This window comes from Staurois parvus, unplaced genomic scaffold, assembly GCF_062004578.1.
Source record: "Staurois parvus isolate SC_StPar_1 unplaced genomic scaffold, SC_StPar_1.0 ptg000137l, whole genome shotgun sequence".
Lineage (NCBI taxonomy): Eukaryota > Metazoa > Chordata > Amphibia > Anura > Ranidae > Staurois > Staurois parvus.
Genome location: NW_028317933.1, coordinates 4,643,308 through 4,765,207, shown reverse-complemented (window position 1 = coordinate 4,765,207; position 121,900 = coordinate 4,643,308). Strand labels below are relative to the sequence as shown.

The window sequence follows — 121,900 nt, the reverse complement described above, 5'->3', positions numbered from 1 at the left end:
AGTTAAAAAAAAGAGAATATATGCCAAAGCATGGGGGCCTGGGGTGGCCAGTGGGTGGATGGCCCCCATGCTTCGGCATATATATTTTATATTTGTTGGCACATTTCATATGTGCCCACCATTAGAAGTGGGTGGATTGAGGGAGGTTTCTAATGGTGGGCATACCACACACTTTTTCTGGCAGAGATTTCTTCTCTTTTTTTTCATTCAGCCCACAGGCTGCATAAAGAAAAAAAGAACATAGCATATACACCCAACAAGGACCAGTGACGTACTGGTACATCACTGGACTTTGAATGGTTATACCAGGGTGATGCCTGCAGCTGCAGGCATCATCCTGGTATCATTTTTTTCAGCCGGCAATGGGCTTTCATGTAAAAGCATTCCTAGTGGTTAATTAGCTGCAGAATTGCCTTTACAAGCAGCGGGAGAAAATGGCCCCCCCCCTCCCTGAGATAGCATTAAAAAAAAAAAATAAATTAAAGGGACAGTGTAAAAATAATTAAATAAATCAGAAAAAAAGAAAAAAAAAAAAAAAGGACCCTCGCCCATCCGCACACGCGCACACCTGCGGTCGTGAGCGTTGACCCTTTCCCAGTATGGAAACAGCGATTGCACCATGCATGTGAGGTATTGCCACGAACGTCAGATCAAGGGCAGTAATTATAGCACTATACCTCCTCTGTAAATCTAAAATGGTAGCTTGTAAAGGCTTTTAAAGCGTTGCCTATGGATATTAAAAATGAATGCAGTTTGTCGCCATTGCACAGGGCATGCGTAATTTTAAAGCATATCATGTTTAGTATCTATTTACTCAGCATAGCATCATCTTTTATATCATACCAAATAATTGGCCAATATATTGTGTTTTTGTGCATTAAAATTAAAAAAAGTGTATATTTTTCAAAAAAATTGCGTTTGAAAAATCGCTGTGTAAGTAATATGTGAGATAAAAAATTGCACCACCCGCCATTTTATTTACTAGGGTGTCTGCTCTAAAAAAAATATATAATGTTTGGGGGTTCACTTTAATTTCCTAGCAAAAATACAGATTTTTTTAATGTGAACAAAAAGTGTCAGAAAAGGCTTGGTCTTCAGGTGGTTAGAAGAGTGAGTGATGTGTGGCATAAACCTCTAATGCTGGGCATAAAATGCCCCCACCCCTCAAAATGACCCCTTTTTGGAAAGTAGACACCCCAAACTATTTGCTGAGAGGCATGTTGAATCAATAGAAGAATTTATTTTTTTACCACAAGTTTTTGGAAAATGAAGAAAGAAAATAAAAATATATTTTTTCTTTTCTTTTTTATATTTCAAAACCTTGTGAGAAAAAATTAGATCTGCAAAATACTTACCATGCCTCTTTTTAAATTCCTTGGAGTGTCTACTTTCCAAAAAGGGGTCATTTGGTGCTATCCTGGCATTACAGGGCCTCCAAAACTGTGATAGGTAGTGGGGAAGTGAAATGAAGAAGTTACGCACCTTCAGGCTTTCAAAGTGCTCATTGGATTTCAGGCTCCTGTATGTGGCTAGGCTCCCAAAAAGTGTCACACGTGTGGTATCCTCATACTCGGTAAAAGTAGCAGAATGTATTTTGGGGTATAATTCCACATATACCCATGGCTTGTGCAAGAAATAAATCATTTAATTGACAATTTTGTGTAAAAAAAAAACAAAAAAAAAGTTTGTCATTTTCCAGAAACTTGTGGGAAAAAAATAAATCTTCCATGGACACAATATGTCTCTCAGCAGATAGCTTAGGGTGTCTGCTTTCCAAAAAGGGGTCATTTGGGGGTGTTTGTTCTATCCTGGTATTTTAGCACCTCAAGAGATGTGATGGGCGGTCAGAAAGTAAAAGCTGTGTAAATTTCAAATTACGGTATCTATACCATAGTTTGTAGACGCTATAACATTCACACAAAGCAATCAATATACACTTATTGGGATTTTTTTTACCAAAAACATGTAGCAGAATACATTTTGGCTTAAATTTATGACTAACTTTGAGTTTACGATATATTTTTTATAGCTGAAAGTAGAACAAATTGTTTTTTTTCAAAATTTGTGTTTTTTTTGTTTATAGCGCCGAAAATAAAAAGCGCACAGGTGATCAAATACCACCAAAAGAAAGCTCTATTTGTGTGAAAAAAAGGACGTACATTTTGTTTGGGTACAGCATTGCATGACCGCGCAATTATCATTTGAATTAGTGCAGCGCCAAACAGCAAAAAAAGGCCTGGTCATTAAGGAGGGTAAATCCTCTGGGGCTCAAGTGGTTAAGCTGGCCAATTGTGTCAACATAATCCCTCTATGGCCAGTCCTACTCTGCTCTGCCTACGCAAATGCTACAGTGGACACAATGCAAATATAGGGGAAAAGACAAAGTGGGGGAGAGCTACCAGGTTCAACATGTATTGCAATTGCATTGTGTATTACTGTGGAGACCAACGTATTTATTAAATGAAATAGAAATATACTCACAAACCAACGAGAGTAAAAAACAGAGAGTGGTCTGCAACAACAGCGGATGCAATGCTGTGCCCTTGGTGTGGATTACTGACGCGTTTCGGGAGACTAACTCCCTTCCTCAGAATTAGCCTCCCGAAACGTGTCAGCAAATCCACACCAAGGGCACAGCATTGCATCCTCTGTTGTTGCGGACCACTCTGTTTTTTTATTCTCGGTTTGTGAGTATATTTCTATTTCATTTAATAAATACGTGGGTCTCCACGGTAATGCACGATGAGAGTGCGCCCTTGTCTGTTTTTGTTCACCAGTATTCAGATTTCCCGGTCTTTGAGGGGCAGCACCTCTTCGTTTGGCATTTTCAATTCCCTGGTCTGCATGAAGATTTGAGCGCTGGTTTCATTTGTTTGTCTAATGTATTGCAATATGTGTGAACCAAATATCTCTATTCTTTATTGCAAAGTCAGCTGGAAAGTGTATATACCAGTATGCAGAGGATCCTTCAGAATCTTCTCATGGCTGGTGCACGCTTCCTCAGCCTGCAGCATATAGTATCTGTGTCCAGCTGCTCTGCACAGTCCCGCAATCCTGCTTCCCTGGAGTTCTACTCTCACTGCCGCTCGCCAGTGGCGGTCAATCTGCCACAGGAGGACCACGCTCTTTCCAGTGAGAGCCCCTACTCCAATCCCAGGCTCCCCAGACCTCAGGGGCATGGTAGGCCATAAGGAGTTCATAGGGGTCCCACGGAGGAGATTTCGTGAAGACACACTTCCCACAATACGCTGCCCATCGTGGAGAGACCCTGCCACAGAGACCATGGGGAAAAAAAATCCCTAGCCACCCCAACCAAGTTGACCAAATTAACGGCAAGCTCCACTAAAGCTTCAACCAATATTATTAAAGATCTCAAACTAAAATGGCTTCACCTTAACCTCCTTCTGAATACCCATTTCTTTCCCAAGAGCTTGGATCCCAATTAGACAACTCATCCAACGACTGTCTTTCAGCCGCACAAAACGAAGAACCTACTGAAACGACATTCCGCAACTTGGCTCTACTCGAAAAATTTAAATGCCTCCTTCAAAGGGAATTGAGCACAGCCACAGAACAACTCACCACCAAGATTACATGCGAAATCAGGGACATAGGTTTCTGAATTGACAATCTCTAACACTAAATGGACGATGCAATTCTGGTGATTGAGAACCATGAGCAAGATATTGACACTATCAAACTAGACCTCTCCATCTTGCAGAAACTTGAAGATTTGGAGAACTACTACAGAAGCTCATCTCAGGAACCACAATCAAAAGATTAGAATTCGACAGAATCCACAGAGCTTTGGGCCCAAAAAGACCTGAGGGTCCTCCCCGTGACACCATATTCAAATCTACCATCTACAAAACTAAAGAGGCTGTCATGCAAGCAGCTTGGTCAAAGAGGGACTTGACCTTTAAATCCCACAAATACCAAATATTTTCCGATCTTGCGTCGCAAACACTTCAGAGACGCAGAGAACTGAAGCCCTTCGTCCAGAAGCTACAAAGCCAACGCATTAAATACCGCTGGAACTTCCTGCTCAAACTAACCTTCTCCTTCCAAGGGCATCCCTATGCTTTCACCACACCAGACAAAAACCCAGGAAGTCTTTACCAGGCTACAGCTCATGCTCCCATACAGGGCAGCAAATTAAAAAAAAAAAAAAAAAAAAAAAAAAAGGGTTACCATGTAAAATTAACCTCTTGGCGCCGGCCAAATGCAAATGTGCAGCCTCCCGGCATTTGGGCCTAAACTCCGAGCAGCTGCACATTTGCATTCTATTAAAAGAACGTGCTGAGAGCGCTTGCCCTGCGTGCTCCCAGCACACGTCCAGTACTGACAGAAAGGTCCCGAACTCCTCTTTCGATTAGGACCTTTCCCGATCATGTGACGTCACATGACCCTAAACCCTGCCCCGCCTCCCAGATTCTAAAACCTTTAAAGGGCCGGGAGGCGCCAGCGCCAAGGGGTTAAAAAAGGGATGGGGGGGGGGGGGGGTGTGAAGGATTTATATAATTGAAAGTAGGCAAAAGTCCACTTTAAATGTGTATTATTAAACCAATTTAGGATGAAATAAAAAGCCTGAATGACCCAATATTACATTAAGACAAAAACACAACATACAGTTAAATATATTTTATTTTAGGAAGGACAAAATTTTAAAAGGAAAGAAAAACTCCTCCTGCAAAATCTAACCTTGTATGCAGTTGGTGAAAACATCTGTAAATAGCGGCTCTGCTTTGTACCACCAATATGTAATAATTCACTGCATTGAAAGCATGATGACTACATCCTCTCACTTGTAAAACAAGAGAAAAATAAAATACCCATCTTCACTGAAAAGATTTTAGTCTGTTAGATTTACACAATTCATTTAAAAAAAAAAACAAAAAACAAAACAAAAAAAAAAAAAACCATAAGGATTTCTGATGAACCCAATTTTTTTTATTTCCTAGCCTAAATTTGATGTGGAAACCAAAAACAAAAAGTTTATATATATTTATATATATATTTACACATATTAACAGAAGAAGATTAGATCCATTGTCTATACACAACATAGAAAATTAACTTGTGTTAAAGAAGGGGCTTTACTTTCGACAAGGAGGGGAAGAACCTCAACCTTCAGAATTGCAGACAAATAGGGTCTTCCCCATTTAACATTAGTTGAGCTGCTGTTCCCAATGTTTGTTGGGGGAGGGGGGGGGGGGGGGGGGTCAGCAGGGATACTCTAAAATAAAAAGTGAATCTTCTCCACTGATGAACACAGGTTTAAAGAGGGCATTTAGGGCAAAGTGACAGTGTTTGCTGCATACAGCCCACCACCCCTTGCCTATTTACATTGGCAGAGTCCTTTCTAATAAAAGCAGGGCTCCTTTGCATTGGAGAACATGTGACCTCCTTATGTGACCATGCTCAGGCCTAAGCAGCCAGTCACTAGGAACAAACATGGTCATGCAGGAGGTGCCATGCTGTCATTCCCCAGTCTAGGTTCCAACACCCAAGCTTAGACACATGGGAATGCTAAAGCAGGGAGGCAGCAAGGATGAGCATACACACCTGGCATTGGCCCTAAATAACTAAAGTGACAAGTTGGCGCCCGTAAGATAGGTATGGTGCCTTTTCTAGTTAGCCAGTTAAAGTGTTACTAAACCCAGGACCCTGCAATCACTATATCTGGTCCCCCACAGTACACACTACATGGAAATACAATTCTTTTAATAAATATAAACTGCTAAATACATTTCTCATCAGTAGTATATAGCAGCACTGATTAAAGCTTGTAGATGGAGTTATCTAGGAGGATGCAGAATCCCTGACCTCTGTCTGGAAAGTGCCAATTGGCCCTGTGCTAATCACATGCAACCTGCCAAGAAAAAAAAAATCTCTCTAGCAATACCCAAACTGAGCATGTGCAGAATGTCTTCACACGATATGTCTTATCAGGAGAAAAGCGGGGGACACTGGAAGAAGGGGAGGATCAGAAGTCAGGATCAAACATCCTTTTTACACAATGCAGAGGATTAACCCCTTAGGTTCCACAGTGAGTATAACAAGCATGCTTTACTGCATATACAGACTGATTTTACTGCTGTGGGTTTAGTAACACTTTAAATTTGATTTTATAAACCCCACATTTTTTACCCCTACAATTTATGGGCCTCTTTTCCTTCTGCTGTAAAAGCCACACACAAAAACAGATTTATGACAGTTTGTGGTTATTACATGCTGCCAATCACTTTAGCCTTTTGTGCTTATAAAAAGATCTGCATGGCAACAGCTCAACTTCCAGTTTTCACAAGTCAATCTGTACAGATATCTTGAATCCAAAAAAGATTGATAGAGCTGAAATGACATATACAAGGTCATCCACTTCCATATAGCCACGACCAATTATCTTCATTACAGGATTGCTGTTATTCAATGTTCAGACATCAAAGAAGAAAAAAAGTTTTTGGTGCGTTAGTCTGACTGCTGCTCTATCTCCTGTGAGATTAGGTAAAGGAGTGGTGCTGTAGCTGGGACAGGGCTGGAGCAGTGAGAGGAGCCAGATCAGTGTTTTGGGGGGGGATAACATAGGTAGCGGGGCATCATTTTACCTTCATGCAGGGAATGCATTAATTTAAAATATATTTAGAACTATTTAAAGTATGTTTAAAGGTAACTAGTGCAAGTAGACTTGTTATCAGCTTTTTGCAGGACCTGTACAGCAGAGCTCACTTATAGGGAGAAATCCTTCATCAGGTAAACAGATCCCACAAATGTATTTAGAGTAGAGCTCCACCCAAAAGGAGATGTTTGTTCCACTTTAAGGACTTGTCCCTCTCTCCTTGTTAAGGATTGGCACCTTTAGCAAGCAGGTACCTGCTCCCACTTCTGCTCCAACTGCCTAGGTGATCTGAAGCGGAAGTTCACCTCCCCCCTGTATTATTCTGGGACACGTGACAGGTCCCAGAGGACCATTCACAATGCGCAGCACTGCTCACGCATACGTAGTGGGCACCCGACTGTGAAGCTGCAAGCGGTCACAGCCAGGTGCCCACACTAGAGATGCCAGCACTGGGGACAGAGGACAGTCAGTGAACCTGCCTGCTGTGAGCACACGGCTGGACTAAGACAGGTGAGTGGCTTTTTTTTTTTTTTTTTAAGTCAGCAGCTACAGTTTGTATTCCCCATTAGACAAATTCTAGCACCTACAACAAAGTAAAACGGAGAGGGTAGGGAAAAAAAAAAAAAAGTTTCATGATCTGAACTTATGTTGGCCACATGGTTGGGTTAAAATAAATACATGGCAAAAGAAAGAAATTTCGAAAAAACAAGGAAGGCATAAACCACATTTCTTATATTTTGACATCTGATGCTGTCAGATCGCTTTTCTTCCAATATAAGGTCACTGAAGTGCTGCCTGTGATGGCCCCAGAAGCTTCCCAACTTCCATGTAGAAGAAAATGGAAGGGGGGGGGGGTTATATTTAAGAGAGAATTTGTGCATTGTGATATGAGGGAGCAGCAAGCTTCCATATGCTGACCAATACTGGAATAAGAATAAATATTTTAAAGGCTTATGGTCTCTACTGAAACTCTGGCTCTTCCCCCCTAAAAGTTCAGTTTAGGAGCCTAGGACAGATAGGACTCGTGAATCCTTTGTTTTAGTACAATTCTACTGAATCTTAGGATCCAAAAAGGAACCAGGCCTTGATTTGACATTAAAACAGAAAATCAATCAGGTGCTCTCTAGTAACAGGACAGCCTGTTTTGCAATTACTGGGGACATTGAGGAAAATCAGTTTGTGGCCCCTCCACCCATGAATAAAAAGGAGTCCCCTATAAACACACAGCTTCCCAGAACCTGGATGAAGAGCAGACCTCTCCAGATTTCAGGGGGAGATCTGGAATTGTGGCACAACCATAGCTGGACTCAGGGGCGGACTGACAACTCATGGGGCTCCCGGGCAATAGGGGATCATGGGGCCCCTGTGTCCTTGCCCAAACTCAAAAAAACCTATGAAAAAAAAGGTACCAGGGGCATCTCATGGGGCCCCCTACTGACCCCAGGCCCTCGGGCACTGCCCGAGTTTCCAAATGGTCAGTCCACCCCTGGCTGGACTACAGCTGCACAAATAAAAATGGCTGTGTACATTAAATGCCATTGCATGCCCAGATATTACTTTGGTAAAGTAGCAGTGATATCATCCTTAGGATACACATAGCCTGAGCAGAGGGAGGAACCCAGCTGACCCACCGTCCACATGGCGGTGGATACAAGACCAGTCACCCTGCACATGAAAAGAAGGCAGCAGTGACTGGTCTTAAACATAGAAACAGAGTTCCTACATGCTTGGACTACTACACGGATCTGGTAGAAGTAAAAGAAGCCAGGTTTGTTTAGCCTGGATTTTAGCTTTAAAAGACTTTAGCCCACTAAGCACTGCAGGTGACGGCAGAACGAGGTACCCCATGGAGATATACAGAGGGACTCGAAGGCCACAACCTGTGTGTTCATAGGGGACAATGCCAGACAAATAAAAACTTGAAAAAGAACTTTATGTATACACAATAATTGAATTCTGTAGAACACACCGCTCACTTCCATAAGAAGCCAGTACAAATCATTCAACTGCCATAATATGTTGTTGTCCCCCTCCCTCCCCCTGCTCTGCAGGCACAGCTTGGCCATTCTAAGTATACAAAAAAAAGCATAATTTAGACCCATTTACTATGCTTACATTATATCATGCCCTAGAAAGAGAATAACCGTGCTCATGTACCGGTAACTGCAAGTACAACAAGCAGAATAAATTTAACGATAAACACTGCAGAAACAAAAATACAACAAAAATACCATTGTCCTACTGCGAAACGTAGGAGCCGGGGGCTACAGCGTCTTTGTGATTAAATACGGAGCTATGCACTTGCAGAACAGATAGGCTGGACATGAGAAACGACAGGTTTAAAATATTTCCTTGGATTTTGTGGCTGCTAAAGCACTCCTTTTCGTGCCAATATTTAAAGGATGATTTAGATAAAGTGCATCTGACATTTTGTAGCAGACAACATGCCATAAAAAGTGGACAGTAATTGCCACCTTCTTTCCTGGCTCTAAAGGTTTTGTGGGAGTATAATGAGGAATTCCTTTAAAGTCCTACGGAGATGGCATGGTTCAACCACCTCCAGATCTTTCCTTCAGGTCAAGAAAAGTCAGTGGGGGGTAATCCATCATCCCCCCCAGCATACGTTTAGCTTTTGGGTTGTCCAGCATGAGCCTAGATTCTCCATATACTCCTTTAAATATTGACTATTGAGTGCAGGACACAAAATGTTGCACCGTCTCCCTAGTGGAATATTCCCAAGATCTCAGGACAGGGACAAAACTACTGTCCACCAGGAAAGTCGGCACATCGATGTGGATCAGACAAGGACTCATTTATGATATTCAGGGAGATACAGTCAGTGAAAAATCAAGACATTTCAGCCATTATAATGGCTGAAATGCGTAGTTTCACTGTATCTCCCTGCATACCAAAAATAAAAGAGTAATTTTGCTGACCCACACCGTTGTGCTGGCTTTCCTGGTGGACTGGGTGTATATGAGGCTTCGGAAACCTACAGCCTGAACACCAGTTCTAGGGATGACACACTCTGCGGGAGGTAATAGCACAGTTTCTGTCAGTTCTTATGGACAAGAACAGCTCAGCTGAAAAAGACAAGAACAGCCCATAACTGCCCAACCAGCTGATTACACTTGCCTTCATGCCTGCGCTACTCTGTTCAATCCTCAGGAGCAAAGAAAAAATACTCACTGCTCTTCCTTTCATGTGACCACACTGGTGCTTGATATGGGAAAAAGGCCTTGGCCCTTTGAAAGCCTCACGACCAAACTTGCAAGTTTTTTCTTCTCCTCATTTCTAGCAGGTGAACAGTACGACAGGGGAGTGAAAGGAAATTATAAGCAGTAGCTGGGGCCTGCTATTATAAACCATCGATGTCCAACCTGCGTCCCTCCAGCTGTTGCAGAACTACAAGTCCCATCATGCCTTTGCGAGTAATGCTTGCAACTGTCAGCCTTGTAGTTCTGCAACAGGTGGAGGGCGGCAGGTTGGACACTCATACCATACACATATTGCTTTGCATTGCAACAAAACCTCTAGATTTCTACAACCACGTTCTCAAACTTCCTTTCTGTTGCTCAATATCTCCTTCAGGGCCAGTTCACACTACATGCATTTCAGCGAGGTTTTTCTGCATCCAAAACGCACAGAAAGTAGGTTATATGGTTGTCAATGTCATAGTTCACAGAAGTGCTTGCAGGCCCAGTGTGTCCTGGTTGCAAAAAAAAAAAAAAAGTAGAACAGGCTGCATTTTTCCTGCACAGAGCTGTACTGGAAAGCGGTAAAACGCACCAAACACATACTGGAATGCACATGTCCCTATTTAAAAATTGAACAAAAAGAGGGGGAGGAGAAAGAACCAGAAAGCATCAAAAACGCACCGGAACATGGCCACATGCAGGAACGCATCTCAACTGCATTTCTATGGTGTGAACTGGCCCTCAAGGTATCCCAACAGCAAGCTAAAACTGAGCTGCTCAGAAGCGTACAGCCCACAGGGATCAATGCCTTTTTACCAGCATCCATCCCTCCAGTTCTGCTGTGTACCTCAATGAATAGTTGGGCTGAACAGCTACGATGGAACCAGAATAGGTCTGTATATCAACAGGACCCAAGCAGACCTAAGGTCAACATCTTTACTACACAAAGACCCAAGGACAGAATCCACCTTCTGTACCACTCCTTTATAGCATTATGTTCACTGCTAAAATGACAGGTGCTCTTATAGGACTTAATTGCCCATCTTGTGGATGTAGAAAATAGCGCAATAGCACATTTCTGCACTATACTGAAATAAAGGGGGGAAAAAAGGGGGGGGGGGAGGGGGAAGAAGAGAGCCAACAAAAGAATGACTAACTGTTCCAGACAATCAAAAGAATTACAACAAAAGTGTAAAAAAAAAAAAAAAAAATTGAAAAAACACAAAAAATGACACAAGCCTCATTACTACATTCGAGTACGATTCTAGCCTGTTATCAGTCAGTAATAATATCTTGCTTATTTCATGTTGAGCACAATTTAAAGCCTCCATCCCTGCAGCAGTGTGTCCACAGCACATGCAGTCCACATGCTACTCAAGGCTCTGCAGTGCCGGAGGTCTCGTTTCCTTTTTATTTTTGGAGCAGTTTCCAGCTCCAATCTCTTCATGTTGAACAAAGAGCAATTTGCTCTACTTTCCCAAGGTCCATAAGAAGCTGTTTGATTCGGTGTTTCAACTGAGGAAGCCGAGCGAGCGGTTCTGGGGGCTCCAGTTCCCCGGTGTAGTCCAAGAAGCTTTCCAGGACTGTAAAGAAATAAAGCACACTGGTCAGACAAGAGTTAACACTTTCACTGTCAGAACCATTTAATATTTTTTTTTATAAACAGATGTTACATATTTTTATAAATAAATGGTTTTCTCCTTTTTACGCCTTGAATCTGCTGATCCTGCAACCTCCAGTGAAATTTACATGGCATTTCCCAGGTTGGTTTGCCCGTTAATGACAGCAGGGGACCAAGTCTGCTTATTTGTGTTTTATGGACCAATTGTAGTCTAATTGGAAGCCCCTGTGAGTGACAAAGAAGAAACACAACCAGGAAACGGGCAACTGATTTTAATGAAAGCTGGTTTAACAGTCTCTCGCCCAGCCTACAGACAAATGACGACCAAGTGGGAGCGCTGCTATCCTAGGTGGATGTCATATGACATGCTGCCAGGATCAAGCCACAGCATGGTGTGATCTGTCACCCACTGTGTCTACCCAATACAGTGGATGGCAGATCAGTGCACAGGGTTGCTGTCGGCACCATGTCAAAGCTGTGACCAATCACAGCAGACCACATGACAACTGTACACAATGAATGGTTGCCATTCATTGTGTACTATTGTGTTGATCTCTGTGATTGGCCACAGCAATCACATGGTACAGACCAGGTCAAATCACAGCCCATCTGTACCATGTGTTTAGCTGCGGGCAATCACAGAGATGGACTCCATTCCTGATCACCTCCCCAGAGTAGTAGCGTTACTATGGTAACACTAATTGTCCGGTCACAGTATGTTAAAAAAACAAAAAAAAAAACAACACACCTCTCACTAGCCACTTCATTAGGTACACCTGTTCAATTGCTTGGTAAGACAAATTGCTAATCAGCCATTCACATGGCAGTAACTCAATGCATTTAGGCATCTAGATTTGGTGAAGACGACTTGAAGTTCAAACTGAGCATCAAAATCGGGAAGAAGGGGGATTTAAGTGATTTTGAACGTGACATGGTTGTTGGTGCCAGACGGGCTGGTCTGAGTATTTAAAAATGTTGATCTACTGGGATTTTAATGCACAACCATCTCTAGGGTTTACAGAGAATGGTCCGTAAAAGAGAAAATAGTGAGCAGTGCCAGGGAATGGCAGTTGTGTGGACAAAAATAGCTTGTTGATGTCAGAGAATGGGCAGACTGGTTCGAGATGATAGAAAGGAAACAGTAACTCAAAAAACATAAAAAGCATGGATCCGTCCTGCCTAGTATCAACGCTTAAGGCTGGTGGTGTAATGGGGTGGGGAATATTTTCGTTAACTAAACCAACTTTTTTTTCTTTACATACTGTCACCAGTGTCCCTGATCTTAATCACGCCGGTTATATGACCACACTGTACTGCACTGCTGACAGTAATTAAAAATATAAACAGAAAAAAACACTAATATTTACATGTTTTTTCATTTTCTGAAAAATTATGAAAAAGTTACGTCAAAAAACTCCCCATGCCTCTTACTAAATATCTTGGACTGTCTACTTTCCAAAAAGGGGTCATTTGTACTGTCCTGGCGTTTGTTCAGGCCTCAAGAAATAAGATGTCAGTACATCAGGATTGATCGATTTTCAGAGATATATACACACACCATAGTTTGTGCACACTAACGTTCCTACAGACTAAATAATATACATGGATTTGAGTAATTTTTACCAGAGAAATGAAGTAATATACAATTTGGCTTAAATCTATGCAGAATAAATATTTATTTGAAAAATGTTACAAACAGAAAGAGAATAATTAGTTTTTCTATCAAAATGTTTTTCTTTTTTGCTAAATAAACAAAAGAACAAAAAACAGTAGCGATTAACCACTTCAATATCGGTCACTTTTACCGCCCCGGCTAATTTCCAGCTGTCAGTGCTGTCACACTTTGAATGAAAACTGCGCAGTCGTGCAACACTGTAGCCAAACTCGATTTTTATCATTTTGTTCACACAAACAGAGCTTTCTTTTGGTGGTATTTGATCACCACTGTTTTCTTATTATTTGCTAAATAAATGAAAAACAAAAAAAAACACGAACATTTTGAAAACAAATTTTTTTCTGTTATAAAATTCTGCAAAGAAATAATGGTTAGTCATAAAATTTAGGCCAAAATGTATTCGGCTACATTTGGTGAAAATAAACCAAATCAGCGTATATTAATCTGTATTATAGAGTCCACAAACTATAGGATATATCTGAAAATGTATGACTGACAATCTCATTTCTTGAGGCCCAGAAATACCAGGACAGTATGGATATCTCCTAAACTACACATTAACATTGTACTACTCTCGGGTAGTGAACAGTTTTTTATATTTTTATTATTACACATTATTACGTATAGCAATGAATTTCATTGCTATAAACAATAATTTTACTGACTGAAATGGATTCAGTTTGTTTCGTTGTGATTAGCCACAGCTACTCACATGACTTGATTGGCCCAGTCTGTACCATGTGATCACTGTGACCAATCACAGTTAGCAGCACAATTGTATACAATGTATGGCATGAAAGGAAGCCATCCGTTGTTTACAATTGTCATATGACCTGATGTGATTGGTCACGGATCAGTCATCAGCTGTGTCTTGACACAGCCGGTGACAGCTCTCACCACAGCGTGGCCCCGCGTGAGGCGGCGATCCAGGAGGACAGCATACGACGCCCACCCGGATTGACAATAGTCCCGCCTGACCATCATTTTACTATAGGCCGGGCAGGAACTGGTTAAATGCTACAAAAAAAGAAAGCTGTTTGTGTGAAAAAAAAAAAACTAATTTCGGTACAGTGTTGCATGACCATCCAATTTTCATTCAAAGTGTGACAGCACTGAGAGCTGAAAATGGCCTGGGCAGGAAAGGGGTGAACATGTGTGGACTGAAGTGGTCAGATATAGTAATTTGTGTTTATCTAGGCAATTAAGTTTTAATGTATAACATTTGAGCTTGTGACTGGATCCTGTCTTCTTACCATCAAGTTCTTTCTCTATTAGATCCATTCTGTGTGTGACTTCATCCTGCAGCGATTCTAGATGAGACAGGAGATTGAGCTGCCACTGCAGCTGTGAACTGACTGTAGCATCTCCATTGTCCATGGGCTGTGTGTGAGGTGATTCTTGGGGTGGATTCCTTTTTGATAAGCATTCCCTGACCTAAGAAGCAAAAACAATTAGGAATCTCTTCAAACTAGAAGGCATTTGACTATGGCAATATAGCGTTGATGCAAAATAAATTTACATTTGAAAAAAAAAAATTATATATATTTTAATGAATAAAAAGTCTAGATTGCTGCATTTCCAAATTTACTGAAAGAGCAAAAATAGGTTTTCTTTTTCTTAGCCTCTATGGGGGGTATTTACTAAAACCAGAATGCTAAATCTGGTGCAGCTCTGCATGGAAACCAAGCTGCTGCCAGGTTTTATTGTCAAACCACCTGAAGTTAGAATCTGGTGCAGCTGTGCATGGCAGCACTCAGAAGCTGATTGGCTACCATGCACAGCTTGCACCACAATTACTGAAGTGTAAGTTCACCTTAAAAAAAGAAAAAAAAAAAAAAAAAAAAAAAATCACAAACCAAAAAAACCCTTATACCCTCCCTACCCCATGCAGCTGGTGTAGCGATTCTTCTCCCCCTTTCTTGCTTCAAGGCTTCCAGGAGAGATCACAGCAATTCTCTGTGCCAGCGCTGACCAATCAGAATATCTCTGATCCATACTGGAAGCAATGCAGCAATTAAGAGTGTGCATAGGAAAACCTGTATCTTTTGAGATCATTGTTAAAAAATGATTATTGACCTTAGGAGGTACAAGTCACAGCATGCTATGCCAGTTACAATATGGTCTCACCTTACAGTAATTATGTTTGGATTCACTCTCTGATTTCAACAGTTCTCTGTCTAATTCCCACCCGAGTCTTTCTGCTATGGAGTCTTCCCTGCTCTGCCGTATCCGGTCCACCCCTCCGTCCAGTGAAGAGCTTCTTGTTTCTACAACTAGTCTCTGTTCTACTGCAGGATAATAGGTCCGAGGTTTTTGATAACAGTGCTCGCTGGTGATATAAGACTCCTCCACAGAAGGAATGGGGGAAGGTTTATCTGCGGCACCATTGTAAGTCCTGTAATTCATGGAATCTTCTTTACACGAGTTCTCCTCCACATTACGTCTGATGTAACATTTATCGCTCACCACGTGCTGCTTCCAGGGTTGGCCCCAAAACTTTAGATCCGGGTGCTCCTTGCTCCTGTTTAATTCAGAAACATGTATTAAATTGCAATTTCTTAGCAATTAAGCAGCTGTGAATTTTATACAATATAAATCACTCCCCTAATGGTAGTAATGCAGTCCTAATACTGTATAATTATAAATACACACCCCCTAAAAGTAATGGGGCACCCCTCCAAAATCACTGGATTCCCATGTTCCAATTACCTCCATGGCCACAGGTGTATAAAATCAAGCACCTAGGCATGCAGACTGCTTCTACAAATATTTGTGAAAGAATGGGTCGCTCTCAGGAGCTCAGGGAATTCAAGCGTGGTACCGTGATAGGTTGTCACCTGTGCAATAAGTCCATCCGTGAAATTTCCTGGCTACTAAATATTCCACGGTCAACTGTTAGTGGTATTATACCAAAGTGGAAGCAACTGGGAATAACAGCAACTCAGCCACCAAGTGGTAGGCCACGTCACATGACAGAGCGGGGTCATCGCATGCTGAAGCGCACAGTGCGCAGAAGTCACCAACTGTCTGCAGAGTCAATAGCTAAAGACCTCCAAACTTTGTGTGGACTTCAGATTAGCACAACAACAGTCTGTAGAAAGCTTCATGGAATGGGTTTCCATGGCCGAGCAGCGGCATCCAAGCTTTACATCACCAAGTGCAATGCAAAGCGTCAGAAGTAGTGCTGTTAAGCACGCCGCCACTGGACTCTAGAGCAGAGGAGACGTGTTCTCTGGAGTGACCAATCAAGCATCTGTCTGGCAATCCAATAAGACGTGTCTGGGTTTGGCGGTTGCCAGGAGAATGGTACTTGCCTTACTGCATTGTGCCAAGTGTAGTTTGTTGGAGGGGAGATTATGGTGTGGGGTTGTTTTTCAGGGGTTGGACTTGGCCCCCTAGTTCCAGTGAAGGGAACTCTTAAGGAGTCAGCATACCAAGACATTTTAGGCAATTTCATGCTCCCAAGTTTGTGGGTACAGGTTGGGGATGGCCCCTTCCAAAAAGGCTGCCCACCAGTGCACAAAACAAGGTCCATAAAGACACGGATGAGTGAGTTTGGGACGGAGGAACTTGACTGTCCTGACCTCAACCCGATAGAACAATTGAGAGAGACGGAGATGCTCAACTGGTCTCTTCAGAAGTCCCCATAGGTGTTTGATTGGGTTCAGATCAGGAGACATACTTGGCCACTGAATCATTTTCACCCTGTTCTTCAGAAATGCGACAGTTGCCTTAGATGCGTGTTTTTGATCATTGTCGTGTTGGAAAAGTGCACGACGACCAAGAGCACGGAGTGATGGTAGCATCTTCTTTTTCAATAGAAAGCAGTACATCTGTGAATTCATGATACCATCAATGACATGTAGCTCCCGACACCAGCAGCACTCATGCAGCCCCACAGGACACTGCCACCACCATGTTTCACTGTAGGCACCATACATTTTTCTTCGTACTCCTCACCTTTGCATTGCCATACAGTTTTGAAGCCATCAGTTCCGAAACCATTTATCTTGGTCTCATCAATCCAGAGTAGAGTCCTAGTAGTCGTCTCCTTTTTCAGCATGGGCCCTGGCAAATTCTAGGTGGGCTTTTTTTGTGCATGGGCTTTAAGAGAGGCTTTCTTCGTGGACAACACCCATGCATGACATTCCTCTGCAGTGTACACCCTATTGTGTCACGGGACACAATCACGGCAGTTCAGCTTTTTACTTCTTTAGCTAACTGTAGTGAACTTGCATGGCGATTTTCTTCAAACTTTCTCATCAGAAGACACTCTTGTTGAGGTGTTAACTTCCGTGGATGGCCTGGACGTCTCTGTGAGATGGCTGAAGTTCCATCTTTGTATCACTTTTGCTACAGTATTCTGACTGATACGTAAAGCTTTGCTGATCTACTTGTAGCCTTCACCTATTTTGTGTAAACAAATTATTTTCTCTTTCTCAGGCCTTGTGACATTTCACTTCTATGTGGTGCCATTGCTGGCGGCATAAAATGGATAGAGGTTTTCTTTGTTAAGTAATATCCATTTATAGTCAACTGTCTGCTGGACACCTGTTTAATGAATAATTAGACTCACATGTAGTTGAATTCTTGTTAGTGAATTACGATTTTGTTGGCTAAAATTTTGCTTTGCTCCTAAGACGTTCATTTTGGTGTATTCATTTCTGCAATATGATCTTGAATGAATTTGTTAGGAAAAATACAAATTAACAAATCTTGTTTGCAATCAACGGACCACATTTGTGGAAGTGTTTTGTAGTACAGTGTCCTATAGAAAATGTTGATTCTGAAATAAAGAGTAAAGGTTTTCTGACAAATCTGATGGGGTGTACTTATGTATGTATGTATGTATGTATGCACACACACTAGAAGTCCGTAGTTTGTGCATCAAATGCCTTTGCAAACCCAGATATTACCTTGTAAAAATAGCAGTGACATTACTGTAGTGCACAAAACCTGTAAAGAAAGCAGAGCTCTGGGAGAGACCCAGCCGCACAGCCTATCAAAGGTTGCCTGCAAATACCTATAGAAGGGCAGATACAAGACCAGTGACTCTGCACAGATAGCAGTTGCAATTGTCCAACATTACAAGTAACGCCTTGCTTTGTTGCCACTGGTTTCACTGACCTGGAACAAGCACGCAGATCACGAAAGTAAGATTGTTAATCAGGAGTTCAGATTTAATACTTATTCCAAGGCATGGATTAAACAAGTATGAGCATCACAGTTAGGGGAACTACCTTTTTCAGATTTTCTTTGAGAAAGCATGGCGCCCAATGTGAAACAGGTCAGCCGAATTGTTCCTGCTGGCTATTAAAATCAAGAATATATTTTTGCATCTCTGTGTGTGCGCAGTGTTCCTGCGCATGGTATAACTGATTGCTTCAATGGAGAGGAGTTGAGCCAGCACCTGAGATGCAAGTATGGAGTGTGGCATCTAATCTCACCTGGAGTGCCATGTAGAATGTTTACTAGTATCAGGAACAGATACACTGCTGGACACCTCTGACCATCCCCACGCTCGGCTGGACACCTCTGACCATCCCCACGCTCGGCTGGACACCTCTGACCATCCCCACGCTCGGCTGGACACCTCTGACCATCCCCACGCTCCGCTGGACACCTCGGACCATCCCCACACTCCGCTGGACACCTCGGACCATCCCCACGCTCCGCTGGACACCTCTGACCATCCCCACGCTCCGCTGGACACCTCTGACCATCCCCACGCTCCGCTGGACACCTCTGACCATCCCCACGCTCCGCTGGACACCTCTGACCATCCCCACGCTCCGCTGGACACCTCTGACCATCCCCACGCTCCGCTGGACACCTCTGACCATCCCCACGCTCCGCTGGACACCTCTGACCATCCCCACGCTCCGCTGGACACCTCTGACCATCCCCACGCTCCGCTGGACACCTCTGACCATCCCCACGCTCCGCTGGACACCTCTGACCATCCCCACGCTCCGCTGGACACCTCTGACCATCCCCACGCTCCGCTGGACACCTCTGACCATCCCCACGCTCCGCTGGACACCTCTGACCATCCCCACGCTCCGCTGGACACTTTTATAGGTATGGTCAGAGCCATGATTGCTGAGTGAAGGGATGGTCAGCCTTAATACGGTTTTGGTTAAAAAAAAAATTATCAGGACAAGTAGATTGTTGTAAGGGAAAAGTAGACTAGGACCCCAATTTAATCCCTTACAAGTAGTTTTATTAAGAAATTTCCACACCCCTGTAACCATCATTTTTTTTCCTTTTTGAGGCTTCACAGCAATACTCTTATATGGTCTTGTTGCAATATTCCTGCATTGTCTATTTCTTGCCATTATAAAATGTATATCCCACAATCTTGACCATAGACCACGAAGAGAGGGACACAGAACATGCTGCCTGCAAGAAGTAACCATCACATCTTTACAAATGCCCAGTGCAGTACATCACGATAAATGACTTATGACAGACTGGGTCAGATCATGAGAAGATACTCACTGTAATATACTCATTTTCAGTTGCAAACCGTGCAAAACCTCAATTACTCGCTGCACATCTCCCAAGAGCTGGTGGGTGGCTACGATTTTCTTTGCATTCTGATGAGAATAATTTTCTTCTAGAAAGGACAAACCAGGCATATGGCCCTCATTTAACCAATCCTTATCATACCAGTATTTCAGACTCACACGCTGACCTGTAAGGAAGCAGCCAGTCATCAGTTCAAGTACAAATTAAAAAAAACAAAAAAAAAAATCTTTGTGGTTTTTTTTTTTTTTTTTTTTTTTTTTAACTGAGATCATGTCATATCTGTGGAGACACGTTTCACATTTTTTTTAGACTACAATGGATTGGCAGCCTTGAGTTACGGTACTAGTGTATAAAGAATCACAGAAGTGTTTTTGCGGAAAAAAAGGGTACTCTGTCATTATCAGAACTTGAGCAAAAAACAGCTGTGGTCAAATACGGACATACCTGGAGGATCCTGGCAAACGTAGCAGGTGTATTTCTCAGGAACGCTGTCTTCTAGTAAGCCCATGCAGACACCATGCTGCCAGCACAAGCATTGTTCACACTGAAAACCAAAGGACAGCCATGTCAACATACCAGTATCTCTGGTTCTCTTCCCACATCCATCTCTGCTATATTTATACCTGAATCATGAAATCATTTTCCTCCTGCACCTCACACATGCAGCGCACAATCTCACAGTCGCCATCCTCCTCATCATCAATATCGTCATCAGCATGAGTGACATCGATCTCTTCGTTGTAGTCCTCATCGCTCCAAAGTAAGCTTTCTGTGCAAGAGTCGCTGAGTGTCTCCTCATCTGCTCAAAACAAAACCAGAAATTAAAACCTTAGACAAATTCTGGTTTATAGCGAAAACGAACTCTTAATCCTGCGCTCCATGAAAAAACATGGAGATTGCTGGACTACAGTAACAATCTACATACAAAAATGCAAAACAGTGTGTAACCAACCTTGGTTACACATTTAATTCCTTTAACTATCCTATCTTCTAAAATCACTTAATTTGATCAACAACGTTTATAGGGTTGTAGTAAAACAGCAGTATAATGTGAAAAAAAAAAAACAAACATCGCCCGGGTATCCCATCAGGGAGCCCTATTTTGGCTATTCCACCGGGGAGCAATATTTTGTCACGTGTGCAGCCCCGCCCAACAAGTTTCTCTATACCAAGAGTCTTTTCCCTTGAAGATGCTTGTTACATTAGGCAGGGCTGCACACGTGATGTCATCACGCTCACCAGTGGGAGACCTGGGCGGTGTTTGTTCTGTTATAATCTTTTATACTGAGCAGCACATCCACCTTGGACTTGTAAGGTGCCTTTTCCATGGCCAAAGTGTTTTTCTGCTGTCGGGCACCAAGGTGCTCAATTTTCTTTGTGGGATCCGCCATTCTGGTAAGAAGCCCATTAACCCCTTTGGTGGAGCAGTTCTGAGGCACTCTCTCTCTCTCTTGGGTGGCACCTCAATTACGTGCACCATTTCCAGAAGCTGGTTATTTCTGGGGACTTTTTCACATAGATTTGTACTTCATTTATTCAGACTATTTATGGCATGAATATCCAACTTCTGATGAAAATCACTGGACATTTTAATGGTTGCGCTTTATGGATTTTTGCACATTCTCCACTATATTTGACTATTTAGATTGTGATTGTTGCTTGTTCATGTATTTTCTGTATATTCAATTGAAAAAAAAAAACATTTAAAAAAAAACGGAGAACACATCTAACCTGGTTCATACTAGATTTTCAGACAAGTTGCAAGCACTAGCACACTAATTCACATTTGGTTAATGAAGCTGTTAGCACCGTTGAATCTGTGCCGGTTTTTACAGCACTAGGTCAGCTAAAATGTCCCAAAGCTGTGCCTGTTTAACCACTTGCCCTCCTGAGGATTTACCCCCCCCCCCCCCCCCCGCCTCCTGACCAGGCCATTTTTTGTGTTACAGCGCTGCATTTTTAACTGACAATTGCGCAGTCGTGCAACGCTGCACCCAAATGAAATTTGCATCTTTTTTTCCCCCACAAATTGAGCTCTCTTTTGGTGGTATTTGATTGTCTGAGTTTATTTTATGCACTAAAAAAAAAAAAAAAAATCTAAAAAAATTTAGGCCAAAATGTATTCTGCGACAGGTCTTTGCAAAAAAAAATCCAAATACGTGTAAATTAAATGATTTGCATGAAAGTTTTATAGTTTACAAATGGCGGTATAGATACTGGAATTTTGGTAAAAATTGTTTAATTTTTGCTAGTAATGGCGGCGATCAGCGATTTATGTGACACCAGTGACACCAATACAGTGATCAGCACATATATATTAAAAAAAAAAAAAAAAAAAAAAAAAAAAAAGCCATCCAAAAGCAGTGTGCCTGAGCTGAAAGGGAGGAGAACTGTTAGTAAACAAAACCGTTCTCCTCCCCGTCGGGAGATCCTCAGGCACCGGTGAGTAATCACCAGCCAGGACCCGGTGCCTGACAGCCGCAAATGGCAAGGGTGGGGCGCATGCCTCCTACTCGGAAATGCAAAAATCACACACACACATATTTATTACACACATATATACACACACGTGACTGCGCGCCCGTGCCGCCCTGTAGCAGTATTTCTGCTATAGGGCGGTCAGGAAGCAGTTAATTAGCTGCTGGTCTGTGAGATCCCACAGACCAGAAACTAGCAGATTTGACAATTAGATGTTCTTTAAAATCGAGGGAACAATCCTTCCATAAGCCTTAATACGCTGGGTCCAAGCTACCCACCTATCAATTGTAAAAGATGCAAATCTGTGGTGCAGCATATTGAGGGTGGCAATACTTTTTAATTGCCTACAGTGAGTGGTACTGCTATGCTTACAAACTGCTAACAGGATTATAAGGGAACATTATAAAAATTGGAAGGACTGAAGAAAGAACAATAACTGAAGTTGTCTAACAAGATAAGATTACTACTACTGATTAATAGCATAAAACAAGGATGAAAGAACCAACAACCACAACAAAAAGTACCACTTAGTCTTGTATCTCGTCGGCGCCCTTGATCGTTGCTTTTGCCAGAACACGGGACCTTGCAATCACTGTTGAGCCTCGAGGGTTGTATTTTTTTTGGCGAGAGCTCCTTAGAATCATCTAAGTTCTCTTCGCTTCCAGACAACTCTGTAAGAAAAAAAAAAAGTTAGTTATTTTTTTTTTAAAACTTACTAATTTAGAAGCATTTAAAAGTTATTTTGAGCAAATGCTGTTCAAAAAAAAATCTGCCATTGCTTTTCATACCACGTTAGCATGCAGCGTGAAATCTTCTGGAGCTAGTAAAGTTCTAGGAAACACAACGCCCTGAACTGTAGAATGGCAAGCTCTGGAATGTAACGCCACCTGTATTACTTCTACAGAGTCTGGCATTTATTAAACATTTTGGCAAGATTGTGACCACCAACTTTTGTTCTACAGGTCCTCATTTATCATTCCAAGGGTCTTTAGCAACTTTTTCAATTCAATAATATGTGCATGAAAATTGGTCTTGCAGCAAAAATGAGTAGGCTGGACTAGACATGACTAAAGCAGAATTTCATCAGAGAGGTCGTATAATATGTAAGTCAGGACATATAACGGTTTTCCCCCTGGAGTTCTGCTTTAAGACACGGGTAATGAATATTCTAACATTTACAACAATTCTGTTAATGTCTAATGCTGTGCAGGAAATTGGGGTTCTGTGTTTAAAAATCAAATGCATTTCCTCTGTAACAGGACATGACTTCAGAGCCATGGAACAAAAGCTGGACCCTGTAAATAGCACAGAGCTGTACTGTAATGCCTGGGCAGGAAGAATCTGTTTTCTTTAAGTATTACCTGACTTCACTTTCTTTTTCTTCTTCTTCTTTTTCTTGGACTTCTGACTCAAGAAATCTTTGAACTTCTCCCTTACTTTTTCTTTGACTATAAAAGATTAACAGTTTAAAGAAAAACTCGGATCCAATTTAAAAGCAAAATATTGATTTAAAAAGAAATGCAACTCTCCAGACCATGTGCGAATGACACAGATGGCATGTCACAATCATACCTACACCAATCATTATACACAACAGTGAGGCAAATTTGCCCAACTGTACTGTATAGTTTTGAAGCATCATGGAAAAAACAAAACAAAAAAAAAAAAAAAAGGACACTGAGAAAGCATACAACTCCTATAGTGTTTCTGGCGGAGATTCATCCAATGATCCTAGATATGGCAAAAGCCAAAATTAAAAAATAAAGAAAATAAAATGCCGTGGGAAAAAAGCCACAAAACCAGGCATGCAGCAAGAAGAGGTTTCAGTGCATTTAATTATATCAAATTTGGCAAACTGCAAGTAGCTTGCTTTGCTTTTCCAGGAAACCCCAGTTCCACTTCCTATTTACATCAGCTGAGGAAGCCTTCAGAACAAGATCAAAGAAAAGCTTTGGCTATGCACACAAACCATCTATATGAATAGGTATCTGCTGGGTAACTGACAGCATCTTGTATTAATGCCTTTTACTAGCTATAACCATTGCTCTGACTTTTTTGTGATACAAGACAAGACTGACTACATTAATCATGCCTATTGGTTACATAGGAAACCAGTGCAAAATACAGCACCTGTTTTATACGGAGTAAAAAAGACTAATCAAAATTCTTGGTTAATACATTTAAAGAAATATTACCACTTTCAGACAGCTTGTCTGGCTTGCGATGTAACTTCTGGATTACATTTTCCTTGCTTTTGTCTTTAAGGGATGGTCGATGGGAATTTGAACTGTTTGTGGCTGGGCTTGAATGACGCCTCTTTTCACACAATCTATCCTTGGCATCATGGGGTGAGCTTCTCAGGGAAATTTGAAGTTGAGTATCTAAAGATGAAACGGAAGAAAATAAAAAAAATTTAAAATATGAAGTTTGCTAGTGGACAACTGTCCTCATTCCAAATGGAGGGAATGTGAACATTAAAAGTAATACTATAGTTGTAATGAACTCAAACCAAGGTTGAGAGCACCAGATGAAATAGTAAAACATGCAGGTCATATAGCTGGTCCCAACTGAAATGCTCCATAGAGACCCCGCAATAATTTTAGACAGTTCTATCAAATTCAAGAAAAAAAAAAAAAAAAAAACACGCCCTTACATGAGCAGAAAAGTAACTCCCTGGTTCCCACATTCCTGAAATGAGATAGCCCACTGCAGGCATTTAGGATGTTACTGCCTCAAATTAGGGTCAGAAATCAGCTCCTCAGTAGTGGATAATGTAGTACAGAGCTCAACTCACAAACTGCATTATTTTTTGGAGGGGAAATGCCCTCGAAATTTTAAGATGACTGCTTAGTTGATGGGATTTATACCACCCTGCTCAAACCAGAGACAGAAAAACACAAAAATTATCTAACAAATTTTAAGTACATACTAAAGAAGCTTACATACAGCTGCTTTCATCCCCCCGTGAATGAATCTTTATGGTGAACACAAGCTTAGTATCCATTCGTGTGCCCATAGACACAAGGGATGCAGATGCCATTGTGCTGGAAATGCATTACTGTCTAACACAAACACCACAATTAAAATACAGATAACTGGGTTGTCACCGCACAATGGCTTAGAGGTTAGCAGTATGGAAAATAGTGTGTATGCACTTGCATGTAATATAAATACATGCACTGTTACCATTTCTACCCTCTTGGTATGTTTGCAGTAAATTGGAATCTCCCATCAGCCTGAATGGATTCAGTGCACTCTGCAGAATGCTGTGAAAGGAGTACACCATATCTGAAATTATAAAATGTACCCCTGCTTAAACATCTTTTCTTATAATTTTACACCATGAATACATTAAAGTACAAAGAAAAAAAAATAAAGGGCAGCGCTAAAACATGGTGCAATGTGTATACAGAATATATACACTGTGATGCTAATATTAAACAACAAATAAACTAGTAGTCCACATAAAATATCATCATCAATAACGTGATTATCATAATAACCATCCCATATATGGTGTACAGCAAAACAATGATAAAATGGGAGTGAATTCCCAACAATGAATATTTGAACAGTTCTTCAATCTTAAAAATCTGTGTAGCCCCAGTGTGGGAAATAATAATCCGGTGGTGTGCGATAAAACGGTAAGATTGCAAACTCACCAGAAGCACAATCTTAATGCGCATTTAACCATATCAATCAGCCAGAGGTTCTCCCATCTAAAAAGGAACAGCCTGGTGTAGAAATCACATCCTGTCAGTCTGGGGGCTTAAGATGTCACTCAGAGGTCCCTCAAGGGGGTGTGCTGTATTAGGGTCTGGTCACAAATAGGATCCCTCCTCTGGACTGGAAACACACACCTGGGGTCCTGGGGGGTTTAAGTGCTCGTGGTGGAGCAAATGATATAGGTACCCATAGTGTAGTATGTTTAAAGTTTTATTGGCAAGTTATCCAAACTAGTAGTAAATAAATACACACATAATGCAGATTTTCCAAATGAATAAAAACTGCAGAGTATCCAGGTAAAAGAATGCAGCTTAGGAAGCTGCTTAATACACTGACCAGTGAGAAAGAAAGATGGCCGGTGTGTGTCTCCAGTCCAGAGGAGGGATCCTATTTGTGACCAGACCCTTATACAGCACACCCCCTTGAGGGACCTCTGACTGACATCTTAAGCGCCCAGACCGACAGGATGGGATTTCTACACCAGGCTGTTCCTTTTTAGATGGGAGAACCTCTGGCTGATTGATATGATTAAATGCGCATTCAGATTGCGCTTCTGGTGAGTTTGCAATCTTACAGTTTTATCGCACACCACCGGATTATTATTTCACACACTGGGGCCACACAGATTTTTAAGATTGAAGAACTGTTCAAATATTAATTGTTGGGAATTCACTCCCATTTTACTATATGGTTTTGCTGTACACCGTATATGGGACGGTTATTATGCTAATCACGTTATTGAGGATAATTTATGTGGACTGCTAGTTTATTTGTTGTTTAATATTAGCATCATAGTGTATATATTATGCATACACATTGCACCATGTTTTAGCGCTGCACTTTTTTTCTTGTTATTTATTGAGAAGGTTTGTGGTTCTTTTTTGTGCATTTAGCTGCTATCTAGAAAGCGCTCGCTAAGCCCTCACATTTTACATTAAAAGTACAACTGACCAAGCCTGGAAGGTGTAAAAGGATACTGAAATGAAGGCAAAATGTGAAGTCTATATAAACTGGAGTCTCTTCTCCCCCCCACCCCAGTTCTACCCTTTGAGCCCCTTGGATGCTATTATCAGACTGTAAACAGGGATTTCAGTCCTCTCAAAGTTCAGATTAAAGTGCATGTATACCCAAACTTGTAAGCAGTTTTGGTCAGAGTAGGGAAGAGTTTAAAACCCTGACAGGTTTTTGTTTTTTTTTTGTTTTTTTTAATTTTCTCTAAATGTCTGGTTTCCTTTCATGAGTACGGAATGGGGCAGTGAGTGTAAAGCACAAAGTGACAGGAATTTCCCTCATAGGTGTTCCCGGAACATAGGTGTCTTCATTGGAACATTTCTCTTGTATTCCTGTTCTGAAGGCAGCAACTATAAAATTTTGGATTTCACATTACCGTGTCAATAGTCAACAGAACAGAGGCAGAATTGCCCCAGAGAGATTAACGGGAGTTCTAACCCTTCCCCACTCTAGCCAAAACTTACATTTTTTTTTTAATAAGGATTTTTTTTACTCGCCATAAATCCTTTATCTTGGGAGACCATTGAGAAACACGGTAGTCTTTCACCTTCAGGGTTGTATTTATGCCTACAGGAGGACTGGACACTGGAAGTTGTCCATTGAGGGGCATAGGAAGCCTTTTACCTTCAGGATGCCCAAATGCAGTCCAAAAGGGGAACACCAACAATGGCCAACAAGCCCAGCATGAATAGAAAAATGGAGGACTGCCTGTAGCGCAAGAGCAGCCTGAAACACTGTGCAGCTAAAGCTGGCATCAGATGAGGCAGCAACCTAGTAGAAAATGCAAGAGAACAGGAGACCAGGTGGTAACCTTGCAACAGAACTGGTGCTTGAAGCCAGAAGATGAAGAAACGCATATCTAGAGAAGTATGCCATGACAGGTAAAGCTGAAACCAAGCCTTAAGAATGGTGGTCTACCTGAACCACCGAGAATGGTGGAGGGAGAAAGTGCATTACCCTACAAGGGTTCATCTGGGAAGACCAAGCAGAAATTGATGGCTGACAAAGACCTGCAACCTGAACCCATAGCCAAGCAAGAGAAGCTCCTCTTGAACTGAAGCTGGACAGAGGAACTGAAAAATTGATGTCCTGGTTGAGGAAGAGATCAGAAGGCCCATGTCTCCTATGTTCCTCTTTGATGGTTGAGGCACATCACTGCTGTGGCTTTGTCCAACTCGATCCAAATCAGTTGACCTGCCAAAAGGGGTCATCCAGCACTGAAGAAACCACCACAGTTCCTGAAACTCCAGGAGATATAATTCTCAGACCATCAGAGCTCCTACACCAGCAGGGTGCTCACATCTTCTGCCCAGTCCAAAAAGCTGAAAACTGATAACTGGTTCTTCTAGAAAGCAGAAAGGTAGGACTTCCCTGACTCCAAAGCAGATTTACCAGACCAAAGAGCACCTGACCTTCAGGGCAGACAACTTAGTCTCAACAGAGTATAATAAGACACTCTGGGGTGAGACTACAGAAAAAAAGCTGCCCTAAAGAGGGATACCCACAAACCCAAGACTCTCATACAACAGACCGGCAACTCCTGTACTAAATGAAAAGGATAAGAAATTGGAAAAAGTTTGTTTTGAGAGTCTAGCAAGCTTTTTTTTTTTTCCCCTAGTCTCTGCGGGTGGCCAGGGATTGTTTCGGAGGCCTAGTTGTACTTACTCCAGGAGTAAAGAAACAAGAGGGGTTTTTGCAAATCTTTCCCTAGGCTTCATACCCTGAGGCAGGAAGGTAGTCTTGCCTCCAGTGTCACACCTTTGGTTATAATAATCAGCGGCCGGTCCAGAGACAGGACTTTGAGGACCATGTTGGTCAGGTACCCTTTGAATTTAGGGTCTGCAGATTAGCACTTTAAAAATTCTATGCATATCTATTGCTAAAAACCAGCAGGCCTTTACAGCTGCAGTGAAAAGTTCCAGCCATTTTCTTCACATGCTCTCACATGCTCTATTAGTGACGGTCAACTGCTGCAGCCACCTGGTGATGTTAGAGAACTTGGATGATGAACCAAACTATGAGCAGAAAACAACAGGATTCAAGGTTACAGGCACTGGCTCCCTTCTGAAGGCGTGGAACAAACAACCCCAGAACAATTAGTAGAATGTAAGCTGGGGTCACCTATTATAGAGGTATTTTGTCTCCTCTGTGTCCAGAAACAGACATACAACTACATAGCAGTAAAGCAACTTAAGTTTAAAGCATGAGGCAAGGCTTCAGGTACTCAAATGTTACCAGCTGTCTGGGGTTTTTTTAAGAGTTAGATAGCCAGAGGTGACCAAAGCCACTGTAGATGGGCACCTGAAACAAAAGATCAGGGTTCCATGTAGCTATTCTGCAAGCAGGAGCATCAGAGAGATACAGGGAGATGTTTCCTTGACACTGCATTGCAGGAGAGCACTGAATGAACTTGTAAAACTCCCAACAACATTGCTCAGTCCTATCCTTCCATGGCCAAAACTGGCAGGAAACCGGGGACTTATAACGTGCCCAGCAACCTATGCAATGAGGTGGTGCTCTACCCGCATGTCCTACTTGCTGGGGAAGGGGGTAGTCTTCAGAAATATGGCAGCGCTGAGGAAATTCCAGCAGCTCTGGAATTTGAAAGCTTTTTGCCAGAATGCTCGTAGGGCACTTCCAGGCTAACCCCACAATGTCCAGTCCATCTGGGTCCAGAAGCGGCACTACAAAAGCCAAGGTGAGAATGGCCACTCCATAACACTGCAATTGTAGAGAACCCCTCCAGCAGTGATATAGAGAAGAGTGTCTTCATTTTTCTTCAATCAATAAAGTGATAGCAAAAGTGGCTAAGTTTTAAAGGCAGAGCTGCTAATTGAAGAGGTTAGCCTAGAGGGTTTTGTTTGCCAGCTTTATATTCACACCCCCCCAAAGGGGGCAATATAATCCATAAGTGAAAGTCTTCCTGTATCCCTCAATGAACAGGAAAAAAAGATTTGGCTATACATACAATTTAAGTTCTACTTGCTGCATGTCCTACATCTCTTGTGGTCTTCAGATCTAGGCAAATGCATCCATTCTGCCCTCACAGCTTCTATAAACAGACCTTTATATTTCGATGTTACGCCTTAAACTCCACTCTGTCAAAGGTTTTAATCTATGTAGCAAACCCAAACAGCTAAAGTGTACACAGTCATCAGATTTAGAGTACAATGCAGCTTAAAGTGACCCTGTTGCTTGAAACGTTTTCCAGCAAAAGGAGATCTGTAAAACTTGCCTTTCTGGCAGGCAGAGAGTCAATTCTTTGTGCTCTTCCAGAGCTAAAGCCTCCAGCAGAAACTCTAATCTGACATAACAGGAAGTGTCAAAATGCTACAGTGTGCTCATCGCTCCCTGTGTTCCTCTTGCGAGCCTGTACTTTACTACAGTAGACTAATGACACAGGGGCATGTGGTGAAAGCCACAGTGTGCAGCAGAGCCAAGGCAAACCCAGAAGTGTGTGTGATGCTAAAGATTCTTCAGCAACCATAGCTCCTGAAGCAAAGTGAAGATGAGCCTCCTGTCAGAGAGGTATCAAGACTTTTAAAAAAGGGGAAAAAAGAAAATCAAGCCACAGTTGTATTAAAAAAGAAAGTGGCTTGCATTTTAGATTCACACTGCATTCTCATTCATGTATAGAGATAAAAAGTAATGCATGGCATAGGAAGCAAAAGTGAGCATTTCTATACACAAACCAATGCAAAATTTAAACTTTACAAAATATCAAGCCCTATACACAGTGGGGCAAAAAAGTATTTAGTCAGCCACCAATTGTGCAAGTTCTCCCACTTAAAAAGATGAGAGAGGCCTGTAATTGGCATCATAGGTAGACCTCAACTATGAGAGACAAAATGAGAAAAAAAAAATCCAGACAGACAATCACATTGGCTGATTTGGAAAGAATTTATTTGCAAATTATGGTGGAAAATAAGTATTTGGTCACCTACAAACGAGCAAGATTTCTGGCTCTCACAGACCTGTACCTTCTTAAGAGGCTCCTCTGTCCTGCACTCATTACCTGTATCAATGGCACCTGTTTTTTATCAGTATAAAAAACACCTGTCCACAACCTCAAACAGTCACACTCCAAACTCCACTATGGTGAAGACCAAAGAGCTGTCGAAGGACACCAGAAACCAAAATTGTAGACCTGCACCAGGCTGGGAAGACTGAATCTGCAATAGGCAAGCAGCTTGGTGTGAACAAATCAACTGTGGGAGCAATAATTAGAAAATGGAAGACATACAAGACCACTGATAATCTCCCTCGATCTGGGGCTCCACGCAAGATCTCACCCTGTGGGGTCAAAATGATCACAAGAAAGGTGAGCAAAAATCCCAGGACAACACGGGGGGACCTAGTGAATGACCTGCAGAGAGCTGGGACCAACGTAACAAAGGCTACCATCAGTAACACACTACGCCGCCAGGGACTCAGATCCTGCAGTGCCAGACGTGTCCCCCTGCTTAAGCCAGTACATGTCCGGGCCCGTCTGAAGTTTGCTAGAGAGCATTTGGATGATCCAGAAGAGGATTGGGAGAATGTCATATGGTCAGATGAAACCAAAATAGAACTGTTTGGTAGAAACACAACTCGTCGTGTTTGGAGGAGAGAGAATGCCGAGTTGCATCCAAAGAACACCATACCTACTGTGAAGCATGGGGGTGGCAACATCATGCTTTGGGGCTGTTTCTCCGCAAAGGGACCAAGATGACTGATCCATGTACAGGACAGAATGAATGGGGCCATGTATCATGAGTGCAAACCTCCTTCCACCATTGCCCGGGCAACAAAGGAGTGGCTTCATAAGAAGCATTTCAAGGTCCTGGAGTGGCCTAGCCAGTCTCCAGATCTCAACCCCATAGAAAACCTTTGGAGGGAGTTGAAAGTCCGTGTTGCCCAGCGACAGCTCCAAAACATCACTGCTCTAGAGGAGATCTGCATGGAGGAATGGGCCAACATACCAGCAACAGTGTGTGCCAACCTTGTGAAGACTTACAAGAAACGTTTGACCTCTGTCATTGCCAACAAAGGATATGTAACAAAGTATTGAGATGAACTTTTGATATTCACCAAATACTTATTTTCCACCATAATTTGCAAATAAATTCCTTCCAAATCAGCCAATGTGATTGTCTGGATTTTTTTTCTCATTTTGTCTCTCACAGTTGAGGTTTACCTATGATGCCAACTACAGGCCTCTCTCATCTTTTTAAGTGGGAGAACTTGCACAATTGGTGGCTGGCTAAATACTTTTTTGCCCCACTGTATGCTAGCCTTTATTCTGGCAAATCCACACCAGGAGTTTACCGGTCACTGCTGGCCCATATTTCTAAAAGAAGAAAATGAGGTGACATGGCCAACTGTTTAGGAGCAATGGTAAACATCTGGAATTGCAAGTTTATGCAAGGCCCTTTTTTTGCCAAACAGTAGCAGTTCGTGTCACTGCAAAAAGAACACTCATTACCTCACCAAAACACTTCCCGTTACAGAAGATGCATGCTGGAAAAAATAGACTAGTCACCGGTTTTACATGGAGGTGACCTTAGTAAAGGCAGGGTCTGCATCCTCATGAGCTGCCTCCTATGACGACTGCTGAAGTAATATAAGGCAGCAGGAGAACCTCAGAAAGCAAAGATTCAAAGAATAGATGAAGCAGAAGCGAACACAATAACAAATGCATAGGTAGTAAAACAGTGTCCATACATTCATATCAATTGCATATTCAGTTAATTGCCTGGACTTCTGCAAGACATGATCAAATAGCACCAAATGCCTACTTATGTGATGGTTTGTTGACAGTCCAGGAGAGGTGCTTAGACTTTGGGCAGACCATCTTAGTAATGCTGACCAGACACTAGTGGAAATGGTCACATGCCACAAAATTTGAGCAGCCATGTGACAGTCCCACCACACATGGGGCTGTACCTCATCACTGTTGTAGAAGAAACCCTGGAAACATTTTAGCTTGTTACTATAGCCATCAAAAGCTCAGTGGATATGCATGTCAGATGGCCAAGCTCTGAACAATTTAAGTACAAGCGCTTTCCAAGATTAGGACAAATTCAGTAAATTCGAGCCATGTATGTCAGCCTTGAAAGAAAAAAAAAAAAAGAAGTTTGGGGTATGTGTAAATAAAAAAAAAAAAAAAAAAAAAATCACATACTCACCTCTATGCTGCAGCATTGGTGTGGTGCTGCAGCTGCCCCCCACCTCCTAAGTCCAAGAACTGAGTATTCACATGACCACTGATCGCTCAGTTCTCAGTCAGAGAGCAATGATTGTCAGTTACTGCTTTGCTCACTGGAGCGTCAGGCAGGAGGGGGGCAAGCGCAGCTGGCTTTAGCGCTCAGTCAAATTCAGAGTTGAAGCCAGCTGTCAAGCAGGCATATGGATGGATCCCAACAATATGGTCAGGCTCCTTCCAGAGCCTGGAGTGGCTCTGTGTCGTGAACAGACAACGGGCTTTAGCGGATTCTGGGTCACATGAGTGCAAAAGTAATACAGGCCAGAGAAGAGTCTAAGAGTAAATGAAAATTCTTGGTTGTTAGTTTTTCACATCATTAGTGCACATGACGTTTGGCAATGGAAAGTGCCTAATACGACATCCTGGATTTTGTTTTGAAAAACGGAACGTGAGGGCACAATCGTATGCACCATCATCGTTTTTCGACTATGGCCTGCCTAAGCCTACTCCTTTGACCCAGGAGAGAAGTATGACCTCTTAAAAAAAAAAAAAAAAAAAAAAAGCTTTGGCCATACTTCTCTTTTAAAGTTGCACTAGTGATTTAGTCTCTTGCTGAGGAATGTAAAGACTTTCTAGTCAAGTGATTCCAAAGGCGAAAGGCTACATATTTAAAGCTTATGTAAACCCAAATTCAAAACATGTAACATACTGCAATTTACTAATCCTTAGATGTGGTGGCTGCATTAGTTTTTATTTTTTCAGGCTTTTCCTCTTACAAATAACACTCCTGATGCATTACACTGCATCTATCTAAGGAGCCATAGCTGTCACACTAGTGGTCTTCTGGTTTGGACTGGAGGACATCTAGCTCTCTCCATCTTCATCACACAAGAGACAGAGGAATTGCTAGTTTACAGAAAATAGCTTAGAAGAGAACCTTTTGCAAAACTGAATTCAAAGAAAAAAAGTACAATGGACATTGCATTGGTGTCTAGAAGAGGCATTTTCTATACTAGCTTGAAGCATTGTAGCCTGTAAAAAGAAAACTAATGCAGCTGCCATAATGGCGGCAGAAGTGTAATGGACCCTTCATTAAATCCACTGAATCACCAATGTCTCAACCATGATCTGGATACCACTCTACGGCCACACTACTACAATCTACTCCTAAACACATCCACAAGACACAAAGGCAAATAGTCTTACGCAGAGAACCGGATGTGGTGCGTCTTCTCTTTGAGCTTTGCTGAATGGCCTTTTCGTGAGCTAAAGAGCCTCTTGTCTGCATATGCCTTGTGGCAGGACTCTCCTGCTCTGACTTGTCAACGCCATGGAAATACTTCATATGGTAATGCAGCAGTTTGGCTTTGCGAAAAGATTTGGAGCAATCCAAAATCTTGCATTTAAACTTGTTGGGTTCCAGTTCCAAGGTCACAGATTTGGTAGCTGGATCATCAAGTTTCTTCAAAGTATTTGTTACTGCAATCACATAAAATAAAAACAAACAAAAAATAATAGAATGCAACTAAAATCATAAGGAAAGCAAATAAAATAACAAAAATAAAAACAAAACTTGAAAGGAAACGTGGTCTGTCCTTATCACATTAAAGAGAATCTGTCACCAAGAAAAGACCACTTGGATGTACAGCAGTTCAGTCGTTATAGTAACATTTAATCCAAGTTGGCCACGGTCAATAAATGTTAAACATTCACAGTAAAATTATTCTCTTCGTCTAGCCATTTTGAATATTTTTAGTAGGGAGCAACATAGTGTCAATTTCTGCAGTTTTCCACTAAAGAATTCAAGATTGAGACCATTCTAAAAGACTGCTTACCTAACGCCTACGTCAAGGAGTAGAAGTAGAAAACATTTTCTATATAGTTTGACTGCTATACAACTCTTTGATCTTGCCTAGCAGTTGATATATACATTCTAATAGTTAATTATGCGGATGCTAGAATGCAATAAACTGCATTCTCCAAGACACCACATAAATTATTATTATACAGTATTTATATAGCGCCAAAAGGGTATGCTCAGCGCTGTACAGTAGCAGGGGGGACAGAACATGAGACAAGACAGTAACAATACACGAGGGGTTCGAGGGCCCTGCTCTTTCGAGCTTACAATCTAGGATTACAATTATTTTACCTTATAATCAGCCATGTTAGAAAACTCAGCGAAGCTCCAGCACTTATTAGGCTCCATGCACACAGGGCGTTTTAACAACGGTGGTAACATTAGCTGTGAAAAGCCACGTTAAAAACGTGAGTTTCAGCGTTTTTGCATTAGTGCTTTTTTTTTTTTTTTTTTTTTTTGCTCAAAAAAAAAATATATAAGTCCAAAAACACTGGTTTTTCAGCGTTACAGCATTTTTACAGCTGAAAAATGCCTATAGAAACCCACTAGTTTTTTTTTTCCCCCAGACAAAAAACGCTCCTGCCAAAAAACACTGATTACAGTCTGTGTGCATGGACACATAGAAATAACATGCTGGGGAGTTTACTGGCTGTAGAAAAAAAAAAAAAAACGCCAAAAGCCAAAAACAGCGGCAGTAAAAACGTCCAGTGTGCATGAGAACTTGGCTGCATTTGTTAAGAGGTTCCGCTTTCCCTTTTAAAACCAATTTCCCCAGCATGTAAGAAATCTATAAAATTCCAAAATGTGCATTTCTCAACCATCAACTGCTCTTCACAAGTGTCCTAATATGGTTTAAAAGGAGTTCACCTTTTAAAAAAAAAAATTAAAATAAAATGGAGATCACTGGTGCCATGCAGGACTTCTGCAGACTGTCAGTATAAGCGGTCTGCCTGCACATCATACAGACATGCAGTTACATACTGACCGAAAGAATCAATGAACTACTTGCTAGAGCACTCAACAGGGCAGCTTGTAGTTCTCTGAAAACTACAAGCCGACATCCGCAAAGGATGTCGGTACTTGTAGTAGATTATTCACAGAACTCTGAATTAATGATGCACAGCTGCGTTTTCAAAAAGTGAGAGCTGGTACAGGGAACCTCTCTCTGTACTGCGGTCACAGAGAGAAGGGATCGGCGAGCGGCTGCAACAGTGGGAAGGGAACATATCACATGTTCCATTCTAAAAACAGGAACATGTAACACGTTCCCCATGATGTACTTATCCTTTAAGGCTGGCCATAAAAAGTAGATTAGAGAAGCAGGACTCGTTCCCAACTGGAGCAACAGAATCAAATTGCACTTTGAATGTCGTTTTAAGCTCTTATGAGCAGGGCCCTCTTGAACCTCTTGCATTTTGCTGTATTGCATCTGTATCGTCTCCTTTTATATAGTAAAACCCTGCTCAACATATTGGCACCATTTCTATCCTGTAGAAGAATAATAACTATAATAATAATAATAGGCAAAAGTCCTAACAGGATGCCTACTGCTGCATCACACAAAGCACAGCCAAAAATCTGCTGGTTAGATTGCAATGTCAAGAACGTGAGTTGCATACAAACGTTTAGATTTAAAAAGTGGTTCTAAAGACTTCAGGTTTTTGTTTTTCTTTACCTTCAAGTAAAATAGGCATTTTTTTTTTCATTTTTGGATAGAGTAAGGAAGGGTTATAACCCGTCAGTTATTTTTTGCGATCTGAGTCCCATTGAAGATATTTACCTTAATTTTCTGTCCCATAGCCAAAAGAAAAAGTGAGAAAAACTCTGCAAATGAAGGCAATTCATTCGGGACCCCCAAGTCACCCAAAGTAGTGTCCCCATTGGAATAAAATCCCCTCTATTGCTTTTCTAGGGACAACCCACAATTTGGGGTTTCTTCCACTTTTGATGATAATGGTAAACAGGATAAAGACAGAGGGTGAAGCTTCCTAATGGGGGCACAGACCTGACAGGTGTTCTAACATCTCCACTGTCCAAATCTAAAAATGTTGCCTTTAGTTCTATGCATGAAGTTAAAAAAAAACCTGTGCTGCAGAATCTCCCCAGCCCCCCAACCCCTTATACTTACCTGAGCTTGATCCAGATCCAGCTCTCACTGCTGTTTCCCCCCTCACTGGGCAGACTGATAACAGTGGGAGCCATTGTGTCCCGCTGCTGTCAGTCAAATGCTGTGGCAAGGGAGGAAACCTCTCGGAAGCAAGCATGCACGACCGCCCCCATAGAAAGTAGCTTTCTATGGGGCCACTCAACAAAAGAGGAAGAGTTCGGAGTGCCAGCGGGGGACAGCAGAAGGATCGGGGCCGCTCTGTGCTAAACCGTTACACAAAGTAAGAATAACACTTATTATTGAATAAAAAAAAAATGGAAGCTTCAAATGTTACTTTAACCAAAACCATTCAAGAATATTGTCTAAATCTTCATATTTGGCTATCACCTAAAATTTTGCTATCCTGCAAAATAACGTAAAAAGGTCAGCTCTGCTGAACTAGCAAATTTAAGAAGGAAACTATCATGGCTACTTGGGAGGAAGGTTATGCATGCCAACACTGCAAGAGGAGGGTTTTCTACAATGTCCAATTAAATCTCTCCTGAAAGCTCTCAACCAGTGGACCTCTGGCTGCCATCACAGACATATCCTGGAGGAAGGAAGGTCTAGGTGTTGGCAGGCATCAACCAGCTTTGCCTGGTGGGTACAAACCATAGGTTCACTTTAAAAGGTAAGTATGCCCCTACTTGAAAGATGCCTAGCCATATAAAAATTCAGCGATTACATCTCACTACACAGAACAGTGAAAAACACGTACAACTGCCACATCAGACAAGGCAAAAAACAATTTGGAGAGAATGTGAGGAGAATTTGGTACCTTTGCCACCCAACATAACTCACATCATATACCTATTCACCAGCCGGAACAATTTAGTTCTGACATTGCATCCCAATGAGTTGCCTATGATATTTGTGTTCCGAGGGTTTAGAGCAGGACTGTGACAAAAAACGGTCAACAAATATCAGTAATCCATATTAGATACTGTACAGAAAAGTAAAATGAAACAGAAACCTGATTTCTCAGATTATATATAAAAAGCTGAAACCATTTTACCCTAGAGATAATCCACAACCTATTCAATCAATCACTACAAGCCCCATCATGACCTGCCGACCAGGGACCTGCATTTCAGCTGCAGCCTACTAATCCCCCCCAAAACCACCTTAGTAAGCAAAATGTGGCTGCTCAGAGAGGCAAAAGAATTTAGCAAAATGCACATAAACATTGCACTCTTACGTGCTCCCCTTTTAGTCAATAAAATATACAATTGAAAGCGTTTATATGTTCAATAAGTGCAAAAAATACCTGCTGATCATGTAAGAAATGCAGAGCTGTTCTGTGCTCACTTCCCATTTTGAATTTAGTCTCCATGCACACTAGCAATAAGCAGCTGTTTGAGCATTTTTTTTTCTGCCCCTAGAAGCAAATAGGGTTATCATGCACACTACTGCAGTCTAGACACATTTAGGAAGCTTCAGCTTCTAGGAGCAGATTAAAAAAAAAAAAAAAAAAAAAAAAAACACATGCTAAGCCAGTTTCCATTTTTTTTTTTTTTTTAATTGATTTAGTATTAGCAGTAGTGCCGACTCATCCTTTCCTAGTTTTTTGGGCATGGTATGGTCTGGTAAGGATTGGGGGGATCCCACGCTGTTGTTTTCGCTTAAATGCCAAATGCTGGCAATTCTTTTATTAAAATTCATCTGTCAGTGAGGAACAGCTGATGAGTCATTGTAGAAGGATGCAGGCAGCTTGCCGTCGGCTCGTTAACTAGCTATACACTTGCAAAATGCTGGCACAAAAACAGAAAAACACGCTCATATGAGCATTTTTCATCCAGCGTTTTTTTTTTTCAGCTCCAGTGGCATGGAGCCTTAAAAAGACAAAGCACTGGAGTTCATTTCAACAGGAACTGGCTGAGATAAGCTTCATGGGTGACCCTGTTCCTCCCTGCTCGAAATCCTTCTACTGAAAAGCTGAAGAAGCCAGATGGGAAAAAAACAAAAAAATAACTAAATACACATCTTTTTGCATGTAAAAAAAAGTACATTTATTATTTTTTTTTCTTTAATGGGTGCCTATAAAGCATTGCACACGTGATCAGCAGATCCTGGGTGCAATGCAGGGCTCTTGCAGACTGTCAGAGTAAGCTGTCTGCTCATATCTTATACAGGCAGGAATTTAGACAATGACAAGGCGTATCATTTAACTACCTAGAGTGCTCAACCGTGCTCTAGTAGTTCATTGAGAACTACAAGCCGACAGCCAAAAAGGCTATCGGCACTTGTAGTTCTCCCATTCATACAACTCTGGCTGCCCAGCCTTGCCTTTTTTAAATTGTGACAGCAGGCATGGGGAAAAGATCCTCAGCCTGCTGTCACGGACACACACACAGGCAGCTGTGGCAGTAACATGTTACACCCTGAATACAGGTGCAAAATATTATAAAAACTTTTCCTTCAAGAACAAATCAACAATTATTTGTCTACTTGCTGGATCTTTAATCACTTGCCTACCGGGCACTTATACCCACTTCATACTCAGGCCAATTTTCTGCTTTCAGCGCTCTCACACTTTGAATGACATTTGTGTGGTCATGCAACATATGAAATTTTTATCATTTTGTTCCATACAAAATAGAGCTTTCTTTTGGTGGTATTTAATCGCCACTGGGCATTTTATTTTTTGCACTATAAAACACAGAGCAAAAAAAAAAAAAAAAGTTTCTTTGTTTCTATTCTAAAATATTGCAAACGGTAATTTTTCTCCTTCACCGATGTTGATAGGCAGCACTGAGATGGCACAGATCGGCAGCACTCATGAGGTGGCACTGGAGGGCATTGAGGAGGCACTGGTGATGCTGCACCGATATGCAGCAATGATGATCACTGACAGGAGGCACTGACGAGCAACGCTGCTGGGTGCTGACGAGTGGCACTGCTGGGCGCAACTGCTGAGCAGTACTGATGGGAGACACTGCAGGGCACAGATTATCAGTGTCGATCTCTTCTGACAGCTGACACTGACACCGATAGCGTAAGGAAAGTGCTGCAGATAACTAGCAACTGTATATACTTCGTTATCTGCTGTGTCATTGGACACAGCTGATCACGTGGTAAAAGGCCGCTGTGATTGACCTTTTACCTCCTCATGTGATCAGCTGTGTCCATGGGAGGGCGTGTTCTGGGAGGACGTCACAGGACGCCCTCCCAGAACTGGGTACCCGCGCTGTAGCCGTCATTCGGATATAGCGCGGTTACCAAGTGGTTAGAGATTTTTAAAAAAATGAGGAAAAATTAAAGTATGAGGGACGTTCAAGTCAAACCAGGACTTTAGTTTATATAATAAAAGAAAATTCGAGGAGTGGAAACTGCATTGATTTTTCGACATCCTCCCTTGCTATATTTACACTTACCCCAGCATTTCACTAATGCCTGGAAAGTTTCAGCATAGAGAGATTTGTCAGTACACCTGAACCATCCTAGGACAGCCTGCTTCACTTCATCATCGTGTTCACCATTCCCACAGAAAGATTCGTCTCTTGTGCAATTTCACGACAGGTTATGCGTTGATTTTCCAGGCTCAGGCATTCCACATGCTGAATATTCACGGGAATAGCTGCTGTGGGCAGGGAACCACCATGACTGGAATCGTCACTTACGGTCGTACGGCAATCTTTGAAGAGTTTACACCATTCAAATGTCATACTGCAGCTGAGCATCTCCTCACCGTACTGTGCTTCAAGTCTGCTGTAGATATCCGCGGGTTTTAAGTCTTTCTTCACAAGAAACTTCATCAGCACGCGCTGTTACGTGTACACACTAACACGATTGTCCGTTATCATGATTAATGGTGTCTGGACTTGTCTGCGACATGTACGCCGCCTATCAGTAATAAGACACACTTACCACTCACTACTGTGTGCAGTACTGCCATGCTACCATCCATTTTTATACCTGTAAAACTAAGACCCAGTTTGACTTGAATGACTCTCGTATTATTGCAGAGATACTGCAAATGTTTTTTTCTCCTCTAATTTGCCCTGACATACACTTTAAACCCTAACTCCAGCTTTCAGCAACTTTAATATAGTTTATTTGGACCAAGCTGGTCCATACAAACTATTACCTTCAATAACAGATGTGACTGCTCTGTAAGCTGAATGTTGCATCGGCTACATACAGTATTAAGCAATGCATTCTGTCAGTTCCGGAACTTCCCGATTCCCCCTCTCAGAACAAAATACAAGTCGGGCATGAACGCTGTTCAGCCATGCACAGGAAGCTTGAATTACCTATTTTTAAACATACTTTAGGGAGATCTGATTATATAGCACTCTAAAACCATGCTGAAAACATTTATTCTGCTCATTTTTTTTCCCTTGACCACTCAACACTACTACATTGCAGTAGTGCACCGTTCATGCAAGTTAACCCAATGCACTTTAAAAAAAAAAAAAGTGCTTTTTTATTGCTTCCATGCAAGAAAAACATATGCCAAGGCCTTTTCATCTTATGCTGGTTAGGTGCATAATGACCCAATAACTACAGGTGCCAATAATGATTACCCCACATCCCCTGTCTCTAACGTGCCTGCATTACATCCTTCAAAGATGCCATTGGGGAGTACAGGGAAATGGACACAACAGTATTCTGTAAGCAGCTCAGAGAGGTGAAAGCGTCAAGATCTAGCAATGGCCAAAGTGCATTCTCCATGGAGAAGTAAAAAGAAGCTTGCAGCTACAGTGTCAATCAAGGAAAAGCAAGTTGTGGGGTTAGTTCATTACAAAGCACAATAAATACGTCACATTAGTAAATAGCTAACTACACTGCATCATATGGAACGTATTCAAAATGTAACAATATTTCCATAAAGAAGAAGAGTTCTCTATAACACATTCACTTTATGTGTTTGCTAATTAACAACCATGTCTGCAACACTTCACTTTCACACAGGAGAACAAAAACATTAAGCTTTGGGTAGCAAGCGGCTGCAAGGTTTTCAGTGAAATATTGCAGGTAAAAGACTTCTCTAAGCAGAAAAGGGGATTTACAGAAGACAGAGAATATTACAGGGGAAAGCTGAACAGCACTAATTTGCTATTGCAGGACTGCAATATCAAAACTAGGCACACTCCTGACAGACACAGGTAGGTAAAGCATACGATAAAAGTGTCTTACAAGGTTCTCTACTGTATTTAGCAGAACTGTCAGGCCGTGGATTCCGCTTCATAGGAGCTGGAGGGGAAAATCCAGACAAGGTTATTAAAGAAACGTACAAATAAACGGTTTCCAGTTTTCATACCACTTGAATTTTCTAATTAAAAGGCCAACTTCACCAAAAAAATGTATTCCTGCGATGCACCCCTCTGACTTCAGTGACAAGATGATATGCTGCCCAAAATTTCACCTTGCTGCCTTGACTGTTAGAAGGCCAATAGTGGTCACACTCCAATGGTTTCTCCAAAAGTAGATTACAAAAGTTACTCTCTCTTCACTTGTTTAGACATGGACTTGGAGAAAAGGAAAAGTGATTAGCTACCACAAAGTAACCAGGAGCAGCCAGAGGGAGATTCAATGGACCTGAAACTGATATTTTGGGCACAGCTGACCATTACAAAAGACAGCAGTCTTTAAAATTTAAAAAATTACTAAAATTTTCAGCAACAAAAAATAGTTAACATACCATATCCAGAATCTGACCCCTGGGTTCCCTCCCTTCAAGACCCCCAAATACATACCCCAACATTAGGCGTCTCCTGGCTGTCCTGGTGACAACACGGATTCCCTCATTTTTTTGCTCCAGTGGCAGTCATTACTGCAGCATGGAGTATTGTTCATGTAATGATACATGAGCTACGTTCAGTTCTGTGAGCCCAGGCCAGCATGGTCATAGACATCCATAAGGGCCTTGGCCAGTTAAATGATGCTGGCCATCATTCATCACAGAAGGCATCTATTGGCAGACAGGAATTTCTGCATAGGAAAATTTTGCATCGGAGGAGAATACTTCAGCTTTGCCATTTTGTAAGTGTACTTTCATTACAGCAGTGCATAGCAGAATTTCAAATTCTAATACCCATTTATTAAAGCAGAACTCCGCCCAAAAGAGAAAGCACTGTACAAGTCTTCCTCCCCTGCCACATTTAGCATGTCATTTTATTTTGGAGGGGGGAGGTGAGCGGGTACCCTAGTTTTGATAGGTACCTGCTCCCACTTTACTCAGATCGAGCAAAAGTAGGTGATCCGACCAAAAAGTTCTCCTCTCCACCTCCCTACCTGCAGTCTTCTGGGACATGTCACAGGTCCCAGAAGAGTGCGGGACCATTCACAAAGTGCAGTGCGTCTTGTACATGCACAGTGGGCAGCCAGCTGTGAAGCCAAAAGCAGCTTAGCAGGCTGCCTACAGTTAGCATGTTGGTGGAAGAAACCCGAAGGATAGTGAAGAACTAGCCCAGGTGAAGACAGCGTTCAATCCCTGGACAGGCAAGTGTCCTTAGTCAGCAGCTACAGGATTTATAGCTGCTGACTTTTTCCCCCAGAGTGAACATCCTCTTTAAGATAGGTCTGTCTGTGGAAAAGTGACCATGTCTGAATAATTCATTTTCGTAGAAGATGGTCACAGGTCACCCTAACCAAGCCATTTGTTCTCTGATGTGGCAACACATAACCGCACTGTGTTTCCTAGATGGTCCCCAGTGACAGATCTAGGAAGCACACAAAGAATGACTGCCTGCATCTTTCCTAATGATTTTTAAATATAGCATACGCTTGTTACCTTTATATAACCATCAAAGTGCCACTCTTCATTGTGTTAATAAATACTATGTGCCAAAATACAATACTAGTGCATTATGTTATCATCAGCATTATAAATATAATGTCCATGAACATCAATGTGTGGAAAAAATTCCAAAAGATAATCCCATTACCACTTAAAGCATTTCTTCAATTCTGAGTCATCTTCACAAATATAAGAACTTCTTCCACCACGGTTTGTGACAAAATAATATTTCAAAACACAAAATAAACATATGACCAAACCATTAAGTGAGGTCATTTAGCGCTTATGCCCTTATAGTAGGACTGATATGTTCCCAGTCGGGTCAGATGAATTCGCACGCCTTATATTTCCACCTCTTCTTCTTTTCCCTTCGATCCTCCTCAGCCATGAATATATATGGAAAACACACCAACAAAGTGCTTATCCTTTTAAAATTTTATTTGTATAGATAATTCCCAACAAATGAATCATTTCAACCTGATGAAGCCATGTGATCCGGTGGCATAACGTGTAGGAGAGGGGCTTGACACGACGCTCGAGGTTTAGTGAGATGAAGTGACTATCACCTGGCTGTTCACTGATCGGTGCATGTACATTATTGTATTTTACTTGATGTGCAATATAGTGTGGTGCGCTAAGACACCTTGCAAATGTGATTTCATTTATTGAGAATTATCTATACAAAACAACATTTTAAAAGGATAAGCACTATGTTGGTGCTTTTTTCCATATATATTCATGGCTGAGGAGCATCGATAGGACAAAGGAGAGGTGGAAATATAAGGAGTGTGGATTCATCTGACCCGACTGGGAACATACACTATATTGCCAAAAGTATTGGGACACCCCTCCAAATCATTAGATTCAGGTGTTCCAATCACCTCCATGATCACAGGTGTATACAATCAAGCACCTAGGCGTGCAGATTGCTTCTACAAACATTTGTGAAAGAATGGGTCGCTCTCAGGAGCTCAGTCAATTCAAGCGTGGTACTGTGATAGGTTGCCACCTGTGCATCCGTGAAATTTCCTTGCTACTAAATATTCCACGGTCAACTGTTAGTGGTATTATAAGAAAGTGGAAGCAACTGGGAACAGCAGTAACTCAGCCACGAAGTGGTAGGCCACGTAAAATGACAGAGCGGGGTCAGTAGCGCACAGTGCACAGAAGCTGCCAACTGTCGGCAAAGCCAATAGCTGAAGACCTCCAAACTTTATGTGGCCTTCAGATGAGCACAACAGTGTGTGTAGAGATGTATAAAGAAATAGCACTCTCCTTTCCCAAAGTAGAATCCCCACCAAGTTACTAACACAATCCTTCCCCTGAAGTACAAAAATCATCAAAATATAGTAGCTTGATTACCCTCTAATAACAATGTAGTGTAAACATAATACCAAACCCCCAAAAAAATGTGTAATCATCCCAAAAAAATTGTGTAAATAAATTAAAAAAAAAAAAAAAAAAAAAAAAAAAAAAAAGAGTCCAAAAAAGAGTCCCAAATTTTTCCAATCTTTATCTGTGATATCTTAATTCTTCATATCTTCCAACATTCTTAATGATATACTTCAAACCCGATCTTCATATACCTCAAGAAAAAAAGAGCTCAACATGTGTGATATCTTCAAAGAAAAAAGGTATCTAAACCACCGTGCCACACGTGTTTCATGCACATAGAAATCAATGTGCCACCATAACCGTGAGAAGAAAGATAACCCTCAACCTTAGGAGTCACTCCACTACATACCACCAAAGGGAGTTCATAGTTACCCTCAAAATGGTATCAGGGGTCTGAGTATTTCTTTCCACTTTATAGATATTCCTTCAGCCTTTCCAGCCACTTCCCACAGACCTCAATAACAGACCATGGATCAGTATATATCATAAAACTTATAGCACTTTATTGTAGCAACTTACATTCAAGTAAGATGACATCAGCTTCACAAACAGTATATTCCCAATCCTTCCTCTCCTCACAAGTGTACAGATTGCCACACTATCACACTCCCGAGGGAGGAACGGTTGCCGTGAGTACCCAGTACCTCAACGCCCCACGAGGATTGCAGGAAAACACAGCCGCATGTACCAGGATCAAAGATGGCCGTCGCCGCACTTCCGGAAGAGCGTACCTACGTCACCACGTCACGTGCCCCGGACGCGTTTCGTCACATCCGGACTTTATCAACAGGGATGAGAGGAAGGATTGGGAATATACCGTTTGTGAAGCTGATGTCATCTTACTTGAATGTAAGTTGCTACAATAAAGTGCTATAAGTTTTATGATATATACTGATCCATGGTCTGTTATTGAGGTCTGTGGGAAGTGGCTGGAAAGGCTGAAGGAATATCTATAAAGTGGAAAGAAATACTCAGACCCCTGATACCATTTTGAGGGTAACTATGAACTCCCTTTGGTGGTATGTAGTGGAGTGACTCCTAAGGTTGAGGGTTATCTTTCTTCTCACGGTTATGGTGGCACATTGATTTCTATGTGCATGAAACACGTGTGGCACGGTTGTTTAGATACCTTTTTTCTTTGAAGATATCACACATGTTGAGCTCTTTTTTCTTGAGGTATATGAAGATCGGGTTTGAAGTATATCATTAAGAATGTTGGAAGATATGAATTAAGATATCACAGATAAAGATTGGAAAAATTTGGGACTCTTAATTTGGGACTCTTTTTTGGACTCTTTTTTTTTTTTATTATTTTATAATTTATTTACACAATTTTTTTGGGATGATTACACATTTTTTTGGGGGTTTGGTATTATGTTTACACTACATTGTTATTAGAGGGTAATCAAGCTACTATATTTTGATGAGTGTGTGTAGAGAGCTTCATGGAATGAGTTTCCATGGCAGAGCAGCTGCATCCAAGCCTTACATCACCAAGTGCAATGCAAAGCATAGGATGCAGTGGTGTAAAGCACGCCGCCACTGGACTCTAGGAGCAGTAGAGATGTGTTCTCGAGTGACGAATCATGCTTCTCTGTCTATCAATCCGATGGATGTGTCTGGGCTTGGCGGTTGCTAGGAGAACGGTACTTGCCTGACTGCACTGGTCCTAGTGTAAAGTTTGTTGGAGGGAGGATTATGGTGTGGGGTTGTTTTCCAGGGGTTGGGCTTGACCCCTTAGTTCCAGTGAAGGGAACTCTTAAGGCATCAGCATGACATTTTGGAGAATTTAATGTTATCAACTTCGTGGAACAGTTTGGGCATGGTCCCTTATTGTTCCAACATGACTGCGCACCAGTGCACAAAGCATGGTCCATAAAGACATGGATGAGTGAGTTTGCGGTGGAGGAACATGACTAGCTTGCAGAGTCCTGACCTCAAACCGATTAAGACACCTTTGGGATGAATTCGAGTGGAGACTGTGAGCCAGGCCTTCTCGTCCGACATCAGTGCCTGACCTCACAAATGTGCTCCTGGAAGAATAACCAAACATTCCCATAGACACCCTCCTAAATCTTGTGGACATCCTTCCCAGAAGAGTTGAAGCTGTTATAGCTGCAAAGGGCGGGGCCAACTCAATATTGAACCCTACGGACCAGGACTTGGATGCCTTTAAAGTTCGTGTGTGTAAAGGCAGGTGGCCCAATACTTTTGGCAATATAGTGTATCTCAATCCTACTATAAGGGCATAAGTGCTATATGACCTCACTGGTTTGGTCATATATTTCAGGTAAGAGCACATCTGGTGGAGGATGGTGTGTCACCGTGTTTGAAATATTTTTGCACAAACGGTGGTGGAAGAAGTTCTTATATTTGTGAAGATGACTCATAATTGAAGAAATGCTTTAAATGGAATTTATTTCCACACATTGATGTTCATGGACATTTTAGAATGCTGATGATTACATAATGCACTAGTACTGTATTTTGCCACATAGTATTTATTAATACAGTGAAGAGCGGCACTTTGATGTTATAGATGTATGAACGCATTTATATGAGAGTGCGATTAGTGTGGGCGATTCACATTATTGTTTGGATTTATTGACAGCAGCTCACAAGATTCACTGGTTTTTGATATGCTTGTTACTTTCACAGCGGTGAACAGTATTCCAAGAATGGGACTGCTTAAGATGCACACTGAAATAATTACTCTCACTGCAGAATACATAACCTTGGAATATTAACTGTTGAGAACCTTATGAGAATTGCAAGCCACATGGCTGAAGAGCAATCTTTACCAAGTGCCTCCTCCCTGGACTGCCAGAGGGATCAAGAGAACACTAGATCTCAAGTAACCATAATGACCTTTTTCACAGACAGACCCAGCACAATAAAGAGGTATAAATTACTGAGACTTGTATTATTGATGTTAAACAATGATGCCATCAGGATCAGAATTTGTAAATCAGTCTGATTTTCTAAAGCAGAATTTCACTTTCTCAATCAACATTGACCATTTTTAATCCTTATACTGCTAGCATTAGTAAATGGACAGGAACGTATATCATATTTATTTTTCAGGTACTTGTATAGCGCCGTCAATTTACACAGCGCTTTACATATATATATATTGTACATTCACGTCAGTCCCTAACCCTCAAGGAGTGTACAATCTAAGGTTCCTAACTTACATTCATACATACACATACTAGGGCCAATTTAGACAGGAGCCAATTAACCTACCAGCATGTCTTTGGAGTGTGGGAGGACACGGAATACACGGAGGAAACCCACGCAGGCACAGGGAGAACATGCAAACTCCAGGCAGGTAGTGCCGTAGTTGGGATTCGAACCAACGACCCTAATACTGCCAGGCGGAAGTGCTAACCATTTAGCCATTGTGCTGCCTGTCATATTTACTGGTTTTAAACTTTTTTTTTTTCCACATTTCTTCAGTTACTTTCGGATTTCCAGACCTGGGCAAATGATTTCATACATCCCAGGAGTCTTCCGGGGGGATGGGTTTTGTCAGCCAAGTACACCCTCTTGCATGAGTTAAGGGCAGATGGATTCCAGGAAGTAAAATGTTACATGATTCATCTGCACTTACTAAAAATGTTTTTCAAAGTGATTTCTTATCAAAATAAAGCATGGAGAGATGGATGGATGGATGTGCTTTTGTCTTGAATATTAAAAATGAATTGAAAAGCATTTTTGGTTTGTGGTGCTCAGATACAGTGTAGTTCTGCTTTAAAATAGAAAAAAGGCCAAGTAACAACATTTAAAAAAAAGTTCCCTGCCCTTTTCACCCCATGGCCCTGCATACATTTTTTTAAACAAATCACAATGTAAAATACCTTCTTTAGTGTTTTTTCCTATGCAGTCACAGGACTGTTTCCCATGCAGCTAGTGGAGGGGAGCACTCTGCCTCTTCCACAATGACTAGTGCAGTAGATGCCAGCAGCAGACTTCGCTGCTCTGTGGAATTCAGCCCTCCACATTACACAGAGGACCCAGATTTCCATAGAACAAAAAGGTAAAAAAAACACACACACACACACACACACACACACACACACACACACACACACACTTGGTATAAAAACACACAAGGCCTTGGCCACAGAGAGAAAAGTAGGGGACATTTGGATGTGCTTTGGTTACGTTGCCTTATTTAACCAAAACCATTCACAATTTCTAATTTTTATATACTTTTGGCAGCTTTGAGTGTTGGGGAAAGTAAATGTAGAACTGTTTACAAACTACTAGCAAAATTCATAAATACGGATACAAATGTGGCAGAGGATGCATACAGTATATTCTAACTGTCTTCCAGATAGTGTTGTACTGCAGGCACACGACAGGCAGACTCCTGTAAAGCACACCCGACAAAAACCCACATGAACAGGTTTGAGGAGAGCCTGGAGTATGAACCTACATGTACTAGGTGGGACAGTCGCATACAGCCTTTGGAAACACCTGTGGCACATAAGCCAAATACAAAAATGTCAGGGGTATAGGGAGCAGAAAGGTGCGTCAGAGTAAGGCTGCATTCCAGGCAGCTATACAAAGGCCAGAGAACCAGACAACCATGAAATTCAGTTATGTCTTTCCTACAAAAAATTTAAAATATATATAATTTTTAAATACAGCTAATGTAACGTACCTGAGTTGCATTTATATTGCCTTCCAGTACTCTCCTACAAAGTACTCTGTTTAATATAGCCATGCCTGGAGTTATTCTTTAAGCAGTTACATTGGTACAGCTTGGACTGATTTAACTATGTACATACCATACCTGACTAATGTCCATGGAAACAGGAAATCCTTGATATAGATACTGCTACTCCAGAAATCTCTCCACTTGCTTCCAGGTCCTGTGCTTAGCCGCTGGCTTGATGCACTGTGAACACAGGATGGCACCTGTGCTGGGGGACTAACCTGTGTTGAGCAAGCAGGAGTGCCGCCACTCAGTGCAGGACCCAGAAGCAAGTGAAGATCGGTGCAGGACTCGGAAGCAAGTGAAGATCGGTGCAGGACCCGGAAGCAAGTGAAGATCGGTGCAGGACCCTGAAGCAAGTGAAGATCAGTGCAGGACCCGGAAGCAAGTGAAGATCAGTGCAGGACCCTGAAGCAAGTGAAGATCAGTGCAGGACCCTGAAGCAAGTGAAGATCAGTGCAGGACCCTGAAGCAAGTGAAGATCAGTGCAGGACCCTGAAGCAAGTGAAGATCAGTGCAGGACCCTGAAGCAAGTGAAGATCAGTGCAGGACCCTGAAGCAAGTGAAGGTCACCGGAGTTGCAATGTCTACTTCATTTATATCGAGGGGAAGGGATACAGTACAAGAGGTGCCAACATCCCTGGAAATATGGGAAAGAAGGGGTCCTCCTACTTAGTGGGACTTTGGAGGAACAAATTGTGAATTACTGATGAATCAACCATTGAAACATAACTCAGTTTTTATTTATACAAACTTAAAAAAGACATGACACATTGAAATACATGAATTATGGCAGTGATTGTCAAAGGATGTAATGATACTGAAAAGGTCAGTCATGCAAGTGTTGCACCTTTTCAGTATTAAGTCTTATATCCTTTGACAATCACTGCCATAACTCATGTATTTCAATGTGTCATGTCTTTTTTAAGTTTGTATAAATAAAAACTGAGTGTTCTGTTTTAATGGTTGATTCATCAGTTATTACCGTATTGTCCAGCGTATAAGGCGACTGGGTGTATAAGACGACCCCCTAATTTTCCAGTTAAAACATAGGTTTTGGGCTATACTCGTCGTATAAGACTACCCCCCTTCTGAGGCAACACCATTTAACCCCTAGCCTACAGGGCACTTATACCCACTCCCCCCCCCCCCCAGGCCAATTTTCAGCTTTCAGTGCTGTCACACTTTGAATGACAATTGTGTGGTCATGCAACACTGTACCCATATGAAATAGGTGGCACTGATGAGGAGGCACTGGTAGGTGGCACTGATGGGCATTGACAGGCATCACTGAAAGGCAGCACTGATAGGCAGCACTGATAGGTGGCACTGATAGGCATTGACAGACATCACTGATGGGCACTGAAAGGCAGCACTGATTGGCATTGATAGGAGGCACTGAAAGACAGCTCAGATGGGCACTGATATGTGGCATTGATGTGCACTGGTAGGCACTGATATGTGGCATTGATGTGGCACTGATGGACACTGACAGCTGGCACTGCTGGGGCTACACTGATCATCAGGGCACACTGATCATCAGTGCCCTGATCGGTGTACATGTCCCCTCCGCTTAAAGTCATTTGGCATGAAGCCATTTATAAACCAGGATATACAATTTTATGCAAACTTTTTCAGCATAAAATGATTTTTCACTACAGTATGGCAGGACAAAAAGAATCCACTTGCTTTAACGAAAACCTGTCACTTTGCCTTTTCACATCGCCCACTGATATAATTTATCCCCACACTGCTCTGCCACCCTGAGGTAGTGCCAAGCTTGAGGACCCATTCACACCTATCCATTTTCATGCAGGAAAAATGCAATTCAAGAATAAAATTTCATTTTTTGTTAGAGGGCTGGTTCATATGCAGTTTAATATACAAAAGTAAAGAATGGAAGCAATATAGGCCTATTCACACCTACACGTATGTGTGATCACACATGCTGTAATGTACAAAGAACAGTGAGAATCTAGAATAACATTCACGCATGTTGGTGTATGCAAGAACTTACATTGAAACAGGAAATTTATAATAATGTTGCATTACAAAATGGGTTTTATAGCAATTTTATATGCAAAAAAAAAAAAAAAAAAAACTAAAAATGTAATGAATTATCATAAATTTCCTGTTTCAATTTGCCTTAACCTTAACTGTCAAAGAACTCAATGCAAAATGGCAACCAGGAGGAGTTCTGCACATTATAGTTTACAACACACACAAAAAAAAAAGTAATTTCCTACTTTTTTCCAAGGCTCGCTAATTATCTCAGAAGCCTACACTAAGATAATGCTTAAAGTGGAGTTCCACTCAACCTATCAAAAAATAAAAGTCAGCAGCTACAAAAATTGTAGCTGCTGACATTTAAAAAACAGCCACTTACCTGTCCCTCGGTCCCATGGTGTGTCCCCTGCAGGCCGTTTCACAGGCCGTCCTGTATTCCAGGAGACCAGCATCTTCAGTGTGGGCACCCGGCTGTGACAGCTTGCGGCTTCACAGCCGGGTACCCATTGCACATGCGCGAGTAGCACTGCACTATAGTCTTCTGGGACCTGTCATGTGTCCCAAAAGACTACAGGGAAGGGAGGGAGGACACCCTCCTAATCGGACACCTGTCAAATTCAGGTACCTGCTCCCCAAAAAGTGCTAATCCTTAATGGGGAGCGGGGGAGCAGTCCTTAAAGTGGAACTTCCCCTTTTGGGTGGAGCTGCGCTTTAATGCACAAGGTTTTTTTTTTTACTTTCATGCAGTCTATGCATAAAGGTAAACAACATTTTGTGTTCAGCACACCCCCTCCCCCACCCAATACTTACCTGAGCCTCATCACGATCCAGCGATGTACACAAGCCTCTCAGCTCTCCGGAGACTCTCCTTCCTCAATGGCTGAGACAGCAGTGGGAGCCACTGGCACCCACTGCTGTTAATCACAGCCAGTGAGCCAATAAGGAGAGAGAGGGGTGGAACCAAGCTATGGCTCTGTTTGTGAATGGACATGCAGAGCAGCAGCTCGGGAGCGAGCCTGTTTGGGGCCCCGAATAGCAAGCTGCTTACGCTGGAGGCACCAAGCAGGAGAGAGGGGCCAGGAGCGACAGAGGGGGATCTGAGGAGGATCAAGGCTGCACTGTGCAAAATCACTGCACAGAGCAGGCAAGTATAACATTTGTTATTTAAAAGAAAAATAAATGCCTTTACTATCACTTTAAAGGTTTGTCCATTATAGAAATGCCGAAACTGCAGCTTCCCTCAGAACACCAAGAATGGCTCAGGTGGTTATAATAATGTTTCCCCCAACTAAAGTGCAGTTACATTTTTAACAGAGTAATGACCATTCTCCCTTGTGGAACATTGCTCACTCCCAAAGACTGGATCCTGAGAGGAAGAAGAGATGGTCACAAGCTCCCCTATACCCGGATTTATCTAGTATTTGAGGTTTTCAATAGACAGTAGTGAGGGAACATGGGGAAGAAAAAGTTCAGTGAAAAGGAGGGTGGGGAATCATATCAAATAACCTGTCACTTTCGCCTGAACAGGCAAAGTGATCATTTTCTCTGATCCAGGGTTTTTCAAAGCCATCTTAAAGCTCTAACAGTTTACATTCTCACATTAACACATACTACCAACACACTAAAACTCCCTCTATGTACGGGAGGCTAGCAGCAAATCAAACTGTTGGTGGGGCCTGAAAAATAAGTTTGAAAAACCCTGCTTTAAAAAAAAAAAAAAAAAAAAAAAAAAAAAAAAGATTTTGGATCTTGTCCAGATAACACATGAACCAGCTTGTTCTATAGAGCTTGCGCCGCAAAAACAGAACCAGCACTGGCTGCTCCAATATTTCGATCTTGATAACTTTCCAAAAGCCAAGAACACTGGTGTATCCTCAAATAAGTGAGGTAATATGGCTGAATCTGCATGATCTACAACACTCCTGACACCACAAAAGCCACCAAGGATACTTCACAGGACACTGGCCTATTACCAGGAACACAAGATAAAGCAGGGCACACAAACACAGTCATCCCTCTACAACCAAATATACAACCAAATACAGGCATTTAGTTTGAAAAGAAAAATACTTACAAGGGTTAAAACATTTTTTGTAGGGAAACCAAAATGACATCTGTGTAAGGAGTATTCACCTGATACTGTGGTGACAGCAGGGACCTCTTCAGCGTCATTCTGTACAGGAAGGTCTTTCTCTTCATCCTCAGGTCTGACCTCTAAAACACCATTCACAACATTGGTTTCAATAGGCTCAATGGAATCTTCTACTGATGGTAGCTCCTTCACTTCAGGAGTTTCAGGCTCGGCTGGTGCATACTCCTCTGTCTTCACTATAAACATAAAAAATAAAGTGTAACTACTACAAAGATTAAGTCTCTTCTAACTGTTAGATGAACATACGGTTTACCTTCTTGTTCCTCTGGTGAAGCATCCTCCTGTGACGATTCTGTCTCGACAACAGACGTGGCAACCTCCACAGAACAATGGTCCTCTGGATTCTCACTTGGAGAGGGCTTGCTATCCTTTTCCTCCTCCTCCGCATCCTCTTCAGGAGGCGGTGTATCCTTGTCAGGCCCATTTTCCTTTTTTGAAGAAGGTGCATCTACAGTAACATTTTTTTCTGCAAATGACAACCAAAGTCAATAGGCAGACTGATATACAAATTGGAATTTTGCAAACTCTCCACGTCAGATTCAAGTATTTACTCAACATCAAAAATCACATCCTGATGACTGCAAAACCTTTAGCTGTACAACAAAAATTACATTTTACAAAATCAAGCAAAGGCTGGATGCATGATGGGAAGGTGGTACTATGGTGGGTGCATGGTCCTATACATTTCAACTTACTAAGCAATTCAAAAACTTAAGATGCTGGCAAAGAGGCTGCTGGTGGATTAGAAGTGCAGTTAGTTCCCACCCCCCCGGTAGAATAAACCTTCACAGCCAAAGCCACAAAACATCTACCACATCAAGCAGCAAAAGTCTGAAAGATGGGTAATGAATTGCTTTCTCTAGGCCCAGAAGAAGCCTTTTGACAAAACAGTGCAGTGTAGATCTTATGTTCAGAACAGTGTTTCAGCCTACTTTACACTTTTTTTTACCTGTACTTGGGACATACAGTGTAAACATTTAAGACCTACAAAAGCACAAGGACTTTGATGCTCCCAAGAGACCCAAAAAGTCCTATGCAACATCTGACTGTTTAGAAAGTTGAACAGGCATGTCTCAATCACCTTCCACAATGCAATGCTGGTGGTGCTTTTCAATTCTTCACTGTATTCTGCATTGTGTTGTGGGATTTGGGGTCTATTACATACCTAAAATAAGAGTCTAACATCACCAAATATATCAATTTTACCTACTTTCCTTTCAGTCTCTGTTCACACTGGTGAAATTTTACCTGTGTCATGCCACAACCAAGGGCAGACTGACAACTCATGGGGCCCCCGGGCAATAGGGTATCATGGGGCCCCTGTGTCCTTGCCCAAACTCAAAAAAGCCTATGAAAAAGGTACCAGGGGCATCTCATGGGGCACCCTACTGACCCCGGGCCGTGCCAGAGTTTCCAAATGGTCAGCCCGCCCCGGCCACAACGCAGGATGGAAAACACATTCTCTATGGTGCAAAGCAACATGGTAGTTAGATTTTGTTTTTTTGTTTTTTTAAAGGGGTTTCTTTCAGTGCAGCATAGCGCATTTCTGTGCCCCGTAGGCTTCCATAATATGCAGCTGTGCATGGTAGCCAATCAGCTTCTAACTTCAGATTGTTCAATTAAGGTTTGAGAAAAAAACAAAAAAACACAAAAACCTGAAGCTGACTGGTCTCTACTATCAGTTTCATCATAAAGACCACCTTTTTTTCACAAACGGGTGACAAGAAAAAAAAAAAAAGAAGAAAGAAGGACAAGCAAGTGAACATGTATGACTTTAAAACCAATTACAACATGTAGGTTTACTTTTCTCCAGGCGTGGGCGCTTAGGGCGAATTTCAGAGCCAATAGAGATTTTTCTCCTTCTCAGTTCCAATGTTACTGGTTGAAGGGTCTGTGAAGAAGAATCTATCAAAAGAAAAAAAAAACATTTTTAGGAGTGAACCCTTTACCAACCTCTCCACAATAAATTAAAAGGTTTCAAGCAAATTGCCATGTTCTCCCACGTGTATGCTCAGAATTAGAACTTGGCTGCCACTAGTAGTTTCCGGATCCAGAGATATCATCAAGGATATGTAGGATTCCTGATCATGTGATTATTTATACAGCTGCTTGCTGTACATCTCAGGAATGGATGAACAGAAATATAAATTATTTAACCAGTAAAACAGCCACATTCATGCATTTCATCTGTGTTTAGCAGTTTGCCTTGGAGGGAAGCTTAACCCCTTGATGCCGAGCACACGCAAATATGCGGCCTCTCAGCGTCTGCGCCTTGATGCCGAGCGGACGCATATTTTTGTGCAATTAGAAAATACATATGTACTGCACATATGTCCATGACTCACGATCATGTGACTGCAAATCACATGACCATAAAACCCTGCCCGCCTTCCGGCTTCTGAAACTCTTAAAGGGCTGGGAGGCATCAGAGCTAAGAGGTTAAACAAAAAGGAGGGCCAAAATATACAAATTTGTGAACATATCTCTTCACTTATCCAACAAACATTAATCATGACTGTATGCCACTGCAAGCAGATGCTTCAGATCTTTTCCTAATCTATATTCCATTTGCAGTAATTGGAACTGATTAGAAGACTGAAAATCTCCAGTACAGCCATTGGGAGTCATATTGGTCATTCACATGGAGTAAAGGAAACCAAGCCAGCTTGGCTCAGTCACCTACCAGATGATGGCAGAGAAGATGAACGTTCCCGTTTCCTCCTCCGCTCTCCATTTTCATGCGATGCTTTAAGGTTGTCATTCTGTCCGCCCTTTTCCTCTGCACGGGATTCTGCGGAGGATTCTCTCTCATTCTCCGATATGTTTTCTTTGTCCTCCTTCTCATTTTTCACAAAGTTTTTCTCAGGGAGCTTGTTTTTTTCAGAGGCAATTGGCTTTTTGTCTTTATCTGCCTGGGATGGCTTCTTATCTGTACTGTGAGGTTTCTCTTTCTCTACAGTAGCATTTTCTGAAGATTTTTTCTGTTCTCTAAATTTTCCACTGTGCTTATCAGAAGGTGAAGTGCTTTCTACCGTTTTCTCCTTTGGCTTTGAACGAGACACATTAGCCTGAAAAAGGACAATGTTGGTCACACAGTGCTCCAAAAACACACAAAAAAAAAAAGAAAAAAAAAAAAAAGAAGGTTTTTACTTTTACAAGACGCTATTTTTGTGGAGTTTAACTTTAACAGCAGTATAAAAAAAAAAAAAAAAAGTTTAAACCAGTTATGCATTAATTCGATGTTTCAAGTGTATACAGCGCAAAAAAAACTTTACCAGGGAAGAGACCGATCCCTTTTGGTTTATAATTCTCTTCCCCCACTGGGAAAATTCACCCTTTATTAGCAATGTTCTCCCTATTTCCTGCAAAAGTCTTCACTTATCACCTCCAGCACTTGCGGTCTGCCACACCGTCTTCAGCCTGGCTGGTCAAAATCTCTTGCCAGGCTGCTCACCCCTGTGTACTAATGTCTAACAGACATAAATGGGATGTACTCAGACATTAAGAGGGTATTTCTCTTCAGTATAAGTCACAGTTTAGGGTATTCTGGGGACTTAAAGTGGGGTCTTTAATATTCCTGAATCTGTCCAACATTTCCTTCGTGATCACCTACACAGCAACAACATGCCGGGATAGGAAAACAAAATAACTATTAGGCAATCAAGACTGTTGCTTTGTACAGTACTGACAAGGCTGCCCTTAACCACTTGCCGTCCGCCTGCTGTTTTTAAACGACAGGGCGGTGGCACTCCAGGTGTGGGTTGCCGTTCATAAATGGCACCCGCCATTTCTAGTTGTGCGCGCTCCCTGGGAGCGCGCGCAGTACCGCGATCCGATGCCCGCTGTGTCCTCCGGACACAGTGAAACACCGATCGTCGGACGGGACCTCTGTACGAGGTCCCGATCATGTGATCACTGATTGGCCAATCAGTGATCACATGGAAAGTGATAAGCAAGATGTCACTTGTGACATTCATTGCTTACTACGTGTGAAATCTGTGAATGATCGCAGAGGTCACATGGTACAAGGCTATTCACAACAGCCTTGTACCATGTGACAAGCTGTGACCAATCACAGCTCACACGGTATTTCTCAATGGCTGCAAGAATGCAGACAGAGAGAAAGAGAAATGATTGCTTTTACATCCTATATGGGTGTAAAAGCAAATCAGTGTAAAAAAATAAATCATCACCCCCCACAAGCAGTACAGTGTCACCATGGTGACACTGTACTGCTAGGGTGACGGTATGTAAAAAAACCCCCCCCAAAAAAAAGAAAATATAAAAAAATAAAATAAAAATGTAAAAAAAAAAAAAAAGTTTAAAAAAATTATAAATTTTAGGTTATAAACTAATTTGGCGTATTTTATTTTTTACCAAAAAGATAACGGAATAAATTTTGGCCAAGATTTATGATGAAATATTATTTAATTTGCAAAATTTTATAAGAAAAACACTTTTCAAAATTTTGACATTTTCATTTGTATAGCAAAAAATAAAAATCCCAGCGGTGAATAAATACCACCAAAATAAAGCTTTATCTGTCTCAAAAAAAGTGTAAAAAATTCATATGGGTACAGTGTTGCATGACCGCGCACTTGTCATTCAAAGTGTGATAGCGCTGAAAGCTGAAAATTGCCCTGGACAGGAAGGGGGTAAAAGTGTCCGGATAGGAAGTGGTTAAAAAGGCGCACACACACACACACACACACACACACACACACACGCACACACACGTTAAACCACAGCAGGACGGTGGCACTCCAGGGGCGGGTTGCCGTTCATAAACGGCACCCGCATTTTCTAGCTGTGCACGCTCCCAGTGGAACACCGATCGGCGGACGGGACCTCTGTGCAAGGTCCCGATCATATGATCACTCATTGGCCAATCAGTGATCACATGCAGAATAGTAAGCAAGATGTCACTTGTGACATCATTGCTTACGTGTGAAATCTGTGAATGATCACAGAGTTCACATGTATAAGGCTTTCACAAGAGCCTCGTACCATTTGATAAGCTGTGACCAATCACAGCTCACAAAGTAGTTCTCAATAGCTGCAAGAATGCAGCTAGAGTGAAGGAGAAATGATTGCTTTTACAGCCTTTATGGGTGTAAAAGGAATCAGTGTAAAAAAAAAAAAAAAAAAAAAAAAAATAATATCTTAATCACCCCCTACAACTAGTACAGTGTCACCATGGTGGCACTACTGCTAGGGTGACAGTATGTAAAAAAACAAAACAAAAATCTAAAAAAATTAAAAAAAAAAAAAGTTTAAAAATTATAAATTGTTGGTTATAAACTAAAATTTGGGTTTTTTTGTTTTTTTTTTTACTAAAAAGATAACTGATTAAGTTTTGCCATAATTTATGATGAAATACTATTTATTTGCAAAATGTTAGAAGAAAAAAAACACTTGTGAAAATTTTTGGCCTTTCATTTACATAGCAAAAAAATAAACATCCCAGTGGTGAATAAACACCACCAAAATAAAGCTTTTTCTGTCTCAAAAAATGCTAAAAAATTCATATGGGTACAGTTTTGCATGACCGCAAAATTTTCATTCAAAGTGTGATAGTGCTGAAAGCTGGAGGGTGAAAGTGTCCGAACTTGAAGTGGTTAAAATAGGGACCATGTTATCATCCTACCATCCATTCAACTGGTACCAACAAACAAAACCAGCAATGATGGCTCCCATATGTCTATCCAGAAAAGATTCTTAAAACACAAAAAAAAAAAAAACCAGCACACACCCACCTCTCTTACAGTTGCCATACCCATGTTGCTCCACAGCTCCTATACAACCAGTTGAGTACCCGGCATGTTCAGTTAGTAGGAAACATGACCAGTGACCAGTTTCCCTGTGTTGATGCCCTGGTTTTGCAAGCAAATCGCTAGACTCAACCACCATCACATGATCAATGAAACAACGTCACTGCACCCTCGCATGGTTTACAGCAGATTACAAACAGAAAAGGTTTGGTTTATATTATTATATTATAGATCACATCATTTGGATTTTTCATTTAAATTTAGTCTCTGTTCGTATTATACCATAATCCCAAGTTTAAATTTAAAAATAAAAATTACTTCCAAGTAATGCATTTTGTACAGAACAGCAGACAGACTATAAACATATGTTGCAAAACCAGACCCAATGGAGGTTTAGGGGTTCTGAACATTTACAGATGCAAAGAGGCTGCGCACCTTAATCAACATACAAAAAATCAGTCAGTTTTGAAACTCTACTTTAGGTCACTCTAGAACCCATTTATTGCAATCCATTGTCCATACATAATTTATTGCAGATCAGTTCTCGTGGTAGCTCCTCCCTTTCCAATCCCATCATCTGACACTTCTTTTGATTATGGGACAACCTTAAAGTGGTTGAAAAGGTAAAAAAACAAAAAAAAAAAAACAAAACCCACACACCTTACAAAAGCTTCTCCCCCCAGCTCCCTCAAACACGTACCTGAGCCCGATCTCATTCCAGCGCTGTGGCGGTTTGCAGCAGCTCTTCTCTCCTCTCACAGGAGACTTGGCAGCAGTAGCAGCCATTGGCTCTTGCTGCTATCAGTCAAAGCCTGTGAGGAGGGAGCAGGGCTGAGCTGCCACTTGTGTCTATAGATGCATAGCATACCTCAGGATCACGCAGTTTGCTATTGGGGGAAGTTTGAGAAGAGAAGGAGCCAAGAGGCAGTGGGGGACCCCAGTAGAGGAGGTTTAGGGCTGCTCTGTGCAGAATGATTGCACAATGCAGGTAAATAATGGTTTTCGCAGCTGCTTGGACATTTTTACATGCCTGGTGGACATGCCCTGACATTCAAAGGCTGTGATCGCAAAGTGTACAGAATCCTACATGATCTTTTCCAGTAATCGCTTACTATGTAGCCATGTGCAGCTCTTCTAAGTCAGAAACCTCATGCTATTTCAAAAGTACCAATTTACACTCGTGCCTCACATTCTAAACAGCTGAGAAACAGACAATTGCTAAAAAGTGGGTCTAAGAAACCCTATAAGTGTAAGATTAAATCCAGAGTACAATGGATATTAAAGTGTTACTAAACCATAATAGTGAAATCAGTCTGTATATGCAGTAAGGCATGCTCGTTATACTCACTGTGGAACGTAAGGGGTTAATCCTTTGCATTGTGTAAAAAGGCTGTTTTATCCTCTACCCCTCTTCTTGTTGAATTGACCACCTGATACAGACTGAACCCGTGGTCACATGCACCTGCTCAGTTTGGTGTGTATTGCTAGAGCTTTTTTTTTTTTCTTGGGAGAATGCATGTGATCAGCACAGGGCCAATCAGCACTGCCCAGACAGAGGATCAGAGGTTTAACATCCCCCTAATGGAAAAATAAAAAACTCCTACAAGCTTTAACCAGTGCTCTGCTGAAGTCACAAGACTGCTGTAACTGCTGATGAGAAAAGGTATTTAGCAGTTTATATTTACTAAAATAATTGCATTTCCATGTTCTGTGGAAGACCAGATATAGTGAATGCAGGGTCCTGTGTTTAGCATCACTAACAGGTAAACTGCAAGGCTCCACACAAGTTCCTCAACGTCTAGGAACCTTAGGATACCATTTACCTACAAACTTTGATCGCTGTCTTCCTGAATTATGACTCTCAGCCATCTCTACAAATAGCAGCTAAGTATCCTCAGCTGCCAAACCCTCCCTTTTTACTACCTATTGTACCTAATCCCTTCCATATTCCTTTCTCAATTCTTTCCAGCCTAGTCTCCCCAAGCCCCTCTTCTCTGCTACCTTTTTGATATTTCACGGAAGTTCAACCTCACTATACTAAAGTTACTGTTTTCATATCTATGTGTCAGACAATCGCATGATCCATATGCAAAATTTGCGATATTGGAATACGCAATCTCTGTACGGTGTCCCACTTAAAAATTATCTAGTAAAAAACATCAAACAAAAAAAAAAAACAAATCTTTTAGAACAATAGACGGTGTCATTGTAATTAAGAGTAACTGTGCTGCTCCTAGAAATGCGAATGGGAAGAAGGGGGGGGATGAACACACACACACACGTACGTAACTTACCTGATCTTTGGAAAAGGCCTTTACGTGGATATTTTTGACTGTTTGAACAACACCATCAAAAAATTTAACAGTGTAAGTGCCTGAAACAAAGAAGAAAAATAAAAGTTCAGTTGAGAAGTCACTTTTGTGTTAAAAACACACTTCAGAATAGGAAAGATGGAAGAGATCAAGTTTTTAATAACCTGGAGCAATTTTTACAAATACATTCGTATCCTCAGGTCCTACAACATTCAATTATTAAAGTGATTGTAAAAAAAGGAAACACCCCACACACACAAAAACATAAAAAAATAAATAGTCACAAAAAAATAAAAAATCGTCACTCTTACCTACCTCGCACTCCTGGCTCCCTCCCCTGCCCGAGTGCCCCCATAGCAAAAAAACATTGTCCTTACCATCCTTGTTTACAGATGTTATTTTTGCTGGGTAAAATCGACAGTCAGACCAACAGGCCAAGACCTGTTCATTCACACGAAACACCTAAAATTAAAAAAAAATAGTTCATAGTAATTTCTGATAGGATCCCTACAAACTGGAGAGGGGCTTGAAGCCCACACCCCTATTTCAATGGTTTTAGAGACCATAGTTAATCAATACAGTAATAAAAATGGGAGTTTCAAAGACTACAGGGCTGCCCCCCCCCCCCAAATATAAACAGACTTCACATTTAAAAAATATATAACTTACCACAGGGGGATCCTCTTCTACTAGGCCTTCCCTTCTTAGCTGTATTTTCTCTAAGGGACGGAGGTAAGGGCTGTCCCAGCAAAACCATTCATCGTATCTGTGATTCCATCGTTTAAAGTGGATCAGCACTTTACCTTCTTCATAGTCTATTTCTTCAATATGGGCAGCATACCTGAAAAAGTAAAAAAAAAAAAAAAAAAAAAAAAAAAAAAATCATTGGAATTATAGCAAGACTTCGAAATGGGCTTAATGTACATTTTCACATTACATTTAATTTATTGATCCCTATTTAGGGATTCCCGCTTATTTGTGTATGATCCGATTTTGGATAGTGGGTGTATTGGTTCCTGGTTTTTTTATACCAGGTGTGATCACTTTTTCACTTGAGATCCCAGAGAGGATCAATCCACTGATTTACTGGCACGTATATAAATATTCTGTCACTTTATTTTGAGATCCCCAGAGAAGATCAATCCACTGATTTTTTTTTTGACACACACACACACACACACACACACACACACACGATCGAAGGTTTGGGCACCCCAGCTAAAAATTTGTATTAATGTGCATAAAGAAGCCAAGGAAAGATGGAAAAATCTCCAAAAGGCATCAAATTACAGATTAGACATTCTTATAATATGTCAACAAAAGTTAGATTTTATTTCCATCATTTACACTTTCAAAATAACAGAAAACAAAAAAATGGCGTCTGCAAAAGTTTGGGCACCCTGCAGAGTTAATATCTTGTACTGCCCCCTTTGGCAAGTATCACAGCTTGTAAACGCTTTTTGTAGCCAGCCAAGAGTCTTTCAATTCTTGTTTGAGGTATCTTTACCCATTGTTCCTTACAAAATCTTCCAGTTCTTTGAGATTTCTGGGTTGTCTGTCACGCACTGCTCTTTTAAGGTCTATCCATAGATTTTCAATTATGTTGAGGTCAGGAGATTGTGAAGGCCATGGCAAAACCTTCAGTTTACGCCTCTTGATGTAATCCCCCGTGGATTTCGAGGTGTGTTTAGGATCATTATCCATTTGTAGAAGCCATCCTCTCTTTAACTTCAGCTTTTTCACAGATGGCATCAAGTTACCATCCAAAATTTGCTGAAATTTTATTGAATCCATTTTTCCTTCTACTCGTGAGATGTTCCCTGTGCCACTGGCTGCAACACAACCCCAAAGCATGATTGATCCAACCCCATGCTTAACAGTTGGACAGAGGTTCTTTTCATTAAATTCTGTGCCCCTTCTTCTCCAAACGTACCTTTGCTCATTCCGGCCAAAAAGTTCAATTTTAACCTCATCGGTCCATAGAACTTGTTTCCAAAATGCATCAGGCTTGTCTATATGTTCATTTGCAAAGTTCAAACAATGATTTTTGTGGTGAGGACGTAGAAGAGGTTTTCTTCTGATGACTCTTCCATGAAGACCATTTGTACAAGTATCTCTTTATAGTGGAATAGTGTACCACAACTCCAGTGTCTGCCAGATCTTTCTGGACGGATCGTGCAGTCAAACGTGGGTTTTGAATTGTTTTTCTCACAATCCTGCGAGCTGTTCTGTCTGATATTTTTCTTGGTCTTCCAGATCTTGCTTTAACTTCCACTGTTCCCGATGACTGCCATTTCTTAATTACATTCCGAACAGAGGATATTGACATCTGAAAACGCTTTGCCATCTTCTTATAGCCTTCTCCAGCTTTGTGAGCGTCAACTATTTTCAGTTTCAGTTTTCTAGACAACTGCTTAGAAGAACCCATGGTGCTGATTGTTGGGGCAAGGTCAAATAAGTCTGGGCATTTAAAACCTTTGAGATTGACATCACCTGGTCTTCCCAGACGATGATTGAGAACAATCCATGACACTGGCAGGTCTCAGCTTTGCAAAGGGGGCAGTGCATGCTATAAATTCTGCAGGGTGCCCAAACTTTTGCAGACGCCATTTTTTGTTTTCTGTTATTTTGAAAGTGTAAATGATGGAAATAAAAGCTAACTTTTGTTGACATATTATAAGAATGTCTAATCTGTAATTTGATGCGTTTTGGAGATCTTTCCATCTTTCCTTGGCTTCTTTATGCACATTAATACAAATTATTAGCTGGGGTGCCCAAACTTTGGATCCCCACTGTGTGTGTGTGTGTATATTTTTTTTTTTTTTTATGTCACTTTGTTTTTGCCATATTGTATTTTATTATTAGGGTAGCGCTGCATCATTTTGGTTTCATTAGTATTTCCACATTCGGTTTTTCTTTTTTTATCCTACCTATACTAAACACTGAAAAAATGTTTTTTTTTTGTTTTTTTATCCTAAAGTATTCTGATCCTGATTTTTGACCCAAAACCTTGACCCTGACCCTAACTAACACTGCCCCAGATCAAACCCTGATCTACCCATTTTTACAACATATCCTTTTTCTCCGTTCAAGGGAGAAAAAAAAAAAAAAAAAAAAAAAAAAAAAACAGGGGCAGGCTGCACAGCGATTGATCACTCTGAGAGCCAATCAGAGGTTATTGCAGCAATCAGGTAATCAGTAACCAGGCTTCCTGGTTCTGATCGTTCGTACAGGACACAAAGTGCTCACATATATACACAGAAAACAACCGGTTTCTGTGAGGCCACATACACTATATTGCCAGAAGTATTGGGACACCCCTCTAAATCATTGGATTCAGGTGTTCCAATCCCCTCCATGGCCACAGGTATATAAAAAAGCTCCTAGGCATGCAGTCTGCTTCTACAAACATTTGTGATAGAATGGGTCGCTCTCAGCAGCTCAGTGAATTCAAGCGTGGTACTGTGATAGGTTGTCACCTGTGCCTCCGTGAAATTTCCTTGCTACTAAATATTCCACGGTCAAGTGGTATTATAACAAAAGTGGAAGCAACTGGGAACAGCTACTCAGCCACAAAGTGGTAGGCCATGTAAAATGACGAAGTGGGGTCAGCACATGCTGAAGCGCTCAAAGCGCAGAAGTCACCAACTGTCTGCAGATTTAATAGCTAAAGACCTCCAAAAATCATGTGACTGTCAGATTAGCATAACACTGTGTAGAGAGCTTCATGAAATGGGCTTCCATGGCCAAGCAGCTGCATCCAAACCTTACATCACCAAGTGCAATGCAAAGTGTCGGATACTGTGGTGTAAAGCACGCCGCCACTGGACTCGTGTTCTCTGGAGTGACCAATCACACGTCTCTGTCTGGCAATCCGATGGACGTGGCTGGGTCTGGTGGTTGCCAGGAGAGCAGTGCCAAGTGTAAAGTTTGGTGGAGGGGGCATTATTGTGTGGGGCTGTTTTTCAGGGGCTGGGCTTGGCCACCTAGTTCCAGTGAAGGGAACTCTTAAGGTGTCAGCATACCAAGACATTTTGGACAATTTCATGCTCCCAACTTTGTGGGAACAGTTTGGGGATGGCCCCTTCCTGTTCCAACATGACTGCACACCAGTGCACAAAGCAAGGTCCACTTTAAAAACACCTAGTTTTCTCATTCTATGTAATGTTTGGTCAGGGGAGTTATGTATATATCATAATTAACCGTTGGTACTGTGCTGGAAGATCTCATTACCAGTAGTAAACTATGGGCAGCACAGTGGGTAAATGGTTAGCCCTTCTGCCTGACAGTACTAGGGTCGTTGGTTCAAATCCCAACCAGGGCACCACCTGCCTGGAGTTTGCATGTTCTCCCTGTGTTTCCTCCAGATACTCCAGTTTCCTCACACATTCCAAAGACATCCTGGTATGCTAAATGGCTCCTGTCTAAATTGGCCCTAGTATGTATGAATGTGAGTTAGGGACCTCAGACAGTTCACTCCTTGAGGGTTAGGGACGGATGATAGAGATATATATAAAAATAATATACATACACACACACGTGTGTAAAGCGCTGTATAAATTGATGGTGCTATACAAGTACCTGTAATAACTAAAAATAAAATAAATACTGTAGATGTGCTCACTGTCTCTCCTAACAAAGGCTTACTATAGTAACCCATACATAAACTAAAATGACCAGAATAATTTTTTTTTTTTTAAATATATTTTTAGGTATGCAATGTGAAGGGGAATACACACCTAGTGGGGAGTCCTGAAATTTGACTGTAAAAGTGGAAACATCCTTAAAGTCCTATTAAACCCAAAGCAAAAACATAATATATTGCAGCTCATCATTAGATGCGGTGGATGCATTGGTTTGTTTTTTAGGCTTTCTCTCCTCCATTTTCAACTAATCTCATCAGAAACACGCATCCTGTATTAGAGTGTTCCCACAGAGACCCCTTTTAGACAGCAGCACTGTTGATCAAGAAGGGTGGTGGGGAGGGGAGCAATGTACTAGAAGATCTAGGCCAAACTCCAAATTACACCTTTTAAGCAGTAACAGCAAAACTTTTTCTCTTTTGCTTTAAAAAGGTAACAAATAAAACCTGTCAGCACCCGTCAGTGGCATATGGTTTGTCTCAACTCTCTAACTGCCCCATCTGCAGGACAGCTTATTCTGTTGAAAGACAAAAGACTTAAAGAGGAGCTCCACCCAAAAGGGGAAGTTCCGCTTGAATTCTTTGTCCCCGCTTCCCATTAAGGATTAGCACCTTTGGGGAGTGGGTACCCAAATTTGACGGGTAACACTCTCCCAGTTCTGCTGCGATTGCCTAGGCGATCAGAAGCGGAAGTTGTCCTCCCTCCCCGTAGTCATAAACGTCAGCAGCTAGTTTTTGTAGCTGCTCACTTTTTTTACCAGCTGGAATGCCGCTTTAAGCTGCCCACAGACTGACAGTTTCTTTTTTTTCCTGTTCAACTAGAAGATTGAATTAATAAAAAACTGACCTAATTCAAGGTGGATGAAGGAATCCTCTCTGCTGTGCCACTGTATTCTGACAGCGGAGAGACTTCCCTACTGTCAGAATACACTGATCAGAACTTAGTCTATAGCCTGCAGCACTGATCATGCAGCTAAAATCCGACAGGGTCGTTAAACAGAAGTCAAATCGGAAAATTGATCCTGCTTTATTGGCAGGATCACCTGGTGAAGCAAAAAAAAAAAAAAACAAACAAAAACAGGCATCTTATCTAAGAACTGGTAAGCAGCAATATAATAAAGATTTCCTTTTGGGTTTAATACTGCTTTAAGATTGCTGCATATACACTCAGGTCTAACAAGGCGTACCATTTCTTCAGTCTGTCACGTGCTTCCAGTTGTGCTCCAACTTCAAAAGTGATCCCTCTTCGGTTTGGTGGGTGCTTAGTCATTCTATACACTGACCTTTATCCCAAGCCATTCAAGCCTGAAGGACAGAAGACTGCAGTTAACAGAATGCATCATCTAGTGAATACACTACAAGAGCTTTATGCTCTTCTATAATCATTTGCAGTAAAAACATGTACATGCAAAAACATTGGTTTAGAAATAACACGTTGTACTATTGTTGCTGCTGTACCACATTGCTGTGCAATTAGACTTAATAGATGCTATTAGGTTGCTGTGAAAAATCGTTTTCTGAGCATTTACAGTATATACTTGTTACAGATATTACATTTGGAAGGGTGATAAAAGCACAGCTCAACAACTGCAGGGTTTTACCAAAAAACCCCCTACCCCACACATCACGTGTTAAACCCCAAGAGTTTGACATGTTACCAGCAGCAGGGCTTTGCTGTGCCTTCTCACCTGCTACTAAACTCGAGGTTCTCATACACAGGGGCCAATCACTCAATGTGCACAAGGCCTTAAGGAAAAAAGGATCTTCTAGTCCAATTTGTTTTTTAAAGCCTGTGTTGACTAGATTTCTGCTCTATTCTTGTACTGTAACAACTAAGTTTTGAATTTCCCATCACTACCTGCCTTGGTGAACACAGTCATCCAGACAAAGAAGGTTAAATTTTCCCTGTGGGGAAGCGGAAAGCAATTACAACCCAAAAAGGGGGGGGGGGGGGGGGGGGGGAGGGGTTACCAGGGTGAATAAAAATCAATGATAAAAAAAAAAAAAAAAAAACTTTTTTTTTAATTTAAAAAAATCGGATTTTTTTTATTTAAATCAAATTTTCATTTTTTAGCAAATTTATTTTAATAAAATGCTTTTGGAGTAAAAATCTATCTAAAAGATACATTTCTATTTAAGATACATTAATAATTTAGTTTATTCAGCATGAAATGGAGCTTAGTTATGTAGCATGAGGTTGTATATTCTGCAATATTTACATTTTTGGTAAACTCATTCAATGAATCCAAGCTCTGCAAGCCAAGATAAAATGCACTGCATTGATGCATTCACACAATTTGACAATAAACCGGAGAAAAAAAAAAAAAAAAAACACAACAACATGAAATAGAAGAATTTGAGTGGTTCTCCAACTATGTATGATTAACCTAAAATCGGTTCTGATATCGCCGTGTTACTAACCCGATAGCTTATTATTCTAAAAAAGGAAACCTTCATTTGGTTTGCAAATATTAAAGATTGTAACTACCAGCAAGAATGAGTCGGATTCCTTACTTTTAAAGAGCACCTGTCATTTTAGATCCATCATGGTAGCGCCTGTTAGCGGGCACCCACTCACCTGCTGCCACCACATCCCTCACCTTGTGTCACTGCCACATCACTAGCCATCCCATTAAAGTGAATGGGACTGTCGGTGAGTCAACAGCGGGTCAGAGATAACAGTCACACTTTCAAAATTATGATTTAAAAATCGAGCTCTCTCACTAGTGATTTAAATCAAATCCACCCTGGGGTTTACCCTTCCTGATTATATCCAAAAAAAGTAAAGAAAAAAAAAAAAAAAAAAAAGGAAAGAAAAAAAAAAAAAACACACCACAAAAAAAAAAACTGTAGAAATACGGCAGCAGGGTGGCACGGCTGGGCAAAACCACGTTTTAAAACGTGTTTTCTCAAAACAGGTAGGGAGGCGCGCCGCCGCCCTACCTGTCCCGCCGATCACGGCCGCGGATGTCAGTCGCCGGGTCACAGCTGGTCGTTACCGGCTGTGTCACGGCGATTAGCGGCAATCACTGACAGAGAGCACAGCTGCAGTAGCTGTGCTTTCTGTCAGTTCGCTGACAGCTCCTGACATGCTGATCGGGACAGAAGAGTTTCTGTCCGGATCAGTGTGTCTCCGTGCGGTACACACCCCCTGCCCCCTAGTAAAAACACTCCCCTCACACAGTTAACCCTTTCACTGAATAATAAAGTTAACCCCTTCCACCCCAGTGCCATTAGTACAGTGTCAGTGTGTTTTTTTTTTGCTCACTGTATTGGTGTCACTGGGGATGTCAGGGACCCCAAGTCAGTCCCCCCCCCCCCCGTGTCAGAATGTCCACCGCAGTCCCGCCATAAGTTGCTGATCGCCGCCATTATTAGTATAAAAAAAAAAAAAAAATTAAAAATCCCAGCATCTTTAACACCATTTGTAAACGCTATAACTTTCACGTAAACCAATTAATTTACACGTATTGGGGTTTTTCTGTAGCAAAGACATGTCGCAGAATACATTTTGGCATAAATGTATGACTAAATTTGATTTTTAAATTTCTTTTTCACTGGAGATGTTTTATAGCAAAAAGTCCAAAATATGGTTTTTCTCCCTCAAAATTGTCAGTTTTTTTTTTTATATAGCGCAAAAAAAAACAAACAAAAAAAAACAAAAAAAAAAACGCATAGGCGATCAAATACCACCGAAAGAAAGCTCAATTTGTGGGGGGGGGGGGGGGGGGGGAAGGATGTAAATTTCATTTATGTACCGTATTGCATGACCGCGCAATTGTCCGTTAAACTAGTGCAGCGCTGTATAGCAAACAAAAAAAAAATGGCGTAAATTGCAGTATCTATACCATAGTTTGTAGACGCTATAACTTTCACACAAAGCAATCAATATACACTTATTGGGATTTTTCTTTACCAAAAACATGGAGCAGAATACATTTTGGCCTAAATTTACAACTAACTTTGAGTTTACTATATATTTTTTATAGCTGAAAGTAAAAAAAAATAGTTTTTCTTCAAAATTTTTGGTCTTTTTGTTTATAGCGTGAAAAATAAAAAAGCGCACAGGTAATCAAATACCACCAAAAGAAAGCTCTATTTGTGTGAAAAAAGGATGTAAATTTCGTTTGGGTGCAGCATTGCATGACCGCGCAATTATCAGTTGAATTAGTGCAGCGCAGAGTAGCAAAAAGAGGCCTGGTCATTAAGGGGGGTAGATCCTCTGGAGGGCAAGTGGTTAAAAAAAGGGACCATTTACATTTGTCCAGTGTGCACCAATACATGCATGTTATGCAATAGGCTTTCAAATATCAAAACATCCCAAAAATCAGAGGAGTGCTGCCTTAGTGCATTGGGGTGCTATTCAAAATGAATGGCACTGCAATGTGTTAAGCGCACATAAATGTGTGTTGCCAGAAAGATGCAACAGACCCTTAAGGTGAAAATTACAACAAAAAGGACTTGCAAGTAAAAGACTCCAGAAACAAATACACTCACTAAAACATTGTACTTTCCCCATCTTAACAGCTGGGAAATTATACTAGGTTTCCTGCAGAGCATAATTTAGAATGCTTTTAACCCCTTCATTGGCACACACGTCTACATAGACTAGCGAATAAATTGCACTTTGTTAGCCAAAAAAAAAAACAAAAAAAACACACCTTTGCAGCGGGTACCTATCTCCCCACAACCCCACTCCTGCATCGGGTTTAATTGCACGCTATGTCTAGGGGCAGAGGACTAAAGAAATACCTTGGGCTCGTTAACACCGATATGATGCAGTTTGACCGCACAGTGGGTGTAGTGCTCTGTACCTGCAGGTTAGTCATGCTTTATGTCCCACGGTTTTGGTATGCTTTCCGTGGGACTCTATGGAAGAGCACAGCTAACCCACAGGTACACTGCACTACACCTGCTGTGCGATCAGACTGCACCACCCAAGAGGCCTTACTTCTCGCTTCAGCAGGGTTCCTCCAGCCCCATATAAGCCCTGAATTGTACAATACAGGGTTAATCTCCCTGTATTGTAGGTGATGACACTGAGGCTCAGCCCACAGACAGGAGCTTCGGGAGGAGAAAAGTGTCAAGAGTTAACCAGAGTGGATATAAAGGCAAGTTAACCTCCCTAGCGGTCTGATTATGTCCATATTTCTGTGCTCAAAGCGGTACATTTTTTTGCATGGAAATATGTAGTTTGTTTTTTTATTGTAGGCCTGTAATTTTTAGGAATAATTCACTGAAATCTGTCCGAACAAGAGTCTAGTAAACATTCCAGGTATGTTAAAATTTGAAACACAAAATCATAAATTATAATTTAATCATAAAAAATAATTTAATAATAATAAAATTCAATATAATCAAACCAAAAACACTGAAATTTGAAATATAGTGCCAAGTTCGCACACCACTGAGCAAAGTCGCAAAAATCGTTTTCAGTGTCTGATGACGAATTTCCACACAAATCACTCAATTCTGCAAGTAGTTCTAATTTACAATCGCTGTTCTCTAGCTGGTCTAAATGGACGCTTTTTGGACGCCATGGACGTTTCTCAGTTTCCAGGTAGAAAGAACAGTAGAAATGCAGGCAGGGCACAGGACAAAATGTATGTGAAATGGGTTGATACAGTAATGTTTTACTATGTGATTTTAGTATATTTAGTGAATGTCACTTTTTGTCATTTTTAAATTTCTCGCCATTCCATCCCCGTACGTCCTGACGCTCGCAGTGGACGGAACACAGATGACAGATGCCAGGATCCGCTGGAGGACATTACAGGGGACCCTGCAGGAGGGACATCGCGGTAGCGCAGGACAAGGTAAGAGAAGAACAAATTCCGGAGCAGTGCTGCATGGTATTCCCGAGTGTAGCTCGGGTTTACTGCTTTTCATACTGAAACTTTACCCCGAGCTACACTCGCAAATACCTCCAGGGAGGCTAAACAACCGATTCTGAAATCCCCTAGACCGAACAAGCAATTAACCCTGGCGATGCAGGGTGAGGGGGCCACTGCATGGGTGAATTTTTATTTTTATTTTTTTATTTTTCAGTTGGGCTTTAACGTCATAATCTGCCTGCTAGGTTCTAGCAGCAAGATCTTCATTTATGCAAAATATTTCCTGACCACCTCGTAGCATATCCATCCTCCTACACAATCAATGACTACACCACTTCCTGGTCAGGCAGCTCATCGCAGTAACAAGTTCTAGATTTTAGGTACAAAATCTAGAGAAACAATGAAACATTCTAGGGAGTTTAAAAGTACATGAATGTGACTATCCATAGCTCATATTTCCGGATTTCTCTTTTTCTCTGAAAGTGTTAAAAACTGATTTTTTTTTTCTTCTCGTCTTGTGGTCACTGACTACCATCAGTGACATTACCAACCGTAATCTTCCTGTGAACCCTCATTCCCAACACATTAACATTGCCAGTTCCTGAAGGTCACTAGTATTGCAGGGAGATGAATTGGGGGCCGTGAGTCAGGTCTGACTTGACTGAAACCACCAGGAAAGAGCAGATACCAAATCAGAAAGCCACGCGTGACTGTCCTGTCCACCTTTCCCCTTTTTCCAGCTTTAAATAGCTTGCCACAATGAGAACTCTTGTAAGACAATGGTGGCAGCATGTATACGTGGCATTGTCGTCCTCCATTCTTCCACACAGAAAATTAACGTATCCATTATTGATTCTTACAGCAAATTGCCCCTAACAGCATGCAATGCTTGAAATCAGCCATAACCAGGATGAAGATAAACAAGTTCATCATTTGGCAGGAATGACCAAGAACAATTCACTGATATACAGAACACCACTCAAGGAAGATGTATAAAAAAACACTACTGAAAGCAAAGGTCCTGGAGAATAAAATGGCAGTTGTAATTTTTTTTGTCGCAAAATATTTGTGCAGTGGTTTCTCAAATGCAGATTTACAGGAAATCTAAAATATAATTTTTTTTTTTTTTTTTAGCAGAGATGTCAAACTGGCGGCCCTCCAGCTGTTGCTAAACTACAAGTTCCATGAGGCATTGCAAGGCTGACAGTTACAAGCATGGCTCCCAAAGGCATGATAGGACTTAGCGTTCCGCAACAGCTGGAGGGCCGACTGTTTGACATCCCTGCCCTAGAGAATAAAACGGCAACTATTTTATGTCACATGGTGTTTGCGCAGTAGTTTTTCAAAACAGAATTTTGAAAAAAAAAAAAAAAAAAAAAGAAACCACTAAAAATGTAAAAACACACCAATCTATAACCCAATTTTTCATAAAAGTTGAAAGAGGTTATGCCGAGTAAATAGATACCAAACATGACACGCTTTAAAATTGCGCACACTCGTGGAGTGACGCCAAACCACTTTCCTTAAAAAGCTTGATAGGAAATGCTTTAAAAGCCTTTACAGGTTACCAGTTTAGAGTTAGAGGAGGTCTGGTGTTAGAATTATTGCTCTTGCTCTCACGTTTGTGGCGATACCTCATGTATGGTGCAAACACAGTTTACATGTGGCCGTGACCTACGTATGCATTCCCCCACTGCATGCGAGCATGACGGGATGGGGGAGCTTTACATTATTTTTTTTAGGACTTTATTTTTACAATTTCCCTTTATTTTTTTATATTACTTTTATTGCTATTGCAAATGTAAACATCCCTTACGATAATAAATCATGACAGGTCCTCTTTTTTGGAGAGATCTGGGGTCTAAAAGCCCCCACATCTCTCTCCTCTACAATGGAAAGCATTAGATCGGAAAAATAACCCCATGGAACTAAAGCTCCCCCCCCAAAAAAAATGGTCTTGTTTACATTTGACTGGAACCAGAAGTTATGTCATGACGTTGCTCCTAGGTCAGAGATTAGCTGAAACCATCTTTCCTCAGCTAAAAACTCTACGACCAGCTGCCACGACCATTCCTGGCCTCACCAATCAGGTAGGTAAGCCCGAGAACTACCGGCAAGTGAACCCTCTATTCGCTTCTAAAAGTTATCCAGCGGCTAGCTAGTCGCTCGGATTACATTTAATCGAAAAGAACAGAGGCTGCTGTAAATTTTAATACCGGGGGGGCTACGGCATCCAACTGCAGCCATAACCCTGGTATTCCTCTTCAAGTCCGAGATTTTTTATAGAAATATATATATATATATATGTATATATAAACACACATACGTACATTCTATATTCTATTAGGTCTCAGAGGTCTCTTTTGCCCTTCAATGCACTCAAACTAAGATCAGTTTGCTCAGCTGTTTTACTAACAGGTAACAGCTAGTAAACAAACCGAAACCAAAAGTGACAAAATTGAAATATGAAGTCCTCTATGTCCCCCTTCCTCCTGCAGCCATAATCTTCCAGTACAGAGGGAGGTGGAAAGTGTGGGCACAATTGGCATTCTTTACGAGTGCCTTGCAGGACCAGACAATTACAGCGGCAGGGATTGGGGGAGTGGGGGTTGGCTGTTCTATTTTGATTTCAACTAGGACGGCCAGCACCAGCACACTTCTCAGTAAATGAAGTACCATCCCTTGTGCCCATTGTTTACAAATAATTACAAATGACCTAAACATTTGCTTTAACCACTTGCCCTCCACAGCATTTACTCCCCTTCATGACCAGGCAATTTTTTGTGATAGGGCGCTGTGTTACTTTAACTGACAATATAGTGGTCAAGCAGCGCTGCACCCAAATTAAATTTTATGTCCTTTTTTCCCCCCACAAATAGAGCTTTTGGTGGTATTTGATCACCTCTGCATTCTTGTTGATTGCGCTATAAACAAAAAAAGATGACAATATTGAGAAAAAAATAAATATTTGACTTTTTGCTATTAAAACATGTCCAGTAAAATTAAAGGAAAGAAACAAAAACAAATTTAGGCCAAAATGTATTCTGCTACATATCTTTGCTTAAAAAAAAAAAAAAACCTAATACATGTAAATTGGTTTATGTGAAAGTTACAGTGTCTACAAATGCAGTATAGATACACTGGTATTTTTTTTATTTTTTATACTAGTAATGGTAGCGATCGGCGACTTATAGCGGGACTGCGGCTGGCATTCTGACACTGGGGTCAACTAACTGCCACTGACACCTCAATGACGCTAATACAGTCATCAATGCTAATAAAAAGCACTGACACTGTACTAATGGCACTGGACAGGAAGGGGTTAACATCTGGGGTGATAAAAGAATTAACTGTGTGCTGTTTTACAACATGTGCTGTGTGCATTTTACTTGGGAAACATGCTGCTGTGCAGAGAAATACAAAGCAGCATGTTACTGCTGGCAGGAGAGAGACACATGTTTAAACACACAGGTCTCTCCCCTGTCAGTGTTGCTTGGGGATCTCGGGTGCCGGTAGAGGATCTCTGACCGGGATCCGGTGATTGAAATCCATAGCTGCACGTGGCGGTGCGGGTAGGGCGGCATGTGCGCACCCCCTACACGGAAATGCAAGTCACACACATACATATATATGCAGGGTTGCGCAAACGTGTGTGTGTGTGTATATATATATATATATATATATATATATATATATATATATATACACATATACACACACACACATACATACACACCACACATATATATACACACACACACACACGTTTGCGCAACCCTGCAGCAGTATTTCTGCTATAGGGCGGCAGGCAACTGGTTAAAAATGATTTATAGCCACAAGTTTTTTCGGTCGTTCTCCTCTTCAGGCTCACAGGAGTGAACTTTTCCCCCCACACTCCTGTGACCCAGATGTCACGGAGCCGGTCCAGTCTTTACATCTATCCCAACAATGTCACATGACTTGCTATGGGGGCACCCACAGGAAAAAGGAGCAAAGAGAAGGCCTCCAGAGGAGGAGGTAAGGGACTGCACAGTACCATTGCACAGAGCAGGCAAGTATAACCTTTTTTTCAAATTAAAGGAAATTGGCAACAACCACTTTAAGAAATACATCCAATGAAAGTTCACAATATCTAGATATTTCTTGGCCAATCTGAAAGAAATGAAAAACATAACATTTTCATGACAACCTGTCTAGAGTTTGGGGGTCGTGGAATACACCGCATATAACCCGAGATCTAAGCACCAGCAGGTGCCGGCTCGATGGCAGAAAGACGCAACATATGGCATGCACGTGCACAACTCACATCCACAGCATCGAGCTATTAAATGTAGTTCTCCGACATTCACTGTACAAACACAAAGAACTGCTGTAGGCTGGCAATTCCTAACACCCCAGGCTTGTCAATTCATCATCTGTGCCTAGGAGCGGACAAAATGTAAAAGATGTCACTAACCTGGAAGCCCCAGGAGAGCAGTAAAGGACAGGAAGATGTTTGTTTTGTACGTATAAGAGAAGATAGAAGTGCAAGCCTTAAATGCACCAGAAAGCAAGCAATGAGAGAGGTTTCACTAGAACATGCTGACCTCATAAATGCAATGGGTCACTGCGTGATGACCCCCACAAGAGGAAACACAGGCAGGCCCTGACCTAAGCTGGACTGATTTATGACCAGGATTCCTCCCTACATTTTCTGGACAAGTCTACTGGTGAAGATTTACTACAACCAACAGCAATGTTCATGAATGAAGGCGATTGTAGCCGTATTAGACCTTGAAGAAGGGGACATACCCCAAAAGCTTGTCCTCAAAATTGTATGTTAGTGCAAATAAAAAAAGTATCACGGACAGTACTCAATTGTTTCTGAATTAAGGAATAAAATTCTAAATATTTGTAAAGCCCAGCTGCAGCCCTCTCGCTGCATCATCCCCATCCTTTAGGTTTTTGTACAGGAATCTTTTTTGGTCTGGTCATACGATTTTCTGGTGATGGTGGGTGGTCCTCAATACTGCAGCCGGTAAGTGACATCGGTCTTGACATTGGCAATATTCACCTGTACAGCCCAGGGTCTCCTAATGGGGCATATCCTTTACACCCCTGGGCTCACAAAGAAGTGGGCTGAATGATGTTGGGCGACCAGGATGAAGTGGAGAAGAATACCTAAAGTCATTTAATAATTAAAAGTTTATAAGGAGAACCTCCTGCTTGGGTCACATTAATATCACCTACCAGTCCTATGATGGTTTGCACTTCACAATAAACCTGTCCATGCCACTGCAGCGCTTGTGTCAGTACATAGAACTATAGGCCTACGCTGGAGTATGTCAATGAGGGTGACAATTGCTGCGCCTGTAAGAAGACCCTGTGGTAACGCTGCGACCAGGAGTGACTTGAGTGAAGAGATTAAGCGAATTTGGAATGCAAAGAGGCTGGATGGCAGCAATCCAAGAACAATGCAAGGTATGCCACAGAATGGTTTTGTGCTACTTGGATTTTGCTGCACCTTCCCTATCAGCAATATACAACTGCATTTCTCAGCTGTGGCACCCATTCTTGTCTGAATCACATGTGCTGTCCTGCACCACTCCCATGTGAACCCAGGATTGTCATAGGGACTTCAGCCAGTGTTCAGACGGGAGCGGTGTGGGAAACATGCAATTCGGATAGGAATCGCATTCTTTCAAACCGCATGCTATTCTTTGCAGTGCGATATGAGCCCATTCACTTTGTATGGGCTCAAACCACAACGCAAAAGATATTGGTGAGTACAAGTATCAGTACTTGCACTCGCCTGTAAAAAATAGGTATGGGTGCATCCCCAGTGGGCAGACTGTTTTTAAAAAAGTAACTTCTTTTCCCCCCATCAAATGGGAAACCTGGACCAAGGACAATGCATACAACCACCTTGATAAAAAAGGTAGCTTCACATCACAGGTCCCCTTAAAGTGGAGCTCCAGTCAAACCTACAAAAAATAAAAGTCAGCAGCTATAAAAACTGACAGTGTCCTCACCACGGTCCCTTTTACCGACCGTCATCCTTAGTGTGGGCACCTGGCTGTGACAGCATGCAGCCGGGTGCCCATTGCACGTGTGCGAGTAGCACAGCACTTTGTGAATGGTCCTGTAGTCTTCTGGGACCGGTCACATGGCCAAGACGACCACAGGGCGGGAGGGGAGGGCAACTTCTGCTTGAGATCGCCTACGCAAACGCAGTGGAAGTGGGTATCTGTCAAAATCGGGCACCTGTCCCCCCCTCCCCAAAAGGTGCCATGGGAATAGAGGGAGCGAGGGACCAGCACTTACAGTGGAACTTGCACTTTTGGGTGGAGCTCTGCTTTAACACCAGAGGCACCCCCCACTGTGTGATTGAGGGACCCTTGGATGCAATTGGGGGGGGGGGTACACCTGTGATATGATGAGGGCATCACATGCCCCTCCCCTCCTTATCACAGGTCCCCCCATTAAGTCACAGGCACCCCTTCAAAAGACACCCCCTCCAGCCACAAACACATCAGAGCGCTACCTTTGGGCTCCGGCAGTGTGACAGAACACAGGAGGAGCGGGAGGAGGACCTCTGTCTCTTCCTCAATGTTAGGGGTGCGCTGGTTGCCATCACCATAGCAACAAATGATGCCGTGCATCCAGGGCCTACAGCGTCAATTGTTGGGGTGCTGGTGGCTGGCCCCCCCATCACTGATTCATGAACCCCCCCCCCCCCCCCCAGACTGAAAAACCCTGATCTACAAAGTACAGAAAAATGGACTACATCAGAGGAGACTTTGGGGGATGTAGAAGCGTCCAGCAGCCTGGAGTGAGGAGCACAGAGCCATCCCCAACCCAACACCCCCCATGTGATCCATTGCAGCATCCATACTACGCTACTGCTCCTGTCAGCGCTACTGCCTGCAGCCAAACTGCAACCACCGTACCCCATACTATGGGAGGCCGGGAGACACAGCACAGCCCGGGACGGAGCATTCCTCTCTGCCCCCTACACTGCATGCATCAACCCCGGTGCGATACCTCGGAGAGAAGCGGTGTGGATGTGACCCGGCTCTCCCCTCCTCCACACACCGATCCCGGAGATCTCTCCCCTCCTCTTCCTGCGCACTGCGACCCACGTGGAGATCTAGGGCGTGTGACCAGCCGATCCCCCCCAACACCGACGTCCGCCGCTGGGGGCACCGGAGGGTCTCACCACGATCGCCGCATGAAGAGCCGGAGGGTGACGGCGGAGATCACCGTGCTCCGGACACCGACGGGCGGCCTGACGCAGAGCAGAGCACCGCCTCCTGCTGGTCACATCCCCGCCGAGGAGGAGGAGGGGAGCCGGAGATCAATGGAGGAGGAGGAGGGGGGGGTGGGGATGTGCCGGTCATCCATACAACTTCATAGAGGAGATCACAGAGACCAGCGAGGGGATCCGCCAATCACAGGCCACGATACATACCGAGAATCTAGACAAAGTCACCGACTTCTCCCAGCATGGTCTGCGCTTCACAACACCTGTACGACCTCGTATACATACAATACATACAATACACACAACACACACAACACACACAACACACACAACACACACAACACACACAACACACACACACACACACACACACACACACACACACACACACACATTATATATACATAATTATACAGTATTTATAAAGCACCAATAGTTCGCTCAGCACTGTACATTATAAAGGGGGACAGAACATGTGACAGAATACCAATGCAATATACATACACATATACCTACACACACATATACCTACATACACATACATACGCATACAGATATGATCTCCCAGAAGTGAGTCCACCCCTCACATTTGTAAATATTTGATTCTATCTTTTCTTGTGACAACACTGAAGAAATGACACTTTGCTACAATGTGACGTAGTCAGTGTACAGCTTGCATAACATGTAAATTTGCTGTCCCCTCCAAATAACTCAACACAGCCATTAATGTCTAAACCGCTGGCAATAAAAGTAGTACAGTGTCCGTGGTGACACTGTACTGCTAGGGTGACCGTATGTAAAAAAAATATTTATATATATATATATATATATATATATATATATATATATATATATATATATATATATATATATATATGTTTCAAAAATTATAATTTTTGGTTATAAACTAATTTGGCTTTTTTTTTTACGAAAAAGATAACGGAATAATTTTTGGTCAAGATTTATGATGAAATATTATTTATTTGCAAAATTTTTATAAGAAAAACACTTTTCTCCAAAATTTTTGGACTTTTATTTACATAGCAAAAAAAAAAAAAAATTCCAGCAGTGAATAAATACCGCCAAAATAAAGCTTTATCTGTCTCAAAAAAAAAAAATGGTAAAAAATTCATATGGGTACAGTGTTGCATGACAGTGTTGTCATTCAAAGTGTGATAGCGCTGAAAGCTGAAAATTGCCCTGGACAGGAAGGGGGTAAAGAGAATGTATCTTTCACAAATCCATCCATGTAATAAAGTATATGGTTTTAAAAAAGTCCGTTTGACTATATGTGTAATGATATGGTTGCTGCATTAAAGTCCCATAGGGGGATTCTCTATTTACATACAACCATCTTAATTGCCACGTTTCATATTTGACAAGAAAATATGTTATTTGATAAAATATGAAATAATTACTTATTAAATAATGATATACTTTTTAAAATATATATTATTTTAAATAAAAATGTGAAATAAAGCATATTGAATTTACAGAAGAGTTTCCAGCCAATGTGAAGATATTTTTTAATATTTGTACAGAAATTCTGAAAAACTGGTCATCAGGACATGCTTTCTTGCCAGTATCGAGTCAACTAACATTTGAAAGCACTTACAAGTTTGCCCACATCTGCAACTTGTGATACATCCTAGACGTAATACACAGCTTTCATTACAACACACACGTTTAAATCCATTACTTCATATTTTGTCACTGTGGATGAAAGCTACCATTGATCATATGACTGCACTCACCATTAGAAAATCTAAATTTTCTAAAAACACACAAACATTTTCAAATCAAATTCCACTGGTGTATGGCCAGCTTAACGCTTCAAGAAAGAAGACAATCCCATGGGCAGTGGGACATTAAAGGTGGCAAACCACATAGCAACAATCAATCTTTAATAAATCAATACAAGTCCTTTACAATGCCAACTTACCAGTCAGCCTGCAACATGCAAATTATTTTATTAGGGCACTATAGTGGCTAAAAATGGTTAGCACTTCCGCCTGGCAGTACTCAGGTCGTTGGTTCAAATCCCAACCACTGCACCACCTGCCTGGAGTTTGCACCTTCTCTCTGTGCCTGCGTGGGTTTCCTCCGGGTATTCCGGTTTCCTCCTACACTCCAAAGACATTTTGGTAAGTTAATTTGCTCCTGCCTAAATTGGTCCTAGTATGTGTATGTATGAATGTGAGTTAGGGACCTTAGATTGTATCCCCCTTGAGGGTTAGGGACTGATGTGAATGTGCAATACATATGTAAAGCACTGCGTAAATTGACGGTGCTGTATAATTACCAATATTAATAATAATAAATACAATGTTTATAGCCTTTATTAAAATGCCTGGTGACCCTGCCATAAAAGTCCCAGACAATCCATAACAGGAACTGCCTGAACAGAAGAGCAGTGACCAAGACCACGCATGCTTGGAAACAAAAGAATATATTACATCACTTCCAAGAGGTGTATTCTATCTTATGAGAATTTTCGTAACCAATTAGTTTTCAAATAGAAGACCAGCATTTAAAAAAAAACAAAACAAAAACACACACAAACATGGACGATCATTTGTCCGATATTCTCATCATGGATGTACTTGTCAGGCATGTTCTGCCCTTGCCACTATCAAGAAGCCCATGCAAGAATGTGCAGCTGACACTGCAGCGCATGCATGTAGACAGGAAATGACTTCACAGAGTCTGGAGATCAGCAAAAGTAACACAAAGAAAATATGAAAAGGAAGTTTAAACTTTCCAAGGCCAGTTTTACACTGCTGCTCTGTGGTCTGGTTGCAGTGCAGGTGTAACCGTAGTTTCCATACAGATAACCTGCCATTTCCCATAGACTTTCTATCAGATTGCATGTTCTTGGTTTGTATTCTGAAAGCACACCAGAAGTCCTGCAAGCTGCATCTTTTGGGCACTTTCAGAAAATGCATGATCTAATGTAAAGTCAATGGGAAACCATGGGTTAACTGCTCAAAACCACAGGTGTACCTGAACTGCAGCCAAACCACAGCAGTGTGAAAAAGGCCTAAAATGAAAACATTGCAACTGTTAGTGATACCAGCAAACTAAAATCTCACCCAGTTAGGGCTCATGTACAACCGCAGCTGAAACTCACGTTCAGGAGCTGTTCAGCGGTTTTTTTTCAGCAGCCCCTGAACTCACCCTAATGCTTTCCTATGTGTCCATGTACACATCTTCATTTACAGGCATTTTGACAGTGCAGGAATCTTTAGGTGGTCAAAGTTGCATGTTAGGGTTAGCGGTAATCATTAGGGTTAGGGCTAACATTCTAACCCCAACATGGGACTAAAAAAAAAAAAAAAAAAAAAAAAAAAGAAGGTTCTTGCACTGTTTTGATGCAACTTTGATGCTACATGGAGGGCAAAAAAAAAAAAAAAAATGCAACATGCATCAAAAACTAAATTCTTGCATTTTTGGTGCGGGTCCACTGAAGTCTATTACACACAAAACACAATCTGCTAGGGAAAAAAAAAAAAAAAACCCAACACACCACACCATACCAGGGCTTACACAATGTTGTACGTTGTGCTCAGTCCATGCCTGGCTGTTGACAATCAAGTCAGCACAACAAAGCAGCACCAGGCTCAGTACCATGTCTAAGTGTTTGGCAGGGTACTTAGCAGATGCCACAACTCTGTGAAAAGCACCCCCTTTCAACGCCCATCTGTACAACCCCAACACCATCTGCTGATCAGAAACCATAGTTGTTGGGACCTGGGAATTGTCTAAGTATCAGAGGACACAAACCCAAACGTCAGTTAAGAGATTTTCTTGGTCATCTCCTGTGAAGGTGACAGCATCAAAGTAATGAAATTACTGGTAAATCCTCTATAAACCAGAGATTTATATGTGCTGAAAAAAAACAAACCGCTTTCTGTGCTTATCCATCAGATATGCAACTGTTAGAACTTATTCATTAAAGTGTTACTAAACCCAGGACCCGGCCCTCACTATATCCGCTCTCCCCGGACCCGGCCCTCACTATATCCGCTCTCCCCGGACCCGGCCCCCACTATATCCGCTCTCCCCGGACCCGGCCCCCACTATATCCGCTCTCCCGGGACCCGGCCCCCACTATATCCGCTCTCCCGGGACCCGGCCCCCACTATATCCGCTCTCCCGGGACCCGGCCCCCACTATATCCGCTCTCCCGGGACCCGGCCCTCACTATATCCGCTCTCCCGGGACCCGGCCCTCACTATATCCGCTCTCCCGGGACCCGGCCCTCACTATATCCGCTCTCCCGGGACCCGGCCCTCACTATATCCGCTCTCCCGGGACCCGGCCCTCACTATATCCGCTCTCCCGGGACCCGGCCCTCACTATATCCGCTCTCCCGGGACCCGGCCCTCACTATATCCGCTCTCCCGGGACCCGGCCCTCACTATATCCGCTCTCCCGGGACCCGGCCCTCACTATATCCGCTCTCCCGGGACCCGGCCCTCACTATATCCGCTCTCCCGGGACCCGGCCCTCACTATATCCGCTCTCCCGGGACCCGGCCCTCACTATATCCGCTCTCCCGGGACCCGGCCCTCACTATATCCGCTCTCCCGGGACCCGGCCCTCACTATATCCGCTCTCCCGGGACCCGGCCCTCACTATATCCGCTCTCCCGGGACCCGGCCCTCACTATATCCGCTCTCCCGGGACCCGGCCCTCACTATATCCGCTCTCCCCGGACCCGGCCCTCACTATATCCGCTCTCCCCGGACCCGGCCCTCACTATATCCGCTCTCCCCGGACCCGGCCCTCACTATATCCGCTCTCCCCGGACCCGGCCCTCACTATATCCGCTCTCCCCGGACCCGGCCCTCACTATATCCGCTCTCCCCGGACCCGGCCCTCACTATATCCGCTCTCCCCGGACCCGGCCCTCACTATATCCGCTCTCCCCGGACCCGGCCCTCACTATATCCGCTCTCCCCGGACCCGGCCCTCACTATATCCGCTCTCCCCGGACCCGGCCCTCACTATATCCGCTCTCCCCGGACCCGGCCCTCACTATATCCGCTCTCCCCGGACCCGGCCCTCACTATATCCGCTCTCCCCGGACCCGGCCCTCACTATATCCGCTCTCCCCGGACCCGGCCCTCACTATATCCGCTCTCCCCGGACCCGGCCCTCACTATATCCGCTCTCCCCGGACCCGGCCCTCACTATATCCGCTCTCCCCGGACCCGGCCCTCACTATATCCGCTCTCCCCGGACCCGGCCCTCACTATATCCGCTCTCCCCGGACCCGGCCCTCACTATATCCGCTCTCCCCGGACCCGGCCCTCACTATATCCGCTCTCCCCGGACCCGGCCCTCACTATATCCGCTCTCCCCGGACCCGGCCCTCACTATATCCGCTCTCCCCGGACCCGGCACTCACTATATCCGCTCTCCCCGGACCCGGCCCTCACTATATCCGCTCTCCCGGGACCCGGCCCTCACTATATCCGCTCTCCCCGGACCCGGCCCTCACTATATCCGCTCTCCCGGGACCCGGCCCTCACTATATCCGCTCTCCCGGGACCCGGCCCTCACTATATCCGCTCTCCCGGGACCCGGCCCTCACTATATCCGCTCTCCCCGGACCCGGCCCTCACTATATCCGCTCTCCCCGGACCCGGCCCTCACTATATCCGCTCTCCCCGGACCCGGCCCTCACTATATCCGCTCTCCCCGGACCCGGCCCTCACTATATCCGCTCTCCCCGGACCCGGCCCTCACTATATCCGCTCTCCCCGGACCCGGCCCTCACTATATCCGCTCTCCCCGGACCCGGCCCTCACTATATCCGCTCTCCCCGGACCCGGCCCTCACTATATCCGCTCTCCCCGGACCCGGCCCTCACTATATCCGCTCTCCCCGGACCCGGCCCTCACTATATCCGCTCTCCCCGGACCCGGCCCTCACTATATCCGCTCTCCCCGGACCCGGCCCTCACTATATCCGCTCTCCCCGGACCCGGCCCTCACTATATCCGCTCTCCCCGGACCCGGCCCTCACTATATCCGCTCTCCCCGGACCCGGCCCTCACTATATCCGCTCTCCCCGGACCCGGCCCTCACTATATCCGCTCTCCCCGGACCCGGCCCTCACTATATCCGCTCTCCCCGGACCCGGCCCTCACTATATCCGCTCTCCCCGGACCCGGCACTCACTATATCCGCTCTCCCCGGACCCGGCACTCACTATATCCGCTCTCCCCGGACCCGGCACTCACTATATCCGCTCTCCCGGGACCCGGCACTCACTATATCCGCTCTCCCGGGACCCGGCACTCACTATATCCGCTCTCCCGGGACCCGGCACTCACTATATCCGGTCTCCAGGGACCCGGCACTCACTATATCCGCTCTCCCCGGACCCGGCCCTCACTATATCCGCTCTCCCCGGACCCGGCCCTCACTATATCCGCTCTCCCGGGACCCGGCCCTCACTATATCCGCTCTCCCGGGACCCGGCCCTCACTATATCCGCTCTCCCCGGACCCGGCCCTCACTATATCCGCTCTCCCCGGACCCGGCCCTCACTATATCCGCTCTCCCCGGACCCGGCCCTCACTATATCCGCTCTCCCCGGACCCGGCCCTCACTATATCCGCTCTCCCCGGACCCGGCCCTCACTATATCCGCTCTCCCCGGACCCGGCCCTCACTATATCCGCTCTCCCCGGACCCGGCCCTCACTATATCCGCTCTCCCCGGACCCGGCCCTCACTATATCCGCTCTCCCCGGACCCGGCCCTCACTATATCCGCTCTCCCCGGACCCGGCCCTCACTATATCCGCTCTCCCCGGACCCGGCCCTCACTATATCCGCTCTCCCCGGACCCGGCCCTCACTATATCCGCTCTCCCCGGACCCGGCCCTCACTATATCCGCTCTCCCCGGACCCGGCCCTCACTATATCCGCTCTCCCCGGACCCGGCACTCACTATATCCGCTCTCCCCGGACCCGGCACTCACTATATCCGCTCTCCCCGGACCCGGCACTCACTATATCCGCTCTCCCCGGACCCGGCACTCACTATATCCGCTCTCCCGGGACCCGGCACTCACTATATCCGCTCTCCCGGGACCCGGCACTCACTATATCCGCTCTCCCGGGACCCGGCACTCACTATATCCGGTCTCCAGGGACCCGGCACTCACTATATCCGGTCTCCAGGGACCCGGCACTCACTATATCCGGTCTCCAGGGACCCGGCACTCACTATATCCGGTCTCCAGGGACCCGGCACTCACTATATCCGGTCTCCCGGGACCCTGCATTCACTATATCTGGTCTCCCGGGACCCTGCATTCACTATATCTGGTCTCCCACAGTACACAACACGGAAATGCAATTATTTTAGTAAATATAAACTGCTAAATACCTTGTCTCATCAGCAGTTATAGCAGTCTTGGGACTTCTATCAGTGTCCAGCAGAGCACGGCTAGAAGCTTGTAGGAGTTTTCATTGTCCCCTGATTATCCTATGAGGCTGCATGACCCCTGACCATCTGTCTGGACAGCGCTGATCACATGCACTCTCCAGAAAACAAACTAAAAAAAAAAAAAAAAACCACAAAAAAAAAAAACCAAACAACTCTATAGCAATACACACCAAACTGAGCATGTGCAGCTTGCCCCAAGGCTCTTCTATCAGCAGAAGGACTGGGGACAGTGGGGGGGGGAAAATCAGAGAAGACAGGAGCAAACAGCCTTTTTACACAATGCAGAGGATTAACCCCTTAGGTTCCACAGTGAGTATAACAAGCATGCTTTACTGCATATACAGACTGATTTTACTGTTGTGGGTTTAGTAACACATTAGGTCTCATTTTGGCCCATGTAAGCTGTTAAGTGTTCAGGGAGGGGATACATTTTTACCTTCTAAGACACCGAGCATTATATGACTCAGATCAGTTCTTGGCACCACAGCCTCTCACTAAGAACTACCCGGCACCAGACTCTGGAAAACAACTGGATCGCCTTCATCCAGTGCAGCTCAAAAACTGAAGAGAACGCGATCATTGCTTAGTAAACAGTCCCTAGTTCACACTTTGCTGAAGGAGGCCTTTTGGAATGTATAGAACCAGCAAATGCAGCTTTCATCGCATCTTCACTATAGATGAGTAACCGGATGAATCTGTGCCTTTCCAGCATATCAGCTGTTTGTGAAGAACTGTCTGATCTGCAGATTATCATGCAATTCAAGAATCCAGACAAATCAGGGTTCAGGAGCAGTATGATACACAGAGGACAGCGTTAATACCCACGGCAATTAAAAGTGGAACGTTAGATTAGGTTCGTGATCAGGGACATCAGCATCCATAGCTTTACAGGCCATCCAGCCAGGACAGTTTGCACCCACCAGCCACAAAAGCGTCACTAACCCTCCTTCTAAAAATAATAATGTAGTCCAGTACAAAATATTAAACATTGTTGGACACCCTCAGTGACAGCTTTTTTGAATGACAGTTTTTTAAAAAGTGAATTTTCTGTTTCTACTATCAGGCACTGCAAGTAAAGGGTAAGACAGATGAACTGACACGCAGGTATCCAATTAGATATTTTTTATTAATCGGATTGACTGATTTTTTTAACCCTTTCTCTGCCAGACATTTTTGCATTTTGTTGTACACATTATTATACAGGATTATATAGCACCAACGGTTTGCTCAGCGCTTTACATTATAGTGGGAGACAATACAGCAACAATACAAGAGGGTTAGGAGCGCCTGATCCTGAGAGCTTACAATCTAGGAGGGAGGGGTGAGTGGTACAATAGGTAATAACTGTGGGGGATGGAGTGGTTGGAAGAGTAGAGGATTCCAGTATTAGCTGAGGGCGGGATAGGCTTCCCTGAAGAGATAGGTTTTCAGTGATCGCCTAAAAGTAAGTAGAGTAGGCGATCGTCAGATTGGGGTAGGGAGTTCCAGAGGATGGGTGACGCCCTGGAAAAGTCTTGGAGACAAGCATGGGAGGAGGAGATAAGGGAGCTAGAGAGTAGGAGGTCTTGCGAGGAGCACGGTTTGGGTGATATTTAGAGATAAGATCGGTTATGTAAATTGGGGCAGTGTTGGACGGCTTTATACGTCAGTGTTTTGAATTTTATCTGTTGGGCAACAGGGAGCCAGTGAAGGGATTGGCAGAGAGGGGTGGCGGATACAGAACAGTTAGTAAGGTGGAGGAGTCTGGCTGCAGCATTCATGATAGACTGAAGAGGGGATAGCCTGCGATGAGGTAGGCCAATGAGGAGGGAGTTACAATAGTCGATGCGTGATATGACAAGGGAGTGAATAAGTTGCTTAGTGGTTTCTGAGGTTAGGAACGGTCGTATCTTGGAGATATTGCGGAGGTGCAGTCTACATGATTTTGTCAGCAATTGGATCTGGGGCTGGAAGGACAGATGGGAGTCTAGGATTACACCTAGTACCCTGGCATGAGGGGATGGACTGATGACTGTGTTACCGATATTTATGGTGAAGTCAGTGGACCTATGATAAAAATGATATACCCATGTAAACAGTTTTAGTCCTCATGCACACTGGATGTTTTTACAGCGGCTGTTTTTGGATTATGACTTTTTTCTACAGCCAGTAAACTCCCCACCATGTTATCCTATGTGTTCATGCATACAGACTGTTTTTTGGCAGGGACTTTTTTTAAAAAACACCACACAGGACTAGTGCATTTTTAGAGGAGTTTTTCTAGCTGTAAAATGTGGTAAAAGACCAGAAACCGGCATTTTGGACTTTCTTTGACCAAAAACACAAAAATATATTTTTTGTTGGTGAAAAAAAAAAAATGCTAAAAAAAAAACCAAACATGGAAAAATGCCACTAAACACTAATGCAAAAAGGCTAAAAAAAAACCCTCACATTTTTAACGTGACTTTACACAGCCAAAGTTACCAAAACGTCCAGTGTGCATGGAGCCTAAGGCCTGAAGATTATATAACCATCATCCAAAAACTTTTTTTTTTTTTTTAATGCAGACACCCTTGAAAATAAAATGGTAGCTTGATGCAACGTTAATTTTTTTACAAAAAGTCCCCATTACCTGGAGTGCGTGGAAGAAAATCGGGCGGGAGCAACCGGGAATGTGTGTAAACCCCCCTGCTGTAAGGTCCGTATGATGTACGGACCTGGCAGCAAAAGTACTAAAATCTAAAATTGTTTTTTGATCCTAATGCATTAAACAGAAAAAAAAAATACCAAAGCTAAAATTACATTTATTATCACTTTAAGATAAAAGAATGCTCCATTACGCTCCCCTCCAGGAAAAAAAAAAAAAAAAAAAAAAGCCACTACCAGTGTTGCTCCACTCACCATCTGATTTGGACAATGCAATGTTTCTGCACAATATTTTTTTGAACACAGCAGGTAAGTGGTACTTTTTTTATATTATATACAGTGGGGAAAATTATTTGATCACCTGCGGATTTTGTAAGTTTGTTCACTTACAAAAAAAGAAGGGTATATATTTTTTATCATAGGTGTATTTTAAATTATAGAGACAGAATATCAACCAAAATTCCAGAAAAAAAAAAAAAAAAAAAAAAAAAACCCATGATACAAATGTTATAAATTGAGTTGCAGTTCAGTGAGTAATATCAGTATTTTATCGCCAAGCAAATCAGGACTTTGTGCTTACCAACAACGGTTTCTCCATCAAGTACTGAGGTAAGATGTTTCTTGTAGTTGGTTACCAGGTTTGCACACATCTCAGGAGGGATTTTGGTTCACTCTTTACAGATCTTTAAAACCATAAATGGGTTCTTGGCTGTTGCTTAGTAACTCGAAGTTTTAGCTCCCTGTATAAATTTTCTATAGGATTAAGGTCTGGAGACTGACTAGACCACTCTAGGACCTTAATGTGCTGCTTCCTGAGCCACTCCTTTGTTGCTTTGGTGGTATGTGTTGGGTCATTGTCATGCTGGAAGACCCATCTTCAGTGTTCTGGCTGAGGGAAGAAGGTTCTCACCCACGATTTTACAATACTGAGGCTGAGGGAAGAAGGTTCTCACCCACGATTTTACAATACTGTGGCTGAGGGAAGAAGGTTCTCACCCAAGATTTTACAAAACATGGCCCCGTCCATTGGCCCCTCAATGCGGAAAAGATGGCTTGTACCTTTAGCAGAGAAACAGCCCCAAAACATAATGTTTCCACCTCCGTGCTTGATTGTAGGGATGGTGTTCTTAGGGTCATAGTCAGCATTTTTCTTCCTCCAAACACAGCGAGTCGAGTTAATGCCAACGAGCTCAATTTTGGTCTCATCTGACCACCGCCCTTTCTTCTATTCCTTTTATGAATCATTTAGATGTTCACTGTCAAACTTCAGACGGGCCTATACATGTGCCTTCTTGAGGAGGGAGACCTTGAGGGCACTACAGGATTTCAATCCAGGGCGGTGTATTGTGCTACCAATGGTTTGTTTGGCGACTGTGGTCCTAACTGCCTGATCATCCTTACCCCATAAGGTGAAATCTTGCATGGAGCACCAGACCGAGGGAGATTGATGGTTATTTTGTATTTCTTCCATTTGCGAATAATTGCTCCAACAGTTGTCTCCTTCTCCCCAAGCTTCTTGCTGATGGTCTTGTAGCCCATTCCAGCCTTGTGCAGGTCTACAGTCTTGTCCCTGATGTCCTTGGACAGCCCATGATGGTGAGGTTTGAATGGAAGAAAGGATTCTGTGGACAGGTGTCTTTTATGCACATAAGTTGTCGTCAAGAGCACCTTCTTAAATTGACAGGACTAATCTGAGTACCACATGAACACATAGCCAGAATTATTGTTGGTTGGTAGGGGATCAAATATTTTGATTTTACTCACTTAACTGCAACTCAATTTAGAACATTTGTATCATGTTTTTTCTGGATTTTGGTTGATATTTTATCTTTATCATTTAAAAATACACCTCTGATAAAAAATGATTAGACCCTTCACTTCTTTGTAAGTGGGCAAACTTACAAAATCTGCAGGGGATCAAATACTTATTTTCCCCGCTGTATATCATGAATGCTAAAATTTGAGAGGTACATTTGTATAGCCTTTTCCTTCCACATGGAAAAAGGAACAATTACCCTTACCTAAAGAATTGGATATGACCAGCTCACTCCAAGTCATCTCTATTGTCAGACAATGATGAAACATGTCATCTATAGCAGTCTGATTCTAGGCCTGATTTATCTAGCACAGGAACGCATGCACCTCATTGTTTGCGAAGAGAAGAGTATTTATAAATCCTCCACCTCCCGATGACAGATGTCAGAATGAAGTGTCAGTCTACAGCATGTAAACAGATTGGTACTTTCCTCGGTCTAACTGGCTGCACACAACCAACACAAAAACACCAACCAGAGCAGTTGTCTGATTGAGAACTTCCTGATCTGACACTTGTACTCAAAATACTGTACACAGCTCCCTACAAGGCCTCAGAATAATATCCCAATAAAAGAAAAGGAAGGGAGCTGAAGTTTATATGCTACTTTAACTGTATTCAGTTAGTGAAGATTAAGGATCTGCATGTGACACAGGAGATTAATTGGCTGGATGTTGTAATGCGTTGTAACCTCATCCGTGATAGGGGGTTGGGCTAATAACGAGTAGCGTGGCATCACACAACTACAATAGAAAAACACATACGGTACAAGCTGCCATCAGACCTCTCTCGCTCCAGGGCTCATTCATGTTAGCAGGTAATCTCTCACAGATAATGCTGCAATTCCTCTACTGCAACATCTCTTTAGGATAGGTGTGATTGCACACAGCTGGAAGATGTAGATCTAAAAATAAACCGCAAGCACATTTTCCTATTCATGTTATTAGTTCAGGTAGTTATATAGCACCATCAATTCTTAAACTAGCATACGATGGTTTTAACAATCCAATCTCTGCTCATGTGTGAGGCCTTTTCAAGGGCAATTTACATCTATGAGTTACAACGCTCAAATTACAGCAACGCAAATTCATTTTAAATAAACACACCAGCACAGTAAGACAATATGCGGCAATGAACCATAGTGCGCAGCAGCAAACATTTTGTGACACGTCTATTTGGGACACATTGGTGCATCAGAAGCCCACTGCATTTTAACAGGCTGCCTTAAAGTAGATCTATTGGGGGCAGAATTATAATTCCTGTTAATTTTTTTTTGCCATCTGTGTCCTATTGGGGAGATTTCCATTCACTTCCTGTCCCAAAAACAGAAAGAGGAAATCCCTGCAAATTAGAGGAAGCCCTTGGGCATCCCTCCAGGTCAAAAGCAGGGGCGGACTGACAACTCATGGGGTTCCCCTGGGCAATAGGGGATCATGGGGCCCGTGTCCTTGCCTAAACTCAAAAAAGCCTATGAAAAAAAAAAAAAAAAAGTACCAGGGGCATCTCATGGGGCTCCCTACTGACCCCGGGCCTTCGGACAGTGCCGGAGTTTCCAAATGGTCAGTCTGCCCCTGGTCACTAGAATTTATGATCCAATTGGAGATTTCCTCTCTATTACTGTTATGGGGGCAACCCAAAATTCTCTTTTACTTTTGATGAAACACAGCAAAAAAAAAAAACCCCCACAAACTTACAGGTGCTCCAATCCATCTCCACTCTACTCAAAACGAAAAAAAAATTATTTTTAGTTCTACTTTAATGCACCACACATTAATGCATGACATATGTGCACTGATGCACCACACAAATGTGAAAATGTAAAATGGTCCTACAATTTTTTATTTTTTTTAAAAAAGGTTTAATGACCTTTTCACGAAAAAATGAAAGCTGAACACCCTTACACCCTCCATCCCAGTCCCCGCTGTACGTACCACTGTGGGTGGGTTATTAGCTTTCACCTCCTACACAGCCAATGCAGTGCTCCAGGGATTTCAGACAGCTCTGCTTCTTCCCCATCTTACCTTAAGGCTTCCAGAATGGATTAGAGCAATTGGTGAAAGTGGTCATGTGCTCTTATTCATCCCAGAGACTAAGGAAAAAAGGGGAAGAGCAGAGATCAAATCCGTGCATTACTACACTGGATAGCTGTGTGGGCACTGACAGCTCATCATCCAGAGAGGTAAGTGCAGCAGGGACCAGGGGGTGGGGAGAATGTAGGCTGTTCATTCACCTTTTCATTTTATGCATGAAGGTAAAAAACCTTCAGTGTGCAGCAGTACCCCCCAAGCCCCTTCAATACTTATCTGAGCCTCATCGCGATCTAGCGATGTGAACAGCCTCGGCTGTCCCGGGTCTCTGCCTTCTCATTGGCTGAGACAGCAAGCGGGAGCCATTGGCTCCCGCTGCTGCCAATCACAGCCAGTCAGCCAAAGGAGGGGGGAGAGAGAGGAGGCGGGGCCACACCATGGCTCCGGTGAATGGACACATGGAGCAGTGGGTGCCCCCATAGCAAGCTGCTTGCTGTGGGGGCACCCAACAGAAAGGAGGAGCCAAGAGAACCTGCGGGGGACCCAAGAAGAGAAGGATCCAAGCTGCTCTGTGCAAAACCATTGCACACAGTAGGAAAGTATGCAGAGGTTTGTTATTTAAAAAAAAACAAAAAAAAAACACCTTTACAATCGCTTTAAAGTGTAGGGTTACACGTTAACATGCATTTCATCAAAGAGTAACCCAAGTGCCCATACTTCTGATCTAGTCCCCCCCTCACCAATGCCAGCTTTGAAATTCCGGCAGATGCGCTGAAGGGTTCTGCCCAGCTGTTGGGACCTTTTCAGGTGCAGACAACCTGAGAACTGGGACCTCCATTACTGTGCTGTCCCTGCCCATGCACAGATGTGCCAAAAGGTATGTTGAAAGCCAAGCAGAGTACATAACACAAAAACCATACAACAAAAATGTTTGCTACACCGCACTATGATGTGTTGCAGAGCATTGCAATACATGTGCATGACCTTAGTACATTGAGGTGCTAGTCAAAGTGAAGTACGACAATGCATCGAGCATATAACAAGTGTTGCAGCAATGCACACATGTATAAAGACCCTTAGTCTAGGGTCCCACGTATGCGTTTTCTGCTGCATTTTGCAGAAACCGCACAGCAGTCCATTTAACATGATTTCCTATGGGAAAGGTTCACATCTCCGCGTTTTCACCCGATGCGTTTTTCGGAAAGGGTCAGGGACTTTTTTTAAACTCAAAATGTTGAGTTTTTCTATAGAAGTCAATGGAAACGCTGCAGAAAGCATATAGTGCGCCTGACGCTTTTTATTCTGCCCAGCAATTCAGCAATGGGCGGCAAAGTGGCTAAATGGTTAGCACTTCCGCCTGGCAGTACTGGGGTCGCTGGTTTGAATCCTAGCCACGGCTCCACCTGCATGGAGTTTGCATGTTCTCCCTGTGCCTGCATGGGTTCCCTCCGGGTACTCCGGTTTCCTCCCACACTCCAAAGACATGCTGGTAGGTTAATTGGCTCCTGTCTAAATTGTCCATAGTATGTGTATGTATGAATGTGGGTTAGGGACCTTAGATTGTACACCCCTTGAGGGTTAGGGACTGATGTGAATGTACATTATATATATGTAAAGTGCTGCGAAAATTGACAGCGCTATATAAGTACCTGTAATAAATAAAATAATATGTTGGGTAACCCCCCCCCGCACAAACAAAAACGCATGTGCAAAAAATGGAAAATGCAGCACAAAAAGCACTGCAGAAACGGATAAAACAAACTGCATAGGTGTGAACCCAGCCTAAAGCATACTGAGCGAAAAGATTGCAAACATTGGCTTTTGTTTATTCCTATGCAGGACAAGAAGCGTATGGGCCGATCACGTATGGGCCGATCACGTATGGGCCGATCACGTATGGGCCGATCACGTATGGGCCGATCACTGACAGCCTAGGCAAAAAATACCATTTCCTTAGAGCAGCTTGTAAAACTAATATCTGACCTCTCAGCTTCCCCATCTGAAAGCAATTTCCAGAACATTATGCTGCACAGATGAAGCATCCAAACACATCACATAATATTGTTTTTGTGGAAAATGCAACATTTGATACAATGACACAAAACGCTACATTTTATTAACTATTCTGTAGCAATATAACAATACTGACTTGTCCAGCTTGCTGTAGACCACAGGTGTCAAACTGGCGGCCCTCCAGCTGTTGCCAAACTACAAGTCCCATGAGGCAATGCAAGACTGACAGTTACAAGCATGACTCCCAAATGCAGAGGCATGATGGGACTTGTAGTTTGGCAACAGCTGGAGAGCAGCCAGTTTGACACCCCTGTTGTAGACGATGCTAACCAGGAGGCAATACTAGTTGTTGATGGGAGCTTTCCAATGAGGGGATTTCAGTGAAGTGTAACTCCCTCCAAAAAAAGGAACAGCCTTAACACTGAGCCATTCCCCTCTAATCCTTACAGCCCTGGTACCCAACCTGCGGCCCTTTGGTATATGATGTACGACCCTCAGCACTCTGTAGTGGGAACATTGAGTGGGGTAATAGCACTGATCTCTACCAGCCTCAGGTAACATGTTCCCCGTTTTGTAGGGTCTTTTTCAGCACACCCCTAGCCAGAAATGAAGAATGTCCACACTCTGACCCTCATTTCCTTTATTAGGACTGCAGTCTGACAGTCCGCTCAAGCATTTCATATATTGAACATTTTGTGTGGCCCTTTGGTGATGTCAAGGTGTGGCCCCCTTTAGCAAATAAGTTGACATTTACTGCCACCATTTTGGATAGAATTAAGGAAGATTATAACTACTGTTTGTGCCATCTATGTCTCACTAGGGAGATTTCTCTTCACTTCCTGTTCCATAACTACTACAGGAAGTGAGGGGAAATCCCTCCACAGTGGAGGAAGTACCCTCTTGGGGAATGCAAACTGGGCTTAAAGTATGTACACCGCTTTTACAGGCATGGATGGTTTTCTCAACCTGTAAAAGCTCCTCTATGTAAGCCCAAAATCCCAAATTCTGAATAGGAATAAAGGGGGATTAGGAATAAATAGGATAGGAATAAAGGGGGATTCTTTCAATGGGAAAACAAGTTCTAGTGACAACCAGCACATCCCTTACTTTTGGAGGAATTTCTTCTCGCTCCCCGTTTTGGCTATGGGACAGGAAGTAAAGGCAAATCTCCCCAATGGGACACAGATGGCTAAAAATAAAACAAAACCCAGCAAGACAACTGACAGGGGTTATAACCCTCCCTTACTCTGTCCAATATGAAAAAAGGTTTGCCTTTAGATCTAGTTTATGGCCCAAATCACACTTGTATTTGGGGTGGGCTCTGAATTCTTGGGGGGACTCAGAGGGGTGTGTGCAAACAGTTGCAGATGGGGAGTCCCATATAAAAGCAATGAGAAGCTGACAGCCTCCGCACCGCTCATTGGACATGCAGCAATTACCAGCAGCTGACTGGGGTTGGAGCCCAGCCAGAAGGTATCACCAAGGCTAGGTTCACACTGGGGGGGTTGGGAACGAGCACTGAAGCTGACCCAATGTGACTGTCTTGCTGTATAAAAAGACAGCATTTTAAAAGCCTTTACAACAAAAAAAAAAAAAAAAAAAAAAAAAAAAAAAAAGGGGAGGAGCATCTAACTTTAAATAACTATTTCTAGCTGTGCAGCAGAGTAGGTTAGTGGCAACCACTCCTGTCTTACAGCACTGGGTTGGACATAATCTACATGGAGTTTGCATGTTCTCCCTTGCATGCATTTCCTCCAGGTACTCCCGTTTCCTCCCACAACCCCAAAGACATGCTCATAAGTTGATGGTCTCATTTATACTTGTGTTGTCCTCTGAAGAGCAATCTGCAGTGGATTGCATTTTAAATGCATTTGACCAGAGGCGAAGAGACGATGTGTTGCCTCCTCACTGCCTATTTTCACCCCTAAAAACATATAACACCACAGCTGCCCCATGACGAGTCCGTTGGATGAGTTGCATTCAGTAGGTGGTACTGGGATCATCATTTCATTGCATGCATACACAACTGTCCGCTGCCTTGACAGGTTAAGGAGAAGCAGTTGGGGGGATGGAGCAGTAAAAATGCAGCTCAACCACGGTTTTACCAACCTCCGAAGCACAACTATAAAACAAGGCCCACTTGCGACTGGGGGAGGTTAAACCCCCACGGGTGAACTGTTACAGCCCCTTAACTGCTCCACCTTTTGCAGAAGAGGTGTCACCCAGGGGTGGTGTGTACATGCCGTGGCACTTTGTGGCAGGGAGTATTCGTGAATAGGGCCACGCGGCAACTGCACACAAGCACAGCTGTCAGATATATTTAGGGGGTTAAAGCAAGCGGTACGTCTCCTCACCACTTGTCCAATTTTAAATCACATTGCAATATTGTTACCCTGCTGTGCAGCAGTTCCATATGGTATGGCAGATGTGCATTTGCCATACCATAGCACAGGCACTGTGGGAACTGTAATACAGAGGAGCCCGTGATCACCAACCAGCCAATTGTAAAATGAGATAGTCTTCATTGGTCTCAAAAACAAGTAAACGCAAAAAGATTTCTTCAGTAAACCTAACGACAAACGATCCTTAGTGCTGGTATAATCAAGACCAAAAAAAAAAAAATGGCTCACCGCCAGTACACCACACCAAGGTTTAGGGTTCCCATCTGCTTCAGGGTGCAGGAGCTCAGCAGTCATGGCTAGACAACCCACCCTGACAGCTGTGGACTACTCCACCTCAGACAAGTGCGGACTCCTTTCTTCTCCTTTTCAGGCCTCCCGTGCAGGTGGGTTAACCCTTCAGGACCAAAGTCCCTATAACCAGGGTGGAGGCTCTTTCCCCAAAGCCTCTGAGCCTCCAAATTCCAGGTCCCAACTGAAGACTTGCCAATCCTGGGAGACCTGCCATGCAGTCCTCCACTCCAACCTGACTACTCCGGAACCCCTCACCTTGGATGGGCCCCTGAGCACTAAATATATCCATTGAATTCTCTCTTAAATGGACCACAATACAAAAGTGGTGGGAAAATCTATCTCCTGTCCAGGACCCATCCTCAACATCCACTATAGACCGCATGTGATACTGAATGAGTTGCCATGTCACGTAAGCATTGTTGGGTCCTGAATTGGCCCTTGTATGCGATACCACATTTTGCAAATCGAGGAAATGGGGGTGAGAAGAGGGCAAACCTGGAGGCAGAGCTTGCAAAAAGTCCCCAAGGAAATTATATGAGATGAAAAAGGTTGCAAAGGCATTCTCTGCATTAGGGTGAAGAAAAAAAATAAAATAAAATCTATGTTCAGCACCCCAACCCCTCCACCAATTTTTACCTGAGCCAGATATCATTCCATTGCTGTACCAAAGAGCAGCACCTCCCTCCTCACTGCACATGGAGGCAGCTGTGGGAGACACTGGTTCCTAATGCTGTCAATCAAATCCAGTGAGGCATGAGCAGAGGGTGGGGCTGAGCCACGCTGTGTGTCTATTGACACACATAGCCCAGCTCAGGATCAAGCTGCTTGCTATGGAGGCATGGGGGGGGGGGGGGTAACCCAGAGCGCCAGCAGGGAACCCCAAAAATAGGATTAGGGTTGCTTTAACCATTGGACAAAGCAGGGAAGTATTTATAGGTTTCCTATCCACTTCAGCTCCGGAACATTTTACCTTCTTCATGACCATTTTTTGCTATTCGGCACTGCACTAACTGTGTGGTCGTGCAATGTTCTACGCAAATTAAATTTAAATAATATTTTTCACACAAACAGAGCTTTCGGTGCTATACTCACTGCAGAGTCTATTATATAAACAAAGAGTGAAAATTTAAAAAAAAAAAAAAAACTTTTTTTTTTTTTTTTTTTTTACTCTTCTAAAACATATCCAATAAAAAAAAATTAATTTCTAAATAAATTGTGGCCAAGTTGTATTGTGCTACACATGGTTTGTGTGGAAGTTACACCGTCCACAAACTATGGTATATATATACGGAAATTTTTTTTTTAGTTATATAATAATAATGGCAGCAATAAGGGACATAGTGGGACTGTGATAGTGCGGCGGGTGGCAATCTGACACTAACTGGGGGGGGAGACTGACATCCGTGACACTAATACAGTGATAATATACACTGTCACTGGCTGGAAAGAGTTAACTATGTGCCAACAATGATTTCTGTGTGTACTGTTTTTACAGGGAGGAAAAAAACTGGCACATTGCTGCTGTCTGTAGAGAGCCCTGTGTTGATTACCAATAGAGGGCTCTCTTCTGTCGTGATCTCAGTGGATCCCTGACATAAATCATTGGCCGGTACCCACTGATCAGCATGTGCTGTAGCAAATGACAGCAGAATCGGCTGGCCTGCGCACGCCCTCTACCCAGAAGGGCTGGATCACATACATGTACGCCATCCGACGCAGCACGGCCGCTCACTATATCTGCGGTAGGCAGTTCCAAGTTGATAGATGCAAGAACAAAAATAAATCCTTTACAATCACTTGAAGGCTTTCAGACATGGAGCCCATAAATCCACAGCGAGTCGGATCAGACTGATATGATCTAAAGAAACCCCCCCTCATCTCCAGTGTGCACCTCCCCCCACCAGTCATCTCCAGGGTGCACTGCCCCCCCCCCCCCAACATCTCTGGGGTACACCGCCCCCTAGATCATCTCCGGGGTCCACCTCCCCACACCCTGCCACCAGTCATCTCCAGGGTGCACTGCCCCCCCCCAACATCTCAGGGGTACACCGTCCCCTAGATCTCCGGGGTCCACCTCCCCCCACCCTGCCACCAGTCATTTCCAGGGTGCACTGCCCCCCCCAACATCTTTGGGGTATACCGACCCCTAGATCATCTCCGGGTCCACCTCCCCCAGTCACCTCCAGGGTGCACTGCCCCCCCCCCCCAACATCTCTGGGGTACACCGCCCCCTAGATCATCTCCGGGGGCCACCTCCCCCCAACCTGCCACCAGTCATCTCTAGGGTGCACTGCCCCCCCCCCAAACATATCTGGGGTACACCATCCCCTAGATCATCTCCGGGGTCCACCTCCCTCCACCCTGCCACCAGTCATCTCCAGGGTGCACTGCCCCCCCAACATCTCAGGGGTACACCGTCCCCTAGATCATCTCCGGATCCACCTCCCCCCACCCTGCCACCAGTCATCTCCGGGTCCACCTCCCCCCACCAGTCATCTCCAGGGTGCACTGCCCCCCCCCCCCCCATCAGCGGTACACCATTCCCTAGATCATCTCCGGGGTCCACCTCCCCCCACCCTGCCACCAGTCAAACTCCGGGGTACACCTCGCCCCATCATCACCAGATTACAGCACCTCCCACCCTGTCCCCAGACATCTCTGGGGTACACCTCTCCCCCTCAGACCATCTCCGGGGTACACCTCTCCCCCACAGGTCGGTCATCTCCGGGGTACAACATCCCCCCCCCGTAGGTCATCTCCGGGGTACACCATCCCCCCGGGTACACCGGCCCCCACCTCCAGACATCCCCGGAGTGCACAGCCCCCCACCCCCAGCTGTCATGGGATGATATTCTTCTCTCCCATCAGAAAACGTGTCCCGGCATCTCACTATCTGCACCTTTAAAGGGACTCCGTACACCCGCCACCGGCCCCGCCCTCCTCCAGCTATTGGCCAGCCGGCCTGACAATCATGGGCGCGCGTAACCCGATTGGCTCCCCCGCATCCCCATCACCACCTGGCAGAGCGAGGCCGGCCTCTGGAGCCCCCCGACACCCCACCACATTGAGCGGTCACCGGAGGACCGGACCCCAGGAAGAGGGGTGCTACGAGAGAGCACAGGCCGCCCCTCACGGCCTCTCCCCCATCCCAGCAATGGAGACTCCTAGCAACGTCATGGGCAGCCAGCAAACATGGTGGTGCTGATGTTACCTGCGCTGTCCAGGCCGGCGACACCGTACCCTCCCCGGCCAGGACTCCTCCCGGGCTCGTTACCTTCTTCCTCGGTCACAGATAAATTTCCCCTCGCCTTCCCTTCACCACATCCAGAGCCTCCTTCTTTTTAACACTGCGCGGCATGGCCGGGGCGCGCTCACGAGACAGAAGGAGAAAAAAGCCTCGGCTGAGGGAGGCGGGGACGCGCTTTCGCAAGGCGGCGGGCACGGATGGAGGGGGCGTGGTCCCGAGGCAGCTTTCGCGGCACATTGGCGGCGTGCGCACGGGGGGAGGGGTTTGGTATTACCGCCCACGAGTTGGAGGCGGTGAGGAGGGGCACGTGACCCGGGCTTTGGCGCGCCTTTTTTTCTCTTCCTTCCTTGCTGGTGGTGAGAAGGAGTGTGCTGAGTCACGGCGTGTTCACTACACCGGGCACCGAAGAGAGGAGTGTGTCCACCAGACTAACCTTAGCTGCTACGAGGGGAGAAATACCTATGCAGAGTATTAACCCTTCAGTGGGTTTAGCCTAATGCATTGAGAACAATTTCCCTTTCCGAGATCTTACCCAGCACTTATCATTTACATCAGTGCAGCTGGCTCCAGCTCTCTCAGTGCTGCTTCCCTGAACATCCAATCTTCAACAGGGGAGGGTGCAGTCTGTTAGCGCAGAGAAAAAAGAGAGGGGGCGGAGATTATTGAAATACAATTCATGTAGGTCTGATTGGTAGACTAAAGCAGAGGTCCAATTTGTGTGTGATGGCTCAGATTGTTTACATCACAACCCTCCCCCAGTACTGGCCCCTTGTTACATCACCAACCCCACCCCCCCACACACATACACAGTATTGCCCCCCTTTACCCCCTCCCCCCCCACACACACAGCACTGCCCCCTTTACATCACACAGCACTGCCCCCCATGACGTACTGCGGTCACAGGATCTCCTTGGTCTTCTGCGTAAAAGACGCCCAGGATCATTCAACCCAGAAAACAGTACATCCTGTGGAAAGGTATTACTGCAGTGGAGTGACGTCATCATGGCATTGCCATTCATACGGCCGGAGCCCACAAACCCAGAAGGGCTTTAATATCACTTTAACCCTTTGATTTCCCCTAGATGTTAACCCCTTTCCAGCCAGTGTGTGTATATTATTAGCATTGATCACTGTTAGTGTCACTGGAGATGTCAGTGTCATTTAGTGAGTGCCCATCCAGTATAGGTAGTGCCAACTTGCCTGCAGGAATACCTTTTCACCACAGGATGCACTGTTTTCTGGGTTGAATGATCCTGGGTGTCACAGTCCTACTATAGTCACTGATCACCGCCATTCCTAGTATACAAAAATAAATACAAATTCCAGTATATACACCATAGTTTGTACACACTATAACTTTCACACAAACTAATTGATATACACTTTTTTTTTAACCAAAGACATGTAGCAGAGTACATTTTGGCGTAAATTTATGAAGAAATTTTATTTTTTTATCGATTGTTTTATAGCAGAAAATAGAAAATGTTTTTTTTTAGTTATATATTAAAAAATAATCTCAGTGGTGATCAAATACCACCAAAAGAAAGCTCTGTGTGTGACAAAAATGATAGAAATGTCATCGGGGTACAGTGTTGCATGATCATGCAAATGCCAGTTAAAGTAGCACAGTCCCAGATAGCAACAAATGCCTTGGCCAAGAAGGGGGTAAAATCTTCCGGAGCTGAAGTGGTTATAAGCATATCTTGGGGGACTTTTTTTTTTACTAAGTTAAGGGGGGCGCTGATATAAAGGATCCCCTTTACCTTAGTGTATTCTATGCAGAAAGTGGTCTGTGGTCCCCCCCACATCAGAGTTCTCAGCGTTCCCTCTATACATCAGAGCCATTTACATCAGAGTCTGCAGGATTCCCTCTTACAATGCAAGGGGGGAACTCTGCGGACATTGATGTAAAGTGGAATTCTGTGGAGTTCACCAGAGTCTGCAGCGTTCCCCCCTACATCATGATCCTCAGCATTTCCCTTTACTCGAGAGTTACCCTATACATCAGGGTCTGTAGAGTTCCCCTGTACATCAAGGTCCACAGTGTTCCCCTTTACATAAGGGTCCGCAGAGCTCCCCCTTACACTGATGTATTGTCATAAATTTAGGCCAAAATGTATTCTGCTACATGTCTTTGCTGGAAAAAAATCCCAATACGTGTAAATTAATTGGTTTACATTATAGCGTTTACAAATGGCGATATGGATACTGGGATTTTGTTGGCAGTACTCAGCGACTTTTTGCCGGACTGTGGTGGGCATTCTGACACTGAGGGGGAACTAACTTGGTGTCGCTGACATCCCCAGTGACAGCAATACAGTGATCAGTGCTAAAAACCAGCACTAACACTGTAATAATGACACTGGGCATGAAGGGGTTAATGTGAGGGGCGAGCAAAGGGTTTACTGTGTGCTGGTAGTGTTTTATTAGGGGGCGGGAGGTGTGTGCTTCACTGTAAACACACTGCTCGGGACAGCCTAAAAACCTCTGTACACTGCCCTACATCCTACTGACCTCAGCACAATGCCCTACATCCTAAAAAGCTCTGTACTGTGCCCTACATCCTGCTGACCTCTTTACTGTGCCCTACATCCTGCTGACCTCTTTACTGTGCCCTACATCCTGCTGACCTCTGTACTCTGCCCTACATAGTACTGACCTCTGTACTCTTCCCTACATCCTGCTGACCTCTGTACTCTGCCCTACATAGTACTGACCTCTGTACTCTTCCCTACATCCTGCTGACCTCTGTACTCTGCCCTACATAGTACTGACCTCTGTACTCTGCCCTACATAGTACTGACCTCTGTACTCTGCCCTACATCCTGCTGACCTCTGTACTCTGCCATACATCCTACTGACCTCTGTACTCTTCCCTACATCCTACTGACCTCTGAATACTGCTGTACATCTTACAGACCTCTGTACACTGCCCTACATCCTACTGACCTCTGTATACTGCTGTACATCTTACCAACCTCTGTACTCTGCCCTACATCTTACTGATCTCTGTACTCTGCCCTACATTCTACTGAAGTCTGTATTCTGCCCTACATCTTACCAACCTCTGTACTCTGCCCTACATCCTACTGACCTCTGTACTCTGCCCTACATCCTACTGACCTCTGTACACTGCACTACCTACTACTACTAAACAATATGATAGTGTGACAAGAACACGCCTATCTGGAAAAGAAGGTTTCTAAAGGATCCACGCGGAGTAGTATGAATTCAAATGAATTTAACAATACTTTATTTGATCACATAGATCATGAGGAGGTTAAACATGAGCACGGTGTACATATGAAAAAAATAAAATCATGTTTAAAAACACTTAGCGTCTTCAATTGAGGGTCATCTTAGCCAACAGAGCACCATATAAGGCAGAGTGGTGTAATGATGGAGTAGTTATCCTGGATTTCCGTAGGTTTCCTGCTTAATATTGTATGAACCGTATATTCAGTGGATGTGTTCCCAGTATATATCAGGGACCTCCTGGAATGTACAAGCTGGAACACAAAAATACATAGTATGTATCTAGCAATATGGAAACCAAATCACATCCAAAAATTTACCAGGCCTCCCTCCACAATAGTCAATGGATACTGCTGTTACCTTCTCAGAGGTGAGACTATCATACCCGCCTCTCAAATGTAAGGACTTCCTGGATAGCCACCATGGCTATCCAGGAAGTCCTTACATTTGAGAGGCGGGTATGATAGTCTCACCTCTGAGAAGGTAACAGCAGTATCCATTGACTATTGTGGAGGGAGGCCTGGTAAATTTTTGGATGTGATTTGGTTTCCATATTGCTAGATACATACTATGTATTTTTGTGTTCCAGCTTGTACATTCCAGGAGGTCCCTGATATATACTGGGAACACATCCACTGAATATACGGTTCATACAATATTAAGCAGGAAACCTACGGAAATCCAGGATAACTACTCCATCATTACACCACTCTGCCTTATATGGTGCTCTGTTGGCTAAGATGACCCTCAATTGAAGACGCTAAGTGTTTTTAAACATGATTTTATTTTTTTCATATGTACACCGTGCTCATGTTTAACCTCCTCATGATCTATGTGATCAAATAAAGTATTGTTAAATTCATTTGAATTCATACTACTCCGCGTGGATCCTTTAGAAACCTTCTTTTCCAGATAGGCGTGTTCTTGTCACACTATCATATTGTTTAGTATGCTGTCCCCTGGGTTTATGTATCCACACTTGTATAAGTGAGTCGGAGAGGTGCTTATGACATTAATTATTAGTGTCATTTTTGGTGGCTTGCTTTTGTTTTATTGTTGTGATATACTACCTACTACTAACTTCTGTACACTGCACTACCTACTACTAACCACTGTACTCTGTCCTACGTCTTACTGACCTATTTACTCTGCCCTACATACTACTGACATATGTACACTGCACTACCTACTACTGACCTCTGTACTCTGCCCTACATCATAATGACCTCTCTACAGTGCCCTACATCCTAATAACCTCTGTACAATGCCCTACATCTTACTGACCTCTGTACTGTGCCCTACATACTACTGACCTCTGTACACTGCCCTACATCCTATTGACCTCTGTACACTGCCCTACATCCTACTGACCTCTGTACACTGCATTACATCCTACTGACTTCAGTACACTGCCCTACATCCTGCTGACCTCTGTATACTGCCCTACATCTTATTGACCTCTGTACTCTGCCCTACATCTTATTGACCTCTGTACTCTGCCCTACATCTTACTGACCTCTGCACTCTGCCCTACATAGTACTGACGTGTGTAAACTGCGTTACATCTTATTGACCTCTGTACACTGCCCTACATACTACTGAGCTTTGTACACTGCTCTACATCCTACTGACCTCTGTACTCTGCCCTACATACTGCTGACCTATGAACACTGCCCTACATCCTACTGACCTATGAACACTGCCCTACATCCTACTGACTTCTGCACTCTGTCCTACATCCTACTGACCTCTGTACACTGACCTACATCTTACTGACCTCTGTACTCTGCCCTACATCCTACTGACCTCTGTACACTGTCCTACATCCTACTGACCACTGTACTCTGCCCTATATCTTACTGACCTCTGTACTCTGCCCTACATACTACTGACCTCTGTGCACTGCCCTACATCCTACTGACCTCTGTACACTGCCCTATATCTTACTGACCTCTGTACTCTGCCCTACATACTACTGACCTCTGTGCACTGCCCTGCATCCTACTGATCTCTGTACACTGCCCTACATCTTATTGACCTCTGTACTCTGCCCTACATAGTACTGACCTCTGTACTCTGCCCTACATAGTACTTACCTCTGTACTCTGCCCTACATAGTACTGACCTCTGTACTCTGCCCTACATAGTACTGACCTCTGTACTCTGCCCTACATGCTACTGACCTCTGTACTCTGCCCTACATCCTACTGACCTCTGTACTCTGCCCTACATCCTACTGACCTCTGTACACTGACCTACATCCTACTGACCTTTGTACATTGCCCTACATCTTACTGACCTCTTTACTCTTCCCTACATCCTATATACCTCTGTACACTGCCCTATATCTTACTGACCTATGTAATCTTCCCTACATACTACTGACCTCTGTGCACTGCCCTACATCCTACTGACCTCTGTACTCTGCCATACATGCTATTGACCTCTATATACTGCCATACATCCTACTGACCACTGTACACTGCCCTACATCTTACTGACCTCTGCACTCTGCCCTACATACTACTGACCTATGAACACTGCCTGTAACGGAACCGGAAACCGACTACACTTGGGTATTTCCGTTAAACTCCCGCTTCCCTGTCCGAACACCGACCACGGACCCCACCACTGACCAAACAAGACTAGAGACTACCAGACTTGAAGGAAACCAGGAAATAGACTACTTTATTTTAACACAGATATAAGATATAATCATTCAAGGGAACAACCCCCCTCCCCGCATATGGACACAGGGCGGGGCAAACCAAATCTAGCAACCAGAGACACATCAGCAGACACCCCCCCACTAAGCCAATACACAAACCCATACATCCCATAATAGTTTGCTCCCAAGCAAGACACACAATAGAACAATGGGATGCACCACATGGTAGTAAACAATGAACAACCCCCACACCCCACCTATACATGTCTAAACAATATCAGGACATTCCACTCTGTGCCCCTAACAGGCACAGGGTGACTTACACATAGGAGGGATATGGGGAGCTGAGACAGGGGTCTCCCCACCCCTCCAAAGGGAGCTGTATTCCATGGGCCCCCCACCCAAAGTCACTCCCGTCACACTGCCCCACATCCTATTGACTTCTGTACTCTGTCCTACATCCTACTGACCTCTGTACACTGACCTACATCTTACTGACCTCTGCACTCTGCCCTACATCTTACTGACGTCTGTACTCTTCCCTACATACTACTGACCTCTGTGCACCACCCTACATCCTACTGACCTCTGTTCTCTGCCGTACATCCTGTTGACCTCTGTACACTGACCTACATCCTACTGACCTCTGTACTCTGCCCTACATCCTGTTGACCTCTGTACACTGACCTACATCTTACTGACCTCTGTGCTCTGCCCTACGTATTATTGACCACTGTACTCTGCACTACCTACTAATGACCTCTGTACTCTGCCCTACATCCTAGTGAACTCTGTACTCTGCTCTACATACTACTGACCTTTGTGCTCTACCCTATATCCTACGGACATCTGTACACTGCCCTACATGCTACTGTCCTCTGTACACTTCCCTACATACTACTGATCTCTGAACGCTACCCAAAATCCTACTGACCTCTGTACACTGCCCTCTGTACACTGCCATACACCCTACTGACCTCTGTACTCTGCCCTACATCCTACTGACCTCTGTACTCTGCCCTACATAGTACTGACCTCTGTACTCTGCCCTACATCCTACTGACCTCTGTACTCTGCCATACATCCTGCTGACCTCTGTACTCTGCCCTACATCCTGCTGACCTCTGTACTCTGCCATACATCCTACTGACCTCTGTACTCTGCCATACATCCTACTGACCTCTGTACTCTGCCCTGCATCCTACTGACCTCAGTACTCTGCCATACATCCTACTGACCTCTGTACTCTGCCCTACATACTACTGACCTCTGTACTCTGCCCTGCATCCTACTGACCTCTGTACTCTGCCCTGCATCCTACTGACCTCTGTACTCTGCCATACATCCTACTGACCTCTGTACTCTGCCATACATCCTACTGACCTCTGTACTCTGCCATACATCCTACTGACCTCTGTACTCTGCCATACATCCTACTGACCTCTGTACTCTGCCATACATCCTACTGACCTCTGTACTCTGCCATACATCCTACTGACCTCTGTACTCTGCCATACATCCTACTGACCTCTGTACTCTGCCCTACATCCTACTGACCTCTGTAGTTTGTCCTACATCCTACTGACCTCTGTACTCTGCCCTGCATCCTACTGACCTCTGTACTCTGCCATACATCCTACTGACCTCTGTACTCTGCCATACATCCTACTGACCTCTGTACTCTGCCATACAACCTACTGACCTCTGTACTCTGCCATACATCCTACTGACCTCTGTACTCTGCCATACATCCTACTGACCTCTGTACTCTGCCATACATCCTACTGACCTCTGTACTCTGCCCTGCATCCTACTGACCTATGTAGTTTGTCCTACATAGTACTGACCTCTTTACACCGCCCTACTTACTACTTACACTGGCCAGAAATCAGAGCAGATAGCCAGGCCTGAAACTAATTAAAAGAAATTAGCCTGCAGTACCAGATTCGTAATGATGCAACACACGTTAATACATGCGATAACACACCATAAATGATCACTTTAGAGTGAATGGTAGACATGTGCATACCGGAAAGTTTTTTTTTTTGTTTCAGATGCATTTGTTAATTAAAGAATTTAATTTTGCCATATTCATTATGTTGGACCAATTCGTTTTTGGAATTCGTTTCATATATTTGGCATTTGTTTTGTATATTTGTTGGACCGGGTGGAATCAAAACATTTTGCATATTTTCCCGAAGATTGCTATATATTCAATACATTATTGAATTGGATGGATTTGAATAGGACAGATTAAAAATTTTCGGACGCTAGTCCAACCCACGAAGAGAAATAGTATGAGCTGTTTGGACAATATTGACTGGCATTGTGTGCGTCCAAATTAACAAATGGAACAAAATGCGGATCTATTCATTATCTGAATCTGAATTATCAAATGAATTTGAAAACTGAATTAATTTCCCTATGGGCCGTTACTACTGTCACATCATGTGACATCATCCGAATAAAGCAAGCGCTTTAATATTAGCTAATTATCAAATCTTTTTTTTTTTTTTTTAATTGTTGCCATTCGTTTTTGTGTTCATTCTGAGATTCGGATACAATCAAATCTCTGAAAATGAAATTTTCATCCAAAAAAAGTATAAAAACTAAACAAAATGTACATGTCTATTCATTAAATAGACATGTACATTTTGTTTAGTTTTTATACTTTTTTTGGATAAAAATTTCATTTTCAGAGATTTGATTGTATCCGAATCTCAGAATGAACACAATGGCCCTAACCATTAGGTCAACATAACAGCCACAGAAGTACAATGTTCAGAAACCAAAAATGTCAGCCTCTATATATTGCTAAAAACATTTCCTTTAAAATTTTAAAATAAAAGTTAAACAGTATAACTATACTAAAGCAGGCATTATGTTGGCTTCGCTTTTAAAATCGGTTTAAAGGTGTTGTACTCACTATACTTGGCCTGAAGATGGCAGTGTTTCTCTGTTTTAAAACAACTATTAGACCTGGATGGTTGTTTAGTAGTACTTTGGTTGTTGGTTGTTTAGTAGTACTTTGGTTGTTTAGTAGTACTTTGCATTTCAGAAAGAAATATTTACGCCTTATGCACACTTGAGCTCAAAAACACCGCTTTTACAGGCATTGGAGCTTTTTTTTTTTTTCTCTGCCTCTAAATTCCACTCCATGTGTCCATTCACACTATAGGCATTTACAGAAGTTTAGAGGCAGAAAAAAAACATGTGTGTTCAGGAGAGGAACTTTTGAGCATAAAAAATGCTTGACACACCTAAACACTGGTAAGCGTGTGTAAATGCATCTAAACCAGGTGCTTTTAGAGCTTAAAGCGATTCTAAAGGTTCTTTTTTTTTTCTTTTGGAAAATAACAAACATGCTACACCTACCCACTGTGTGTGTAGTGGTTTTGCACAGAGCAGCCTGGATCCTCCCCTTCTTGGGTCCCTCGCAGGCTCTCCTGGCCTCTCCCTCTTGTCGGCTGCCCCCACAGCAAGCAGCTTGCTATGGAGGCACCCGCTGCTCCGTGTGTCCATTTACACATGGAGCCACGGCTTGGCCCCAACCCCTTTCCTCATTGTCTGACTGACTATGATTGACAGCATCTGGAGCCAATGAGGAGGCAGAGACGCAGAACAGCCGAGGCTGCTGTTCACATTGCTGGATCACAATGAGGCTCAGGTATTGAGGGGGCTGGAGGGCACTGCTTCTCACAGAAGGTTTTTTTACCTTGAAAAACCTTGAGCCTTTACAACCACTTTAAGCATTTTTTTTTCATTTCAATAGCCAGAAAAAAAATATTCTGGCCAATGAAATGAAATTGACGTGCCTAAAAAATATGGCTTAGGAGCATTTTTTAAGCTGCTTCCCCCATGCCAGGAGAAAAGCATTTACAAGAGACCCAGTATGCATGAATCCTTAAGGCAGAGTTCTGGTCTCCTGCCAGCCCCCCCCCCCCCCCAAAAAAAAAATTAGAAGTCAGCCAGTGTAGGCAGCAGAGAGAGCAGGAGCTGCATAAGCCGATGCTTCCTCTGTAGCGTGGGCATCTGTCCCAGGCGGAGTGATACCAAGTGCACTTTGCCTGGAACTAGAGTTGCTACCTCATCCCTTTGAAAGCAAACACATATTAATTACACAGGTTCTGAAGCTAATTTATTGTAGATGAGGCACTAAGTGCCTGTGTAATTAATGTGTTTGGTTTTAAAGGGATGAGGTGGCAACCCTACCTGGGACCTCTCTAGCAGCATGAAGATGGAGAATGATGCCAGCGAAAGCTGGAAAAGAAGGTCACAACATATACACTGCTTTTGCAATGGACATATTAGCACCTATATTAACAAATATTGGGCTGATTTCACACTGATGTGGGGATGCAGCTCCTGTGGGATAGCTGCACTGAGCTACAGACTTCAAATATATACTTCTGGTTTGGTGTTCATTCTGAAAGTGCACCAACACTCCTATATGCTGTAGTTTTTGTGTGCTTTCAGAAAGTGCTCCACACCCACAAGGTACAAGAGAAGTCTATGGCAAAGCGCAGCTAACCAACAGGAATGCCGCAGGTGCACTGAGCTGAACCCCAGATGCAGCTAAACCGCGGAGCATCCGTGTGAAAGAAGCCCTATAGGAGGCTGTAATGGCAAATGCTGGGTGCAATAACTTAAAAACAAGTCATATACACGCACACAATCAACATGTAATCACACATGGGTACTTTTAATCAGCATTTACACCATTACATATTCTACGCATGTGAAAGACCCTCTACTAGATGAATACCTGCCCTGGCACATCATAGCATTCACTTGGCACGCCAAGAAATAACAGAATCCAACTGCAATATTCTTGCACTGTCAAAACCTCCACTTTTATTATCACACGACACACTGGAGGATATATCTTATATATATCTTATAGTCATCACAATCTGCATAATAACACACACCAATAATAACGTGTTCATTACAGCATGAAATAGACACATCATTTGACAGCATAGAATGAATACATTACCAAAGCTATGTGGAAGAGGGAAGGAAAGAATCCCATCAGAACCATACTGCCCAGGGGGTCACAGGGAAGTCTTAAGCGCGACCAATTGATGAGCCCATTTAGCCTTGGCAAGAATCCCAGTGTCAAAGCGTCCTCTGGCAACCAGGGGGCTTCCTAATCGATTCCGCTTAAACCCTCAACTTTTAAACCATTTTCCTGGCAGCGGTCCAATAGTGGGTGGGCACCACGCCCACCATAGGAAGAGCTAACAAGATTCCGTGAGGATAGCAGTCATGTTCAACCACCATATTGATTTCCATATCGTTATCTGAAAAGTCACATTTTTGCTTTTTATCTATCCTAAACTTCTCATCTACCCCAACCTTCTTCTCATCTACCCTAAACTTAAAGATTTCTAACTTCTCAAGCAAGTAGGTGTTTTTAAACAGGTTTTTATCTTCTAATGTGACATACTAGATGTCATGAACACGTTTGATTTTCATAAACAGGTTCTTATATTACTCTAAGCAGAAAATCTTGTGACTGTTCCTTTGCTTGGAGAAATGACATCAGTCACCTCTCATGCGCCTGGCATTTGGGCAGCCATGCTTTATTGTAAAAATTACCCAAGAAACAAAGGGTCCAAGGCCAGCACATTTCATAGGCACTACAGAGGCTCAGGACAGTAAGGTTTCATTTATATTTGCAGGTTGGGGGCGGTAAAACCCTTTAGTTCATTGTCGTCCACAATCAGTTACAAAATCACTTACGTGGCCCTCTCCCAACTCCCAGCGGAACTCCCTTTAGCTTAGCTAGCTCGATTTTGTTGTTTTCTTTTTTTTCTAGGCAGAGGCTGAGTAGCAGCCAGGGATGAGTCAGCCTGTGAAGCAGGAGTTCACTTCAGCACAGGCTAGGGAGGTTCTGATGGTCAGAGCTTCTGAAGCCCTCTCACCTCTCCAGAAACCTGAGAGCTTTCTGGAGGAGGGGAGAAAGCTCACATTTTCATGCTTAAGGGACCTGGCCCAATCCCCTGGCAGGAGGCTGGGCATGGCGACCAAGGCAACCCTTAACAATCAGAGTTGTGGAGTAGCAGGAGAGTGTTGGGTGGAAGATGGAGTAAGATGCTGGAGTGTGGAGCCTGGGAGGGGATCCAGGGAAAGGGCCTACCTACAAGCAGGTGCTGAAGAAGAGGATCTCCACTGTACCACCATCTTCAAGGGAGGATATCCTGATCAGCAGGGAAAGAACCAGCCCAGTGAAAGGCCTGAAGGCAGCCACCAACCCATTAAGCTATCAGGAAGGACAGTGTGAGTACTCTCACACCCCCTGGGGGGGAGAGGGCAGTCAGGTGGAAAACTAACTAGCTTCTCATCCGGTGCTGCTATGCTAAGTTGACGGTTTATGGGCCCCCTTTCCCAGGAATAACCTCAGTACAGCTAGGTGAAGAGGATTCATTTTGGATCTGAGTAGGTACACCAGAGACCTGGAATACTCTAAAAGAGAGAATATTTTTTTGTCTACATCTGTAAATAGTTGCTAAGGAGTTTGTCCTCAAGTTTGCAGTTTCCTTGGGAATTTCATACACCCCTCAAATCCATCAAAGTTATTAACCCCTTTAGAAACAACAAAACCAAGCTCATGGACTGTTTACTGATTCAGAGTGCAAAGTGTGCACGAAAATGCTTGTAACCTGGATGTTCAGAGCTATAGGGGACCCAAAAACTCAGCGACTCCTAAGGGGGTAGTGATACAAAAGGTTACGCACCCCTGGCCTAGTCCATCTCAGGAGCAAGCGAGAAGGTGGCTACGTTCCTTCATATATTGAGACCAATCATAGCCACCCTCTAACAGAAAATCAGATTACAGTAAAAAAAAAAAAAAATTTTGAGAGATTTTGAGAAGGGTGAGAGCAATAGAAGGAACTTTTAAGGATACATATTTGAATTTAACTTTTTTTCAAGTCTGAAAGAAGAAACTACAAGGAGGTTAAAAGAGAAACGCAAAATCTCATTACCAAAACTGTCTTCCCCTTTCTTTTGGCAATTTCTATTTTGTGTACATGGCCGTTGGCACGTGCACAGTGCAGTGTACACTCCCACCTCATTCCCCGTGTCCTGGGATTTTTACGGGGCAGCAATGGCTCCAAGGGTTTGGAAGGGAAGGTGGGTCCTGAGCCCAAAGTTAGTCTTTAATATTTCCAAGAATGTCTGAACACATCCTTAACAAGGCTCTGCCATCAAACATTTTCTTTTTACAATGCGAAAGGTCGTCAGATTTTCCACCAAGTCATTGTTCAAGCAGTTGGAGGTCAGCCCGTCTCGGAGGTAATAAGACACTGCAACACGATGATTCGATAATAACATGAGGAAAAGCACAGCACATGTACTAGTAATAACAGAAGAGTGATTTAAAGGGATCTGTCAATATAAAGGTAGATGACACGGCTGTGGTTTCTGGGCCTCCCTCCATACAGGAAGAGGTTTACATCATCCCGGAGGCTGCATGCAAAAAACTCAGATTCTGTACTGAGCACACCATTGCCTATTCCAGTGTTTCTCAACCTTTTTTCATTCAAGGCATCCTTTAAAATTATGGACAGTACCGAGGCACCCTTTAAAATTATGAACAGTGCCGAGGCACCCTTTGAAATTATGAACAGTGCCGAATCACCCTTTGAAATTATGGACAGTCCCGAGGCACCCTTTGAAATTATGAATAGTGCCGAATCACCCTTTGAAATTATAGAGAGTCCCGAGGCACCCTTTAAAATAATGAACAGTGCCGAATCACCCTTTGAAATTATGAACAGTGCCGAGGCACCCTTTGAAATTATGAACAGTGCTGTATCACCCTTTGAAATTATGAACAGTGCCTGAGGCACCCTTTAAAATTATGGACAGTCCTAAGGCACCCTTTGAAATTATGGACAGTCCCGAGGCACTCTTTACAATTATGGACAGTCCCAAGGCACTCTTTGAAATTATGGACAGTCCTGAGGCACCCTTTGAAATTATGAACAGTGCTGAATCACCCTTTGAAATTATGAACAGTGCCGAGGCACCCTTTAAAATTATGGACAGTCCCTTATGTATTATACATGAAGATCATATCCCCCCTTATGTATTATACATGGAGATCATATCCCCCCTTATGTATTATACATGGTGATCATATCCCCCCTTATGTATTATACATGGAGATCATATCCCCCCTTATGTATTATACATGGAGATCATATCCCCCCTTATGTATTATACATGGAGATCATATCCCCCCTTATGTATTATACATGGGGATCATATCCCCCCCTTATGTATTATACATGGGGATCATATCCCCCCCTTATGTATTATACATGGAGATCATATCCCCCCTTATGTATTATACATGGAGATCATATCCCCCTTAATCTCCTCTTCTCAAGAGAGAATACATTCAGTTCCTCTAATCTTTCCTCATAGCTGATCTCCTCCATTCCTTGTGTCAGTTTAGTTGCCCTTCTCTGTACTTTCTCCAGTTCCCCAATGTTCTTTTTGTGAATTGGTGCCCAAAACTGTACTGCATATTCCAGATGAGGCATTACTAATGATTTGTACCAGGAAAAATAATATCTCTCTCTCTGGGGTCTATACTTATTTTAATATAAGAGAGGATTTTGCTCGCTTTAGAAACCGCAGCTTGGCATTGCATGCCATTATTAAGCTTGTGATGTAATGTGATGTGAAGTAATGTGAAGCAGTGTGCAAGAGCCCTACAGCCTAAACTTGTGCTCCGTAGGTCACATGTGGTCCTTGGAGCCCTCTGATGTGGCCCTCAACCTCAAACCAGGGAAGGACATTCCCTGGGTCATCAACCCTTTGATTGTGATCTGAGCTTGCCAACCCGCCATTACAGAGCATCAGAGTGCATAGAGCTGTCGCCGGCAGCAGAGGAAGCAGGCGGCCATGGAGGGAGCAGGGGCTACATAAGCTGATACTTCCTCTGTAGTGTTGGCCAATGTCCCAGGCAGAGTGATAACAAATACACTTCACTTTGGATCTTTCTAGCAGCCTGGAGATGGAGAATGATGCCAGCAGAAGCTGGAAGAGGAAAAGAAGGTCAGTGTATTAAACAATATGAGCACTTATAAAAGTGTAGCACTACCCCCATAGGAGTTTCAGTAGATTTGGGTCCCCACTATAGGCTCGCACAGTCAGGCAACATGCATTTTCCACAAACCTGCATCCAGGAGTCAGTAATCAGTCCTTGAGCTTGCTTTTGATGTTTTATTAGCGGGATTTCAACCTGGATGGGGTAAGGAGTGTATGGGATACCCAATGGAATTGAGAAACAGCAAAACAGTCTCTTTTGGAGAGCTGGCCAGCATCTCCTGTAATACCACCTCAGGCCCCAGGTAACGCCTCTTCTTTTTCCCAGCTGTCTAGAGCAATCCCTGAGCAGAGCATCTGGTGCCTGCCACAAACTTAGTGAAACAGTCCTGGGTGGCAGGCTGATTCAGCTTCCCACTAGAGTGCCTCCCTCTTTGGCCCAGGGGGTGCAGGCCTACTCACTCAGTCCTCCTGTGCAGGTGTTGGGTTCGTGGCTGCTACCAGGCCTTCTAGCTGAGCTGCTCTTTTCCTGCTACACAGATGGCCCTCGCTCTGGGGGCCATGAAGGTCCGAGCTTTCCTCCTTCCAAGCTCCACTGCCTGTAGGTGAGCCCCTCTCCATCTGGGATCCCTCCAAGGCACCTGCCTTTAGCCCCACATCTTCTCTGTCTTCCACCTGAACTCTCCTGCTGCTGAGCAGGCTCTCTCACTTTTAAGGGTTGTCCTGACCCCTCGCCAAGCCTCCTGTTGGGGATTGGCCAGGATCCCCCAAAAAAGCAGATCAGCCACTCCTCAGATCCACCTACTGCTTCACCTTTCTCCAAAGTTCTAGAGCAGGGGGAAATTCCAGAGGGCTGGTCTGCAGAGCTTCTCATCTCTGACCGTAGTTTGACCCCAGCTAGCTATTACACACAGGCTTCTACTCAGTCCTCCTCACTAGAGATGAGCGAATTTCTCAAAAATTCGATTCGGCTGATTCGGCGAATTCCAGTATGAAATTCGATTCGATGCGAATTAATTCGCTACGAATTTAACTTATTAAAAGGGTTTCTAGGCTTCAGAGAGCCTTTAAATTAGTGCAGAACACTGTACCTTTAATTTAAATGCCCTTGGAGATGAAAACAAATGGAAACAAATAGATACAATGTTTCAACCGCTGTATGGAGTGAGTGTCCCAGAACTGTCATAAATAGTCTATTTCTGACAGTTCTATGACATTCCCTCCATACAGCGGTTTCAACCGCTGTATGGAGTGAATGTCCCAGAACTGTCATAAATAGTCTATTTCTGACAGTTATGGGACATTCACTCCATACAGCGGTTGAAACATTGTATCTATTTGTTTCCATAAATGACATTCTGCAGATACACTTAGAGGAGCGCTGCAGATACACTTTTTGCCGGCTTGGAATTATTCTTATTTTCATCCTACTTCTTCTTCTTCTTCTTCTTCTTCATCCTCATCCTCTTCTTCTTCTTATGAGGTTATAATAAGATTAATTCCAAGCTGGCAAAAAGTGTATCTGCAGCGCTCCTCTAAGTGTATCTGCAGAATGTCATTTATGGAAACAAATAGATACAATGTTTCAACCGCTGTATGGAAGGAATGTCCCAGAACTGTCAGAAATAGTCTATTTCTGACAGTTCTGGGACATTCACTCCATACAGCGGTTTCAACCGCTGTATGGAGGGAATGTCCCAGAACTGTCATAAATAGTCTATTTCTGACAGTTCTGGGACATTCCCTCCATACAGCGGTTTCCGGCAAAAAGTGTATGTGCAGAGTTCCTCTATTCTGCAGATACACTTAGAGGAGCTCTGCAGATACACTTAGAGGAGCTCTGCACATACACTTTTTGCCGGCTTGGAATTATTCTTATTTTCATCCTACTTCTTCTTCATCCTCATCCTCTTCTTCTTCTTCTGAGGATGAGGATGAGGATGAAGAAGAAGAAGAAGTAGGATGAAAATAAGATTAATTCCAAGCCGGCAAAAAGTGTATGTGCAGAGCTCCTCTAAGTCTATCTGCAGAATAGAGGAACTCTGCACATACACTTTTTGCCGGCTTGGAATTATTCTTATTTTCATCCTACTTCTTCTTCTTCTTCATCCTCATCCTCTTCTTCTTCTTCTGAGGATGAGGATGAAGAAGAAGAAGAAGGAGGATGAAAATAAGATTAATTCCAAGCCGGCAAAAAGTGTACGTGCAGAGCTCCTCTAAGTGTATCTGCAGAGCTCCTCTAAGTGTATCTGCAGAATAGAGGAACTCTGCACATACACTTTTTGCCGGCTTGGAATTATTCTTATTTTCATCCTACTTCTTCTTCTTCTTCATCCTCATCCTCATCTTCAGAAGAAGAGGATGAGGATGAAGAAGAAGAAGAAGAAGTAGGATGAAAATAAGAATAATTCCAAGCCGGCAAAAAGTGTATGTGCAGAGTTCCTCTATTTCTGACAGTTCTCTGAGAGCTTCTTCACATGTACAGCGGTTGAAACATCTGTATCCTAAATGGAAACTAATAGATACAATGTTTCAACCGCTAAACATGTGTTCCTTCTGTCAGAGAACTGTCAGAAATAGCGGAGCTCACTGCAGGGACACTTTTGCCGGCTGATCGGGAAATATTCGATTCGCGCACCCGAAGTAGGCAAAATTTCGGATTCGACGCGAATCGAATATTTCCTGAAATTCGACTCGAATTCCGGTTCGCCTGGTTCGATTCGCTCATCTCTACTCCTCACTAACAATTGGAGTCTAGCTCCCCCTAGCTGACTAGGAGGGTGCTACAAAAGGGTAACAATTATTAGGCCGCTTTTACACTGATCCCTGGGTGCAGCAGTGTGCACTTGCGGGTTAGCTGCACTGAACCATAGACTACTATTATATCCTGCAGGTTTGGTGTGCTTTCTGAAAGCGTACCAAAACTCCTGAATGAGAACATTTTCAGGCCATCTGGGTCAACAACAACAGATAACAAACTTCAGCATTATAGCTCTTGCTTAGAGGTAGTTGGTTTGAAGACAGCACCATCCATTTCAAAGACTGCAGCTTAAAGTGGAGGTCCAGTTGTAATTTAAAAAAAAAGAAAAGTCAGCAGCTACAAAAGCTGTAGCTGCTGACTTTTAAATAATGGACACTCACCTGTCTCTTAATCCCGCGGTGTCCTCACACCGGCCAGGTTGACCCGTCTCCTTGGCGCTGGCATCTTCAGTGTGGGCACCCGGCTGTGACAGCTTGCGGCTTCACAGCCAGGTGCCCACTGCGCATGCGTGAATAGCACTGCACCTTGTGAATAGTCCCGTAGTCTTAGACCTGTGACATGTCCCAGAAGACTACAGGGAGGGAGGGGTGAGAACAACACCTGCTTCCGATCCCCTAGGCAATCGCAGCAGAAGTGGGAGCGGGTACTTGTCAAATTCGGGTACCCTCTCCCCTCCCACTCCCCAAAGGTGCCAATCCTTAACGGGGTAAAGCCTTAAAGCGGAACGTCCCCTTTTGGGTGGAGCTCTGCTTTAAATACCCTTTGGAACATAGGACACACCTGGGATCATTTCAGGGAAAGGTGGAAGTAGTGGCAGGGTTTCTGGGAGTACTACTGGAAGGGATGTCAGGGATTCTGGAAGTTCTAACAGGGATTCTGTGAGTACCATTGGAAATACTGGAAGGGATTCTGGAAGTCCTGGAGAGGATTCTGCGAGTACCATTGGAAGAAAATGGCAGGCAGAGGTGTAGCTTAAAGCTTGTGGGCCCTGATGCAAATGTTGACCTGGGATCCCCCAACTACCACCCGTCGCTTCCCCAGTGTGCCAAGATACTCCCACCACTCTGTGTAGGTAGTTCAGTAAACTCAGAGGGCCGAAGCCATTCGGGCATGGGGCCTGCCCAGACCTGTCCCAGGCCCTCTGAGTTTCCAGTTTGACCTACACAGGGTGACCAGGCAAGCCCTTTTCCCCAGTGGTGCACTCTCTTCTCAGCCCCTTGTCCAGCCCAGTACAACCACTCCCTGCTCTGTCCAGCCCTGCACAACCGTGTACATGCACACAAGGTTGGGGCAGGCAGGCCACACTCTGAGCTGCTGGGTGAAAGCGGTTTGCTTGTATGTGAATCTGGAAGTCAGCGGTCCTGCCCACCCCAGGCCCTCTGAGTTTCCTATTTTACATACAAGTCCATGTCATGGCAAGTGCTTTTTCTCAATAACAGAGTGTGAAATCTAATGTGACAGATAGGCCGCACGGGTGCCCTGGAGCATGGGCAGGGTTGCCAATGCAACCCCTGAGACTCCTCATGTGCCGCCCAAACTGGCAGGAATTCTGGAAGTCCAGGCAGTGATTCTGGAAATGTCATAACAATATCACACCAGTGAGTTTCTTCACTAAAACACTGTAAGATGCAAAAGAATGAGCCCCTTAGCAGCCATCATGTACTGGTCTGAATTCAGTAAAGCAAATTCAGATTAGTTGCTATAGGCTGTGAGTCATAATTCATAAGTCTTCAATTCTCTTCAGTGTTCATTGCTAACAAATTATAATTATGCCAAACTTGTGGAGCTTAATGGCCTATATTTTTCCTACCAAAACATCACAATACAAAAACCATTTCCATCACAATATTATTATTATTATTACAGGTACTTATATAGCGCCACCAATTTACACAGCGCTTTACATATACAGTTGTGTTCAAAATAATAGCAGTCCGACATCACTAACCGGATCAATCACTGTTTTTGGTAGAAATTATATTTCTACATAGCAAATAATTTACTAACAGTTGTAGTAGAGTAATAGAAATCCAACAGACCCAACAGTCTGACATGAATGCTGCTGATTCTGTGTAATTGAATCACTAATTGAAAGGGGCATGTTCAAAATAATAGCAGTGTGGAGTTCTATTAGTGAGGTCCTTCATTCTTTGAAAAACAGGTGTCAATTATTGCCCTTATTTAAGGAAGGAAGGCAGCAAATGGTGTACATGCTGATTACAGTGTATTTCTCTCTGAAATTCTGAGGAAAATGGGTTGTTCCAGACATTGTTCAGAAGAACAGCGTACCTTGATTAAAAAGTTGATTGGAGAGGGGAAAACATATAAAGAAGTGCAGAAAATGAAAGGCTGCTCAGATAAAATGATCGCAAATGCTTTAAAATGGCAACCAAAACCTGA

At 43.3% G+C, this 121,900-nt stretch overlaps 1 protein-coding gene across 5 annotated transcripts; it reads right to left on the bottom strand.

Moving 5' to 3' along the window:
• Positions 1-4,626: 4,626 nt before the first annotated feature.
• On the bottom strand, positions 4,627-101,933 carry PHF20 (PHD finger protein 20). Of its 5 annotated transcripts, none has more exons than XM_089673281.1 (20): positions 101,714-101,933; positions 67,978-68,095; positions 62,818-62,989; positions 62,526-62,610; positions 62,131-62,210; positions 56,749-57,133; positions 55,869-55,970; positions 54,319-54,531; positions 54,047-54,241; positions 42,186-42,242; positions 34,246-34,518; positions 24,314-24,499; positions 23,480-23,566; positions 22,643-22,789; positions 20,264-20,439; positions 20,085-20,184; positions 19,611-19,806; positions 15,237-15,630; positions 14,363-14,543; positions 4,627-11,396 (listed from the first exon to the last, which is right to left on the bottom strand). In XM_089673281.1, the coding sequence occupies exons 2-20, from the start codon at positions 68,058-68,060 to the stop codon at positions 11,257-11,259; spliced, it is 3,252 nt and encodes a 1,083-aa protein (XP_089529407.1). In that variant the 5' UTR covers positions 68,061-68,095; positions 101,714-101,933; the 3' UTR covers positions 4,627-11,256. The 5 variants fall into 5 exon arrangements, with proteins under 5 accessions (XP_089529407.1, XP_089529409.1, XP_089529408.1 ...); XM_089673283.1 differs by having other exon boundaries at positions 101,777-101,933; XM_089673282.1 differs by lacking the exon at positions 101,714-101,933 and adding an exon at positions 79,648-79,896.
• Between the last annotated feature and the right edge of the window lie 19,967 nt (positions 101,934-121,900).

What these genes read in the sequence shown, in the direction of transcription:
- PHF20 (XM_089673281.1), bottom strand. Translation starts at nt 68,060, where the DNA reads ATGACTAAGCACCCACCAAACCGAAGAGGGATCACTTTTGAAGTTGGA. An exon ending in ATCTTCTCTGCCATCATCTG is followed by an intron (nt 55,971 to 56,748) that starts GTAGGTGACTGA and finishes TTCTTTTGATAG; the next exon opens with ATTCTTCTTCACAGACCCTT. An exon ending in TTCACCAGAGGAACAAGAAG is followed by an intron (nt 54,242 to 54,318) that starts GTAAACCGTATG and finishes TTATGTTTATAG; the next exon opens with TGAAGACAGAGGAGTATGCA.